Raw genomic sequence first — 114,717 nt, 5'->3', positions numbered from 1 at the left:
CCAGGTAGGCAAGTTGAGAACAAGTTCTCATTTACAATTGCGACCTGGCCAAGATAAAGCAAAGCAGTTCGACACATACAACGACACACATGGAGTAAAACAAACATACAGTCAATAATACAGTATAAACAAGTCTAAATACGATGTGAGATAAGGGAGGTAAAGGCAAAAAAAGGCCATGGTGGCAAAGTAAATACAATATAGCAAGTAAAACACTGGAATGGTAGATTTGCAATGGAAGAATGTGCAAAGTGCAAAGTAGAAATAAAAATAATGGGGTGCAAAAGAGCAAAATAAATAAATTAAATACAGTAGGGAAAGAGGTAGTTGTTTGGGCTAAATTATAGGTGGGCTATGTACAGGCGCAGTTATCTGTGAGCTGCTCTGACAGCTTGTGCTTAAAGCTAGTGAGGGAGATAAGTGTTTCCAGTTTCAGAGATTTTTGTAGTTCGTTCCAGTCATTGGCAGCAGAGAACTGGAAGAAGAGGAGGCCATAGAAAGAATTGGTTTTGGGGGTGACTAGAGAGATATACCTGCTGGCGCGTGTGCTAGAGTTGGGAGATGCTATGGTGACCAGCGAGCTGAGATAAGGGGGGACTTTACCTAGCAGGGTCTTGTAGATGACATGGAGCCAGTGGGTTTGGCGACGAGTATGAAGCGAGGGCCAGCCAACGAGAGCGTACAGGTCGCAATGGTGGGTAGTATATGGGGCTTTGGTGACAAAACGGATTGCACTGTGATAGACTGCATCCAATTTGTTGAGTATGGTATTGGAGGCTATTTTGTAAATGACATCGCCAAAGTCGAGGATTGGTAGGATGGTCAATTTTACAAGGGTATGTTTGGCAGCATGAGTGAAGGATGCTTTGTTGCGAAATAGGACGCCAATTCTAGATTTAACTAGCAGGAGAGTTTACAGTCTAACCAGACACCTAAGTATTTGTAGTTGTCCACATATTCTAAGTCAGAGCCGTCCAGAGTAGTGATGTTGGACAGGCGGGTAGGTGCAGGTAGCGATCGGTTGAAGAGCATGCATTTAGTTTTACTTGTATTTAAGAGCAATTGGAGGCCACGGAAGGAGATAGAGGGTTGATGTGTTAGCTAGCTGGCTATGACTTTCCAACACAACACTGGAACTCTTCCAAGTCAAAGTAAGCTTTTGGTGTTACTAATTTAATTTATTGTAACTGCTTATTGGCTGTACACTGTAACATTACTGTATGATTGTAGCGGGTTTAGTAACATGTTCGTTTTATTTGCTATGCTGACTGTGACGTTACTTTAGCTAATATGGTGACAACGATGTAGGCTGTGTGCAGCGTTTTGGCTTGGAAAGTTTTTTTTGCCTGTTCACATACAGCTGATGTGTTGTGCTTTGAAGTCCACAAGTGAAGGGAAGAGGTAAGAGGAGGGCACATAGCTGCGACAAAGAATACAAAGAGGCTGCTATGAAAGTGAACTGTGTTTGTGTGATCAGGGGTGTATTCATTTTTTTTTATCCTCCCTCATCTTAAACAGCGCTGACTGCCACTACTGTAGACCTACATCTTATTTCTTAAATAGGAATAACACAAACCTCTTGTTGTTAGTAAAGTGTAATTAAAATGAAGACTGTTTAAATGAATTATACCTACTTGAATATGCCTAATTTCAGCACCACAAGCTTTCCATTTCCGATTTGATTGTGCTGCGGCTGCCACTTGAAGTTTCAGCACCACAATGTAAGTTACTCGCATCTGGCCAATAACTCTGATAAATAGGCCTATATCAGGGGCAAGAAACATTGTTTTTAATCAAATCAATTATAGTAATAGCAAGCTATGAAAGTTGCCCTCCGGTCCTCCTCATCTTTGTGTTCTCCTTCTCAAACTGAACAGAACATAGGCTAGTCCGCGCGCAAGTCTTTTGAGTCTCCTCCTGCCACCGTAGGCCTACATAGCACAGCCAGCCGTTGGTTAGACATGTTTTTGATCAGCAAGAGCAGGCCAGGGCTCAGGGCTGGAGTATCCACTGCAGTGTGTAATGCAGCCTAGTTTTATTTCCACCTGCAGCTAATCTTAGAAATATAACTTCGCTCTGTGCTTCTCCGAGCATGCACTGCATAGCCTACAGGCAAAACAATATATAATATTGGTGGCCCGAAAGTCGTCTGTTGTGGTTGAAATTTTCAAAAGTGTATTTTTCCATATGTCTATCTGTTTTAATAAAATCAATTATGCATTGAGCTTTTTAGATGCTTTAACCTCACAAATGGCTCAAGAAGTAGTCAGAGATCAAGAAAAATAATTTACCTGTCTGGAAGAAAAACAATTACCGGACCATCCTCCTCCAGCTTCTACTGGCTTTCAGAGATTCTGCAGTTACTCTCCTGAAGTTGTCAGTAATAGGCTACACGAGTATTCGGCAAACCTTCTCACTTGAAATGCCAATTTACCATTTCTACGGATCTGTGTGCAAGTTATGGTTTTCACATGCACATTTTCGTGGAATAGTTTAATTTATAATAATGTCTTCGTATCTCAAAATCATTGTCATGTGGTTAATCTAAATGAAAATTATACAAACTTAAAAAGTTACTTCTGTTGCCATTGCCAACGATGTAAAAAGAGCCTATATAAAGCCAACAAATAAAATCATTGCAGCCTGCAGGTAGAAAATATCCAGATTTAAAAAATATATATCCTGTAAATCACATTGGCTACACATGGCCTGTCTGCAACAAACTTGAAACATTATATCAACTATTAACTTTGGTTCAGCCTGAAGCTCCTTTCTACATTGTATGAAATATTCTGGGCCCTCAGTTTCCCGCTGAGATGTTGGCTATTTGGCAAGGGATAAAAAATAATCAGGTAGGCCTGTTTTTATAACGTTTCCACTGGATCAGAGCAGGACATTTTTCCCTTTCACGCTGAGTGATTATCAAAAGGGAGAGGAGCTGGAAAGATGTTTCAAATACATTGAGGAATTATTATCGTTCTCAATGGATGTAAAAACAGACTTTGTTTGCTTGCTGTTAGTGGTGAAGAAAACAAAATTACTTTGAGAAGCTCCACAGCTCAGTGGTGGTGGTGCATTAAGCCAATCAGAAATGCTATCAGATCCCCAAATGGGAACATTTATATGCCTACATTTGCACGCAGGTCAGGTAGCCCATCGGCCTGCTCCTATGCGTAATCAGGTGCACGTCCTTAATCAACATTGACTGGAGCGCTCCAAACAAAAGACAATGACTACATTGACTGAACTAGTAAATGTAATGAAATTAACCAAAACTTGTTTCCCACAAGTGTAGCCTAAGTTGTGCTCTCTGCAAACAACGTGTCCACTCCGACAATGACAACTATAAAAGACTGGAATAATAATATATTGAATGCATTAACAGACATTACTGTAACCAAACAAACATTGTAGATAACAAATTATAGGAATTAACTGTAAATGTACACTAACAATAAAATGTAAACAATTCACAAAATGAAGTTACGAAACAATGAATGTGCACAAATTGGCGGTAGAGAGCACATTATGGAGAGATGTGCATTGTGCAGCAAACTCCCCTTCTTCTTGGACTGTGCCATCCCGTGGCCTCCGCAATAGTTCACTGAGATAGGCGCAAATAAGACAGGTGTCTCGTGTGCCATAAAAAAAAAATATATGTTTACATATACAGTGGGGCAAAAAAGTATTTAGTCAGCCACCAATTGTGCAAGTTCTCCCACTTAAAAAGATGAGGCCTGTAATTTTCATCATAGGTACACTTCAACTATGACAGACAAAATGAGAAAAAAAAATCCAGAAAATCATACTGTAGGATTTTTAATGAATTTATTTGCAAATTATGGTGGAAAATAAGTATTTGGTCACCTACAAACAAGCAAGATTTCTGGCTCTCACAGACCTGTAACTTCTTCTTTAGGAGGCTCCTCTGTCCTCCACTCGTTACCTGTATTAATGGCACCTGTTTGAACTTGTTATCAGTATAAAAGACACCTGTCCACAACCTCAAACAGTCACACTCCAAACTCCACTATGGCCAAGACCAAAGAGCTGTCAAAGGACACCAGAAACAAAATTGTAGACCTGCACCAGGCTGGGAAGACTGAATTTGCAATAGGTAAGCAGCTTGGTTTGAAGAAATCTACTGTGGGAGCAATTATTAGGAAATGGAAGACATACAAGACCACTGATAAAATGATCACAAGAACGGTGAGCAAAAATCCCAGTACCACACGGGGGGACCTAGTGAATGACCTGCAGAGAGCTGGGACCAAAGTAACAAAGCCTACCATCAGTAGCACACTACACCGCCAGGGACTCAAATCCTGCAGTGCCAGACGTGTCCCCCTGCTTAAGCCAGTACATGTCCAGGCCTGTCTGAAGTTTGCTAGAGAGCATTTGGATGATCCAGAAGAAGATTGGGAGAATGTCATATGGTCAGATGAAACCAAAATATAATTTTTTGGTAAAAACTCAATTCGTCGTGTTTGGAGGACAAAGAATGCTGAGTAGCATCCATAGAACACCATACCTACTGTGAAGCATGGGGGTGGAAACATAATGCTTTGGGGCTGTTTTTCTGCAAAGGGACCAGGACGACTGATCCGTGTAAAGGAAAGAATGAATGGGGCCATGTATCGTGAGATTTTGAGTGAAAACCTCCTTCCATCAGCATTGAAGATGAAACGTGGCTGGGTCTTTCATCATGACAATGATCCCAAACACACCGCCCGGGCAACGAAGGAGTGGCTTCGTAAGAAGCATTTCAAGGTCCTGGAGTGGCCTAGCCAGTCTCCAGATCTCAACCCCATAGAAAATCTTTGGAGGGAGTTGAAAGTCCGTGTTGCCCAGCAACAGCCCCAAAACATCACTGCTCTAGAGGAGATCTGCATGGAGGAATGGGCCAAAATACCAGCAACAGTGTGTGAAAACCTTGTGAAGACTTACAGAAAACGTTTGACCTCTGTCATTGCCAACAAAGGGTATATAACAAAGTATTGAGATAAACTTTTGTTATTGACCAAATACTTATTTTCCACCATAATTTGCAAATAAATTCATAAAAAATCCTACAATGTGATTTTCTGGATTTTTTTCCCCTCATTTTGTCTGTCATAGTTGAAGTGTACCTATGACGAATTACAGGCCTCTCTCATATTTTTAAGTGGGAGAACTTGCACAATTAGGGGGCTGACTAAATACTTTTTTGCCCCACTGTATATACATATGTACATACACACAGTACCAGTCAAAAGTCTGGACACCTACTCATTTCTGGGGTTTTCTTCATTTTTACTAATTTATACATTCTAAAATAATAGTAGACATCAACACTATTAAATAACAAATGTAATCATGTAGTAACCAAAAAGAGTGTTAAACAAATCAAAATATATTTGAGATTTTTCAAAGTAGCCACCCCTTGTCTTGATGACAGCTTTGCACACTCTTGGCATTCTCTTAACCATCTTTATGAGGTAGTCACCTGGAATGCATTTCAATTAACAGGTGTGCCTTGTTTTAAAGTTAATTTGTGGAATTTCTTTCCTTAATGCGTTTGATTCACTCTGTTGTGATGTGACAAGGTATGGGTGGTATGCAGAAGATGGAACCACTCAAATAAGCAAAGCGAAACGAAAGTCCATCATTACTTTAACTCTTGTGTGGTGTTCATGTTTTTGTTATTCACCCAATGTTCGCGTGTCTGACGGACCCACAACATTACTGACGGACCCACAAGCAATATAGACAGCATACATGGTTTAATATTTGCCATTTACTTCTACTTGATCACATTTATCAATAAAAGCGCTATTCTTTTTTTGGGATAATCACATTTTATTTGTAACATATATGTGTTTAGCAGATGTTATTGCAGTTGTAGTAAAATGCTTGTGTTTCTAGCTCAAACAGTGCAGTAATAACAATTTCACAACAATACACATAATACACACAAATCTAAAGTAAAGGAATGGAATTAAGAATATATATATATATATATATCATTTTTTTTTGCAAGCAATGTCAGAATGGCATAGACTAAGATACAGTAGAATAGGATAAGAATACAGTATATACATGAGATGAGTAATACAAAATATGTAAACATTATTAAAGTGACTAGTGTTCCATTATTAAAGTGGCAAGTTATTTGAAGTCTATGTACTGTAGTTGCTCCACTAAAAGTTTTTTGATTATGCTGCGGGACTTAGAGGTAATTTGTGGGTTAGTACAGTACCCTGCGTCACCACTTCATTCCTCCAGACCAGCGCAAGGGGGAGTTAAAGCACTGATTATGCTTTTGGGTCCTACTGTATCTCTGACAATGAATGGATGACATAAACCTAAATAGAAACTCATAATTGTGGGGATGGGCTAGGTCCGTCTTCTGTGCGAGGCTCTGCAGCCCATCCCTTGCCCCTGCCCTCGTGCCTTGAACCTTGTGCACTTTCAGTGGATCCAGCTGGATAACTGCAAGGCAATCCAATTGTGTACCACTGGGTAGCACAGAGCAAAATTTAAGGAGCATTGCACTAAAAATGGAGCTGACTAGGGGAACGTTCCCGCTGTTCTTAGTGCCAGTCTGTCTGCACATTCAAAACAATGTAACTAATAATGGCATTTGGTTTTAAATTTAGAAACCTCCAATCCTCTATATGTAATTATTGACTGAGAGTCAAGTCATATTTTTCGATATACTGTAGGCCTACCGTAGGCGAAATGAGTCTCACTAGTGTTGAGTAATGTGCTGTTAAAAGTAGTGTAGGTCTTATTTATTTAAAGAGCATTTTGAAGTTAGAAGCAATAGCATTTGAAGCTATGGCCTACAACTATTTTAGCAACATTTTGCGCTGCTCGGAGACAAGCATGGCGACTGGTCTTAATAAATCAATGAGATTTTATTTTCACTGAATCTCCGTTTGTGTATTGGTTAGACTACAATTAGGGTGTAGAAGTGTTATTCTCTTAGTGTAACCTTTTTATTTAACTAGGCAAGTCAGTTAAGAGCAAATTCTTATTTACAAGGACAGTCTACTCCTTCCTCCCCGTCGGGGAATTGAACCCCGGTCTCCCGCGTGCCCGCACGACACAGGGATTCTTTAGCTATATAGCCAAGCCATATAGCCAAGTACTGTAGCCTACTCCCGACCGTCACGTTGTACAGGGACATATTTTCCGTTCCATCCTAACGGACTCTCAGAGGGTTTTTTGTTTTCCTTGAAATAGAAACACCATAATATTAATTAAGCAACATTTCTTAACTTGTTACGGCTGCAATCCCCCTATCGGGATAAGTGTCAACAACCGCTGAATAGCATAGCGCTACATTCAATAAGTATTACTACAAATATTTATATTCATGAAATCACAAGTGCAATATAGGAAAACACAGCTTAGCCTTTTGTTAACCTCTTGAAGCTAGGGGGCACTATTTTTGTTTGGAAAAATAACGTTCCCAAAGTAAACGGCCTATTTCTCATGACCGGATGCTAGAATATGCATATAATTGACAGATTAGGATAGAAAACACTCTAAAGTTTCCAAAACTGTAAACATATTGTCTGTGAGTATAACAGAACTGATATTGCAGGCGAAAGCCTGAGGATAATCCAATCAAGAAGTGCCTCTTATTTTGAAACATCTGTGTTCCTATGCGTGCCTATCAACCAGATTCCTTTTTCTGTGGCTTCCCTAAGGTGTCAACAGTCTTTAGACATAGTTTCAGGCTTTTATTTTGAAAAATGAGCGTGAAGGATCACATTGCGAAAGTGGATAGGTGGGGGCTCTCAGTGAGTTGGTGCGCAATTGAGTAATTTTTGTTCCATAAAGATTATTTTTAGATCCAAAATACCTCCGTTTGTTTGTCGCGTTATGTTCAGAAATCCACAGGAAAGAGCGGTCACGACAACGCAGACGAAAATTCCAAATAGTTTGCATAATGTCCACAGAAACATGTCAAAGTTTTTTTATAATAATTTTGTTTTTCAAATATATAATCGATAATACAGTATATCAACCGCAAATGTCTTTCACAGTAGGAGAGGGAAAAGCAGAGGGAAAAGCAATGGCTGTCCAAAATCTGTTGCACGAGCAAAACTCATGTGACCACTTGACGCGATGTTATCGTTCTAGCTCATTTTTCAAAATAAAAGCCTAAAACTATGTCTGAAGACTGTTGACACCTTGAGGAAGCGATAGGAAAAGGAATCTTGTTCATATCCCTTTAAATCCAGCAAAGGGAGTTTTCAAAATAGAAGCCACTTCCTGTTTTGATTTTCCTCAGGGTTTCGCCTGCAATATCAGTTCTGTTATACTCACAGACAATATTTTGACAGTTTTGGAAACTTTTTAGAGTGTTTTCTATCCAATACTAATAATAATATGCATATATTAGCAACTGAGACTGAGGAGCTGGCCGTTTACAATGGGCACCTTTTCATCCAAGCTACTCAATACTGCCCCTGCAGCCATATGAAGTTAATCAGTCCCATATACTACGTTCTTACAAAAAAGGTTTAAAATTCTCTAGTACAGCCACGATTGAAGGCTATCAAATGCTTCTCAAATATGGTGGTCTAACTAGCATTAAGGGTACCAGTGGTTGGCACTTAAAACCTCTTCATTCTACCCCCTCCTTTTTCGAACATTCTGTTAAAAATCGCGCAACATTTCAGCGTCCTGCTACTCATGCCAGGAATATAGTATATGCATATGATTAGTATGTGTGGATAGAAAACACTCTGAAGTTTCTAAAACTGGTTAAATCACGGCTGTGACTATAACAGAGCATGTGTTTCATCGAAAAGCGCAAGAAAAACTGGTCACTGAAAGCTGAAAAAAGCATCCATGCGCCACTTTCATGTATTGTTTAAAGGACACCAAATTTAATATGGACACGGATGCAATTCCTACAGCTTCGTCATTTTCATTGACAAAAATCCTATGAAACATGACCAATAGATCCGTCATTCCATCCAGCCTACAACAATCGATTTTGGAAGATTGAAAAATGGACATTGTTTTCTTGAGTAGCTGCTATTGAATACAGATCGCCCAGTGATTTAATTTGATCGCTTATTAACGTTTACAAATACCTAAAGTTGGGTTACAAAAGTAGGTTGAAGTGTTTTGTCAAAGAATATAGGCAACTTATATAATTTTTTAAAATGACGTTGCGTTGGAAGAGAGCTTTTTTCCTGAAGTAGACAGGCTATACAAATGGATATTTTGGGCATACATGGACGGATTTAATCGGGAAAAAGACCAATTTGTGATGTTTATGGGACATATAGGAGTGCCAACAAAGAATATCATCAAAGGTAATGAATGTTTTATATTTTATTTCTGCGTTTTTGTGTAGCGCCAGCTACGCTAATTCTTTTGTTTACGTCCCCTTCAGGTATATTGGGGTGTTGCATGCTATCAGATAATAGCTTCTCATGCTTTTGCCCAAAAGCATTTTAAAAATCTGACTTGTTGGCTAGATTCACAACAAGTGTAGCTTTAATTCAATACCCTGCATGTGTATTTTAATGAACGTTTGAGTTTTAACGAGTACATTTAGCATTTAGCGTAGCGCATTTGCATTTCCAGGTGCCTACTTGAGACGTCTGCGTCTCAAGTAGGATCAAGAGGTTAAATAAGATAGCATAGAATTCTGCAACTTTTAAAGGACGAACCACTGTATATAGGGCAGCAGCCTCTCGCTCCAATCAGGTCAGTGTGGGACAAGTGGGTGGACCGCCTTCGTGTCGGACGTGAACACAAACTTGGGGGAATTGCCAGGCATGTTTAGTGTATTCAACTGCTGAGGTGGGAGCTCTGGCTTGTTTTTTCGTATTGTTCTTACAATCGTCAGCTTTCTCTTGAGGAGCTCCTGTCCCAGCTTGTGTGAAGTAAAGTTATGTGGTTGGTTCTTCTCAGGGGCTCCTCCATCTGGCTTCCCCGTATAAACTTGAAAGTTCCACGCATATATGATGAAGCAGCATCACAGGCAGCCCAGATCTTGATTCCATATTTTGACGGTTTGTACTGCCTGAAGGGGCAGCGGCCCCTAAATGGCATAAGCTGCTCATCAACAGTAACGTTGGGCCCAGGGTTTTAACCTCTAGCGTCGAGCTATCCCGTATCCGGGAGCGTAATCATAGCCTCAAGCTCATTACCATAACGCAACGTTTCCTATTCATGAAAATCGCAAATGAAATAAATATATTGAAACACAAGCTTAGCCTATTGTTAACAACACTGTCATCGCAGATTTTCAAAATATGCTTTAACAAGCATTTGTGTAAGAGTATTGATAGCCTAGCATAGCATTAAGCCTAGCATTCAGCAGGCAACATTTTCACAAAAACAAGAAAAGCATTCAAATAAAATAATTTACCTTTGAAGAACTTCGGATGTTTTCAATGACGAGACTCTGTTAGATAGCAAATGTTCATTTTTTCCAAAAATATTATTTGTGTAAGAGAAATAGCTCCGTTTTGTTCATCACGTTTGGCTAAGAAAAAAACCCGAAAATGCAGTCACTTACAACGGCAAACTTTTTTCCAAATTAGCTCCATAATATCGACAGAAACATGGAAAACGTTTAGAATCAATCCTCAAGGTGTTTTTCACATATCTATTCGATAATCTATCAGTGGTGGCAGCTGGCTTCTCATCAGAAGAAAACGGAAAAATACTGCAGCTGGAGATTACACAATAATTGCGACGGAGGACACCAAGCGACCACCTGGTAAATGTAGTCTCTTATGGTCAATCTTCCAATGATATGCCTACAAATACGTCACAATGCTGAAGACACCTTGGGGAAAACGTGGAAAAGGTAAGCTGACTCCTAGCTCCTCCACGGCCATATAAGGAGTCATTGCCATGAGGCAAAAGAAAATGGCTTATTTTTATCTGTTTTTTTTCTGTAAAATCAGTTCTGTGGCACTCGCAGACAATATCTTTGCAGTTTTGGAAATGTCAGTGTTTTCTTTCCAAAGCTGTCAATTATATGCATAGTCGAGCATCTTTTCGTGACAAAATATCTTGTTTAAAACGGGAACGTTTTTCATCCAAAAATTAAGAGCGCCCCCTATATCGAAGAAGTTAAAACAGGGGAAGGCGGTCCCTCCACTTGTCCCACACTGAACTGATTGCAGCTAGCTTGTCTCTCTGCCACTGAGCTGGTCTGGTGTCTCGGTTATCGAAGCGGATAATTGTGGAAATAATTTGGTAGTTTTCCAGAGACGTTGTTGCACAGAAGTTTTCTGCCAGTTTCTGCATCCCACAGGGATTCTGTGGATTCCCCATTGGATCTGAAAACACAATCAAGGATAAGAACATCAAAGTATGCATCTAAATGAGTTTGGTCCACTCCTTCCACCTCTCTCCAAAAAACACGCCTTCCCTCCAAATTAGTGCAGTCCAGTATGATTATCTACATGGTGTCTGGGGTGAACAGTTCAAAAGAAGACTATGTTCTGCGCATAAGTACCTGCCATCTGCCTCGGCCCTGGTTGCATCCTTATTACATTGGCAGCCATGCGGGGTGGCTCAATCCTTGGGCAAGAAGACCATTCAATTTCACAATTTTTTTGACATCCATATTTCTCATTCTGCAGGCTACTGATGACTGTGGCTGGCTGCTGACGGGCTGGTGCTGGGGCTGGCTGAGGGTCGATCTCATCCTCTTCTTACAACTCACTGACTAAATTGACAGATACATGTTCCTCATATTCTGAAAATTCTTAATCTTCCAAAGGTGAAGACGCTCCTTCCACACTAGCTTCTCGCTGCAATTTTTTTTTCTAAGGCCCTCTGAGCAGAGATTATTTTTGCTATACTGATTGTGGTAAGGAGCCACACATACAAAGCTATTTATTTGTTGTGTCCCTCCCCCAATCTACACCCCCAATCTACACCTGGCTGGGGTAGAGTGTGGGGAAATACAGATCTTTTTTTTCACACACTACAAAGGGTTATAGAGTGTGAGACAGGTTATTGGTGCTCTTTTCTGTCTCCCTATGTTGAAACAGCAGGCCCAGGGAGGAGGAAGACAGAGTGAAGGCACACAGCAAACCTTTTTGTTTAATTTTTACTTGTTTTCACCTACACACTTTTCCACACTTTTATTACCCAGTGGACCCAAACACCACATATGTAATATAAATGTGTAGGGGGGTGCACTCAATGTATAATGGCGCCAGAGGGGATGGCTGCTGTTTTATGGGCTCTTAACCAACCATGCTATTTTGTATTTTTTTTCTCACATTGTTTGTAACTTATTTTGTATATAATGTTGCTGCTTCCGTCTCTTAGACCGAAAACAGCTTCTGAACATCAGAACAGCGATTACTCACTTTGAATTTTTCTTTAATGAGTCGGACGAGACGGATTTACTCCAGACACCCGAGCAGGCCCTCATCACCATCATTCGCAGGAGAAAGAGACAGAGGTTTCGCGGAAGGAGATCGGGGTGCCTTGTGAGGATCCGGCGACAAGTGGCTAATCTGCCATCCCCTTTGCCATCGGTACTGTTGGCCAACGTACAATCGCTGGATAATAAAGTGGACGAACTAAAAGAATGTGTATATTCTACCAACGGGACATTAAAAACTGTAATATCTTATGTTTCACAGAGTCCTGGCTGAATGACGACATGAATAACATACAGCTGGCTGGATAGAACATTAGCCTCTGGTAAGACAAAGGGTACATTTGTAAACAACAACTGGTGCACGGTATCTAAGGAATTCTCAAGGTTTTGCTCACCTGAGGTAGTGTGGTATAGAGCCTATCATGAGATACTCTATCTACCTAGAGTTTTCATCTATATTCTTCATAGCTGTCTTTATCGCCACAATCCAATGCTGGCACTAAGACTGCACTCAATGAGCTGTATACGGTCATAAGAAAACAGGAAAACGTTCATCCAGAGGCGGCACTTCTAGTGGCCGGGAACTTTAATGAGGGAAACTTAAATCCGTTTTACCTCATTTCTACCAGCATGTTAAATGTGCAACCAGAGGGGAAAAAACTGTAGACCACCTTTACTCCACACACAGAGACACATACAAAGCTCTCCCTCGCCCTCCATTTGGCAAATCTGGCCATAACTCTATCCTCCTGATTCCTGCTTACAAGCAACATTTTAAAGCAGGATGCACCAGTTACTTGATCAATAAACAAGTGGTCAAATGAAGCAGATGCTAAGCTACAGGAATGTTTTGCTAGCACAGACATATGTTCCGGGGTTCTTCCGATGGTATTGAGGAGTACACCGCATCAGTCGCTGGCTTCATCAATAAGTGCATCGATGACGTCGTCCCCACAGTGACTGTACGTGCATACCCCAACCAGAAGCCATGGATTACAGGCAACATCCGCACTGAGCTAAAGGATAGAGCTGCCGCTTTCAAGGAGCAGGACTCTAACTCGGAAGCTTGTAAGAAATCCCGCTATGCCCTCCGACGAACCATCAAACAGGCAAAGTGTCAATACAGGACTGATCGAATCGTACTACACTGGCTCTGACGCTCGTCAGATGTGGCTTGCAAACTATTACAGAAAACAAAGGGACGCACTGCCGAGAGCTGCCCAGTGACACAAGCCTACCAGACAAGCTAAATTACTTCTATGCTCGCTTCGAGGCAAGTAACACTGAAACATTCATGGAGCATCAGCTGTTCTGGATGACTGTGTGATCACGCTCTCCACAGCCGATCTGAGTAAGACCTTTAAACAGGTCAACATTCACAAGGCTGCAGGGCCAGACGGATTACCAGGACGTGTTCTCCGAGCATGCACTGATCAACTGGCAAGTGTATTCACTGACGTTTTCAACCTGAGTCTGTAATACCAACATGTTTCAAGCAGACCACCATAGTCCCTATGCTTAAGAAGACTAAGGTAACCTGCCTAAATTACTACCGACCCGTAGCACTCACGTCTGTAGCCATGAAGTGCTTTGAAAGGCTGGTCATGGCTCACAACACCATTATCCCAGAAACCCTAGACCCACTCCAATTTGCATACCGCACAACAGATCCACAGATGATGCAATCTCTATTGCACTCCACACTGCCCTGTCACATCTGGACAAAAGGAACACCTATGTGAGAGTGCGTTTCATTGACTACAGCTTTCAACACTATAGTGCCCTCAAATCTCATCACTAAGCTGAGGTCCCTGGGACTAAACGCCTCCCTCTACAACTGGATCCTGGACTTCCACCCCCAGTTGGTAAGGGTAGGTAACAACACATTCACCACACTGATCCTCAACACGGGGGCCCCTCAGAGGTGCGTGCTCAGTCCCCTCCTGTACTCCCTGTTCACTCATGACTGCACGGCCAGACACGACTCTAACACCATCATTAAGTTTGCAGGTTACACAACCGTGGTAGGCCTGATCACTGACAACGATGAGACATTCTATAAGGAGGTCAGAGACCTGACCGTGTGTTGCAAGGACAACAACCTCTCCCTCAACGTGTTCAAGACAAAGGAGATGATTGTGGATCCTTAAAAGGTTCCTTGGCATCCACATCACCAACAAACTGGTCCAAGCACACCAAGACCGTTGTGAAGAAGGCACGACCAAATCTATTCCCCCTCAGGAGACTGAAAATATTTGGTATTGGTCCTCAAATCCTCAAAATGTTCTACAGCTGCACCATCGAGAGCATCCTGATGGGTTGCATCACTGCCTGGTATGGCAACTGCTTGGCCTCCGACCGCAAGGCACTACAGAGGATAGTGGGTACGGCCTAGTACATCACTGGGGCCAATCCTTCCTGCCATCCAGGACCTCTATACCAGGCGGTGGAAGGAAGACCTAAAAAAAAAAGTCTCCGGCCACCTTAGCCATAGACTGTTCCCTCTGCTACCGCACGGCAAGCGGTACCGGAGCACCAAGTCTAGGTCCAAGAGGCTTCAAAAACAGCTTTTACTCCCAAGCCATGAAACTCCTGAACATCTAATCAAATGTCTACCTAGACTATTTGCATTGCACCCCCCCCCCCCTCATTTACACTGCTGCTACTCTGTTATTGTCAATGCATAGTCACTTTAATGACTCTTTCTGCATATACATATTACCTCGACAAACCGGTGCCCCCGCACATTGACTCTGTACCGGTACCCCCTGTATATAGCCTCACTATTGTTATTTTACTGCTGCTTTCTAATTATTTGTTACTTTTATTTCTTGCAGGTGTTTATCTTAACTGCATTGTTGGGCAAGGGCTTGTAAGTAAGCATTTCACTAAGGTCTACTACACCTGTTGTATTCAGTGCATGTGACAAATCAAATTTGATTTGAAAATGTGTTCTTTTACATCTTCACAGATATTGAGGCCAATGGCCAATATTGAGTCTCAGGTTGAAAAAATAATTAATTGTATAATTTTTCTTTTAGTAAACATTGAAAATGGGTCCCTCAGACCCGAACACCACACAAGATTTAAGACCAGTCAGTCTGGAAAATGTCAAGATCCTTGAAAGATTCTTCAAGTTCAATCGCATTAACTGTCAAGCGCTATGATGAAACTGGCAATCATGTGGACCGCCACAGGATAGGAAGACCCATAGTTACCTCTGCTGCAGAGGATGTGTTCATTAGTTACCAGCCTTATTTTACTTTTATTTAACTAGACAAGTCAGTTAAGAACAAATTCTTATTTTCAATGACTGCCTAGGAACAAATTTGAGATTTTTGGTTCCAACCACCGTTTCTTTGCGAGAGGCAGTAGGTGAACGGATTACCTCCGCATGTGTGGTTCCCACCGTGAAGACTGGAGGAGGAGGTGTGATTGTGTGGGGGTGCTTTGCTGGTGACACTGATTTATTTAGAATTCATGGCACACTTAACCAGCATGAATACCACAGCATTCTGCAGCGATACGCCATCCCATCTGGTTTGCGCTTAGTCCCACTATCATTTGTTTTTCGACATGACAATGACCCAAAACACACCTCCAGGCTGTGTAAGGGCTATTTGACCAAGAAGGAGAGTGATGGAGTGCTGCATCAGATGACCTGGCCTTCACAATCACCTCACCTCAACCCAATTGAGATGGTGTGGGATGAGTTGGAGCGCAGAGTGAAGGAAGAGCAGCCATATGTCGAAACTCCTTCAAGACTGTTGGAAAAGCCCTAACCCATCTGGACAAGAGGAATACCTATGTGAGAATGCTGTTCATCGACTACAGCTCAGCATTCAACACCATAGTACCCTCCAAGCTCGTCATCAAGCTCGAGACCCTGGGTCTCGACCCCGCCCTGTGCAACTGGGTACTGGACTTCCTGACGGGCCGCCCCCAGGTGGTGAGGGTAGGCAACAACATCTCCACCCCGCTGATCCTCAACACTGGGGCCCCACAAGGGTGCGTTCTGAGCCCTCTCCTGTACTCCCTGTTCACCCACGACTGCGTGGCCATGCACGCCTCCAACTCAATCATCAAGTTTGTGGACAACACAACAGTGGTAGGCTTGATTACCAACAACGACGAGACGGCCTACAGGGAGGAGGTGAGGGCCCTCGGAGTGTGGTGTCAGGAAAATAACCTCTCACACAACGTCAACAAAACTAAGGAGATGATTGTGGACTTCAGGAAACAGCAGAGGGAACACCCCCCTATCCACATCGATGGAACAGTAGTGGAGAGGGTAGCAAGTTATAAGTTCCTCAGTGTACACATCACAGACAAACTGAATTGGTCCACTCACACAGACAGCATCGTGAAGAAGGCGCAGCAGCGCCTCTTCAACCTCAGGAGGCGGAAGAAATTCGGTTTGTCACCAAAAGCACTCACAAACTTCTACAGATGCACAATCGAGAGCATCCTGGCGGGCTGTATCACCGCCTGGTACGGCAACTGCTCCGCCCACAACCGTAAGGCTCTCCAGAGGGTAGTGAGGTCTGCACAACGCATCACCGGGGGCAAACTACCTGCCCTCCAGGACACCTACACCACCCGATGTTACAGGAAGGCCATAAAGATCATCAAGGACATCAACCACCCGAGCCACTGCCTGTTCACCCCGCTATCATCCAGAAGGCGAGGTCAGTACAGGTGCATCAAAGCTGGGACCGAGAGACTGAAAAACAGCTTCTATCTCAAGGCCATCAGACTGTTAAACAGCCACCACTAACATTGAGTGGCTGCTGCCAACACACTGACTCATCTCCAGCCACTTTAATAATGGGAATTGATGGGAAATGATGTAAATATATCACTAGCCACTTTAAACAATGCTACCTTATATAATGTTACTTACCCTACATTATTCATCTCATATGCATACGTATATACTGTACTCTATATCATCGACTGCATCCTTATGTAATACATGTATCACTAGCCACTTTAACTATGCCACTTTGTTTACATACTCACCTCATGTATATACTGTACTCAATACCATCTACTGTATCCTGCCTATGCTGCTCTGTACCATCACTCATTCATATATCCTTATGTACATATTCTTTATCCCCTTACACTGTGTATAAGACAGTAGTTTTGGTATTGTTAGTTAGATTACTTGTTGGTTATTACTGCATTGTCGGAACTAGAAGCACAAGCATTTCGCTACACTCGCATTAACATCTGCTAACCATGTGTATGTGACAAATACAATTTGATTTGATTTGAAAAGCGTTCCTAATGAAGCTGGTTGAGAGAATGTCGAGCGTGCAAAGGGTATCTACTGAGAAAAATCTAAAATATATTTTGATTTAACACTTTTTTGGGGTTGCTAAATGATTCCATTGTTATTTCATAGTTTTGATGTCTTGACTATTATTCTACAATGTAGAAAATAGTAAAAGAAAAAATGTTGAATGAGTGGGTGTCCAAACCTTTGACTGGTACAGTATATATTTGCTTCTGCTCGACTAAATACAATCTCAGGCTACCAACAGCCTATCTACCAAACAATCAACCAGTGGAATAATTGGGGTCAGCCCTGGTATGGATTATTGATTAAGACCACACTAAGTAGTTTATAGGCGAACTTGATATTGAGCTTAGTGGAGAATCGGAGATGAGGGGCGGATTCAGGCACACATCGATTATATAGCCTAATTAGCAACTCATTCTATAACACTGAGAAATATTGAAATTGAATTGAAATGTCATCGATTACAAATGACATGACCTTCCCCTGGACGGGATTAAAAAAAATACTAAACCTGAAACCTGACTGAAATTGAAAAAGCATTATGTACATTTCGATCCATCCCTTATTGAAATGCATTATCTTTCTCTTCACTATGAAACAGGCCATCATGGAGCTCCAGTCAGAGAAGCACTTGAAGACCATTGATGAGGAGGCGGCGTTACAGCTGGACCACAATGACAAGTCTCTGTTCGTCTTCAGTAACTTCTCCACCCCAGCCTTCCACCACTGTAAAAAGGTCTGTCCCAAGACGCACACATTCCCAAACCTGGCTTCTACTTAATCCTCATAAGTCACAACATGTTAACAGTACTGTCAGCATTCAGCAATAAAGTGTACTGAAAACTGTGTTGTCTCCCTTTGTCTCCTTGTGTAGCTGGGCTGTCGAGTGGTGAGTACACTAGTGGTGCACTTCTGCCTGCAGCACCAGCGCTGTGTGCCCAAAGCAGAGCAACCCGTCTACAACATGGCCATGGCTGATATCACTATCTCCTGCACCAGTCTGGACAAGGAGGCTAGGGTAAGTCTCCACTCTACTCTACTTGACTCGGCAACAATGATGCCACGTGTTTTTCATACCAATGATCCTCATCAACAGCCTTACAGAGGAACTCTTGGAAATAGAACCAGAGTGTAATTTTATGCTGAGCAGTGTCTCTCTCTCGGAGTTGTGCTTCTTAAGCCCAGGTTACAATCAAATTAACAGGAGCTTCTCACGCCCGGCAAAAGTTGTCCAGTGTAGCAGGTCTGTTAGTGACTGTCTACCTTCAGGCTGATGTGATGGATCTGGTGCAGGTGATCGGAGGGAGGGTCTACTGGGACCTCAACGTGTCCGTCACTCACCTGGTCGCCGGGGAGGTTGGCAGCAAGAAGTACCTGGTGGCCGGCAGCCTGGGTAAGCCCATCGTACCGCCCACCTGGGTCAGAACCTGCTGGGAGAAATCACAGGACAGGTAATAGGGCTTTTTACGCCTTTCTCATTTTGCCAGACACACGTAATGAAAAGCAACTGAGTATACAAAACATTAAGAGCATGACATAGTTTGACCAGGTGAATGTTACCTCCAAATGACACAATGACTAGGTTCCAGTTTAACTTCTCTAGGATAGGGGGCAGCATTTGGAATTTTGGATGAAAAGCATGCCCAAATTCAACTGCCTGCTACTCATCCCCAGAAGATAAGATATGCATATTATTAGAAAACACTCTGAAGTTTCTAAAACTGTTTGAATCATGTCTGTGAGTATAACAGAACTTATGTAGCAGCCGAAACCCTGAGGAAAAACCATTCAGATGTGTGGATATCACCAGTCTTTATTCCTTTGTGTAAGGAAGAAGTACGGCCATCTTGAACAAGGGTCACTTCATTTGTACTGTTTGATAGAGGCGCATGACCAGAAAGTATGCTTCAGTTTGTTGTCTTCCTGTATTGAACATAGATCATCCCACCTTCAATTTTATCGATTATTTACTTTAAAAAATACCTAAAGTTGTATTACAAAAGTAGTTTGAAATGTTTTGGCAAAGATTACAGGTAACATTTTAGATATTTTGTAGTCACGTTGCGCAAGTTGGGACCGGTGTTTTTCTGGATCGAATGCACCAAATAAATTGACATTTTGGATATATATGGACAGAATTAATCAAACAAAAATACCATTTGTGATGTTTATGGGACATATTGGAGTGCCAACAGAAGAAGCTCATCAAAGGTAAGGCATGATTTTTATGTCTGCGTGTCGCGCCTGCAGGGTTGAAATATTTTCTCTTTTGTTTATGGAGGTGCTATCCACAGATAATAGCATTGTTTGCTTTCGCCGAAAAGCCTTTTTGAAATCTGACATGTTTCCTGGATTCACAACACATGTAGCTTTAATTTGGTATCTTACATGTGTGATTTCATGAAAGTTTGATTTTTATAGGAATTTATTTGAATTTGGCGCTCTGCATTTTCTCTGGCTTTTGGCCAAGTGGGACGCTACCGTCCCTCATATCCCAGTTAACCTCTTGATCCTACTTGAGACGCAGACGTCTCATCTAGACACCTGGAAATGCAAATGCGCTACGCTAAATGCTAAATGTACTCGTTAAAACTCAAACGTTCATTAAAACACACATGCAGGGTATTGAATTAAAGCTACACTCGTTGTGAATCTAGCCAACAAGTCAGATTTTTAAAATGCTTTTCGGCGAAAGAATGAGAAGCTATGATGATGATATTCTTTGTTGGCACTCCTTCCTATATGTTCCATAAACATAACAATTGGGTCTTTTTCCCGATTAAATCCGTCCATGTATGCCCAAAATATCCATTTGTATAGCCTGTCTGGTTCAGGAAAAAAGCTCTCTTCCAACACGCAACGTCATTTTTTAAAATTATATAAGTTGCCTATATTCTTTGACAAAACACTTCAACCTACTTTTGTAACCCAACTTTAGGTATTTGTAAACGTTAATAAGCGGTCAAATTGATCACTGGGCGATCTGTATTCAATAGCAGCTACTCAAAAAAACAATGTCCCTTTTTCTCTCTTCCAAAATCGATTGCTGTATGCTGGACGGAATGAAGGATCTATTTGTCATGACACAAAGGATTTTTGTCAATGAAAATGACGTTTTTGGCTACATCGTGTGGAAGCTGTAGGAATTGCAATCTCGGCCCTATTTAATTTGGTGTCCCTTAAACAGTACATGCAAGTGGCGCATGGATATTTTTTTCAGTTTTCAGTGACCAGTTTTTCTTGCGCTTTTCGATGAAACACACGCTCTGTTATAGTCACAGCCGTGATTTAACCAGTTTTAGAAACTTCAGAGTGTTTTCTATCCACACATACTAATCATATGCATGCATATACTATATTCCTGGCATGAGTAGCAGGACGCTGAAATGTTGCGATTTTTAACAGAATGTTCGAAAAAGGAGGGGGTAGACTGAAGACGTTTACTTCACTGTATCTCCACGGTACATAGTTGCCATTACTCTCAGGACCGGTCCAACAGAGCACCGTAATAACAAGTATAGGAATACTTTAAACATGAACTTAACAATCTCCCACTTTTCTTTTTAGACAAATAAAGCATCAACAAATAGTTAAATATCCAAGTGTTATTCAAGTCCCCATTACAAATGGGTCATGTGACAATGGCACCATTGCTGATAGCCTTTAGGAGCACAAGTGCGAATGCAAATGTTTTTTTGTCAGTCAGCTTGCGGTTCTTTTGTGGCCGACAACAGAATCCGCTGGAGCCTGAATAAGTTCCTTGATGCTGCTAACCTCAAGACAAAGTTTTTTCTCTGTGACAGTCTTGGTTGACTTGACAGCATCAACTAGGGAGTAGTTGTCAGTGACACATTACAGGTACAATGTGCTGTTTTGCCTCAACAGTGGTAAGTTCTGAGAACAGTTACCAGAAATATGACAGGCAAGTACTCCAGTCACATTGCAGTCTTGATCAAGCCAATAGAAGACGGTAGGATCCACTTGTGACATTTTGCCACCTGTACTCAGCATTGTTGCCTTGACTTTGTTGTACCAGTAGAGTGATGCATTTGTGAGGCCATACACACACTTTCTTAGTTTCTACAGTGTTCCTTAGCTTCAGGCGGAGGTTGAATGTGAATGTCCCTTGACAGCTCTGTAACCTGCAGAAATGCAGATTTGATGTCCATTGAATGAAGTGAAAAATATTCTGGCAGATCACTGTCAGCAGCAATCTGAGTGACTCTGACGCGCATGTCGGTGAATCTTTTGGGAGTTCTTTAGTAGCCAGCTCCTCTTAACCACTAGACGTGCTTTTGGCACTATTCCAGTTAAGGATTGTTTTCTTAGGGCTATGCCCCTTTTTTCTCAACTTCCTGCCTGAATGACGTGCCCAAAGTTTACTGCCTGTAGCTCAGGCCCTGAAGCCAGGATATGCATATAATTGGTACCATTGGAAAGAAAACACTTTGAAGTTTGTAATGTTAAAATAATGTACAAGAATATAACTCAATATATATGGTAGGAGAAAATCCAAAGAAAAACCAACCAGAAAATTATTTATTTTTGAGAGACCATCCTCTTAGAAATGCAAGAGAAAGGTCATATTGAAAATATGGATGCAATTCCTATGGCTTCTATGCAGTCTATGTTAAAGGTATCAGGCTTGTAACTTCAAAAATGAATAAGAAATTACAGTTTTAGTAGAAGGATACATGAAGACATTTACGCACCTGCTAAAATCTGTTTCCTATTGAACATACTTCTTTCCTGAAGAAATATTATAGTTTGATTACATTTTAGGATATGTGAGGAGTAAATAGAAATGTATTTTGACTTGTTGAAACAAAGTTTAGGGGTAGATTTTCGGATTTCCTTTCTCTTCATGTGAACGAGTGGATTACTCAAATCGATGGCGCCAACTAAACTGACTTTTTGGGAAATAAAGAAGGATTTTATCTAACATAACGACACTAGCTGGGACCCTTTTGGATGACAAATCAGAGGAAGATTTTCAAAAAGTAAGTGACTATTTAATCGTTATTTGTGAATGTATGAAACCTGTGCCGGTGGAAAAATCTTTTGATGTGGGGCACCGTCCTCAAACAATTACATGGCATGTTTTCGCTGTAATAGCTACTGTAAATCGGACAGTGCAGTTATATTAACAAGAATTTAAGCTTTCAGTCGATATAAGACACTTGTACGTACCTAAATGTTTAAAATCCATAATATTTCTGATTATTTATTTGAATGATGTGCTCCAGTTTCACCGGAAGTTGTCCCACTAGCGGGAAACCGATCCTTTAAGGCTACACACTAGAGGTCGACCGATTATGATTTTTTCAACGCCGATAGCGATTTATTGGAGGACCAAAAAAGCCGATACCGATTTATTGGAGGGCCAAAAAAGCCGATACCGATTTAATCAGACGATTTAAATTATTATTATTATTTTTTAAATAAAAATGTATTTGTAATAATGACAATTACGACAATACTGAATTAACACTTATTTGAACTTAATATAATACATCAATAAAATCAATTTAGACTCAATAGATAATGAAACATGTTCAATTTGGTTTAAATAATGCAAAAACAAAGTGTTGGAGAAGAATGTAAAAGTGCAATATGTGCTATGTAAGAAAGCTAACGTTTCAGTTCCTTGCTCAGAACATGAGAACATATGAAAGCTGGTGGTTCCTTTTAACATGAGTCTTCAATATTCCCAGGTAAGAAGTTTTAGGTTGTAGTTATTATAGGACTCTATACCATTTGGACTCTATACCATTTGTATTTCATTAACCTTTGACTATTGGATGTTCTTATAGGCACTTTAGTATTGCCAGTGTAACAGTATAGCTTCCGTCCCTCTCCTCGCTCCTCCCTGGGTTCGAACCAGCAACACAACGACAACAGCCACCACATCGAAGCATCGTTACCCATGCAGAGCAAGGCTCAGAGCGAGTGAAGTTTGAAACGCTATTAGCGCGCACTAACTAGCCAGCCATTTCACTTCGGTCACACCAGCCTCATCTCGGGAGTTGATAGGTTTGAAGTCATAAACAACGCATTGCTTGACGCACAACGAAAGCTGCTGGCAAAACGCACAAAAGTGCTGTTTGAATGAATGTTTACGCGCCTGCTTCTGCCTACCACCGCTCAGTCAGATACTTGTATGCTTAGTCAGATTATATGCAACACAGGACACGCTAGATAATATCATCAACCATGTGTAGTTAACTATTGATTATGATTGATTGTTTTTTATAAGATAAGTTTAATGCTAGCTAGCAACTTACCTTGGCTTACTGCATTTGCGTAACAGGCAGTCTCCTTGTGGAGTGCAACGAGAGAGAGGCAGGTCGTTATTGCGTTGGACTATTTAACTGTAAGGTTGCAAGATTGAATCCCCTGAGCTGACAAGGTGACAATCTCTTTCTGCCCCTGAACGAGGCAGTTAACCCACCGTTCCTAGGCCGTCATTGAAAATAAGAATGTGTTCTTAACTGACTTGCCTAGTTAAATAAAGATGAAATAAAGGTGTAAAAAAAAAAATGGCAAATCGGCGCCCAAAAATACTGATTTCCGAGTGTTATGAAAACTTGAAATCGGCCCTAATTAATCGGCCATTCCGATTAATCGGTCGACCTCTGGTGGACGCATTGTTGACGGAGTGCGCAACCTATGCTACACTTGTGAGAAACAAGTTTTGGTTTATTTAATTCCATTTACTAGTTCAGTCAATGTAGTCATTGTCTGGAACGCTTCGTAAGGACGAGCATAGAAGTAGGCCTATATAGGCTACCTGGCCTGCGCACAAATGAATGTGCCCATTTGGGGATCTGATATTATTTCTGATTGGCTTAATGCACCACCACCACCTGTGGAGCTTCTCAAAGTAATGTTTTTTTCACCTCAAACAGGTTTTTACATCCATTAAGAATTACAATAGTTCCTCAATAAGTTTGAAAAATCTTTCCAGCGCTCTCCCTTTCGATAACCACTCTGCGTGAAAGGGAAAAATGACATGCTCTGATCCAGTAGAAACGTGGTAAAATAGGCTTATCAGTGCTTGACAAACTGAAATAGATACTCATTTTGGATGCTGGTACTGTTTATATTTAGCTCCACAATAAGTTTGAGCTAATATTCTATAAGAGGAACAGAAGCTCTCCCATTGGAAAATTTGAGGTTCCGGTACACCGCTCTGGTGAGCTCCTACCCAAGTCAAGCACTGCTTCTTATCCCTTGTGCAAATGGCCTACAGTTGTGTCTGTCCAGAGCTCACTGGCGGGAAACTGAGGGCCAATAATATGTTATACAATGTTGCAAGTTCGTTTCAGACAGGCCATGTGTAGCCAATGTGATTTGATAAAATAAATATCCTATCAGGATATTTCTGACCTGCAGGCTGCAATGTTTTATTTGTTGGCTTTATGTAGACTATTTTTACATAGTTGGCAATGCTTTGTATTATTTTCATTCAGATAGAATTTTAATTAACCACAAAACAAAGATTTTGAGATATGAAGACTATACTAAACTTTCATTGACCTTTGACCCCTTCGATCCAGCGGTGTGTGATGTCACTGACCAGCAGATGGGTCAGAGGGTGATGACCCCGCTAGTGGAGGAGCCAGAGCCTGACCTCACCCCTGCCTTCCCTCTCGCCAACTCTCCCGTGCCCCCAGAGCCACAGGTAACCACACACGCAGCCTCCCTTCCTCTTGTAAGGTGATATTATAAGTAAATGTTGATGTGTTGAATCGATACTCAGCTGTGCAGTGGTGTAAAGTGATTGTGACAGTGATGGTAAAAGCTTCTTTGTTCTCTCCACAGACTGAGGAGAGTGAGGCGGAGAAGAAGCCTCCTCGATTCCAGCTGGCCTCCCTTATCCCCCAGGAGAGGATAGGCTACACCGCCCTCATAGACGAGCTGGGTGAGTCTCAATCCTCCACCCTCCTCCCTGTCTGTAACCACCTAACTGGATTGTATTTGCCCTGTTGTCTCTGTATTACATCTCAGTGGTCGGAAGTAGCCTCAACTCCTTGGTTGCGTCTCAAATTGGCACCCTAATCCCTATAGAGTGCGCTACTTTTGACCACGGCCCATAGGATTCTGTTCAAAAGTAGTGCACTGAATATGGTGTCATTTGGGACACACCCCTGCATGTTTTATCTGCAGTGGTCTGAAAACACTTGATTGTTTCTTTCTCATCAGAGACGGTCTGTCATCTGTATCTATGTGTGTCCCCCTATTGCATTTGTGTGTCTTTCTAACTCTACATGTCTTTGTTCCTCTGGGGTCCCTGTAGGTGGTGTGGTGCTGGACAAGCAGTGCTTTGACCCCAGCTACTCCCACATCATTTAGAAGGAATGAGAAGTACCTGGCAGCCATGGCCGTGGGGAAGTGGATCCTGCACCGCTCCTACCTGGAGGCCTGTCACTCCGTGGGACACTTCATCCAGGTCACGATCTGGCCGTTAGTGCATCAGACCACAACATGCCAATATTTCTTCCACATGCTTCTAGGCCCAGCTTGTTTTATTAAATCTTAATTTAACCAGGAAGTCCCGATGAGGTCAGAAGACATATTTCACAAGGGAGACCTGGCCAAGAAGGACAACTCAGTAAAAAAACATTTGGTTTATATATCTTGACTGTGTGTTCTTTTGACCATGCTGGACATTTATGAACATTATAACAGAACATGGCCAAGATGTTCAAATCTCCACCCGGCACAGCCAGAAGAGGACCGACCACCCCTCATAGCCTGGTTCCTCTCTAGGTTTCTTCCTAGGTTTTGGCCTTTCTAGGGAGTTTTTCCTAGCCACCGTGCTTCTACACCTGCATTGCTTGCTGTTTGGGGTTTTAGGCTGGGTTTCTGTACAGCACTTTGATATATCAGCTGATGTAAGAAGGGCTATATAAATAGATTTGATTTGTTCCAGGAGGATGAGTATGATTGGGGCAGAAGCTCCATCCTGGATGTGCTACCGTCCATCAGCTCCCAGCAGAAGAGGCTGGCGTTGGCTGCCATGCGCTGGAGGAGGAACCTGCAGGACCGCAATGACCAGGAGGGATCATTCAGCGGTTGGACCGTCATGCTGAACATCGACCAGACCAGAGAGTCAGGGTTCAGACGACTCCTGCAGTCTGGTGGAGCAAAGGTTCAAACAAAGCTCTTACTCCGCTATACTGTACCTCAATCTTCTCTTCGCTTACTGTGTCTTAGTATGGGTAAAACTAATAAGAAACTACTGCTTTTCAAGTGTCCGACTGCCCATCTCTTTCATACTTGCCTTTGTAGATATTAACACGTGTACACTTCTGAATGTCAATCCCATCTACCCTCTCTCCTAATCTCTCTTCTTCCGATCTTTATTTCCTCTCCCTTACCCTCTCTCCAGGTTCTCCCCAGTCCCTCTCCATCTCTGTACAATAGGAACCACCCACCTGTTTGCAGAGTTCAGTCGGTTGAAGCCAGGAGACTTCCGGAAGGACGTGCCAGAGGCCAAATGCCTAAAGCCAGAGTTCATTGCAGACTACCTCATCCAGGTTAGTGGGACTGTAACTAAAATGCAAAACTGCCTCACAAAGAGACTGCGGAAGGCATTTTTTGTTGTCAGACTACTTTTTTGCAGTTTATATCAGTAATTTTGGGAAAGTCTAAAGTGAAACCTTGGTTAAAGTTTGATCCATAAAGTGGATACTTTCCTTCATTTAACAATACAATGTGTTCAAACTTCTCCATAAAATCCACCCTAGCCAGTGAATTAAAGGTTATCCATGTAACATTTCCACATGTAAATAGTGCTAAATATCAATTACATACCAGTAGTAGCAAAATAATAGAAATCCACCCAGGTAAAACATGCTTATTAGAACGCTGCGTGACACTGCAAATGACCTTTTTTTGTGTGTCTAGCTAGGCCGGTTGTTTTGTGTACAATTTTTTCACGTCCTTGCAACAATATTTTTGGCGATTATGATAAGGTTAGAACCCGTACTAAGCCATTTTAGCAGTTTCTGAAAAACATGAAGGAATCGATATGATGGCTTAAATATAACATGTTGCTCCTTTAAGAAGAAATAAAATGATGGAAACTAAAACTCCTCTCTCATATGAGTCTGTCATTTTGACCAGGAGCCTATTCCACCAATAGAGATGTACTATCTGCCTGAAGCTGCCCAATGTCTGCCAGCGGGCACAGATGCCAGCCGCGCCACACCCTCCCGCGAGCGCAAAGCATCAGGAGATTCCACAAAGTTGAAGAAGACCCGCCTCAAGTAAAAACATTGTCATTTAGAGCTTTGGGGTCAACTAGTAAATTCCATCATTTTAGAAATGCCCCTGCAAGCCATTAATGATATGTCTGTAAATAAGATTTTTTGATTAGTTGTATGAAAATAACATTTATTTGACAAGTGTTCATGTCACAGTGATTGATTGGTGCTTTCTTCTGAGACAAATGTTCTCAAGCGCTCAACACAGAGATGCACTGTCAATTTATGTCCTGTAGAGGGCACTCTACATTCGGCTTGCATAGTACCTGGAGTGAGTGTATTGTCCTTTTACAGCATCGCATGCTGTTCCATTCAGCTTTGCACCTCTGAGTTTACTGATGGAAAAAGCAGTAACATTCCTACTTTTTTTTTCTCCCTTTTCTCATTGACAACGTGAGTCATTTCTGAGATCAATTCTACCTACAGTGATAATTGCATTGGTTCAGGGTGTATCACACCAGTGTCTCTTTGACCCATGCTGTCACACATCAGTTATCACTGTCATTAGGACACAATCACTGCTGGCACCAGCCTCGTTACTCATGGCATCCACTTACCACCTTACTGCTGCCATTGCCTCTCTAATCTATCATTGTTCATTTTGACATGATAGAACATTGGTCTCACGTATACTAGATTCCAAATATATCTCAATGTGTATACACAAAACAAGCTGACAAAGGCTACCCAAGGCAGAGGTCTACATACTGTGATGGAGAACAAAGAAAACCAATGGCAAAATGAGACATACCCAAATCAGAACCTACTACATGTGTTAGACTACTTATCCAAGCAATTGTACTGCTCTAGCAACAGCTGTGTCTCTCCCTTTCTGTAAACATCAGATTTGTTTCTTTTCTCACAATGGGAAGCCCAAATATATTTGTCTGTCCCAGGTCTGTTTCTGGAGGCACAGATAAGGGCTCTTTCCCCCTCCTCAACCTCACTGGCCATGGGTTGTCCCAAATGACACCCTATTCCCTACATAGTGCACTACTTTTGACCAGATCATACTCGAAGACCGATGCTGCTGGGGCTGAGGAACCTAATGACAAAGTCAGACCAGGGGAGAGCACAACATTCCCAAAACAATACCATGTTGCCTTGGTGATGATGGGAGCCTGAAGCAGTGGAAATGTGTACTGCCCATCTCCTTCCCCAATAAACATTGCAATAAGAGAAGCCTCCGTTCATAGTGAACTTAATTAATCCAAATATTGGTAGACTAGAGAGAGAGGGAGATGCATGGCTTATGATAAAACCTTCCAAAGTGGGGTGTCTGCATATAGGTTGATAAAGCATCAAGGATAATGTAATTAAATTGAGTCAATTTGAATGTTTTCTGTCAACACTTGTATTTAATGGGGTAGCCAAGTAATCTATTTATTCTATTAGAGCAGGGGTGGGCAAACCTTTTTGTCTCGAGGGCCACATCAGGATTTTGAAATTCAAAAGGGCTGCATTTTTTGCGGGGCCTCGGCACTGCACCGCAGTGCTTAAGGTGTCACTACAGACCCGTGTTCGATCCCAGGCTGTGTCACAGCTGGCTGCGACACGGAGACCCATGAGGCGGCGCACAATTGGCCCAGCGTCCTGCTGGTTAGGAGAGGGTTTGGCAGGCCAAGATGTCCTTGTCCCAACGTGCTCTAGTGCATGCACGGTGGCCAGGTGTACGGTGTTTCCTCCGACACATCGGTGCGGCAGGCTTCCGGGTTAAGCGGGCAGCGGCTTGGCTGGGTCGTGTGTCGGAGGATGCACGGCTCTCGACTTTCGCCTCTCCCCAGTCCGTACGGGAGTTGCAGCGATGGTACAGGACTGTAACAAACAATTGGATACCACGAAATTGGGGAGAAAAAAGGGCTACAAAAAAACAACACTTTTTAATGTCTGGCGGGCGGGATTGATGTGCCTGGCGTGCCAGATACGGGTGTTAGAGGGTCTTGTTTAATTTGTCAATATGACCTTTTTAAGATTGTTAGTGCTCCCCTGTCACTGGCCTCCAGGCAGGCTCTTTTCTTAACGGAACAATGAATGCTATGAATTCAATGAAAAGGCCCCTAATCTGAGTAAGGACAACAACAAAAAAGATGTGCCTGCTGTTGCAACAATATGTCCTCATTAAAATTCCACCGCCATACTCGCGCCACGGAAACCCATGTCCTCTCGTGCTTGGGTGGCACTGAGTCTCTGCCCGCCTCTCGTGAATATCTTGTGGACCGCGCGGTAGCTCAATCACATATGATGCTCGTACTGCTAGCCAAGCCTGTTGCCTCCACCGTGTGGTTATCCATCTACCATTGTCAGTGGTCCCAGGATTTGAGGAGATGCGCCCCCGCCGTCCTCCTATTGTGTTTCGCTTGAACAAACTGTATGGCTCCCCGGGGCAGCAGTGTTGAGCACGGTCGGATTGAACATGGAGTTCATGTGACATTCTGGTTCGGAACTGGCAATATGTGCGTGCGGCTTGTGTGACTGGAGTGGTGAGACAGCGGCTTTTTGGGATTCAGTTGACTGGAATACGCGGAGTACTCGGAAGTACCGACGCACCTTGTGTAATAGGTAAGCAAACTAATTTGTGTGGCACAGCACCTAGGCTCTATATTGTAGCATGTTTAGTGCTTTCGTGAGTCAATACCGATTTAAAATTGCCTATGCATCACCTGGTCACTAACCTAGCGTTTAGATGGAGCTACTCTGACGTTTGTCAGTCTTACTATCAGTCTTACTACCACGGTACAGTTTATTTCCGCGCGCGCTGTGTGCGCGATTGTCTGCGAGCCTTGAAGGTTCACATGAGTCTCCCTCTTTTATTAATAATGTCATCAATAGGGCAACTCTAATCAATTAATAACCCATTCCTCAGCTATTGATTACAGTTCACTGATGTGAGAGACCGGAGAATAACAACCTCGGTCATGTTTACTGAACCCTGAAACATATTAACCGCTAACAACACTTCATCAAACAGAGACTGTTTTACCACATGACCGCTATTTTCCATGTCACAATACATCCATTGTTGTAGTTGACTGGTTATAGAATGTGTTATTGATGAGAACTATTGTGTATATGAAACTGACACACGGAACAAAGATGGGACGGGGAAACCATTGAAACCAACCAAAGAGACAGTGAAGTTTTGCGTATATATAAAGTATATATTTTTTCTCTCTTGAGACCCGCAGGAACAGAGGGCATAATTAGGGTCACTCTATTAAAAAGTGCGACCATCACCTTCTCCCTCACACTGAAGACCTTCTTTTCAACTGGAAGCTTTGTTTCCTCAGTTACATTGAGGTAGTGTTGAACATACAGAATAACACGAAATGCTCTGAGACCAGGTTGAGTAAGTGTGTAGCAGGCCTAAATGAACCTGCTGGTGGACACCCTTAGCATTGTGATTGGAATGTTGGTCTTCAATTCTCCACATACCCCCCTCCCCACTCTCTTTGTTCTGGGGACAATCATCCACTGCTGTGTGTACAATGGTGGGGGAGGGGTGGGGTCAATAAGGGGCATTGACATCTGTAGCTGACAGCTTCCTTGGGGTCTATTGACATTATGTATGTTTAGCTCAGAGACTGGTTAGTGAAACATAGGAAACACTAAGAATTAGAGGAATGGAGACCATTCACATCCATGGGACCAAGTAAACAAATTAACACGCATGATGGCAGTCTCTTTCGAATCTAGCATAGATTGTCACCCATAACGAGTTTGCCACACATCTGAACTCAAAATAAAATTGTATCTGTCACGTTTCACAGACAACAGGTGTAGAACAGTGAAATTCTTACTTACAGGTCCCTTTCTAACAATGCACAGTTAAAAATAAGATGTCAAAAATAGAAATAGTAACACGAGGAATAAATACACAGTGAATAACAATTTCAAATAACATGGCTATATATAGGGAGTACGCCAGGGGTACGAGGTAATTGAAATAGCTATGTACTGTACATATAGGTAGGGGTAAAGTGACTAGGCAACAGGATAGATAATAGAGAGTAGCAGAAGCGTATGTGGTGAGTGTGAAAGCGTGTGTGTGTGTGGCGTCTATGCGTGTGGGTGGGTATTTGTATTTATTATGGGGTCCAGCAAAATTAAGGTAGTTTATACAATTTTAAAACATTTATAATACATTCACAGATTTCACAACACACTGTGTGCCCTCAGGTCTCTACTCCACCACTACCACATATCTACAGTACTAAATCCATGTGTATGTATAGTGCGCATGTTGTGTGTGTGTGTATGCATGTGTCTGTTCCAATGTTTGTGTTGCTTCACAGTCCCCGCTGTTCCATAAGTTGTTTTTTATCAGTTTTTTTCAAATCTAATTTTACTGCTGCATCAGTTACTTGATGTAGTCATGGCTATATGTAGTACAGTGTACTGTGTGCCTCCCATAGTCTGTTCTGGACTTGGGGACTGTGAAGAGACCTCTTGTGGCATGTTTTGTGGGGTATGCATGGGTGTCCGCGCTGTGTGCCAGTAGTTTAGACAGACAGCTCTGTACATTCAACATGTACCTCTCATAAATAAAAGTAGTGATGAAGTCAATCTCTCCTCCACTTTCATCTAGGAGAGATTGACATGCATATTATTAATATTAGCACTCTGTGTACATCCAAGGGCCATCCGTGCTGCCCTGTTCTGTGCCAATTGCAAAGTCCTGTTTTGTGGCACCTGACCACACGACTGAACAGTAGTCAAGGTGTGACAACTAGGGCCTCTAGGACCTACCTTGTTGATAGGAAGGCAGAGTATCGCTTTATTATAGACAGACTTCTTCCCATCTTAGCTACTACTGCATCAAAATGTTTTGACCATGACAGTTCACAATTTAGTGTTACTGCAAGCAGTTTAGTCATCTCAACCTGCTCAATTTCCATGTTATTTATTACATGATTTAGTTTAGTGTTTTTTTCCAAATACAATGCTTTTAGTTTTAGAAATATTTATGGCTAACTTATTCCTTGCCACTCACTCTGAAACTAACTCACTCTGAAACTAACTTTTTGTTGATTTCAGTCGCTGTAGTAGCTGACGTGTATAGTGTTGAGTCATCCGCATACATAGAAACTCTGGCTGTACTCAGTCAGTGGCATGTCGTTTGAAAAAATTGAAAAAAGCAAGGGGCCTAAACAGCTAACCTGGGGAATTCCTGATTCTAACTGGATTCTATTTGATAGGTTTCCATTAAAGAACACCCTCTGTGTTCTGTTAGACAAGTAACTCTTTATCCACATTATAGAAGGGGGTGTAAAGCCATAACACAAGTTTTTCCAGCAGCAGACTATGATCAACAATGTCAAAAGCTGCACTGAAGTCTAACAAGACCCACAATAATTATGTCATCAAGTGCTGTGCTTGTTGAGTGTCTTTCCCTATAAGCATGCTGAAATTCTGTTGCATTGTATCTGGTCAAACACAATTTTCGCCAGAAGTTTACTAAGGGTTGGTAACAGGCTGATTGATCGGCTATTTGAGCCAGTAAAGGGGGCTTTACTATTCTTGGGTAGCGGAATGACTTTAGCTTCCCTCCAGGCCTGAGGGCACACGCTCTCTAGTAGGCTTAAATTAAAGATGTGGCAAATAGGAGTGTCAATATCGTCTTCTATTATCCTCAGTAATTTTCCATCTAGATTGACAGACCCTGGTGGCTTGTCATTGTTGATAGACAACAATAATTTTTCACCTCTTCCACACTGACTTTACGGAATTCAAAAGTACAATTCTTGTCTTTTCATAATTTGGTCCGATATACTTGAATGTGTAGTGTCAGCGTTTGCTGCTGGCATGTCATCCCTAAGTCTGCTTATCTTGCCAATGAACAAGTCATTAAAGTAGTTTGCAATATCAGTAGGCTTTGTGATGAATGCCGAGTTGGCTTTTTTTCCAAAAATGTCATTTAAGGTGCCCCCCAAAGCTTTTTACTATCATTCTTTATATAATTTACCTTTGTTTCATAGTTTATTTAGTTTAGTCACATGATTTCTTAATTTGCAGGACGTTTGACAATCAGTTGGGCTGCCAGACTTAATTGCCATACCTTTTGCCTCATCAGTCTCAACCATACGATTTTTCAATTCCTCATCAATCCAAGGGGTTTCAACAGTTTTTACAGTAATTTTCTTAATGGGTGTGCTTATTAGTAACTGGAATAAGTAGTTTCATAAAATGTGTCAAGTGCAGCATCTGGTTGCTCCTTATTACACACCACATACCAGCAAATATTCTTTACATCATCATATGAATCATTACAAAACTTCTTGTATAACCTCTTATACACTATTAGGCCCAGCCTTTGGAACTTTGGTTTTCCTAGATATGGCTATTCATATTGTGATCACTACATCCTATGGATTTGGATACTGCTTTAACGCAAATATCTGCAGCGTTAGTAAAAATGTGATCAATACATGTTGATGATTTAACTCCTGTGCTGTTTGTAACTACCCTGGTAGGTTGACTGACAACCTGATCCAGGTTGCAGGCACTGGTTACAGTTTGAAGCGTTTTCCTGAGTGGGAAACAACCTTCCCCTTAACGTCAGTAAGACAAAGGAGCTGATCATTGACTACAGGAAACGGAGGATCGAGCATGCCCCCATTCCCATTGACAGGGCTGTAGTGGAGCGGGTAGAGAGCTTCCTCTTTGTATATACAGTGGGGCAAAAAAGTATTTAGTCAGCCACCAATTGTGCAAGTTCTCCCACTTAAAAAGATGAGAGGCCTGTAGTTTTCAGCATAGGTACACTTCAACTATGACAGACAAAATGAGAACAAAAATCCAGAACATTTTAATGAATTTATTTGTAAATTATCTGTCGGCCCCAGCCGTGAACTCAGGCTCTGTGTGTAGTTAATCCAACCCTCTCTGCCTAGTCATCGCCATTTTACCTGCTGTTGTTGTGCTAGCTGATTAGCTGTTGTTGTCTCACCTGTTGTTTTACCTAGCTCTCCCAATCAACACCTGCGATTACTTTATGCCTCGCTGTGTGTCTCTCTCAAATGTCAATATGCCTTGTATACTGTTGTTCAGGTTAGTTATCATTGTTTTAGTTTACAATGGAGCCCCTAGTTCCACTCTTCATACCTCTGATACCTCCTTTGTCCCACCTCCCACACATGCGGTGACCTCACCCATTACAACCAGCATGTCCAGAGATACAACCTCTATCATCAGCCAGTGCCTGGGCTTACCTCCGCTGTACCCACCCCACCATACCCCTGTCTGCGCATTATGCCCTGAATATATTCTACCTCGCCCAGAAATCTGCTCCTTTTATTCTTTGTCCCCAATGCTCTAGGCGACCAGTTTTGATAGCCTTTAGCCGCACCCTCATCCTACTCCTCCTCTGTTCTGCGGGTGATGTGGAGGTAAACCCAGGCCCTGCATGTCCCCAGGCACCCTCATTTGTTGACTTCTGTGATCGAAAAAGCCTTGGTTTCATGCATGTCAACATCAGAAGCCTCCTCCCTAAGTTTGTTTTACTCACTGCTTTAGCACACTCTGCTAACCCTGATGTCCTTGCTGTGTCTGAATCCTGGCTTTGGAAGGCCACCAAAAATTCTGAGATTTCCATACCCAAGTATAACATAACATTTTCCGTCAAGATAGAACTGCCAAAGGGGGAGGAGTTGCAGTCTACTGCAGAGAGAGCCTGCAAAGTAATGTCATACTTTCCAGGTCCATACCCAAACAGTTCGAACTTCTAATTTAAAATATGAATCTCTCCAGAAATAAGTCTCTCACTGTTGCCGCCTGCTACCGACCCCCATCAGCTCCCAGCTGTGCCCTGGACACCATTTGTGAATTGATCGCTCCCCCCCCATCTAGCTTCAAAGTTTGTTCTGTTAGGTGACCTAAACTAGGATATGCTTAACACCCTGTCAGTCTCTCGATGTGCAAAACTGATAGAGACATACCCCAAGCGACTTACAGCTGTAATCGCAGCAAAAGGTGGCGCTACAAAGTATTAACTTAAGGGGGCTGAATAATTTTGCACGCCCAATTTTTCAGTTTTTGATTTGTTAAAAAAGTTTGAAATATCCAATAAATGTCGTTCCACTTCATGATTGTGTCCCACTTGTTGTTGATTCTTCACAAAAAAATACAGTTTTATATCTTTATGTTTGAAGCCTGAAATGTGGCAAAATGTCGCAAAGTTCAAGGGGGCCGAATACTTTCGCACTGTACTGCAGGGCAATTTCATTTGGCTCAGGACTGTCATCCAGAACAGAGTCTATCTACCCTAGAATTTGAACACTTAGCTAGGCAATCTGGGAGAGAACACAGAACGGGTGATTGAACGCGGTCCAGAATTGTATCCATAACTCATGTGTTGTTAACAACCCCCCCCCCACCAGCCAGAACATCAAAGCCAGCTGCCAGGCAATCAGACACAGTGAAGGACAGTTTACTAAGCAGCCATTTCCCAGTACACTCAGTAGACCGAGCCAATGGTTGCCCAGTTCATCTCTGCCAAACATTCTACCAATGAATTACGGTGTAATTTGTGTTACTGGGAGTAGCTGTGTTTGTCTGACTGGGAGTTTGTTTGGTGTGTTACTGTGTTTATTATCTACCTGCCACTCCTGTGTTGTTTCAAAGCTGTGTCCACTTCAGTGTCTTCCCAAAATCCCTTGAATCCACTGTCTCCATGGTGATACGGCTTGTACGGACGCATGTTGAAGCTTTATTAATTTTCGTCAGCAGCTCTGTATATGGAAATTAATTTGTGGGGCTGACGCCTCTCTCCATCTTATTCAATATTAATGCCGCCTCAGATTACCAGACAGCTCTACTCCGGCCCCCAGGGAGCTGGGATTTCTTTCAAGCAGACAGGAGAGAGGGAGAGAGAACCATATAAAGTACTCTAATTGACAAAGACAAGCGCCAAAAGTCTGCCATTTGAACAGACATAGAGTGGGGCAAAAAAGTATTTAGTCAGCCACTAATTGTGCAAGTTCTCCCACTTAAAAAGATGAGAGAGGCCTGTAATTTTCATCATAGGTACACTTCAACTATGACAGACAAAATGAGAAAAAACATTCCAGAAAATCACATTGTAGGATTTTTTATGAATTTATTTGCAAATTATGGTGGAAAATAAGTATTTGGTCAATAACAAAAGTTTACCTCAATACTTTGTTATATACCCTTTGTTGGCAATGACAGAGGTCAAACGTTTTCTGTAAGTCTTCACAAGGTTTTCACACACTGTTGATGGTATTTTGGCCCATTCCTCCATGCAGATCTCCTCTAGAGCAGTGATGTTTTGGGGCTGTTGCTGGGCAACACAGACTTTCAACTCCCTCCAAAGATTTTCTATGGGGTTGAGATCTGGAGACTGGCTAGGCCACTCCAGGACCTTGAAATGCTTCTTACGAAGCCACTCTTTCGTTGCCCGGGCGGTGTGTTTGGGATCATTGCCATGCTGAACGTTTCATCTTCAATGCCCTTGCTGATGGAAGTAGGTTTTCACTCAAAATCTCACGATACATGGCCCCATTCATTCTTTCCTTTACATGGATCAGTCGTCCTGGTCCCTTTGCAGAAAAACAGCCCCAAAGCATGATGTTTCCACCCCCATGCTTCACAGTAGGTATGGTGTTCTTTGGATGCAACTCAGCATTCTTCGTCCTCCAAACACGACGAGTTGAGTTTTTACCAAAAAGTTATATTTTGGTTTCATCTGGCCATATGACATTCTCCCAATCTTCTTCTGGATCATCCAAATACTCTCTAGCAAACTTCAGACGGGCCTGGACATGTACTGGTTTAAGCAGGGGGACATGTCTGGCACTGCAGGATTTGAGTCCCTGGCGGCGTAGTGTGTTACTGATGGTAGGCTTTGTTACTTTGGTCCCAGCTCTCTGCAGGTCATTCACTAGGTCCCCCCGTGTGGTTCTGGGATTTTTGCTCACCGTTCTTGTGATCATTTTGACCCCACGGGGTGAGATCTTGCGTGGAGCCCCAGATCGAGGGAGATTATCAGTGGTCTTGTATGTCTTCCATTTCCTAATAATTGCTCCCACAAGCTGCTTACCTATTGCAGAGGTCCCTCTAAACTTTAAGCTCATAAAAGGAGAAGACTGATCAGAGATTTTTGGACGAGATGGGTCCCAATATGTTTGGTGAAAGCCAAACACTGCATTCCACAGTAAGAACCTCATACCAACGGTCAAGCATGGTGGTGGTAGTGTGATGGTTTGGGGTGTAAAGGCTGTAACGTAACAAAATAAGGAATAAGTCAATGGCTCTGAATACTTTCCCGAAGGCACTGTAAATGTACTGTACTCATACTCACAGAGAATATATCATCAATGTATCTGAGGCATGTCTAATTTATACTGCACTGCAATGAACTGCAGTGATTTTACTGGCACAAACAGCCCAGCGAACAATTCTAGCGACAGAACGTTTTTGTAATGTTCCCCTGATGTTTGTGTATCCAGTTTTCCATTAGTTACGGGAACATTCTATGTATTTTAGCAAAAGCCTCCTGAGAACCTATTTAGCATGTTCTGTTGTTAGAGGTAGGAGAGCATTCCCTTAATGTCAGACAGAACATACCCAGAATGTGGTTAACATGTTCTCAGAATATTCAATATTAATGTTCTAGATACATTTCATGAGATGTCGCAAGAACATTCATTTGTCCAGTTTCCTGAGGGTTAGGAGAATATTCCATCATCACAACAAACATACACAGAACATGTTTTTTGTGTGGTTTATTTTGTTTATTTGGGATCATCAGGCAGCATCCTAAAAACGTCCTTGCGGACCTCCCCGGAACAGGCTGGGAACTTGACAAAAACCTCCAGGGGACAATGACAGAAGGTCCTATGTTTTAAATGTCCTCGGGAATGTTCTTACAACATTACCATGAAATGTGTCTAGAACATTAATCTTATATTACTTATATTATATTCTGAGAGCATGGCATCCATGTTATGTGTATGTTTGGTGTGACGTTGATGGAATATTTTCCTAACTCTCAGAAAACTGGACAATGGGTGTTAAACGTCCCATGAAACGTGTCTAGAACATTAATATTGAATATTCTGAGAACATGGTAACCACCTTCTGGATATGTTCTGTTTGACATTAAGAGAATGGTATATTTCCACGTCACTGGAACATTCCTATGAAAATGTTAGGTAATTACCGAATGAGACTCTTAAGGGAACGTTCGCTAAAGTTGGGGGAACGTTTGTTGTCAGCTGGGAGTTCTGTACTGCAACCACTTTGTCTGTTTTACAGTGCTGTGAAAAAGAATATGCCCCTTTCTGATTTTCTCTATTTTTGCAAATTTTAGATACTGAATGTTATCAGATCTTCAACCAAAACCTAATATTAGGTATAAGGGAACCTGAGTTTACAAATAACAAAACAATTATACTTATTTTATTTGACAAAGTTATGCAGCACCCAATTCCCCTGTGTGAAAATCTTCAAGCAATCTACACACGATACCCCATAATAGCAAAGTAAAAACAGGTTTTTAGAAGAAAAAAATTGCACATTTATTAAAAATAAAAAACATACCTTATTTACATTAGTATTTAGATTGGACATTATTTGGAAAGGCACACACCTGTCTATGTCAGATCCCACAGTTGACAGTGCATATCAGAGCAAAAACCAAGCCATGAGGTCGAAGGAATTGTCCGTAGAGCTCCGAGACAGGAATGTGTCGAGGCACAGGTCTGGGGAAGGGTACCAAAATATTTCTGCAGCATTGAAGGTCCCAAAGAACACAGTGGCCTCCATCATTCTTAAGTGGAATAAGTTTAGAACCACCAAGACTCTTCCTAGAGCTGGCCGCCCAGCCAAACTGAGCAATCGAGGGAGAAGGGCCTTGGTCGGGGAGGTGACCAAGAACCCGATGGTCACTGACAGAGCTCGAGAGTTCCTCTGTGGAGATGGGAGAACCTTCCAGAAGGACAACAATCTCCGCAGCACTCCACCAATCAGGCATTTATGGTGGAGTGGCCAGATGGAAGCCACTGCTCAGCAAAAGGCATATGACGGCCCACTTGGAGTGGAGTTTGCCAAAAGGCACCTAAAGACTCTCAGATCTGGTCTGATGAAACCAAGATTGAACTCTTTTTGGCAAGCGTCTGGAGCAAACCTTGCACCATTCCTACGGTGAAGCATGGTGGCGGCAGCATCATGCTGTGGGCATGTATTTCAGCGGCAGGGATTGGAAGACTAGTCAGGATCGAGGCAAAGATGAACGGAGCAAAGTACAGAGAGATCCTCGATGAAAACCTGCTCCAGAGCGCTCAGGACCTCAGACTGGGTCGAAGGTTCGCCTTCCAACAGGACAACAACCTTAAGCTCACAGCCAAGACAACGCAGGAGTGGTTTCGGGACAAGTCTCTGAATGTCCTTGAGTGGCCCAGCCAGAAGCCGGACTTGAACCCGATCGAACATCTCCCGAGAGACCTTAAAATAGCTGTGCAGCAACGCTCCCCATCCAACCTGACAGAGCCTGAGAGGATCTGCAGTGAATAATGGTAAAAACTCCCCAAATACAGGTTTGCCAAGCTTGTAACGTCATATCAAAGAAGATTTGCTGCCAAAGGTGCTTCAACAAAGTACTAATTTAAGGGTCTGGATACTTATGTGATATATTAAAAATTTGCAGAATGTCTAAACCTGTTTTTGCTTTGTTATTATGGGGTATTGTGTGTAGATTGTTTGTTTTTTTCCCCCTCATCAATTTTAGAATAAGTCTAACCTAACAAAGTGGGAAAAGTCAAGGGGTCTGAATACTTCCCGAAGGCACTGAATGTGTGCTTGTGAGGTATAGGCTGAGTGTGTACAGTATAATTCTGTCAGCATGCAGTTGCGTGTGTGTGATGGGAGGTGGTGATGCTATTTTTAAACTAATGCTATTAGGTATTATCTCCCACTTCTTCTTTTTCCATCTTTTACACACGCAAACACACACACTGCTCTTGTCCGCAGTGCTGCAGTCATCTCCTAGGGAAACTGTCATCACAGCAACTCTTAAAATAATATTGAGGAGGCTTGGCTCCATTCCTCCAACATCCCCTACCCCACTCACTCCATTTTTCACTCTTTCGCTAATAATAGATCCTGCTGATCACCCCACCTCATTGTCCGCAGCACAACACCTCGCATGAGAGAGTAATAAAGAAAAAAAGAGCTTGAGACTTACGAGTTTCTCTGTGTGTGTGCTGCAGCCGCAAACTCTTCCCTGTGCCAAGCATTTGACATTTAACTACCAAAGCCATAAACAGGGCCCTGGATTGTCATTGACATGAATTCTGTCTGGCACGGTCTCTCGCTGGGTGTGTTTTGTCTCCGTACCCTACTCAACCAAGATCCATCACGGCTCAGGACACATTCTAGTGCACACATTGTTGGGGCCCATCATTCACCAACAGAAGGTGTATTAGAGGAAATTCACCTATTCTTCACTCAATATAAGGGGTTTTATTAACATTGTGAATATTATGAAGTAAGTAACCTATTACCAACCAAGTAATGTTGTCACTTCATCATAAGCTAAAGATGGGGAATAATACACTTTACACAAAGCACTCCAAGTCTTCAACCAAGCTTCGCCTCCAGCATAGCTCTGGACCGTTCCATGTTAATAAACAGTGCTGACTGTGTGTGTGATCGCTCATGTTATTCCCGAGCCGCTGATCCTCCCGTCCACAACACTAACCATGCTGTTATGCTAGCTACCTCCTTCACTGTTTACGTATTCATTTATTCAGCCATGACTGATGGCACAGGCCAACCACCCCACTGGGCTTAGATGTCAATTCAATGTCTGTTCCACGTTGGTTTAATGTAATTTAATTGAAATGGCGTGGAAACAACGTTGATTCAACCAGTGTGTGCTCAGCGGGACAGCTCTCCGTCTTCTGGTAAATTAAACATCTGTTGGTCGTTTTTTGCCTTGAAACCACTCCAAAAACACGCACTCTCTGAGTGCGGCGCCGGCAGAAACGGCTTGTCCCGGGAGAGCAGGCTGGTGTTTGGTAATTAGCGTGCTGAGTGGTTGCGTTGATTACTTCATTATTTCCCAGATAAGCATCTGTGTGAGGCAGTTGATTGATGCTTTGGGTTTGACAGTAATCCGTGCTAATGACCCTTTATTATTATTATTATTATTAACACAGCTCTGTTGAGAACAAGAGGTTGGTGAGCACCTAGTGGAAAGTTGTTTACCGCGAATAGGCTAGGCTACAGTAGCGAGGACTTTAGCCTGTCTCTTTGATGAAGGATCCATCAGGTCCGCTTACACCATGGCTGAACGCAATTAGCAGGCTCTCAAAGAGCTTTGGCGTAATTACTCAACAGTCATGGCGACGATAACATCATCATTAAAGCCTGAATCCCATTATAGCATAGGAGAATTCTCAGATAGGAACCTGGTTGGGAGGCATGAAAGGAAAGGGTTTGAAGGGTGCATTATGTCTCAGACCCCCAAATGGTTAGTTAAGACAGTTCACTTCAAAGGACTTCACCTAAAGTAATTGGCGTGTTTGCCCATAGCTAGCTAAACCGCATGATACACACTGGACAACATCTTGTAATTCCTTGACTTTGAAATGAAAGTTTCCACGATGAATAATGGAACTAACGAGCAGTAAACAACATGTGCGTGCAAATAAGCCTCAAATAAACTCCCAAACAGCATGTCGTCATGCTCACTTTAAAGAGATGCTCCGGAACTTTTGCGACTAGCATGTATTTTCTAACACTCCCTCTTTGGGCAGGATGTGTCAATGTGTAGTTCATGCATGTATAATCTTTGAGCAGAATTGCTGTTTTACCTCAATTAGCTACGAAATCTCTAGTTTGAAAAGAACTTCTGGAAGCTGTGCTGTGCCATTTTCCCTACATTTTCCCTCACGTGGGCCAGCCCCCTTCGTGCCAATGACCTTCGGCCCCTCTCTAGCAAGATGCACACACAGCAGAGCGAGAGAGAGCAATGATGTGGTGCACATATCTGCACATGTGACACATTACTCACTTTTCAGGGACCACTTTTGACTCGTGGACACTACATTCAGAACTACTGGTTAAAAAGTATGCAAAAGTACCAGAGAATCTCTTTAACATGGCCAGGGAGCAGTTGAGATGAGGGACAATGAGGTTGAGATACCATCTGCAATATCAATTGATAGGAAGTGCTCGTCGGATCCAGCCAAGTCATCTCTGCTGATACGCTCTAAAGGGCGTAATGAATTTATAAAGTACACCACTGCAGACGCTTTGTGTCGCTTCAGGCACTGACAGACAGGTGAGGCCATTCACTACTAGGCATGCTCTGATTGAGCAATCACTGTTTGGTTTCACACTGGGATTATTCATTTTCCAATAATCATGTTCTACCCTTGAGTTGTCTCTGGGCTGGGTTATCGCTTCTAGTATGTCTGTCCTGAGCCCATCCAACAACTCACATACTAGACTGAACTCCCAGTCAGAACCACATCTCTTCCAATAACCAACCTGTCTAGACAGAGTCCACACGCTATATGTCCTCATATCTGCTGTCTATCAGGGCAGGTAATCAAACCCACAGGGACTGGCTCTTTTACTAGCTCCATTATGGCTTTGGCTGTCCTGTTCCAATTCCTTTTTCCTCAACTTGTACACCCAGGGTTCTCCACAAAATGTCACTGCTTTAATCATGGGTATCCTTGAGTGGCTGTGGGAAAAGGTCACCTCTAGTTACCCAGCAGTAGATAAGGCTGTGGGGGATATAAGACTTGTAGGCCTGCCATTTCCAGTGTTAGTGAATTACTCTCAGTGGGTGTCAATCATGAACACCCACTGTTGATCGAAGCACTCCACTCAGAACTCTGACCTATACCCCTCTGTGTGGGAAGTTTCAGAAGGATGAAGGACCAGTAGGATGTAAATATAGTACAATTGCAACCACCAACCCGACAATGACACTGCTTCCATGAGTAAGGGATCTTCAGTCATCATTAAAATCCTCTCATGTTCTCATACGCAGACTATGTAACATCTGCTTTTAACTGTCAGTCTTAATGATGGCGTAATTAGCTAAGCTTACAGTGGCTGATTGTGTGCATGTTTGAAATATTGCGCTTCCCCATGGATGTGGGTGGGAGTTTGTTGGAGTGCACCCATGTGTATGTGTGTGTATCACAGGAGGCTGCTGAGGGGAGGACAGCTCCTAATAACGTCTGGAATGGAGCAAATGGAATGGCATAAAACGCATGGAAACCATGTATTTGATACCATTCCACTAATTTGGCTCCAGCCATTACCACAAGCCCGTCCTCCCCAATTAAGGTACCACCAACCTCCTGTGGTGTGTGTGTGTTTGAGCACAGCACCGAAGACAGACACGCACCCAGCAACTTTCTTGGATTTAATCCCTCACTAATAGTGGGGGGATGGGGGAGGGGGAACAATACAGCATCTCCCCAAGGATGTCGGTTTCTCCCACTCGTCTCACAGCTGTTTCTGAGTGCTCCCTGTGTAGACACTCAAGGAAGCCCAGCACATTCCCCCCTCCCCATCCTTCCTCACTACCCTCTTCCTGCCATTGTCACCGTGACAAGCCTGGTCTGCGTCAAGAGGTAAAATTAGATGTGTGTGTGCAGAGTATGGACCTTCCTGGACTGCATTTTTGCGTTACTGAGCTGCGCGTGTGTGCGTTGTGCGTGTGCAGCCGTTAATGAAAGAAAAGAGGAGAGAGGAAATGTCGATGCGTTGGAGAGAAGTTATTTCCTCGCAATGCAGGTCATTGTGTATCTCCATAGACCGGCTTGCTAAGGCTACCTCATGGAAATACTTGGACTTTTCAGAAGGTTTTGTACTCTTTACCAGACATTGGAGTGAGTCAAAGTTTCAGACCTAAATAGAGAATAGAGATCATATCCAGATCAAATCTCTCCAAAAAGGTAAATACCATAGTTTATCATTCTTGTTTCTCCAATCTTCTTGGATACCATGTTTTTTCACTCATACCAGTACTGTAGCCGTATAAGAACATTAGTAACAAACATGGTTGCTGTATGTCTTTTACAGAGGCATTTAACTGAGCCTAATCTTGGTGTGCTTGTGCCACTCCTGATGCCTTGTGAAAGAGGGCATTAGCCCATGAGACTGGTTTTGAGAGGACACACCCTTTGAGATAATGACAATTGCCATGTGTATGTCTAAATTAGGGGTCTTCACAGGTCCACCAATACAGGAATACCCGAGACCCGATCTGGGACATGAGCGGGTCCGGATCCAATATTCTAAATAATGTCACGAGTCTGGGCCAGATCATATATGATTATCATGGGTCTGAGTTGTTTCTTTAACTGACTTGTCTGGAAGAGCTCGTACAGAGCCGAACATGACTGCTGCAGTAGAGAGAGCAACATTTTATTTTTGATGCTGCTGCTCTTGCTTTTCATGAAAATGGAGCGTGGCGCGTGTAGCTTGTTGTTGGCCAATCATAAGTCATCAAAGCGGCAATAGGCTACAGTCATAGAGCCTCGCTGCGTGTGTGGCAAAAGTTAGGAGATATCTAATCAATGGAAGATGGAATTCAAATGATGGAATTAAAAGTTAAAGGAGAAGGAAAGGCTACAACGACCAAGACACAACAGGTAGGCTGCTACTTAATAGTCTGAATGGAGTTGTCATTTGTAACTGTAGGATGAGAAAGAGCTGCATTGCAGCCTCAATTGGCCAAGCTTCCTAACGTTAGTCTGCTATAGTGCAAGTCGGCTTGTTGGTTGCTTACAGTGCTTACGTGCTTCTACACCTGCATTGCTTGCTGTTTGGGGTTTTAGGCTGGGTTTCTGTACAGCACTTTGAGATATCAGCTGATGTACGAAGGGCTATATAAATAAATTTAATTTGATTTACAGCACAGCCCCTCCCCCACCTGCAAGAGTGGCACCTCTCTTTCCCCACTCTCGTGCTTTATCAGTGCCGATTTAATAAAGTGGCTTAAAATATTTTCAGCTGTTTCCATCACTCAGATCGGACCGGGCCTGGATCTGACCAGGTCTATTCGGAAAGGGTCAAGCTGTCGTCGGGTCCGTTTGGAACGGGTCTCTATATTTTCGGAACGGGTCCAACTTTCTTCATTTTTATTTATATATGATGGCACTTTGTCATCAGTTTATCTGAGAGATTAATTATGTTTGTGTTATTACGCCCACTCTATTGGTGTCCATTAGACATTTTATGGCGAAACATCAAACGCAACCCAAGGAGAAGGCGTGACATGCCGCAGGATACAGCCCTGATTTATGATGTTACACCATTACATTATTAATCCCTCATGCAGGGTAGATACCCTAAGGGCCACTAAAATTGCTTTAATTTTTATGCATGATACTTTATTATTACGTGAATGATTTAGACAAGCAGCAGGATACTCCCACTGTGTGTCCTCTCAAGCTTAGAGGAATTGTCATTGTGTGTCCCTCTTAAACTTGAATCTTTCCAACTCCCTAACCACTGTACTCTGCTGTCCTCTATACACGACTCACCACTCCTTGAGTGATGTGCAATAGGACCTCAGGGACTTAATTGGACCGACATGGTATTAACTTTCCTTAAAGGTTACCATTGGTAGCTCATAAAAACATCCAATTGACAAACACCTTGACCTACCTTCCTCCTCAATTACATGCTTTCAGATGCCTGTACTGCGGTTCTCGAGCATCAGTTTTCATTTTATTTTGTCGGGGGAAAGCTTCTACTACCTCTCCCCATGTATCACGGCCGGCTGTGTCAGGCTCTATAGAACAGTGTGCAGCAACAGGGCAAGGTGCACCGGAGGAGGTTTACCAGGTAACTGCACTGCCTGCTGGGTTGTGGGAGGATTGATAGTCGTTGACAGCTCCCCTAGCTTTGCAGCGCTAGCCGCTGCTGTGTCATCCTACACTACAGAATGGGCTGTGGGACGCTGGGCTGTTTGTCTCCATTTCAGATCACTGGTGAGGAGACGCATCTGATACTGCTGTGTCTCCGGGGCTAAAAATATCCCTGCTTTGTCTGACCAATCAGAGTTTCTGAAAGGGCTGAACGGTGAGGTCTCGTTGGACAGGACATTGTCCCTCCCGTGGCGCTTTCTGACTAACCACTGTCTGTCCCCACAGCATGGAACTATGGGAGCTCAGCTGAATCTAAAACAACTGAATCTGAGTTTTAATTCCCTCATTATTACGACCTACAGAACATTTGTTTGGCATTTTGTTTTTCTTTCAACCCCTCGTCTGCTTTAAAGTGACTTTTGAATGGTGAGCCAACCAGTTTTACCATTGCTTACAATACATTCCTTACTTTTCATTGTGCTAAACTCATTCCATGCTTTTTATTTTTTAATTTAACTAGGCAAGTCAGTTACGAACAAATTCTTCTTTACAATGACGGCCGACTCCGGCCAAACCCGGACGATGCTGGGCCAATTGTGCGCCACCATATGGAACTCCCAATTGAACCCTGTACTAAAACATTGATCACAGTAAAGTAGTTCCTAGCCTCCTGCATGCTTGTTTGTGGTGTGGACCTTCTGTAATGTTCCCTTGCAGTTGGAGATGACTTTACCCGACTAGCGCCTGTTCCCAGAGCCTGTCAGACGGTGCACAGACAGTGTGACCGTAAGGGTTAGCGTTACACGCAGACGGAGACAGGGAGGAGGGACAGGTGTCATGCCCCACTGCAGATTGATTGTCGGATCGGTCGAAGACACACACGTCCATGGTCTTACAGGATCCCCCTTTCCGTTACACACACATGCACGTACACATACACACACACACACACACACACACACACACCACCTACTGACGTGAGTCACACTGACACTCAGCCTGTAAAGGTCAGAAGAGTACATATGTCCTCTTTAGAACATCCCTGTGAATCCATGCTTTTGGTATTGCCAGACAGTGTCAACTGCTCATTTCAAAGAGGATATTTCTTTGGTGCTGTGATATCAATGTCCCAGAAGTGGTGCATGTCCTAATATGATTATTTTTAAGCATTGCAGCTGTACACGTCAGCTGATGATTGTTTCTTAGCATCAATACAAGTTGTTTCTGAAGAAAATGCAACAGAGAGTTAGGACATGGAGGGATCAAGCTTGTCTAAGGAAAGATGAGAGAGGGAAAGAAGAGAGAGAGGGACACAAGTAAAGAAGACCAAGGGGACATGTGAGATAAAGGAGTGTTCAGGAGTAGGGCGGGTCAAGTTGTGCTTGAGGCTATGAGATCGGAGGGCACAGCTATCACAGCCACTCCCACAGTAGGCAATCAACAGACTGAAGCGGTCCACTGCAGGTACTCCATCACACACATCCCCGCCCACCCACGACGCAAAGAGCCAAGCTTGAGAGACACGGCACTGTATCGACTGACTACTTGCTCATGCAGTTAACCAAAGCCTCATACACCAACACTAGCGCAAGCTGAACACCCAACACAGTCAGCCAACGGTTGCACACTAAGTCACCCAAGTACAACACCAACAAAACCGTGCCAATCAAGCAGCTTTCACAGCTGAGTAGCCCCGCCCACTAGACAGCAAGGCATTGGATGGATCAAGGGTAAAAGGGCTACATGCTCGTTATCTGCTACTAAGGTCTCATTGATCGCCTAGTCCAATAATCAATGTGCTTCACGCAGGAGTGGCTGAGTTGACGTGTCTATCTGGCAGATCCAGCCAACAATTTTTAAACTGTAACAATTAGACAATGTTGATGTAAGGGGGCTTGTCTTGAACTAGACTTGAGCTGAAACGTCTGCCCTTTGCGTCAGAAATTTGCACAAGGGACAAGAGGAAACAGATTCTGCTCTAATCTCATGTTGATGCATCTGTTAAATGACAGAGATGTTTAATCCTTGAGTTATTCTTCTAGGCATTTTAATTGTTTTCTGTCATGTTTCACTTGAATGGGAGAAATGAAGTATATTAAAGGATCAACACAATACCTCTTCACTTCATCAGTAGGGGACAGATACAGCATGGTCAATGGAAAAGCAGTAAAACGCAGTAAAAAATATCTTACAGTAACCACCGCACAGCATTCTCCTGGAGGATTTGGGATGCACCCTGTCTTGCCAGGCAATTCTGACAGGCGTCGTCTTCAGGCTTTGTGTAAAGTGTGGTGAATTTAGGTGTCAATCACAACCCACGCTCTCTGTTTTCCGGCGGTATTATTTTCTTAGTGATTGTGACAGGCGTAGCAGGACGTGATGCGCTGCTAGCTTCACTTTACTGTTAATTAGCAGCACCACACAACACGGCAGCAGTCAATCATATTATTACTGTCTGCAGGGTCACACAAGGACAGATTTTTTTACATTTTATTTAATCTTTATTTAAACCCTCCCCTAACCCGGACGACGCTGGGCCAATTGTGCACTGCCCTATGGGACACCCGATCACGGCCGGTTGTGATACAGCCTGGGATCAAACCCGGGTCTGTAGTGAGGCCTCCAGCACTGCGGTGCAGTGCCTTAGACCGCTGTGCCACTCAGGTACGGTGGATATAGATATAGAGAGGGGGAGAGAGAGGAGAGATATTACAGTGTTTACAACAGGGACGCTGCCAAAGAGAGACGAGCTGCATCCCAATATCTCCGTCTTCACTGCTCGTCCCAATAACTCTAAAGGGACATAAGGCATGTGTGACAGCTATGCAATGACTAGATGTTAGGCATATCAGATTGATATAGGGCTAGCACTTTGTGTGTGTGATTTTTTTTGTGCATGCGTGTGTGTGCACTCTTGAGCTATCCATCAGACAACCAGATCTGTCTTCAACTATATGTCCCATTATTGGTGTTGACAGTTTGCCTGCAGCAAACTGCAGGTCATTTTCCATTCTGTGCCATGCAGTCAGTCAGTCCGTTATCTTTGTTGCTGACCATAATACTATTTGAAGTCTATGCGAGCTGTACCTTTTGTCAATGATGAATCAGACCCATGTGCGCTCTCACACACACATACACAAACAAATGCACACACAGGACCTTGGTCACAGCTGCTCTGATGAATGGTCGTCGTCAGAGGGCAGGCTTGGCTAGTGAGTAATGGGGCCGATGGAGGTGTTGTTGAACTTCCCGTAACTCTCCTTTCTACTGCAGGCAGGTGCTGCTGTGGTTTTTACTGAGTGGAGGCACTCAAGTAAATGAGTAAGATACTCATTCCGGGTGTGTGTGTGTGTGGGTGGTTATGAGAGCTGAGCTGGCAGAGTCAGCCTGTGGAGCCGACCACACACAAACTGTGACACACGCACACACACTAAACAGGTGCCCACTCACTATGCTGCTGTGCTCCATTTCACTCCTACACAAATTGCTATTGGCAGGTGTACAGTTGAAGTCTGAAGTTTACATACACCTTAGCAAAATACATTTAATCTCTGTTTTTCTTCCTAGGTTTTGGCCTTTCTAAGGAGTTTTTCCTAGCCACCGTGCTTCTACACCTGCATTGCTTGCTGTTTGGGGTTTTAGGCTGGGTTTCTGTAAAGCACTTTGAGATATCAGCTGATGTACGAAGGGCTATATAAATAAATTTGATTTGATTTTCACAATTCCTGACATTTAATCCTAGTAAAAATGACCTGTTTTAGGTCAGTTAGGATCACCACTTTATTTTAAGAATGTGAAATGTCAGAATAATAGTAGAGTGATTTATTTCAGCTTTTATTTCTTTCCATTACATTCCCAGTGGGTCAGAAGTTTACATACACTCAATTAGTCATTTGTAGCATTGCCTTTAAATTAAAAAAATAAAGTTTAACTTGGGTCAAATGTTTCGGGTGGCCTTCCACAAGCTTCCCACAACAAGTGGGAAACATTTCTCCCTTGCTTTCGCACGCTTTTTCAGTTCTGCCTACAAATTTTCTATAGGTTTGAGGTCAGGGCTTTGTGATGGCCACTCCAATACCTTGACTTTGTTGTCCTTGCTACAACTTTGGAAGCATGCTTGGTCATTGTCCATTTGGAAGACCCAATTTGCGACCAAGTGCACTGATGTCTTGAGATGTTTCTTCAATATATCCACATAATTTTCCTCCCTTATGATGCCGTCTATTTTGTGAAGTGCACCAATATTCCCAAGTAAGAAGTTTTAGGTTGTAGTTATTATAGGACTATTTCCCTCTATACCATTTGTATTTCATTAACCTTTGACTATTGGATGTTCTTATAGGCACTTTAGTATTGCCAGTGTAACAGTATAGCTTCCGTCCCTCTCCTCGCTCCTCCCTGGGCTCGAACCAGCAACACAACGACAACAGCCACCACATCGAAGCATCGTTACCCATGCAGAGCAAGGGAAACAACCAGCCCAAGGCTCAGAGCGAGTGAAGTTTGAAACGCTATTAGCGCGCGCTAACTAGCCAGCCATTTCACTTCGGTTACACCAGCCTCATCTCAGGAGTTGATAGGTTTGAAGTCATAAACAGCGCAATGCTTGACGCACAACGAAGAGCTGCTGGCAAAATGCACGAATGTGCTGTTTGAATGAATGTTTACGCGCCAGCTTCTGCCTACCACCGCTCAGTGAGATACTTAGATACTTGTATGCTCAGTCAGATTATATGCAACACAGGACACGCTAGATAATATCTAGTAATATCATCAACCATGTGTAGTTAACTAGTGATTTATGATTGATTGTTTTTTATAAGATAAGTTTAATGCTAGCTAGCAACTTACCTTGGCTTACTGCATTTGCGTAACAGGCAGTCTCCTTGTGGAGTGCAACGAGAGAGAGAGAGAGAGAGGCAGTTATTGCGTTGGACTATTTAACTGTAAGGTTGCAAGATTGGGTCCCCCGAGCTGACAAGGTGAAAATCTGTCTTTCTGCCCCTGAACGAGGCAGTTAACCCACCGTTTGTAGGCTATCATTGAAAATAATGTGTTCTTAACTGACTTGCCTAGTTAAATAAAGATTAAATAAAGGTGTAAAAAAAATAATAATAATCTGCAAATCGGCGGCCAAAATACCGATTTCCGATTGTTATGAAAACTAGAAATCGGCCCTAATTAATCGGCCATTCCGATTAATCGGTCAACCTCTAGTTTATACTTGCGGAATATTGTTTGTACAAATGAACATGGTACCTTCAGGCGTTTGGAAGGATGAACCAGACTTGTGGAGGTCTACATTTTTTTCCTGAGGTCTTGGCAGATTTCTTTTGATTTTCCCATGATGTCAAGCAAAGAGGCACTGAGTTTGAAGGTAGGCCTTAAAATACATCCACAGGTACACCTCCAATTGAGTCGAATGATGTCAATTAGCCTATCAGAAACCTCTAAAGCCATAATCATTTTCTGGAATTTTCCAAGCTATTAAAAGGCACAGTCAACTTAGTGTATGTAAACTTCTGAGCCACTGGAATTGTGATACAGTGAATTATAAGTGAAATAATCTGTCTGTTAACAATTGTTGGAAAAATTACTTGTCGTACACAAAGTAGATGTCCTAAAAAAATGACTTGTCATGCACAAAGTAGACAAAACTACAGTTTGTTAACAAGACATTTATGGAGTGGTTGAAAAACAGGTTTTAATGACTCCAACCTAAGTGTATGTAAACTTCCGACTTCAACTGTATCATTCCTGGTACTACACTGTTCTGCCTTGCATTACTGATGTTAACCTAGCTTCTAAACCAGGGAGAGAAATGGGAATTGACATCCACAGCTCTGTGAAGGTGTGTGTGTGTATATATATATATATATATATGTGTGTGTGTATATATATATGTATATATATATGTATATGTATGTGTATATATATATATATATATATATACATATATATATATATACATATATATATATATATATATATATATATATATATATATATATATACATACATACATATACGGACTAAAAATTACTATAATTCTGCAATCAAAAATAACTCAAACTCGAAATTCACTAAATCAACCATTTTGCAACAGATAACAATTCATATTAAGACCCAGAAGAACATGGTAGCATTTGGGGCTATGCTATATATATGGGGAGTAATATATATGGGGAGTAATCCGGAAGGTCCAGGTGTGCGAAATGAGGGTTGCCAGGACCAGTGTTTAGTAGACCGGCGACGTTGAGGGGGAGCGGGAGTAGACGTGACAGTACGGATGTATTTTATACCAGTGGTGTGTCTCTTTTTGGTGATTCATGTTCTTGCAGAGGCATTTTGTGAACTAATTACTGCAACGTTATATATCAGCTGTTGCTACTCCTTTCTATCCTTTTACTCTAAAGGGTTTAGACTGGTTGTTGAGATGTACAGACAGACAGGGATCAGGCAGGCAGTACAGTATGTGAGAATCCCCCATGATTATGTAAGTGGCAAGAGACTCAGGTAGCTAGACCAGCTAGTCAGTGAGGGTTGATAGGAAGTGATGATGTGTCCCCACCTCCCGCCGCATCGGGGTGAATGGCATGCTGGGAGTCTAATTTCCTTTTAATGGCCTGGCATTTACTAGCTGGTTGGCGTGGGAAGTGGTGGCAGGCTGCGCTGATTGATGACCCATGCAGCCAGCGCCAACCGCCTCCAGCCTGCATGTCATAGCAACCGCAACTCATCCTTCCATCAGGGCCATGGCCGATGACGTCAACAGCGTCATCAATTACAGCACAGCACTGCCAGTGACTCAGCACTGCCAGTGACTCAGCAACGTAGCATCCTGCAGATACACATTTGGCGTGGCGGAGAGGAGGAATGGGATGCTGAAGAACCAAGCATTCCTTTCTATAGAGCTTGTGGTAAATACCTGGTGCTATTTTATCAGGGAATGTTATTGGAGCAAATCGATACTGCAGTAAACATTCAATTTGTTTTCGCTGGCTGGCTGGCCAATTAAGTGATCACAGCAGCACTCCAGTGGCACCATCAACCAATCGGCTACTCTGAGTCACTGCTCACTGGCTCTTAGCTATTGCTGTGGCACATGCTTGAAGAAGTGTTATTTGTTTCATAATGGAATTGTTCATTGTAATCAGGCCTGTCATCTATTGCCAAGGGGGAGGGGGTCAGCCTCAGCAGGGTCTTACGTGAATTCCTGTTATGAAAGCCCAACCTTGGTCTGCTCAGGGCCAGATAACCAAACTACTCAGTGATTTTTCTCTCAGCTCCATGGCAAAATGGGCCCCAAATGCAGTAGTCCAGCCCTGGATCTACTGTGAGGTCACTAAGAGCGCGAGAGGGGGAGGGGGCCCTGAGACATCAGCACTTCTGAGTCATGGCCCTCTGAGACTCATCCTCCCCACAAACAGCAGCACAGGAAACACATGGAGAGAATGAGGCCCTTTGCGTCAGGTGGGAGGCCATGTTATCAAGAACTGTTTACTGATTCCCATCGAAGGGGGGAAAGAAATTGGCCCTCTGGGAGGATGGGGTGGAGATAGGCATCAGAGTCATGTCGCAATAACATGGAACCCCTTGAGATCACGCCAATGAGGTCCACTGGAAATCCACTTTACTAATCTGATGTAACCGGTCTGTTTCCAAAATGGCACCTATTTTCCTTTCTACCCTATGGGTAGTGCACTATATAGTGATTTAGGATGTCATTTGGTACTTACACATTGTTTATCCTCTGGGGCTGCCTTGGTGGCCTACTGTAAATGTACCTATTTCTACATTTAGAATTAGAATATTAAAATGATGGAGAAATGTGGTTTATGCAAAAGTTGGTAAATCTATCCTAGCAAACATGACACCCATTGGCCCCATATGGGTATTCGGTGGCCAAGGTGGGGCGGCAGGGTAGCCTAGTGGTTAGAGCGTTGGTCTAGTAACCGGAAGGTTACAAGTTCAAACCCCCAAGCTGACAAGGTACAAATCTGTAGTTCTACCCCTGGACAGGCAGTTAACCCACTGTTCCTAGGCCATCATTGAAAATAAGAATTTGTTCTTAACTGACTTGCGTAGTTAAATAAGGGTAAATAAATAAAGGTGGGCATGGGATAGCCCGCAGAAAGTTCACACCAAGCCCACACCAGCCCAAAAGGGGGCTAGCCAAGCACAGGTTTGCCCAGCAATCCCACATCAGACCATCACTGGCTAGCCCACACCAAGCCAACACCAGCCTGACACGGACAAGCTCACAACAAGCCCAACACAGGCTAGTCCACATCAATCCCACGCCAGCCCAACACAAGCTAGCCCACCACAGCCCAACACGGGCCAGCCCACACCGAGCCCAACAGGGGCTAGCCAACAGCAAGCCCAGCACAGGCTAGGCCATACCAAGCACAGCGAGTGGCGGGGCTCATTCGAATATTTGGAGGTTTGGTTTGCACCCAGTTATTTTGGTGCAACAGTTATTGAGTGTAACTGTTCTGTGTCACTGTTCATACAGTGTAACGTGTTTAGAAAATTATGCAATTAATGCATTACATTTAAATGTCATAAATTATAAATAAAGTTCCTATGAAATAGCAAATGCGCATCTGCCAATGTGGGCAGCCTACATGGGGCAACCTACATTGTGACAATGTGCGCATGTTTGCTTTTCAGCTATCTGATAGAAAGTGAAGGAAACAAAAGTCATAAGTCCATGTAAGACCTCGGTCATATATTTGTTTCTGTAATACTTTTTGACTGAGGTTTGACTCCATAAATCTGTGTAATGAATTCAGAAGCACGTCTCTCCTAATTTCTCTGTCTCTATTTACCGACCGCCCTCACAGATAGACAGCGTCTGCATCCCAAATGGCACCCTAATTCCTACATAGTGCATTACTTTTGACCAGAACCCAATGGTCAAAGGAGTGGACTACAGTATATAGGGAATAGAATAGGTTGCTATTTGAGACACACAGTGTGTTCATTCAATGCACCTGTAACAAGCCGATAAACCTAGTCTTGAGAACCATGTATTGGAGTGAGGAAAATATCAGCTCAACAGCGTCCATAAAAGCGTGTGATTAGGGCTTTGGGTCATCTGTGGGTTGTTGTCATTGCACAACCCTGTCCACTCATTCAGTGAATCCCTCCCACCTCGCTCTCTTTACTCTCTTGTTATGGAAAGTGCAGCTTCATGCAAGCATAGAGCCAGACCCTTAGACGCTAAACTCCTAAAGTAAAACAGAGAGAAGTCCAAAATCAAAAGGCACTGTTATCCTTGCGGGCTTGTACCCCGGGGGAGACGGATTGACAGATTTATATTTCACTACCCCATCTCGAGCGACCTTGGCTGGGGCGTAAACTCTGCCCCCCTCCTGATTCACTATTCAGAGCTGTGTTCTCCAAGTAGCAGCAGCAAAGGCATTTTGGGGACCCAAAGGGCTGTCAACATGAGCCCAAACACAAAGGCTGAGCTGCTAGGAGGAAGGGGATGGTTTCTGAAAGTCTTATTCTCTCAGTCCCAGTGGTGAGTGCTTTATTTTGTCTTTCTCTTTTAGAATTGTTTATTTTTTATTTTTTTTTAATTCTCTCTGATGGAGACCCGAGTTTGTCCTCGCCAAGGAGATTTGAATATATAATGTAGGCCTACTATTAGAGTTGCCATGGCAATGGCCACAGTGTGTGTGTGTCAGTTGCCATGTAGCAGTTGATTTGTTATTCTCCTGTAAAAGGCTGGAATGTCATGGAGCTGCTAGCTGTCTCTGACACAGAAAATACACAGACGTATTCCAATACAATTTCATGTAGAACTCATTTATAGGATCTTTGTGGGTCTACCTCTGTGTGAATTATTCCCCATGTTTGCATCTTTGGATGGATATATATTCTGTCTTATTATATCCTATAGAAGTAGGTATTTTGATTATTCTTCTAAGCAACAAATTTCAAACACATACCCTGACATAATGCTCTGTTTTATGACTATTGTTCCGTCCAGCTCCTAGACTTTAAGGACCATGACACGGCCTGCCATAACACATTATCTCTCTCTGACTCTGTGTCCAGCTGTAATCTGTGCAGTGGTCTGAGGGGCTTTACCCATGCTAGTAATTCTATTTCTATGACAGCTCCCAATGTGTGAACAGCCTGATGCTTTCCTCTGCTTTCCACAGCCTCTCCACTCTCTCTTTCTCTATGGAGTAGAGTCATGATATGCACCTGTTTTTTCTCTAATGAAAGGAATGCCACAATGTACATCTCAAAAAAACACCAACTCAGCTAGCTGATCTTTTCAGGTGGTTGGAAAATACATCCAAATGCAAATATGACTGGTAGTAGGTTGGTTGAGTTGCATCCTGCAGTAGAGGTCTTCAATAAAAGGCCACTCTAATCAAATGTGCAGTTTTGTCACACAACACAATGCCACAATGTGTCAAGTTTTGAGGGAGTGTGCAATTGGCAGGCTGACTGCAGGAATGTCCACCAGACCTGTTGCCAGATAATTGAATGTTCCTTTCAGAGAATTGAAAGTTAATTTCTTTACTTTCTTTCTCTACTTTCTTTACCATAAGCCACCTCCACAACCACAAACAGTCACACTCCAAACTCCACTATGGCCAAGACCAAAGAGCTGTCAAAGGAAACCAGAAACACAATTGTAGACCTTCACCAGGCTGTGAAGACTGAATCTGCAATAGGTAAGCAGCTTGGTTTGAAGAAATCAACTGTGGGACCAATTATTAGGAAATGGAAGACATACAAGACCACTGATAATCTCCCTCGATCTGGGGCTCCACGCAAGATCTCACCCCGTGGGGTCAAAATGATCACAAGAATGGTGAGCAAAAATCCCAGAGCCACACGGGGGGACCTAGTGAATGACCTGCAGATAGCTGGGACCAAAGTAACAAAGCCTACCATCAGTAACACTACGCTGCCAGGGACTCAAATCCTGCAGTGCCAGATGTGTCCCCCTGCTTAATCCAGTACATGTCCAGGCCCGTCTGAAGTTTGCTAGAGAGCATTTGGATGATCCAGAAGAAGATTGGGAGAATGTCATATGGTCAGATGAAACCAAAATATAACCTTTTGGTAAAAACTCAACTTGTTGTGTTTGGAGGACAAAGAATGCTGAGTTACATCCAAAGAACACCATACCTACTGTGAAGCATGGGGGTGGAAACATCATGCTTTGGGGCTGTTTTTCTGCAAAGGGACCAGGACGACAGATCCGTGTAAAGGAAAGAATGAATGGGGCCATGTATCGTGAGATTTTGAGTGAAAACCTCCTTCGATCAGCAAGGGCATTGAAGATGAAACGTGGCTGGGTCTTTCAGCATGACAATGATCCCAAACACACCGCCCGGGCAACGAAGGAGTGGCTTCGTAAGAAGCATTTCAAGGTCCTGGAGTGGCCTAGCCAGTCTCCAGATCTCAACCCCATAGAAAATCTTTGGAGGGAGTTGAAAGTCCGTGTTGCCCAGCAACAGCCCCAAAACATCACTGCTCTAGAGGAGATCTGCATGGAGCAATGGGCCAAAATACCAGCAACAGTGTGTGAAAACCTTGTGAAGACTTACAGAAAACGTTTGACCTCTGTCATTGCCAACAAAGGGTATATAACAAAGTATTGAGGTAAACTTTTGTTATTGACCAAATACTTATTTTCCACCATAATTTGCAAATAAATTCATTAAAAATCCTACAATGTGATTTTCTGGATTTTTTTCTCATTTTGTCTGTCATAGTTGAAGTGTACCTATGATGTAAATTACAGGCCTCATCTTTTTAAGTGGGAGAACTTGCACAATTGGTGGCTGACTAAATACTTTTTTGCCCCACTGTATATGTATATTGTTGTGTACCATGGGATGGATGTAACACTCCACCCTGCTGAGCTACAGCTGATTATGGGACGGAGAGAGCAGAAAGCCAGAAAAACTGAGATTTGACATTAGGGGAAGAAGGACAGAAGGGGAGATCTGAATGACTCCACAGCCAGCAGACGATCATAAAGCCAGCCCCACGCACTAGCAACTTCAGCACCTTCACCGCCGAACAGCATCAGCAGAGGATCATAAAGCCAGCCCCACGCACTACCAACGTCAGCATCTTCACCGCCGAACAGCATCAGCAGAGGATCATAAAGCCAGCCCCACGCACTATCAACGTCAGCACCTTCACCGCCGAACAGCATCAGCAAAGGATCATAAAGCCAGCCCCACGCACTATCAACGTCAGCACCTTCACCGCCGAACAGCATCAGCAGAGCCAGAGACGGGGACATGGGAAGTACCAGAGGGAGTGATCAAAGGACGGGCCATCCAACATTAACTTCCTTCAACCCTCTCATTTGACTTACTGCTGGAGGTCAATAAGGGGGGCGAGTCCAATAGGGACCAGATATTACCACTTTTAAAGGAGTGGTTGAACAAGTGGAATGAAGCAGATGTAACTGGTTTTAAGGAAGTAGTGTGTAATGGAGGCTTGACAGTATATGAGTCATTGTTTGCAGGTTAAAGATGGTTCTCTTTTTGGGGATATTTAGCCATTTTTTTTACTGCTGTTTTTGAGTTCCACTTTTTGGAACATTTTTGTAATGGTTGCAGTTTTACTTTTTCTGAATTCTTCTAGCCATCAGTTAGAGGTAAGCCTCGGTTCTTTACACCCATGGGCAGGGTCATATAATTGTAATGGGTTACTTCAAGGTTGGGAGCTAGGGTATTCATAGGATAGTAGACTCATTGTAAAGGGTTTTTGCAGTGGATTTCCGTGTGGGGTCCATGCTTGGGGTGTCAATAGAATGTCTTAGGATGTTAGGCTAAGGCTGACACGGTGACTATACATCTCGTCTCGTGGGAGACTAGACCCTATTGTGGTGAGTAACTCCAGGTCCACAGGTGAAGGGTTTGTGCCGCTCACTCGTGGGTGTAAAACAAATATTTATTTAACAATAACAGTTGCAGAGCGAATAAAGTATACTCACCACTCAAGTTCCCCTGGTCTTATAACCCTAGGTGAGCCTGATGGATTACGGGTCGCCCTACCTCTGAGCTGGACGTCCTGCTGAGTGGTTTTCGGAAAAGTTTTCTCCCACCCCAGCTGTCAGCCGCGGAGTGCTAAGCCGGCGGCGCGGTTGGTATCAGCAGGTCGCTGGGACTGGGCTGGAAGGGCAACACCCGTTGGTAATAGTCTTTAAGCATAGGTAATCTAGTGTAGCTCATTAATCTCAAGGGGGAGGCGTGAGTTGGGCAAGACATTTTTGGTGTCCCTGGGTGGAAGGGCACCAGAGACACAAATGTGCGATGGTGTCGATGGGAAAATATCCTGTTGAACCCACAGTTACAGTTTGTGTATGGTGATGGAAGCAGGCTAAGAAGGTATAGGGAGCCGGAGAGAGTGGGAACTGTACACTGATGGCTCCTAAAGGGGAACCGATACAGGGGCCTATTGGGCCTACGTATTAAAGTGTCAAGGGAAAACGGTGACGCAAAGGCAAGGTACCACCATTGGCTCAGCCGGGGCAATACTGGAAGGGCTGTTGGAGGCCGAGAAGCGTAGGATGAAGCGGTTGCTCTTAATAATGGATAGTAATTACTGTAATGAGGGTGGTAAGGGTGAAGAAGTGGCCCACAGAGGGTCATGTGAAAAAATTGCAATACTCATTACAAAAAAATGGAAATCGAGGTTGCTCAACAAAAAGTCACACCACCGAAGGGAAGTATGAAGGTAATAGAGAGGTTGACATGTTGGCCCAAATGAGTGGTGTAATTGTTGTCGGAGTAAGCAGCTGCTAAGGATGGGAGGAGTACTAAATGACAGGGTACGTGATAATAGAGGCACTCCGGCTAGGGAACTCAACTCTCGTTCCAGCCCGTTCTAATCCCTCGAGAGTTCTAAACCGTTGTGCTCTCTGTTTGTAGGGCAGGAGAGCTGGGTGCAGACCTTATGGCAGCGAAAACTGGAGCACTACCTCCGGGGTGGCCAATGTGCAGGGAATTTTAGTGTTGAGACGAGGGTATCCCCAAGCATGGTTTGGTAGAGGGTTGGGGCATAGAATGTATTGATGTCCAGGGATACGGAAGTGATCAGTTGGGGTCCTTGGCTGACGGGGAATGTTCCATTTGCCTGGAATATACCCTGCCCAAGGTGTGGGAAGGATCAGGGAATAAGAGGCCTCCAGTCATGCCTGTGGAGCGCGATGTGGTCTATGGGCTAGATGGGGTTCCACGAGGCCGGGTAAAAGTGATGGATCACATATTCTGTCACCACTGCCGCCTTCAGTTTCTCCCACAACTTAGAGTGTACACCCAATGGGTAGGACAGGGTGGCACTGAGAGGCTTTTGAAAGGGCCCCAGGACTGTTAATGTCAGTGGGATCGGGCCCAACTGGGGACATGTGACGAGTGCAGTGATCTAAAAAGGTCAGCCCTGCTAATCTCAGCCAGTGGTTTATGGTTACCAGGTTAGAAAATTAACAAGACCCCTTTTGAGCACAGGCTTGAGAGAAACTCAAAGGGAAGTGTATCCTAGTGGGCCAGGGGTCGTCAACGTGGAGTGCTTGAACCCCTGTGCCAAAGGAGGGGTCACCCAATTGACTGACTGGATAGAGGCCATAAATGGCTGCTGGCCAGCAGTGAGAAATGTAATTTAAGGTAAATCAGATCCCCTTGGGATAGGAAAGGCTAGATAAGGGTCTATGGACCAGAAGGGAGTTTAGTCTGCTCCCCGTGGTTAATCAGGATATAGCTAAGGGTTTGAGGGTCCTATGGAAACTATACCATTGGAACCAGTTTATAAAGGAAATTATGATGGATTTCCAAATCCAGTAGGAGGAAAAGGGAATTGTACTAGGCTGCGCTACGTCCTGACCAGATTAAATGTCTGCGGGAGTGGAGAAGCCCGGATATGGTGCAAGGAAGCTACCCTGACAGCAGTCACAGAGGACCTGGTTAGACATGGTGTGCTACAGGTTTCTGGGGGTCAGGCTGTCAGAGGGTCCGGCCTACTGGCGGGGAAGGAGCCCGTGCAGCTCGGGGTGAAACGCAGGACGGTCTATGTGCCGCTAAAGGGTATCTACTCCCTTTCTACATTTTTGAGAGTGGTCAGGGCCAGGAACTGGAACCGACCTGGTAAAAAGACGCCCCTGAGCCAGCATCTAGAAAGGGTAAAAATGGAGGTAAAAGGAAGCAAAGGAGATGGTGCCTTCCCACCATCTGGGCCCGAAGGAAAGCCAAGAAGGAAGTGGTGTAAATGATGGTATGAAGTGGGCATTAGCATGTTGTTCAGGGCTTTTCTCATGCTAGCTCTGTACATGATTGGGGTGCTTGGTTGGGAGCGGACACATGTTATGGTAGGAATAAGGCCGACTAGACGATTTAAGGGAACAGCGTACAATCCTGTTTGAAACCTATAAGCTACCGATAATACAGTTGAAGTCAGAAGTTTACATACACCTTAGCCAAATACATTTAATCTCAGTTTTTCACAATTCCTGACATTTAATCCTAGTAACAATTCCCTGTCTTAGAACAGTTAGGATCACCACTTTACTTTAATAATGTGAAATGTCAGAATAATAGTAGAGAGATTTCATCACATTCCTTCCCAGTGGGTCAGAAGTTCACATACACTCAATTAGTATTTGGTAGCATTGCCTTTAAATTGTTTCACTTGGGTCAAACGTTTCAGGTAGCCTTCAACAAGCTTCCCACAATAATTTGGGTGAATTTTGGTCCATTCCTCCTGACAGAGCTGGTGTAACTGAGTCAGGTTTGTAGGCCTCCTTGCTTGCACACGCTTTTTCAGTTCTGCCCACAAATTTTCTATAGGATTGAGGTCAAGGCCTTGTGATGGCCACTCCAATACCTTGACTTTGTTGTCTTTAAGCCATTTTGCCACAACTTTGGAAGTATGCTTGGGGTCATTGTCAATTTGGAAGCCCCATTTGCGACCAAGCTTTAACTTCCTGACTGATGTCTTGAGATGTTGCTTCAATATATCCACATAATTTTCCTACCTCATGACGCCATCTATTTTGTGAAGTGCACCAGTCACTCCAGCAGCAAAGCACCCCTACAACATGATGCTGCCACCCCCGTGCTTTATGGTTGGGATGGTGTTCTTCGTCTTGCAAGCATCCCCCTTTTTCCTCCAGACATAACGATGGTCCTTATGGCCAAACGGTTCTTTTTTTGTTTCATCATTCCAGAGAACATTTCTCCAAAAAGTATGATCTTTGTACCCATGTGCAGTTGCAAACTGTAGTCTGGCTTTTTTGTGGTGGTTTTGGAGCAGTGGCTTCTTCCTTGCTGAGTGGTCTTTCAGGTTATGTCGATATAGGACTCATTTTACTGTGGATATAGATACTTTTGTACCTGTTTCCTCAAACATCTTCACCTTCACTGTTGTTCTGGGATTGATTTACACTTCGCACCAAAGTACGTTCATCTCTAGGAGACAGAACGCGTCTCCTTCCTGAGCGGTATGACGGCTGCCTGGTCCCATGGTGTTTATACTTGCGTACTCTTGTTTGTACAGATGAACGTGGTACCTTCAGGCGTTTGGAAATTGCTTCCAAGGATGAACCAGACTTGTGGAGGTCTACAATTTTTTTCTGAGGTCTTGGCTGATTTATTTTGATTTTCCCATGATGTCAAGCAAAGAGGTACTGAGTTTGAAGATAGGCCTTGAAATACATCCACAGGTACACCTCCAATTGACTCAAATGATGTCAATTAGCCTATCAGAAGCTTCTAAAGCCATGACATCATTTTCTGGAATTGTCCATGCTGTTTAAAGACACAGTCAACTTAGTGCATGTAAACTTCTGACCCATTGGAATTGTGATATAGTGAATTATTAGTGAAATAATCTGTCTTTAAACTATTGTTGGAAAAATTACATGTCTCATGCGCAAAGTAGATGTCCTAACCGACTTGCCAAAACTATAGTTTGTTAATAAGACATTTGTGGAGTGGTTGCAAAACAAGTTTTAATGACTCCAACCTAAGTGTATCTAAACTTCCGACTTCAACTGTTTGTGAATGGGGAAAATGCTGTGGCCCCAGAAGTTGTAGTAGGTTATTCAGGCATTGGAATATGACCAAAATATTGAATGTGTTCAATAAAGCAATGGGAAAGGAGTTGAACGACGTCGTTGCCAACTGCACCCAAGGGCTGGTTAAGTGGGCAGCTGAGGACAACCTGAATCATAAGCCTGGCTTTCTAGTTTTGGACAGGATCTGGGACCTCAGTTTTTGTATTTGGTTATGGTGTCAAGGTCTGAAATTGAAGACCGATCTATGCAGGTGAACTGGATTAGAGAGTTGAGAGGATCGCCCAGACAATATGCTAACTGGTGCATTCAGAACCTAAAGGGAGATCCTGACACACCCCTTTGGGGAAAAGATTGTATGGAAATAGTGGATCAGGGGGAGGAGGAATGCACTGTGAGCGTACACCGAAAATGCCAGTTCTGGGGAGAGCTAGACTTGACATGTTTCCGGGTCAAGAGAGGCCACCGCGGTTGTGGGGCCTGAAGTAGACCTGAGGTCATGGGCCCAGAGGCAGGTTGGGAAAGACCTTGGGGTTTATATGTTTTATAAAAAGTGTGTGACAAAGGTACTAGGAATGGTCCTGGCTATGCACGTAGACGGGGATGTTGGGCCCTGGTCACGGTGACCAGTTATGACTCCGGCAGTGGCTCCTGGGCACGATGGCCCTGTCACAGTATAACTGAGGTTGGAGTAGATAGAGAGATCAATAAAACACTACCTTGGGTGTGGAGAAGGCCAGTCACACTGTTTATACTAGGTGTGAACGACCCCGTAGTAAAGTGCGAAAAGGTGCAGGTGTAAATGTGGGTACAACGTCAGCCCACCCCTGGGGGTGAATAGATCTCACTTTGCGGAACTGGATGAGTGTGTGAGTAAGGCGATGGCGCAGGCCCTAGACGAGCAGGACTTCACCCTGGATGACAATAGGAATCCCTGGGGAACCCCTAGGTTCCCTATATGTCAGGTGGGAGTTAGTGAGTAGGGCTACTGGTGGTACATCTGTATGGGGCTCCGGACACGGTGAAAAGTACATTGAAATCCTACACAAAGGTTTTTACCATTGTTAAGGCCCGGGTATGGTGGGTTCTGCAAACTAGGGAGGTGTTAAACTATGTGAAACCTTGCTTGAATAAACTGGACTGGGGGAACAATAACTGGACAAGTTACCAGTATCTGGCCACGGTTTATTTTGCAGGTGATACATGGGACACCCAGGTGATTAAGCCACCCTATGCTCCTAACATAGGACCATCTCCCTGGGTGATGAACCAGGAGAAGGATGTTACGTTTACATTACGAGCAGGGCCGGTCCGTGCCATTCTGATGCCCTAGACGAGACAAGAAAATTGCCGCCAGGGCCTCCTGAGTGACACAGCCTGGGATTGAACACGGGTCTGTAGTGACTCATCAAGCACTGCGATGCAGTTCCTTAGACCACTGTGCCACTCGGGAGGCCCTGGCGGCAACTTTTTTTTATCTCGTCTAGGGCATCAGAATGGCCCAGACCTGCCCTGCTCGTGATGTAATGGTCACATAAATTTTCCTCTGTTGGACTCTGTGGCCATAGAGCAGGGGGGTTGCAACGTGTAGAGCTGGGGGTCGGCATCTCCATTTCCACCTCAACGCTTAACTCCAGCTATGTAACCACTCATTCTTGTGTGACCGTTTCACCCCATCAGTCTGCCACTCACGTAGCCTCGACATGATAGATTCCACCTGGTAACTTCTTCCACCTGGTTTCTTCAGGTGCCCATTCCTTTATAAGCTTCCCTCTAAGCGTGCTTTAGTTCGAAGCAATTCAGCTTGCCCCTGGCTTGTGCTCAGGAACGGTCCGCTCAATATAACATTTAAAATAGGTTAACCTTTCCTTGAATAGCCTTGGGAGGGGCCACAGTGGGTTTATAATTTAGGAGGTGCTTATATTTGTCCTGTTACACACAGGTGTGTAATGGAAATGTGTTTTTTTGCAAATCCCAATTCCATCTGAGACACCTGCAGGGAGTGGAGTCACGACCAAGGTCACCATTGTACAGCGCCCTGGATCAATTAAGGTAACGTGCCCTACTCAAGGCCACAGCTACAGAATTTTTCTTCTGCACCTTGTCAGCTCCGGTATTCGAACCAGAAACCTTTCGGTTACTGGCCCAACGCTGTGTCAGCAGGATGGGAAGCCCTCCAAGTCAGCAAGTCTTGAGGGTGGGGGCTGCACTTGAAAGGACAGCAAGATGACGAGCCACCTCCCCAACTACACTGCAGGCAATTTCTCTCAAGCTGGCATGGCAGATCTGGTTAGGAGCATCCTGGAGTTACCCATGTAGTTGGTTTGTGGCCTACCTATTGGGGAGAAGCCCAATAGAACCAGGAAAGGCCAAGTACTGCAAATGGGGAGTCTTGGTGTGGCAAGCAGTGGATGTATGGGTAGAATGGTGTGATACCCAGAGGCCTCTGTTATGGGTAAGCACTGATAGGAGTATACTTAGAACTATATCTGGGGTTGTGTATGAACATGGGAGCGGCACGCAAGGATGGGAAGTGCTGCAGTGTATCTGTGATGACTGATACTACTGTGTCGCTTGTAAGATGTCAGGGTGACTGCTGGTGTTTGGGAGTATTCACCGTGTTGTGGAAAGATTCTTACACAGGGACACTCAAAGTCTATCTTAAATTAATCATTGTTTATTGTCAGCGTGCTGGAGGGGTTCTAACCAACTCAATGCACCATAGTACACATGTCAATCAGGAGCTCTCCTGGGGCAGCCCCAACAATTGTCTTATATACGGCTATACACAGACAAGTTATATTTGCATGATTTAGCATAATTAATTCATCATTACCGTTTTGTTTCATTCATGTGACGGCCAATACTGTTTCATAACATGTGACAGACCAACACCTCACGAGGCTTCTCCTCTCTAAGCTCAGACCTTGAAACTGAGATATCTTTCGTTTGTTCTCAAAACAACGTCTGGGCGTACTGCCAAATTGCAGCTACTGATAGGTGTGATTTGTACAGTCAGCCAACTTGCATGAACACAGAAATTGGTTTATAGAACAATGCATAAATAGAACACATAAATTAGTTCTAAGCACAAACATTAAAATTCCCATTACAACCACATTAGACTAGATTATAGTTTAAAAGAATGGCCTGGCTGTCCGAAGGTTCATAATGTACGGTATCCTCTTTACACAACAAGCGAGTCAGTGTTCCATGGGTCCTCAGGTACCCCAATTGGGGTCCCTTGATGCCCTTGCCATGTCACGAGTGTAAACGAGTGACGAATGGGGAGGGGTGATTAGTGGGGCCATAATAGCAATCTGCAGCACATGCCACTAGGTGGGTAAAGGACCTGCAGGGGTGGAACTTGGGACACTTAGGGCCATTTAATGTGTTACCATTGAGGCTAACAGGGGCCTTTGGATGACCTGAGGATAGGGAGGATGAGCAAGGTGTTATATGCTGATAGGTGGAAGGATATCGTATATGGTCAGGGTCCGATACGCCTAATCCCATCCTGAACATCCATTAGGGGCCAGAAGGGTGGAACCTGGTGCATGTGTCAGCCAGCGAAATACTGAGAGGAGGTGCTGGTGGGGGGTATAAGGATATAATACAGGCTCCTTGGCTAGTGAGGGGTCACAGGGTGCCCGTTGTGCTACAAGGAGAATCTACGGAAAGGATGAGGGATCCAGGCTCCTCAGATGTACAGTAGGTGGAGTTCAGGGTCGTCCTCAGGGGTAATCATTTGGTAGTTTGAGTGAGAGTGAAACGGTGGAAGTAGTGGTGGTGAGCCTCATGGAACCGGTAGACCTAGTGGGTCATAGTGATGACCAAGAGATACCGGAGCCGTGTGAAGCCCGAGCTACCGCTCCGGAGGTCAACCCCTCTCCAGGGGTTAAGGTATGGAGAGTATCAGATACCAGAAACAGGAGACGCATATGTATTATGTGCTCTCTGTTTAGAGAGACATGAGGCAGTGGAAATGGCTACAAGGCTGAGGTGGAACCATGAGTTCTATATTGGATGCTTTCGGGAGTGGCTGCACACCAGGTCGACAAGGTATGACAGGTATGATCAGGGGTAATACAGAGGACCGTCTGGATGAGCGGTTCAAGGAGAGGTTCGTGGCCTCTCTGAAAGCACCCTAGATCGAGCAAATTGGGCACTGCTAAGGTTGATCTAGAGGTCCTGTCAGGAAGAAGGTTATATGGGTCTCGTGGAGGCAGGGTGCCCAAATGGGACCAGTGGGGGAACCAGGTAATGGAATACCAATGGATTGGCTCTGGCCTCCTGGTCTCTTCCTAGGAAGGTTGCCTGGTGGAAAGACAGGATGAGCACTGTATTATGGGACCTGAGCTGGTCTGTTAGAGAGGACCCCGGGAACAAGACAAGGGGTGTGAGAGGGCGCCACAGGTATGAGTAGGTATTTGTTAGCTAATGTGTACTCGAGGGGGGGCAGGAATGTGGATAGGTTCCTGTGATTCTAACTAATCTGAGAAAGTGAGAGGTTTTAGTCTAATTTAGATGTTTTTAAATTACAGGTAATGTGGCGGTGTGGTGAAGATCTCCGCTGGTTTCCCTCCCAGGGACGTTAGGAGCAGTTGTATATGCTGTTTTCGGCCAGGAAAGTGGCCGATATTAAGTGGCTGGGGTCTGTGTAAGGTGTTTTTAAACATGCAGGGATATCTATTTAACTGTGAATAGGGAAGGGAACAAGCTATTGGTCAGGAACCTGGCACAATGGGTCCTTGAGGTGGAAATAAAATAAGGGAATTTAGGCCTAAGCCGCCTACCCAGCTGGGAAAGAGAAGTGGAGACCACCCACACCTCTTGGGAGCCATTAAGGCCCTGGACCTTGGGAGAGGTTAAATGTATTAAAGCAACTGAGTGGATACACAAACAGGGAAAGTTTATCAATATGCTAACAATGGTTGTTTGTCCCTATAGGCCTGCTGTGGAATGCCATTATCTATGGTTGATGTGAAGGGTTTGTGGCGAGCACTCGTGGGTGTAAAACTATTATTTATTTAATAATAACATGTTGCCAAGCGGAGAAAGTGTATTCACCACTCAAGTTCCCCTGGTATTATAGCACTAAGAGAGCCTGATGAACTACGGGTCGCCCTACCTCTGAGCTGGATGTCCCGATGGGTGGTTTTTGGAAAAGGTTTCTCCCACCTCAGCTGTCGGCCACCAACTGCTAAGCCAGTACCGCGATTGGTATCAGTGGGTCGCTGGGATCGGGACTGGGCTGGAAGTGCAAAGTGGTCTTTGTAGACGAGGATGAGAATTGTATAGTAAATTCTTTGAGGAACAAGTAGCCAATGGAGATCAGCAAGGATGGGGGTGATGTGTTGCAGACTTTTTAGTTTGTGTCAGTATCCTTGCAGCACTGTTTTGGATGAGCTGTAGTTTATGAATTGAACTTGGAGGCTGGCCCCAAAGTACTGCATTCCCAAGTAAGAAGCTCTCTTACTGAAGCAGTGGGACCGAATACAACTCTCAACAACATACATTAGATATACAGTATAGCTTCAGAAATACAACAAAGTATGCCAAGAATGTAATGGGGTACCAATACATAATTATCGAAGAATTAAAAGATGAGAATATTAAAGCGGTACCCAATTGGGAAGACGAGCTGCAAATAGTAATATCCCAAGTGGGAGGATATATCTAGAAGCAGGTTCAAGACGACCAACTCTCTACTATGAAGGGAATACTCTTAGAAAGTAAAAGTAACTCTTATAATGCAATCAAAGTACAACCATGACATCACACCAAGCTCAAATTAAATTGTAATGGTCACATATTTTAGCAGATGTTATTGTGGGGGTAGCGAAGTGCTTGTGTTCCTAGCTCTAACAGTGCAGTAGTATCTAACAGTGCAGTAGTGTCTAAAAATGATTCACAACAATACACACACATCTAAAAGTAAAAGAAGGGAATTAGGAAATATATAAATATTAGATTGAGCAATGGTTGTAGTAGCATTGATGAAAATACAGTAGAATAGAATACAGTATATACATATGAGATAGTATAGCAGTATGTAAACATTATTTAAACATTTATTAAAGTGGCCAGTGATTCCAAGTCTATGTACAGTACCAGTCAAAAGTTTGGAATCACCTACTCCGACCTCAACCCAATTGAGATGGTTTGGGATTGTCACCAAAAAGCACTCACAACTTCTACAGATGCACAATCGAGAGCATCCTGTCGGGCTGTATCACCGCCTGGTACGGCAACTGCTCCGCCCACAACCGTAAGGCTCTCCAGAGGGTAGTGAGGTCTGCACAACGCATCACCAGGGACAAACTACCTGCCCTCCAGGTCACCTGATGTCACAGGAAGGCCATAAAGATCATCAAGGACAACAACCACCCGAGCCACTGCCTGTTCACCCCGCTATCATCCAGAAGGCGAGGTCAGTACAGGTGCATCAAAGCTGGGACCGAGAGACTGAAAAACAGCTTCTATCTCAAGGCCATCAGACTGTTAAACAGCCACCACTAACATTGAGTGGCTGCTGCCAACACATTGACTAAACTCCAGCCACTTTAATAATGGGAATTGATGTAAAATATATCACTAGCCACTTTAATAATGGGAATTGATGGGAAATGATGTAAATATATCACTAGCCACTTTAAACAATGCTACCTTATATAATGTTACTTACCCTACATTATTCATCTCATATGTATATGTATATACTGTACTCTATATCATCTACTGCATCTTTATGTAATACATGTATCACTAGCCACTTTAAACTATGCCACTTTGTTTACACACTCATCTCATATGTATATACTGTACTCGATACCATCTACTGCATCTTGCCTATGCCGCTCTGTACCATCACTCATTCATATATCTTATGTACATATTCTTTATCCCTTTACACTTGTGTGTATAAGGTAGTAGTTTTGGAATTGTTAGTTAGATTACTCGGTTATTACTTGGTTATTACTGCATTGTCGGAACTAGAAGCACAAGCATTTTGCTACACTCGCATTAACATCTGCTAACCATGTGTATGTGACAAATAAAATTTGATTTGATTTGGATGAGTTGGATCGCAGAGTGAAGGAAAAGATCCAACAAGTGCTCAGGATATGTGGGAACTCCTTCAAGACTGTTGGAAAAGCATTCCAGGTGAAGCTGGTTGAGATAATGCAAAGAGTGCAAAGCTGTCATCAAGGCAAAGGGTGGCTACTTTGAATAATATATAAAATATATTTTGATTTGTTTAATACTTTTTTGGTTACTACATGATTCCATATGTGTTATTTCATAGTTTTGATGTCTTCACTATTATTCTACAATGTAGAAAATAGTAAAAATAAAGAAAAACCTTTGAGTATGTGTGTCCAAACTTTTGACTGGTACTGTATATAAAATAATGCCTAGCCAGTGTTAAGGAGCCAAGTCTGTACATTTAAGGTCTAACCCAACCCTGATTTATGTTGTTTTTCCATGGATAAGTATTAATGCCTGTCGCTGTGAATATATCTTTATTATTGTTGTCAGAGGGAGTTTATTTTTCAATACATTTTGAGTTCTTTCTGTTTTTGGCTGAACTGATTAGCAATTATAAACACAGATTAGTCTGCCCTGGTCTCTCTCTGACTGTATTTTTATCTCTATTCCTATCTGTCTGTTGGTCTGTCTCTTTCTGTCTGTCTCTCTGTCCATCCTCTCTATCTCCCCCCTCTCAATCTCTCGCTCTCTCACTCTCTTTCTCCTCTATATCCTCACTTAATCACATCAGTATCTGACTGAGTTACCTGAGCTAACCGTGCTACCTGACAATGCAGTATCTTAATCTCTCTCTCTGGTATGGTTGTGTTCCACAGAGAACCATGAGCACTGTGGAGGAGGACTCGGACCACATGATACCATGAAGAGAAGCCTGCAGGTCCTGCGCCGCCAGCTGCTGAGTGAGTAGACAAGACTGGGTCCTCATACTAACTGAGATAGAATACAGTCAAATAATATACTGTACATTAGTGAGACTCATAGCACAGTGAGATAAATACAGATCAATACTAGTATCTCAATCCACCGCATCCGCCTATGTAACACTTACGCATCTGCGGTGAAAGGTGACAGAACTATAGCAGTGTTTGTCAGACCATGAGACATCCCCACAAAATCGTCTGTAGCGTCTGAACGGTTTAGCCTACAAACTATTATGACCCCTCTATGGGACGATGAGACTCTCACGAACATGTACATATCAGTATTGCTCTAGGACGCCCACAGGCCTCACAAGACTCGTCTGAAAGTCCCCCCGGTACCTGTCCATTTTTTGTATGGAAGTACATATGGAGTCTGTTTAGTTAAATATGTGTAAAAAATATATCATAATGTTTCCTAACTTTCTATGATAGTCCCAAAAACTAAATCTAAAATGGTGTCTATCTGTTGTTCCATGTAGTGAATCTGTTATTCAATGGGTTTGTATGAGCTAATAGCAGTAAGGCCCAATTTTTTAAAAATCAAATAATGTTTTAATATATTTTTTTTTATTCTTCAAGAGTTCTTAAAATTCAAAATCAAATAGCAATATGATCCTTCGTATGACCTTCTTAAAACAATTCTACATAGCTTAGTAGTACCCCCTCCCCCAGCTTTGACTGGGTTAATACTCGTAGTACTGTACATTAGCCAAACTCGTAGTACCATACATTGATCAAACTTGTAAAACTGTACATTAGCTACATTAGTTTGTTCCTTAAAATCCTTAAGAATCTATTGACACACCTGTGTGTTAAACTAAGTAACATAATTAAAAAATCCCCATCAAAATCTGTCAGTTAAAGCATGGGCATCCACCTATGGCAGCTTTCCGGCTCTGCAGTGAACGGTGGCAGAGCTACAGCGGAGTTGGTCAGACCGTGAGACATCCCAAAAAATCAAGATGATGGTGTTCTCCGTTTTGCTCTACGACCCCCACAAGTGTCACAGGACTCGTCTGAAGTTGGTAACGCTGATGTGCCAGATTCTGTCTGTAGTGTCCGACCCATTTGAGCTACAAACTAATGTGTCCCCACTATGGAAAGGGGAGACTGCGTTTTTGCTCTACAACCCTTACAAGTGTCAAAGGACTCATCTGAAAGTAACCCATATAAACAAATGGAAGTAGGTAGGTAGTTTTGTGCCAACAAAAATAATGGGTTGAATGTGTCCAAAAAAACAACAAAATTCAATGAGCTTTCTTATGCCTCCTAGTTATAGGACAGACATTTCAAAACCTTATTCCTTATGATAACTTTTTTACATTTATGAATGTTTTATTCAATGATTTTCTATGGGCTATAGTAGTAAAGGACAAATTCAATATTTTATCAAATCATTTAAAAAAAAAAGTATAATTTGATAGCTGAAGGGGTCCTAAAATTCTAAATTAAATAGCTAAATGGTCCATGGTATGAACATCTTAGAACAATTCCATATGTTCAGTGGCAATTTTAGCATGTACAGTTGAAGTCAGAAGTTTACATACACCTTAGCCAAATACATTTAAACTAAATTTTTCACAATTCCTGACATTTAATCCTAGTAAAAATTCCCTGGCTTAGGTCAGTTAGGATCACCACTTTATTTTAAGAATGTGAAATGTCAGAATATTTGTAGAGCGAATTATTTATTTCAGCTTTTATTTATTTCATCACATTCCCAGTGGGTCAGAAGTTTACATGCGCTCAGTTAGCATTTGGAAGCATTGCCTTTAAATGGTTTAACTTGGGTCAAACGTTTCGGGTAGCCTTCCACAAGCTTTCCACAATAAGTTGGGTGAATTTTGGCCCATTCCTCCTGACAGAGCTGGTGTAACTGAGTCAGGGTTTTAGGCCTCCCTGCTCACACAGAGTTTTTCAGTTCTGCCCACATGTTTTCTATAGGATTGAGGTCAAGGCTTTGTGATGGCCACCCCAACCTTGACTTTGTTGTCCTTAAGTCATTTTGCCACAACTTTGGAAGTATGCTTGGGGTCATTGTCCATTTGGAAGACCCATTTGCGACCAAGCTTTAACTTCCTGACTGATGTTTTGAGATGTTGCTTCAATATATCCACATCATTTTTCTCCCTCATGATGCCATATATTTTGTGAAGTGCACCAGTCCCTCCTGCTGCCAAGCACCCCCACAACATGAGATGGTGTTCTTCGGCTTGCAAGCCTCCCCCTTTTTCCTCCAAACATAACGATGTTCATTATGGCCAAACGGTTCTATTTTTATTTCATCAGACCAGACATTTCTCCAAAAAGTACGATCTTTGTCCCCATGTGCAGTTGCAAACCGTAGCCTGGCTTTCTTATGGCGGTTTTGGAGCAGTGGCTTCTTCCTTGTTGAGCGGCCATTCAGGTTATTTATTTATTTATTTATTTAACCAGGTAGGCAAGTTGAGAACAAGTTCTCGTTTACAATTGCGACCTGGCCAAGATAAAGCAAAGCAGTTCGACACATACAACAACACGGAGTTACACATGGATTAAAACAAACATACAGTCAATAATACAGTAGAAACAAGTCTATATACGATGTGAGCAAATGAGGTGAGATAAGGGAGGTAACGGGAAAAGTGGTGGCAAAGTAAATACAAATACACCCCATGGTGGCAAAGTAAATACAATATAGCAAGTAAAACATTGGAATGGTAGATTTGCAGTGGAAGAATGTGCAAAGTAGAAATACAAATAATGGGGTGCAAAGGAGCAAAATAAATAAATAAATACAGTAGGGAAACAGGTAGTTGTTTGGGCTAAATTATAGATGGGCTATGTACAGGTGCAGTAATCTGTGAGCTGCTCTGACAGCTGGTGCTTAAAGCTAGTGAGGGAGATAAGTGTTTCCAGTTTCAGAGATTTTTGTAGTTCGTTCCAGTCATTGGCAGCAGAGACCTGGAAGGAGAGGCGGCCAAAGAAAGAATTGGTTTTGGGGGTGACCAGAGAGGTTTTGGGGGTGACCACCTGCTGGAGCGCGTGCTACAGGTGGGTGATGCTATGGTGACCAGCGAGCTGAGATAAGGGGGGACTTTACCTGGAAGGGTCTTGTAGAGGACATGGAGCCAGTGGGTTTGGCGACGAGTATGAAGCGAGGGCCAGCCAACGAGAGCGTACAGGTCGCAATGGTGGGTAGTATATGGGGCTTTGGTGACATAACGGATGGCACTGTGATAGACTGCATCCAATTTGTTGAGTAGGGTATTGGAGGCTATTTTGTAAATGACATCGCCGAAGTCGAGGATTGGTAGGATGGTCAGTTTTACAAGGGTATGTTTGGCAGCAAAGGTGAAGGATGCTTTGTTGCCAAATAGGAAGCCAATTCTAGATTTAACTTTGGATTGGAGATGTTTGATGTGGGTCTGGAAGGAGAGTTTACAGTCTAACCAGACACCTAGGTATTTGTAGTTGTCCACGTATTCTAAGTCAGAGCTGTCCAGAGTAGTGATGTTGGACAGGCGGGCAGGTGCAGGCAGCGATCGGTTGAAGAGCATGCATTTTGAAGCTTGCCTGGAGGGTTGTTAACACAGTGTCCAAAGAAGGGCCAGAATGGAGTCGCCTGCGTAGAGGTGGATCAGAGACTCACCAGCAGCAAGAGCGACATCATTGATGTATACAGAGAAGAGAGTCGGTCCAAGAATTGAACCCTGTGGCACCCCCATAGAGACTGCCAGAGGTCCGGACAACAGACCCTCCGATTTGACACACTGAACTCGATCAGAGAAGTAGTTGGTGAACCAGGCGAGGCAATCATTTGAGAAACCAAGGCTGTCGAGTCTGCCGAAGAGGATGTGGTGATTGACAGAGTCGAAAGCCTTGGCCAGATCAATGAATACGGCTGCAGAGTAATGTTTCTTATCGATGGCGGTTAAGATATCGTTTAAGACCTTGAGCGTGGCTGAGGTGCACCCATGACCAGCTCTGAAACCAGATTGCATAGCAGAAGGGGTATGGTGAGATTCGAAATGGTTGGTAATCTGTCAATATAGGACTTGTTTTACTGTGGGTATAGATACTTTTGTATCTGTTTCCTCCAGCATCTTCACAAGGTCCTTTGCTGTTGTTCTGGGATTGCTTTGCACTTTTCGCAACAAAGTATGTTCATGTCTAGGAGACAGAACACGCCTCCTTCCTGAGTGGTATGACAGCTGCGTGGTCCCATGGTGTTTATACTTGCGTACTATTGTTTGTACAGATGAACGTGGTACCTTCAGGCGTTTGGTAATTGCTCCCAAGGATGAGCCAGACTTGCGGAGGTCTACAAATTTTTTTCTGAGGTCTTGGCTGATTTCTTTTGATTTTCTCATGATGTTAAGCAGAGGCAATGAGTTTGAAGGTATACCTTGAAATACACTGCTCAAAAAAATAAAGGGAACACTTAAACAACACAATGTAACTCCAAGTCAATCACACTTCTGTGAAATCAAACTGTCCACTTAATAAGCAACACAGATTGACAATACATTTCACATGCTGTTGGATACAGGTGGAAATTATAGGCAATTAGCAAGACACCCCCAATAAAGGAGTGGTTCTGCAGGTGGTGACCACAGACCACTTCTCAGTTCCTATGCTTCCTGGCTGATGTTTTGGTCACTTTTGAATGCTGGAAGTGCTTTCACTCTAGTGCTAGCATGAGACGGAGTCTACAACCCACACAAGTGGCTCAGGTAGTGCAGCTCATCCAGGATGGCACATCAATGCGAGCTGTGGCAAGAAGGTTTGCTGTGTCTGTCAGCGTAGTGTCCAGAGCATGGAGGCGCTAACAGGAGACAGGCCAGTACATCAGGAGATGTGGAGGAGGCCGTAGGAGGGGAACAACCCAGCAGCAGGACCGCTACCTCCGCCTTTGTGCAAGGAGGAGCAGGAGGAGCACTGCCAGAGCCCTGCAAAATGACCTCCAGCAGGCCACAAATGTGCATGTGTCTCCTCAAACGGTCAGAAACAGACTCCATGAGGGTGGTATGAGGGCCCGACGTCCACAGGTGGGGGTTGTGCTTACAGCCCAACACCGTGCATTTGCCAGAGAACACCAAGATCGGCCAATTCGCCACTGGCGCCCTATGCTCTTCACAGATGAAAGCAGGTTCACACTGAGCACATGTGACAGATGTGACAGAGTCTGGCGGTGCCGTGGAGAACGTTCTGCTGCCTGCAACATCCTCCAGCATGACCGGTTTGGCGGTGGGTCAGTCATTGTGTGGGGTGGCATTTCTTTGGGGGGCCGCACAGCCCTCCATGTGCTCGCCAGAGGTAGCCTGACTGCCATTAGGTACCGAGATGAGATCCTCAGACCCCTTGTGAGACCATATGCTGGTGCGGTTGGCCCTGGGTTCCTTCTAATGCAAGACAATGCTAGACCTCATGTGGCTGGAGTGTGTCAGCAGTTCCTGCAAGATGTAGGCATTGATGCCATGGACTGGCCCGCCCGTTCCCCAGACCTGAATCCAATTGAGCACATCTGGGACATCATGTCTCGCTCCATCCACTAACTTGGCGGATGCTTTAGTTCAGGTCTGGGAGGAGATCCCTCAGGAGACCATCCACCACCTCATCAGGAGCATGCCCAGGCGTTGTAGGAAGGTCATACAGGCACGCGGAGACCACACACACTACTGACCCTCATTTTGACTTGTTTTAATGACATTACATCAAAGTTTGATCAGCCTGTAGTGTGGTTTTCCACTTTAATTTTGAGTGTGACTCCAAATCCAGACCTCCATGGGTTGATAAATTTGATTTCCATTGATAATTTTTTATGATTTTGTTGTCAGCACATTCAACTATGTAAAGAAAAAAGTATTTAATAAGAATATTTCATTCATTCAGATCTAGGATGTGTTATTTTAGTGTTCCCTTTATTTTTTTAGCAGTGTACATCCACAGGTACACCTCCAATTGACTCAAATGATGTCAATTAGCCTATCAGAAGCTTCTAAATCCACAACATTATTTTCTGGAATTTTCCAAGCTGTTTAAAGGCACAGTCAACTTAGTGTATGTAAACTTCTGACCCACTGGAATTGTGATATAGTGAATTATAAGTGAAAAAATCTGTCTAAACAATTGTTGGAAAAATGACTTGTGTCATGCACAAAGTAGATGTCCTAACCGACTTGTTAAAACTATAGTTTGTTAACAAGACATACGTGGAGTGGTTGAAAAACAAGTTTAATGACTCCAACCTAAGTGTATGTAAACTTCCGACTTCAACTGTACATATTGGTTGGGCAAACAAAACAAATTGATGCACTACACAATACAACACTAAACAATAAGTTAATTGCACTATACTGATGACAACCGGTACCCACAAACTGTTAGGGCCTGCATAAGTCCCTACAGCAGTCCCAACACCTTACCACTGCTACATCTGGCTATCAGCGGAGCCTTGTCTGGCAGCGAAACAGTACATTCAGCCTCATTTACTGCCTTTAAAAAAAACAGCCGATGTGGCTGACTTGCTTAAACAAATGTGGTTTCTACTGACAGTTGAGATGTACAAACTATGGCATAAGGGGACGACGAGTGGATAAGAGGCAATCCATAATTTAGACTAGACATTAATGAGCGAACTAGGACAGATATAGTCAATATAACTATTTGTTCAGCACTTTTTAAATGTACAGCTTCAGAATTCAGAACATCGGCCGTTCTTACAGTATTCTCACTGTACACCAAGTCAGAACCATAGGATAAGTGAAGGGGGCATATAAGCAGACAATGATAGCTCTTACAATATTCAATAATTATATTACTCTTAACAGGCTATAGGCTACATGTGCACCACCAAGTCAGAACAGTAGGGGAAATTAAAAGGGGAAAAGGGACCAACTTATTAGGGTGAGGCACATGGGCTACTAACAGCTTTCTAAACTACATACACTTAGTATTACTTTCTTAGCTACAGTATACATATTTCCCTGGCATATTACATAATTTATGCAGCAGCATACAAGACATGTCTGGACTCACCACAGGAAGGTGCCTTCGTGGGGAAATTTTGTCATCAAAGTCTGGCAATCTCTGGATTTATGGTGCTTTCAAGACTGGGAACTCTGGGGAAGAAAAAAAAGGTTGAATCAAGATGTCAGTGATCTTCAGGTCGGAGCTCTAGAGTTGTATGACTGTTCAAAACATATTTTCCCAGTCGGAGCTCGTTTTTTCCCCACGTTTCCAGTTGAACTCACTGAAGTCCGATTTCCCAGTTCCAGGTATCCAGTTGTTTTGAGTGTGGCAATAGTCATGCTGGATTGACATCATGGCCAATGTTAAATATTTATCCTTTTTAAGCTTGGAAAGAGACCCTTAAACCCAGACTTGGGATTTCATACACCCACTCTACTGAATAGCAGGCTAGTGATTGCTTTGCAATGCTTGCAGTTAGCCACTGATTCCTTCCAAACCACTCATTGTTGAATTTGTTGTGTAATGTTTATGGCTGATGAACACCGATACGTTTTATCTATAATTTCTCTTCATTATTTCTCTTCATATGACAAGGATTAAAAAGGATTTGCCAGTAGATTATCAACTTGATTCATGATGATAGCTAAGATTTTGAAAGTATCAGTCCAATCAAAGCTACTGTAGATATACCGGGATTTGACTCTCTATCCTTAGATTTGGCAGTGACGTAGTGTCCCCATGAGTGACAGAACACTGACCCAATCACGGCGCAACTAGAGAACATTACCAAGCCCTACACTCTGTATTTTCACTGGCTGCCCCACCACCATAGAATGCACTGAGCTAGGCTGAAACACCTGCCTAGCTCCCTTACTCAAGAAAGCAAAAAAGTGACCAAATGTATATGCAGCTTTATAAACTCAAAAATATATATTTTTTCATTACATTGTTTGCAAACTGATATGTGACACGTATTAATGCCAAAATAACATGCAAAACAGGCATCCCCAATTATATTTGAATTGTTTTATTTTATAATTTTGGGGGGGATTAAAGGCTCAAAACAGGTGGGGGCTCCGCAGTCCAGTAAGACAGAGTACACAGCTAAAGTGAGAGCACCATAACAGTGCCGATAACAGCTATAAAGCACAGTCTCGTACGATTCCAGGTAGAGAGAGAACAGTTTTGTATTTGCGGTGTGTTACTCGTCCATATCAACCTCTGTGTTCCATAATCATATCATACAGTATGCTGTTAGCCTGTTTAACATTCTAAGCATATTAGTGGGGCCAGGGGGGAGCTGTTGTGAGTGTCTGGCAGGTGTCCAGAACAGAATGTGGAACATGGGGTCAGGCTGAGCCACTGACTGTAATACAGCTGAGAAGAAGGGAATAATGGAACCATTAGAAAGGAAACTCATCATTCTGTGGCTCAGAAATGTAGGATATGTGAAATCGTATCCCCAATAAAAAATGTACTGAATGGAAATTCATTTAGTTAATTGAACAACCCTCATAAAAAAAATTATTACACTTACAAAATCAAATCAAATTGTATTTGTCACATGCGCCGAATACAACAGTGTAGACAGTGAAATGCTTACAAGCCCTAAACCAACAATGCTTTAAGAAGTTTTAAGAAAGAAAGGTGTCAAGTAAAAAATAGAAAATAAAAGTAACAAATAATTCAACAGCAGCGGCAAAATAACAATAGTGAGGCTATATACAGGGGGTACCGGTACAAAGTTAATGTGCGGGGGCACCGGTTAGTCGAGGTAATTGAGGTAATATGTACATGTAGGTAGAGTTAAAGTGACTATGCATAGATGATAAACAGAGTAGCAGCAGCATAAAAGAGTGGTCTGGGTAGCCCTTATCTGTTCAGGAGTCTTATGGCTTGGGGGTAGAAGCTGTTAAGAAGCCTTTTGAACCTAGACTTGGCGCTCCGGTACCACTTGCTGTGCGGTAGTAGAGAGAACAGTCCATGGGCCTTCCTCTGACACACGCCTGGTATAGAGGTCTTGGATGGCAGGAAGCTTGGCCCCAGTGATGTACTGGGCCGTACGTACTAGAGGTCGACCGATTAATCGGAATGGCCAATTAATTAGGGCCGATTTCAAGTTTTCATAACAATCGGAAATTTTGGACACCGATTTGGCAAAAAAACTATTTTTACACCTTTATTTATCCTTTATTTAACTAGGCAAGTCAGTTAAGAACACATTCTTATTTTCAATGACGGCCTAGGAACGGTGGGTTAACTGCCTTGTTCAGGGGCAGAATGACAGATACCTTGTCAGCTCGGGGATTCAATCTTGCAACCTTACAGTTAACTAGTCCAACGCTCTAACCACCTGATTATATTGCTTGTTACGCAAATGCAGTAAGAAGCCAAGGTAAGTTGCTAGCTAGCATTAAACTTATCTTATAAAAAACAATCAATCAATCATAATCACTAGTTATAACTACACATGGTTGATGATATTACTAGTTTATCTAGCGTGTCCTGCGTTTCATATAATCGATGCGGTGCGTATTCGTGAAAAAGGACTGTAATTGCTCCAATGTGTCCCTAACGTCAATGCCTTTCTTAAAATCAATACACAGAAGTACTGTATAATTTTTTTAAACCTGTATATTTTGCTAAAAGAAATCCAGGTTAGCAGGCAATATTAACCAGGTGAAATTGTGTCACTTCTCTTGCATTCATTGCACGCACAGTCAGTGTATATGCAACAGTTTGGGCCGCCTAATTTGCCAGAATTTTACGTAATTATGACATAACATTGAAGGTTGTGCAATGTAACAGGAATATTTAGACTTATGGATGCCACCGTTCGATAAAATATGTAATGGTTCCGTATTTCACTGAAAGAATAAACGTCTTGTTTTCCAGATGATAGTTTCCGGATTCGACCATATTAATCCTAAGGCTCGAATTTCTGTGTGTTATTATGTTATAATTAAGTCTATGACTTGATAGAGCAGTCTGACTGAGCGATGGAAGGCACCAGCAGGCTCGTAAACATTAATTCAAACAGCACTTTCATGTGTTTTGCCAGCAGCTCTTCGCTGTGCTTCAAGCATTGAGCTGTTTATGACTTCAAGCCTATCAACTCCCGAGATTAGGCTGGTGCAACCGATGTGAAATGGCTAGCTAGTTAGCGGGGTGCGCGCTAATAGCGTTTCAAATGTCACCCGCTCTGAGACTTGAAGTGGTTGTTCCCCTTGCTCTGCAAGGGCCGCGGCTTTTGTGGAGCGAATGGTAACGCTGCTTCAAAGGTGGCTGTTGCCGATGTGTTCCTGGTTCGAGCCCAGGTAGGGGCGAGGAGAGGGACGGAAGCTATACTGTTACACTGGCAATACTAAAGTGCCTATAAGAACATCCAGTAGTTATATATATATATATATATATATATATATATATATATATATATATATATATATATATATATATATATATATATATGAAATACAAATTGTATAGAGAAAAATAGTCCTATAATTCCTATAATAACTACAACCTAAAACTTCTTACCTGGGAATATTGAGTTTTTTTTTTTTTTTCACTTCACGAATTTGGACTATTTTGTGTATGTCCGTGACATGAAATCAAAATCTATTTAAATTACAGGTTGTAATGCAACAAAATAGGAAAACGCCAAGGGGGATGAATAATGTTGCAAGGCACTGTACCTACCCCTACCACCTGGGGGCGGACCAGGAAGTCCAGGATCAAGTTGCAGAGGTGTTCAGTCCCAGGATCCTTAGCTTAGTGATGAGCTTTGAGGGAACTATGGTGTTGAACGCTGAGCTGTAGTCAATGAATGGCATTCTCACATACTGTGGCAAGAAAAAGTATGTGAACACTGGAAATACCTGGATTTCCGCATAAATTGGTTATAACAATAGACAAACACAGTCTGCTTAAACTAATAACACGCAAACAATTATACGTTTTCATGTCTTTATTGAACACACCTTGTAAACATTCACAGTGCAGGGTGGGAAAAATATGTGAACCCTTGGATTTAATAACTGGTTGACCCTCCTTTGGTAGTTATAACCTCAACCAAACGTTTTCTGTAGTTGCGGATCAGACCTGCACAACGGTCAGGAGGAATTTTGGCAGGTCACCTTGGTGTTCTTGCTTGAAACATGTTGGTATTACAGACTCAGTCAGGGACAGGTTGAAAATGTCAGTGAAGACAATTGCCAGTTGGTCAGCGCATGCTCGAAGTGCACGTCCTGGTAATCCGTCTGGCTTGACGAAACAAAACGAACTGGCAACTGACAAATAGAGAACACAGGTATAAACACACTGGGGATAATGGGCGACACCTGGAGGGGTGGAGACGAGCACAAAGACGGGTGGAACAGATCAGAGTGTGACAAATTCTTGGAATGGATTTCAATCAATCTGATGAGTTGACCCAACTCTAATGAAGATCTATAGCTTTGGCTGTGGAGAGGGGTTTCAGTGAGAATGCACAGAGAGAGTGATGATATCATCTTATGATATGATCAAACACTCGTTAGCACAGGAAGTTTCTCTCTTCTCTTCCCATTATTACCTTTGGTCACACGCCTTCTTTCCTATGGTTTTCTCTTCTGGTCTCGTTTCTTCTCTGTTCACTCTAACCTTCCATGTCTGTCTAGCTCAACATGGTTATCTGTACAGGCCCGCCTGACGCTACAGGGAAGACTCCTCATTTGTTTTAAGACATTGTTTTTTTGCCCTCTTTCCTCAATCCAATTCCTTCCAAATAAGCCAATTCCTTTCAAGTATGCCTCAAGTGCAAATTGCATTGTAAAGTCATAAAATGCTTATCTGTGAGAGCGTTTAGTGTAAGGTGGGAATGATTGCACGCTATGAGAAATCACCCTAATCTGAGTTGCAGGGTCGCACTTCTCGCCTCTTCGTAGGGGTCTATTATGGCAAATGATTATGCTTGTAAGACCGTCATAACACCGCTGTAATGTTGTGATTAACTTATTTCATTTAGTGAGAGAGCTGGCGGTCTACTTTATGGCATTGTTTTTCACAGCCCTCGTGGTTCAATGTTCTCCCCAGAGCTCGGAAAACTTCCTGGTTTATGTCTGCCCTTCCTGTTTGAACCAACCGGAGCCAGCCATGCGGCCCAGTCGTTGTCACAGCCCCAATCAACCAGGCAATGAGTGTCCCGCTAAATCATTATCCCAGAAGCCCTTTCAATCCTCCTCGTCTCTCATTCCTCATTCTAACTCTCAATATTAAGTTCTGACACCATGGACATGGGTTCTGGGATAAACATGTCCGTGTTGAAAGTGGGGCAGGAGCCTAATATGACGAGCATTGCAGAGCATTCAAACAGGAAGATATTATCCCAATGTGTGAAAGGATGCATCCCACTGTGTGATAGGATGCATCCCACTGTGTGATAGGATGCATACCACTGTGTGATAGGATGCATACCAAATAGGCCCGCGGATCAATTTCCAACAACAACAAAAACAGTCGGTCTCAACTTCATATTGAGAGTTAGAATAGAAGAATACACAAGGTGCAATTTATACATTTGGTTGTACATCAGCACAACTGACAATCACTCAGTTAGCCCATGTCAGCTAACATTTTTTTAATTGGAAAGTTAGTCTAGCCACCTATCTTGTAGTAGTCATGGTCAAATTACTGACCGCGGGGCCCCCATTGATTTTGCTAGTCACTCTCACTCACTCAGATATCATATTTAAAACGCCAAACATTTCTCTCCACCCAATAGCAATATGAGTAGAATTGCTGGAAGTCAATTTGTTAGAGAGTGGTAGAAATGTACGCAATTGTTACCCGGAGGAAAATGGGGGATAGTCATGCTTTTTCAATTTCACCAGGGGGAGGGTTTAGTATTTTTTTTAAATCCAGGGGAGGGTCATGTAATTTGTAATCAATTAACAAACCTAATGTAATGGTAAATCTAAGCGCTGGCGGTAGTGCTATAGGTTTAGGGTGTGTCAGAAATATTTTAGCTATTTTCACAACCAAACATTATTGGCACAGTGCTGGTGTAATCGTTGTGAAAAGGATAGCTAGTTAGCGGGGTGAGCCCTATTAGCGTTTTAATCTGTGACATCACTTGCTCTGAGACTTTGACGTAGTTGTTTCCCTTGCTCTGCAAGGGCCGCAGCTTTTGTGGAGCGATGGGTAACGATGCTTCGTGGGTGTCAGTTGTTGATGTGTGCAGAGGGTGTCCCTGGGTCGAGCCCAGGCGGGGTCAAGGAGAGGAACTGTTACAAAACTGTCAATTGGTCTACAGAAAGGGTTGGGTTTTGATGAATAAACCAGTTGTGGGTGTGTCGAGGCTTGGCCCCTCACTGCCCAAATGGAACGTGGTCCATGGTTAAATATGTGGTTGTTTCAAGTTGTGTATTTACTGCCTTTTATTGGATTTTGTATTTATTGGAATCCACTCCAATTCCATTGGAAGTCAAGTTTGTTAAACAGCTTACAGGAACGAATTTACAAAATGTAGACCCATCCCATCTTAACTTAAACTTGTTTGCAGTCTACATTGTTCTAAGTAATTGCATGGCTTCAATGCGGAAATATACTGTATACATAGCATTCGCACTGAATCAACAACAAGTGGGACACAATCATGAAGTGGAACGACATTTATTGGATATTTCAAACTTTTTTAACAATCAAAAACTAAAGAATTTGGCGTGCAAAATTATTCAGCCCCTTTACTTTCAGTGCAGCAAACTCTCTACAATCCACCTGTGTGTAATCAAGTCTCTGTATAAATGCACCTGCACTGTGATAGTCTCAGAGGTCCGTTAAAAGCGCAGAGAGCATCATGAAGAACAAGGAACACACCAGGCAGGTCCGAGATACTGTTGTGAAGAAGTTTAAAGCCGGATTTGAATACAAAAAGATTTCCCAAGCTTTAAACATCCCAAGGAGCACTGTGCAAGCGATAATATTGAAATGGAAGGAGTATCAGACCACTGCAAATCTACCAAGACCTGGCCGTCCCTCTAAACTTTCAGCTCATACAAGGAGAAGACTGATCAGAGATGCAGCCAAGAGGCCCATGATCACTCTGGATGAACTGCAGAGATCTACAGCTGAGGTGGGAGACTCTGTCCATAGGACAACAATCAGTCGTATATTGCACAAATCTGGCCTTTATGGAAGAGTGGCAAGAAGAAAGCCATTTCTTAAAGATATCCATAAAAAGTGTCGTTTAAAGTTTGCCACAAGCCACCTGGGAGACACACCAAACATGTGGAAGAAGGTGCTCTGGTCAGATGAAACCAAAATTTCATTTCACCATACATAATTTTCACCAGTGCACCAGTCTCTCCTGCAGCAAAGCACCCCCACAACAGGATGCTGCCACCCCCGTGCTTCACAGTTGGGATGGTGTTCTTCGGCTTGCAAGCATCCCCTTTTTCCTCCAAACATAACGATGGTCATTATGGCCAAACAGTTCTATTTTTGTTTCATCAGACTAGAGGACATTTCTCAAAAACGTACAATCTTTGTACCCATGTGCAGTTGCAAACTGTAGTCTGGCTTTTTCATGGCGGTTTTGGAGCAGTGGCCTCTTCCTTGCTGAGTGGCCTTTCAGGTTATGTCGACATAGACATTTTACTGTGGATATAGATACTTTTGTATCTGTTTCCTCCAGCATCTTCACAAGGCCCTTTGCTGTTGTTCTGGGATTGATTTGCACTTTTCTCACAAAGTACATTAATCTCTAGGTGACAGAACACGTATCCTTCCTCAGCGGTATGACAGCTGCGTGGTCCCATGGTGTTTATACTTGCGTACTATTGTTTGTACAGATGAACGTGGTACCTTCAGGCGTTTGGAAATTGCTCTCAAGGATGATCCAGACTTGTGGAGGTCTACAATCTTTTTTTCTGAGGTCTTGGCTGATTTCTTATGATTTTCCTATGATGTCAAGCAAAGAGGCACTGAGTTTGAAGGTAGGGCTTGAAATACATCCACAGATACACCTCAAATTCACTCAATTGATGTCAACTAGCCTATCAGAAGCTTCTAAAGCCATGACATACTTTTCTGGAATTCTCCAAGCTGCTTAAAGGCACAGTCAACTCAGTGTATGTAAACTTCTGACCCACTAGAATTGTGATACAGTGAATTATAAGTTAAATAATCTGTCTTTAAACAATTGTTTGAAAAATTACTTGTGTCATGCACAAAGTAGATGTCCTAACCGACTTGCCAAAACAATAGTTTGTTAACAAGAAATGTGTGGAGTGGTTGAAAAACGAGCTTTAATGACTCCAACCTAAGTGTATGTAAACTTCCGACTTCAACTGTATGTTATATTACAATGAAGTGGCAGCTGTGGATATGAACATTGTATGGGTGCTGAACGTAGGCTAATTCGAGAAGTCCTGATTCATTTGAACAGTCTTGATTTAAATGTAACTTTAGGCTACTAACAACAAGAGGGCTTTGTGTTGGAGTTTATTTCTTCCTATTCCAGAAAGAGGTAGGCCTACCTTTTTGACAGACGAAATTGGTCTACTATCCATAGATTATCAGCCAAGACATGATTATTTAAAATGATTTATAACAACACTTTAGTCTGCAAATGCTTTATGCTAGAAACAACCTGTAAAATGCCAGGGAAAGATGGGACTCCGATGCATATGGGATATATTTGGTTTGTCTCTATAACATTGAGGCTGCTCTTCAGCCTTCTATAGCAAAGGAGACACAACATCCACTTTGCTTGGGAATTAATGTGATTCTGTCAGTGATTCTGTCACTATCAATTGACGTTCAACATTTCAACAGGCTATTAAACAATATGCTAACTCTAAATCAGCCAGGAGCAAGCCAGGAGCAAGCCAGGTAGCCTAGGATGGAATGAAAATTAATTATTTAGGCTATATTATTATTATTATTATTATAAATTCAAGGCTATAGCCTGCCGTTTCAGAAATACATTGTGAAGCAATCGTGACACGCTACAGGCTGGCAGGAGCGCTCAGCATTTCAACAACACATCAACAACATGCCTATACGTTTTGCATTCAGGCTTTATAAAATGAAATTGAAAACAATTATTACTTAGAATTAAATAATGAAATGGAAAATGCCTTATTAGTCTAACAGCCATTGAGTTCACTTTTAGAAACACAAGTTTGGTCAGTCTGGTTTGAGGATCATGTGGTGAGCTATGCATACCTAGTTTGTTAGTTTAGCCTAGCAGATGTTCTTATATTCCCATGCCATTATCACAGTCACAAATCTATTTAACAACAATATCATGGAATAAAATAGAATAAATGACAAAATGATAGTTTCCTGAATGAAATAAAAGTGCGTATAGGTCTACCTGATGATATGCGGCTGCGGTGTTTAAAAAATAAAATGTATTTTTCTTGATACTTCAGTTGTAACTGGTTCTGTTGACATTGTTTACAGTTGATAGACATCTTTAATACTGTTCCAAACTTAGACTATTCTATTTTTTAACAATAGTCTGTACAGAAATCAAAACCTCTCCGGTGCTGCAGCATGCGTTCATTCGTTGTCATGCTCTGTTGTGGTATTAAAATATGAAGTTTTCAAGCATTCAGGAGGGGCCTTGTAAAAATATATTTTACTGAAGTGAGAGCCATCCATTTTCTCCAGGTATCCTTCATTATAAATAATTTACAATCCCTTATAAAATGTCAATCTTCTTTCCGCCCTTTGGCAAATTGTGTAGAATTGCAGCAAACTTGGCCTCCCGAGTAATGCAGTGGTCTAAGGCCACTGCATCGCAGTGCTTGAGGCGTCACTACAGACCCGGGTTCGATCCTGGGCTGTGTCGCGACCGGGAGACCCATGAGGCGGCGCACAATTGGCCCAGCATTGTCCGGGTTAGGGTAGGGTTTGGTCGTCCGGGATGTCCTTCTCCCATCGCGCTCTAGCGACTCCTGTGGCGGGCCGGGCGCATGCACACTGACACAGTCACCAGTTGTGCGGTGTTTCCGGGTTAAGCGAGCAGCGTGTCAAGAAGCAGTGTGGCTTGGCAGGATCATGTTTCGGAGGACGCAGCGATGGGACAAGACTATAACTACCAATTAGATATCACGAAATTGGGAAGAAAAAGGGGTAAAAAGAAAATAAATATATAATAATTGATTGCAACAAACTTGCTTTAAAACTGTATCATGGGAAAATGTGTAGAATTGCAGGAAATTACCTATTCTCTCTGCGTTGTCAAGAGGGGGCACTAAAATGTTCTGTTCGCAACAAAATGTCACTTAGTCATGCTAAATAATGTCCCCTAGCCAAATAGTGTCCCCCTCTAGGTCACAATGGGATTCGATAAACTATTAGCTTCCGTTGCTATATCAACAGTATGATGACCTTAGAATTAGAATTTTGGAGATCGTTACAGCCAAAATTACATTTTCATCATTGCTATGTTTGTCTGTTGCCAGTTCTGTTGCCAGTCTTGTCTTGTCAAACCTGCTAGCGTGTTTTTCCAAGTCTGTTTTCTACCCCTTCCTGTTCTGCCTGCCCTGATCATACAGCCTGCCTTGTGTTGTTCTAACAAGGCTGATTTCTGCAAGAATTTTGCTGTTTAAACAAGTTTTGTTTAGCTTATAAAATGAAAACATTCATTCAAACTACTTGTTGGTACCTTGTTAACATTACAACATGAAGTCCATGTCTTAAACATTGCTACGTTTCGGAAATGGCAAAGAAAACGTGTAATCTGCTTGACACATTAAAGTTACTTACCTTACAGATCACGAAGTCAGCTAATTTCCACTCCATTCATATGCAAATCCATTTGATGCACACACTGGCTTGTCTGGCTGTCATGTTTAACCTGCTCTTGTCTACACTGAAATAATATCACTTCAGTAGTCCTCTATTGTGATCTTTTTTCTATCTAGCTTGGCTCAAATATGTATCCATTGAAGGTACTAGGATACAACAATTAATCATGTGGACGAAATAAATACCATCAAAGGATACCTTACAACTTACAATAATGAACACCATGTGAAACAGCTGTGAAAACCAACCAGCAATATTTAAGATTTGATTACGTAAACGTTGATCGTTTTTGGTGCAGTTGTGCCAATCATTTATTTTCACAGATTTTTTTGTGCACTCCCATGGCAATCATAGATTAAAATACGGAATTCTGGTGTGTGGAATTCTGCCTGTCACTTGTTCTCAACAGGCAGCCAGTCTCAGAAGGGGGACTTGAAGAGGGAGACTGCAAAGTCCAGGCACTGCTGCTCTCTTTGTTCTGAGTGTTTGCAGTGCTAGTGTTTTTAGTTCATCTGTGTATCTCACATATTATGTGCCCAGTATGACAGAGCAAGAAAACTTTCTTAGCAGATAATGACATCATGACAACAACAGTAGCTATAGATGATGTAATGAAAAGTTGGAGGGTGGTTGGTAATGGAGGACATCAGGTGGATCCAGGTCTGGGTGTTGGGCAGAACCCCTAGGTCCTGGAGAGCAGGAGCATAGTTAAAGGGAACAGGGTAGGAGACCGAGACGTAAACAAACAAACTCACTGGTTACATTTTACTGTGAGAAAATTTGATGGATTAGTGCAGTGTTTATAAAATTAATTAACAGCGGGCAATCATTTTAACTGGTCAAAAACCTCAATCCTTCTCAGTCCGTGCCTGAAAGCCATTTTCATCTGGTTCGACAACTTCCACCACATCAGGTGGGATTTCTGTGATCTGAAAGTACTTATACAAAAATAACAATAGACAAACAACACTAAGTCAATCACAACTTTGAAAGACTACAGTACAGTGAGGGGAAAAAAACATTTGATCCCCTGCTGATTTTGTACGTTTGCCCACTGACAAAGAAATGATCAGTCTATAATTTTAATGGTAGGTTTATTTGAACAGTGAGAGACAGAACAACAACAACAAAAATCCAGAAAAACGCATGTCAAAAATGTTATAAATTGATTTGCATTTTAATGAGGGAAATAAGTATTTCTCAATCAGAAAGATTTCTGGCTCCCAGGTGTCTTTTATACAGGTAACAAGCTGAGATTAGGAGCACACTCTTAAAGGGAGTGCTCCTAATCTCAGTTTGTTAACTGTATAAAAGACACCTGTCCACAGAAGCAATCAATCAATTAGATTCCAAACTCTCCACCATGGCCAAGACCAAAGAGCTCTCCAAGGATGTCAGGGACAAGATTGTAGACCTACACAAGGCTGGAATGGGCTACAAGACCATCGCCAAGCAGCTTGGTGAGAAGGTGACAACAGTTGGTGCGATTATTCGCAAATGGAAGAAACACAAAAGAACTGTCAATCTCCCTCGGCCTGGGGCTCCATGCAAGATCTCACCTTTTGGAGTTGCAATGATCATGAGAACGGTGAGGAATCAGCCCAGAACTACACGGGAGGATCTTGTCAATGATCTCAAGGCAGCTGGGATCATAGTCACCAAGAAAACAATTGGTAACACACTACACCGTGAAGGACTGAAATCCTGCAGCGCCCGCAAGGTCACCCTGCTCAAGAAAGCACATATACATGCCCATCTGAGGTTTGCCAATGAACATCTGAATGATTCAGAGGACAGCTGGGTGAAAGTGTTGTGGTCAGATGAGACCAAAATGGAGCTCTTTGGCATCAACTCAACTCGCCGTGTTTGGAGGTGGAGGAATGCCTATGGCCCCAAGAACACCATCCGCACCGTCAAACATGGAGGTGGAAACATTATGCTTTGGTGTTGTTTTTCTGGGGACAGGACAACTCCACCGTATCAAAGGGACGATGGACGGGGCCATGTACCGTCCAATCTTGGGTGATAACCTCCTTCCCTCAGCCAGGGCATTGAAAATGGGTCGTGGATGGGTATTCCAGCATGACAATGACCCAAAACACACGGCCAAGGCAACAAAGGAGTAGCTCAAGAAGAAGCACATTAAGGACCTGGAGTGGCCTAGCCAGTCTCCAGACCTCAATCCCATAGAAAATCTGTGGAGGGAGCGGAAGGTTCGAGTTGCCAAACATCAGCCTCGAAACCTTAATGACTTAGAGAAGATCTGCAAAGAGGAGTGGGACAAAAATCCCTCCTGAGATGTGTGCAAACCTGCTGGCCAACCACAAGAAACGTCTGACCTCTGTGATTTCCAACAAGGGTTTTGCCACCAAGTACTAAGTCATGTTCTGCAGAGGGGTCAAATACTTATTTCCCTCATTAAAATGCAAATCAATATATAACATTTTTGACATGCGTTTTTCTGGATTTTTGTTGTTGTTATTCTGTCTCTCACTGTTCAAATAAACCTACCATTAAAATTATAGACTGATCATTTCTTTGTCAGTGGCCAAACGTACAAAATCAGCAGGGGATCAAATACTTTTTTCCCTCACTGTATATGCAATAATTGTATGTACAATTGCATTGTTTACCTCAGTCAACCGTCCGTACTCGGTGGAGGCCTGGGCCTGGATGCTGCTGTTGTGTGCAAAGAGAATTACCTTCCGGTTGTTCTCCCACCCTTCCTGGTACCAATCAAGGGACTTGCCCATGGCAGTCTTGAGGGGTCTGGTTGGTCCATTCACCAAACCTGGAGGAGGGGGAAAGAAAGCGATATCTATTGACAACGTTAGATATTGAAATATGTCTGATTATGTACCATAGAAAAACAAATAGTAAAAAATAAATAAAACAAACCATTGGTGACAGAATATAACCTGTAACATCCGTACCTTGTACCAGCGTTCATGATCTCGGTCACCCAAGATGACCTCAGGAGAACCGTGGGTGTAATGACCTTTAAGCAAAAAGTGACAAATTGAAACATTGTGTGCTCTGTGATATGACATTAATTGAAATTATTATATTTTCAGATATAATAGAATGTGATTGATAAACAAAAGGTTATTTCACTTGCCCAGCTGTCCACCTTGACAATTCCCCGTCAGAAGAAGCGTAGGCTTCATTTCGAAATGGCCAGCATTCATCTCAGTCAGCACGGCCTCCTTCTCCTCCTTAGTAAAAATCACCCTCCTGTGTGGCTGGCCATCCTTCCCCCGTAGGTAGATATGATTGCCTAACAAGTTGGAAGAGAAGAGTTGTTGAAATACTCAAGTCTAATAATATTTGCACTGCTGTGTTTCTCTCTGTTTTTTTTCTTTCCATCTCTCTCTCTCTGTCTGTCTTACACTCTCTTCCCACCTCTCTCCCCCTCTCTCACGTTCATCCTTTCTCATTTTCTCCCCCCCTCTCTGTGTCTCTCTAGCAAAAACACTTACTGTAGTTTACACCTATCCATTTAATTGATCAGGTTTAACGTATAGCTAGACACCGCAATATGACAGACATATAACTATATCAGTGGAGGCTGCTGGGGAGAGGACGGCTCATAATAATGGCTGGAATGGAGTCAATTGAATGGTATCAACCACGTGTTGAATACCATTCCATTTACTCCATTCCAGACATTATTATGAGCCGTCCTCCCGTCAGCAACACTCCACTGAACTATATGTATAGTTAGCAACTAGCCTACTGTACGTTAGATGGAAAATGGTTGTGAAAAGTGGTTGTGCATAGCTAAATCTGTCCATCTAATTGAAGTTAACTGCTTTACAAGCTACATACAAACAGAAAGCTGCAATAACAGTTACAGTAGCTTATCTTTAAATATTAATGGATATGAAGTTAAACTGAATCGGAGTGATTGGAAACTCAATAGTAGACTGTTGGAAGATGATAATTTCAAGATTTTATTATTAAACTTTTATTTAACCAGGAAGGGCTCATTGAGATTTAAAATCTCTTTTTCAAGAGTGTCCTGGCCAGGATAGGCAGCACCAAGTCATTACAAAAATTACAGACAAACAACATGAAAAACTACAAGTAATCTAGTAAAAACCATAGAATTCACAAGAGTATAACAAAATCAAAAACAGCAAATGTAAAAACATTGACAGTTCAGGGAATCAGTCTCAAGATCATTCACCAGTGATTTAAAAATATCAATCGGGACAAGTTCTTCCAGTTTAAAAGTATTTTGTAAGGTGTTCCAAGACGATGGTGCAGAGTACTTAAAAGCCCTTTTACCAAATTCAGTTCGGACATTTGGAACAGTTAGCAGGATAAAGTCCAGCGAACGAGGAGAGTACCCATCACATTTCTGAACAATAAAAATGCCCAAATAAAAAGGTAGTAAACCATAAATGGCTTTGTAAAGTGACTGAGCCTACGAGTGACTTGAAGGCCAGCCAACCCTATACAAAGTGCAGTGGTGCGTAAGAGTTTTTCAGTTTCAAATCAATCTCAAAGTGCCGTGGTAAAGGGTGTCAATTGATCTCAAACACTGAGCATTCCTATAGATGGATGCCAAAGATATTATACAAGACAATTGGAGGAAAGCCCAACTATTTAAGTCTTATGGGAAATATTGGGAATTAATGAAGTATGAAATAAGACAAACAGCCATGAAGAGAGGTAAAGAAATGGCTGAACATAAAAGATTGAGGGAAGATAAACTTGTTAAGGAAATACTTTCTCTAATCTCTATGGAGGACCTTGATGAAGAAGGAAAGATTCAGTTATTCTCTTTACAACTACAAATGGAGCCAATGTATGAAGAGAGAGCAAAAGGGGCATTTGTAAGATCAAGAAGGAGATGGTTGGAGGAAGGTGGAAAAAAATAATAATTAAATGTACATCTATTCATAAGCTTAATATAAATGGCAAAGAAAATGAAAATCCCAAAGATATTTTAAAATATGTTTCAGAATTCTATGGTAACCTTTATACCAGTAATGCCTGTCCTACATATCTGCCTTTCTAGACTCAGTCAAAGACCATGCAAAAGTCATAGATGAAGACTTCCAAAGGTCTTGTGATGAAATTATTTATATTAATGAAGAAAAAAAAAATGTATCAGCAAGTTAAAGAGAACACATATCCAGGGAATGATGGCATTATTAGTGAATTCTATAAATATTTCCAGGAGGATATTATTGAATTTATTTTTCATGTTTTTAAGGAGGCAATTGATTTAGGGGTCCTGCCTGTTTCTATGACACAAGGCCTAATTTCTGCTACTTGCATCCATCTTTGCAGAAAGACTTATGAAGGGCAGACATATATGTAATAATATTCTACTAGTATTGGACTTGATAGACTACAATGACCACATTATGGAAGAAAGCTTCATTTTATTTGTAGACTTTTACAAGGCATTTGATACCGTTTTTGAGACTTCGATTTTTTGGTTTTGGTCAATATTTTCAAAGTGTAATTAAGACACTTTACAATAACAGTAACAGCTCTGTTAAATTATCCCATGGAATTTCAGAGATTCCACAAGGATGCCCAATTTCTCCTTTCTTATTTTTATTGGTCACACAAGTTATAGCACTTCATATAAATTAGGATAGTTTTAGGGGTATTCAGATACAAGACAAAGAGAGAAAATGGGTGACGACACCACCATTTTTTTTGAAAGATCATAATGAAGTTAGGAAAGCTATTGAGTGTATTAATGCCTTCTCACGTGTATCAGGTTAATCTCTGAATATTAGGAAATGTGAATTATTTGCGTTGAAAAGATGTGACTTAAACTCAGTATGTAATATCCCTGTAAAAAATATGATCACATTTCTTGGTATTAAAGTTAGCAAAGATCAGAAAGAAAGGGCCAACTTAAATTTCTCTCCTATTGTAGAGAACATTTGAAAGAGATTAAACTCCTGGTTATTAAGAGATCTTTCTTTATCTGGACGTGTACTATTGTCAAGATCTGAAGATCTGTCCAGATGAGTTTACACCTCCCTTGCCTTGGATGTTCCTCTGTCAGTAACTAAAATGGTTGATACTCAATTATTTTACTTCATATGGAGGAATAAACCTCATTATTTAAGAAAAGCGGTAATATGTAGCACCCAAGGTGAGGGAGGGTTGAATGCTCTAGATTGTAAAACCTCTAATATAATATTTTAGATTAAATGGATACAAAACTATTGAAGAAATAAGGATTGCATTTGGAATATTAACCCTAATTTAATATTCCAACAGATTGGTGGTCTAGAATTTCTACTCAAATGCAACTTTGATATGGGTAAAATCCCTATTAAGCTTGCAAACGTTCATAAACAAGTACTTCTAACTTGGAACCTCATGTACAAACACAATTTGTCCCCACATAGGTATCCAATCTAAAGACATAAAATACAAAAACAAGTCTATTTTTCCAGAACTGATTTGACAACAACATTATTTGGGCTAAACAATTATTGAATAATGATGGACAACTGTATGATCATCCAGAATGTATGAGAACACACAATGTTACATTCACTCCTGAGGAGTATCAAAATGTTGTTAGAGCTGTCCCTAAAGGTGCTATTCTTCTTTTAGGAGAATATAACAATAGTCCAAGTGCAACTGTTGATGATTTTGTAGCCTCAATATAATTAGAAGGAATTTAAATTTTGAACTATAAATATAATAACATCTACAGTGCCATGCGAAAGTATTCGGCCCCCTTGAACTTTGCGACCTTTTGCCACATTTCAGGCTTCAAACATAAAAATAGAAAACTGTATTTTTTTGTGAAGAATCAACAACAAGTGGGACACAATCATGAAGTGGAACGACATTTATTGGATATTTCAAACTTTTTTAACAAATCAAAAACTGAAAAATTGGGCGTGCAAAATTATTCAGCCCCCTTAAGTTAATACTTTGTAGCGCCACCTTTTGCTGCGATTACAGCTGTAAGTCGCTTGGGGTATGTCTCTATCAGTTTTGCACATCGAGAGACTGAAATTTTTTCCCATTCCTCCTTGCAAAACAGCTCGAGCTCAGTGAGGTTGGATGGAGAGCATTTGTGAACAGCAGTTTTCAGTTCTTTCCACAGATTCTCGATTGGATTCAGGTCTGGATTTTGACTTGGCCATTCTAACACCTGGATATGTTTATGTTTGAACCATTCCATTGTAGATTTTGCTTTATGTTTTGGATCATTGTCTTGTTGGAAGACAAATCTCCGTCCCAGTCTCAGGTCTTTTGCTCCATCAGGTTTTCTTCCAGAATGGTCCTGTATTTGGCTCCATCCATATTCCCATCAATTTTAACCATCTTCCCTGTCCCTGCTGAAGAAAAGCAGGCCCAAACCATGATGCTGCCACCACCATGTTTGACAGTGGGGATGGTGTGTTCAGCTGTGTTGCTTTTACGCCAAACATAACGTTTTGCATTGTTGCCAAAAAGTTCAATTTTGGTTTCATCTGACCAGAGCACCTTCTTCCACATGTTTGGTGTGTCTCCCAGGTGGCTTGTGGCAAACTTTAAACGACACTTTTTATGGATATCTTTAAGAAATAGCTTTCTTCTTGCCACTCTTCCATAAAGGCCAGATTTGTGCAATATACGACTGATTGTTGTCCTATGGACAGAGTCTCCCACCTCAGCTATAGATCTCTGCAGTTCATCCAGAGTGATCATGGGCCTCTTGGCTGCATCTCTGATCAGTCTTCTCCTTGTATGAGCTGAAAGTTTAGAGGGACGGCCAGGTCTTGGTAGATTTGCAGTGGTCTGATACTCCTTCCATTTCAATATTATCGCTTGCACAGTGCTCCTTGGGATGTTTAAAGCTTGGGAAATATTTTTGTATCCAAATCCGGCTTTAAACTTCTTCACAACAGTATCTCAGACCTGCCTGGTGTGTTCCTTGTTCTTCATGATGCTCTCTGCGCTTTTAACGGACCTCTGAGACTATCACAGTGCAGGTGCATTTATACGGAGACTTGATTACACACAGGTGGATTGTATTTGTCATCATTAGTCATTTAGGTCAACATTGGATCATTCAGAGATCCTCACTGAACTTCTGGAGAGAGTTTGCTGCACTGAAAGTAAAGGGGCTGAATAATTTTGCACGCCCAATTTTTCAGTTTTTGATTTGTTAAAAAAGTTTGAAATATCCAATAAATGTCGTTCAACTTCATGATTGTGTCCCACTTGTTATTGATTCTTCACAAAAGAATGTGGCAAAAGGTCGCAAAGTTCAAGGGGGCCGAATACTTTCGCAAGGCACTGTATATAAGGGACATGTCAATATGTTACTATTCCCTCTGCTAAAATGTACTGGAATGTAGCCCTAGGACAAGTGAACTGGAACAAAGTTTCGTTGTTTGTCTGGTAAATATTGTATTGAAGGTGAAATAAGTATCATACAAACTCATTCATAGAATCTACCCTGTAAAGTCCTTTATTATACACAGATTTAAAATAGCTACTGATAACAAATGTGTAATATGTGGTTGTGACCCAGAAACTCTTGACCATTTATTTTGGGACTGTTCTGATGTCAGAAGATTTTGGAGTGAGTTAGAAGATTCTATTTGAAAAGAAACGACTATTAATGTTAATCTGAGAGACTCTGATATTATGTTTTGTTTTGATCCAAATGATATGGACCCTGATTTAACTTTCATTGTTCATTTGTTTATCTTTCATAGAAGATTGTTTATCCACAAAATGATGTGGGCAGAGAACAAACCCCTTTTCACATTATTGAAGATAGAGTTTAAATATTATTTTGAAATGATCAGTGAAATGTAAAAAGCAATACGCACCATAAAAGTATTTAACAGGCTGTTAGGTTTATGTACTCATGTTTGTATATTTCTACCTTTTTTGTATTTGTTGTGTTCAAAATAAAATAAAACAATTAAGTTACAGTAGCTTGCTTGCTAGCTAACGTTAGCTAAATAAAACTGTCTAGCTAGCTGACTAGGCAGGCTGAGGTATATAAGTAACGTTACAGTGGTTACCAACGTCAATCTATAAAAACAGTTATTTATTCCTATTTAACAATATGTACTTAAGACAAATACATGGTAAAGAAAGTGTTCTCTTTTCGGTCATCTGAAGCAGTAGGTATTCAGCAGGTTGTCACGGTCAAAAACACCTTCCTTGAAGAGCAATTCGGAGGTAATAGCGAACGTTTATGCGGTGAAATAGAACTTCCCGCAACCTCCTTCCTTCATGACCGCTGCGAGGTAAAATAGAGCCAGGCAACTAGCATAGCAACGGACGCTTTGGTTCATTACGTAATCCGGTCAGAATATTGCAAGTTCTAGAAACAGCCCTAGCAACAGAAGCTAGAACTCATCGAATCCCATTGTGACGTAGAGGGGGACAGTATTTGGCCGGTGGACACTATTTGGCCGGTGGACACTATTTTGTCCGGTGGACACTATTTTGGCCGGTGGACACTATTTTGGCCGGTGGACACTATTTTGGCCGGTGGACACTATTTGGCATGACAGCCCTCCAAAAGGCTGACTGCATTTGTGGTTATGGATGTGGGTACGCAGACCCGCTATCCACTGTGACCCCTCAAGATGAGTTCAGATTTTTTGTGGCAATCCCTGCCCTACATAGTGCAACACTTTTAGGACCCATAGGCTCTGGTCAAAAGTAGTGAACTATGTAAGGAATAGGGTACGATTTGGGACACAGCCATTGACTCTTCTCTCTTTGTCTCATATCTCAGGGCACATCTGTACCGCGTGCACATGTATGTCTGTGTTTGGGTGTTGTGAAATTTGAGATAGAAGCTCATTGGTATTCTGATCGATGCTGTAGACAGCCTTCCCACATCCCGTGTAGATTTGGGACGATCCCATTGTGTTAGCATCTGCCTGCCTTAAAACAGTCCATAGAGGACTGCACGGTGAGGGCCTCCTTAAACTAAGGTGAATTTTGTGATTTTACCTACTAATGGTGAAGGTGATGATTTAGAGAGGATAAACTGTGCTGTGATCTGTGCCTAAGGGCACAGAGCGTGAGCTGCCCTTCTGTAGGGGTGGGAGGGCCAAGAGACCAGAGGTGGCAGAACGGAGTGTTCGGGCTGGGGTGTAGGGTTTGAGCATAACCTAAAGGTAGGGAGGGGCAGTTCCTCTTGCTGTTCCGTAGGTAAGCACCATGGTCTTGTAGTGAATGCGAGCTCCGACATGAAGCCAGTGGAGGGTGCGGAGGAGCGGGGTGACATGAGAGAGTATGGGAAGGTTGAAAACCAGGCGGGCTGCAGCGTTCTGGATAAGTTGCATGGGTTTGATTGCACAAGGGGGTAGTCCAGCCAACAGGGAGTTGCAGTTGTCCAGACGGGAGAGGACAAATGCCTGGATTAGGACCTGCCCCGCTTCCTGTGTGAGGTAGGGTTGTACTCTACGGATGTTGTAGAGCTGCTCTCTACTACACACACTAAGTTGATTCTCTGCTATGATTGGTGTGGTGGATATAGGATGTAGTAGTGTAGGCTACATCTCACACTATTACCCCACTGCAGTAGTTGGTAGTATTGGTAGTTTAAGTAAATACCGACCAATGAGGTTATAGGTGAATGTTGAGGATTTGATCATTTTCACCATTATGATGCTTTAATTTCACTAGGTCTCAAACTCAATGCCACTGGGCGGCCAATTTGGCTTTCTGTGGCCCTGGCATTGACTCTAATACTGAGTGATGTGAAAGGGACAGAGAGATGGGGCAAAAGTCCTTAGATCAAGTGCACAAGACACAGCAGCCAGCCCTATGATCTACTAATGTCCCATTCCCCTCCATGTCATCAATAGAGCACTTATACATGAATGTCACTCACTTCTTATGCATTCCAAACAGCCTTTAACTCAGTAAGTTTACTGCATAAATTGCCCTTCCCCATGATAAATCTCTTGGCTGGGTTAATGGAAAAAAGGTTTTGGCTGATTTAACAGAAATAAATCAGGATCTAATTTAACAGTAATATTGACCTCGTCCTTGTTTTTCTCCATCCCAGAATAGTGAGTGGTATGATCAGGTGGGTGTCAGAGATAGTGAGCGAAGCTAACAGGTTGAATCAATGTGGAATACTGACTGGATTTGCAAAACCCAACTTTTAACCTAAATCCTATGACATGGTGACCTTTTTTCTGTTGAATTCACGTTAGTTGACAACTCAACCAAATGTAAATAAAAACTAAATGTTGAACTGACGTCTGTACCCAGTGGGTTTGGTGTTGACAAGCCCTTTTAATGAAATGTACTGGCAAGGTACTGGCAAGGTGAATTTTGTGATTTTACCTACTAATGGTGAAGGTGATGATTTAGAGAGGATAAACTGTGCTGCAATCCATATAGTAGTGAAACTGCCATGTTCGTTTGCAATATTACAACAACAAAGACGTTACTTCAAACAACGAACGCTGTTCAATCGTGGTTTCATCAGACCAGAGAATCTTGTTTCTCATGGTCTGAGTGTCCTTTAGGTGACCTTGGGGCAAACTCCAAGCGGGCTGTCATGTGCATTTTTACGGAGGACTGGCTTCCGTCTGGCCACTCTACCATTAAGTCCTGATTGGTGGAGTGCTGCGGAAATGGTTGTTCTTCTGGAAGGTTCTCCCGTCTCCACAGAGGAACTGGAGTTCTGTCAGAGTGATCATCGGGTGCTGGTCACCTCGCTGACGAAGGCCCTTCTCCTCCGATTGCTCAGTTTGCACAGCGGTCTTGGTGGTTCCAAACTTCTTCCATTTAAGAATGATGGAGACCACTCTGTTCTTGGGGACCTTCAATGCTGCAGAAATGTTTTGGTACCCTTCCCCAGATCTGTGCAGGAAAATACCTGTCTATATAAGGTCCCACAGTTGGGGTATTGTGTGCAGTGGTGGAAAATGTACTCAATTGTCATATTTGAGTAAAAGTAAAGATAACTTAGTAGAAAATTACTCAAGTAAAAGTGAAAGTCACCCAGTCAAGGACTACTCGAGTAAATGTCTAAAAGTATTTGGTTTTAAATACTTAAGTATCAATAGTAAAACTAAAAGTATAAATCATTTTAACTTCCTTATATTAAGGAAACCATTTTCTTTATTATTATTTTTTACGGATAGCCAGGAGCACTCCAACACGCAGACATAATTTACAAACGAAGCATTTGTGTTTAGTGGGTCCGCCAGATCAGAGGCAGTAGGGATGTTCTCTTGATAAGTGTGTGAATTGGACCATTTTCCTGTCAAAATGTAACGAGTACTTTTGGGTGTCAGGGAAAATGTATGGAGTAAAAAGTACATTATTTTCATTGGGAATGTAGTGAAGTTAAAGTTGCCATGAATATAAATAGTAAAGTACATACAGATACCCCATACAGATACTTCACTACTTTACACCACTGATTGTGTATAGATTGATGAGGGTGAAAAAATAATTTAATACATTTTAGAATAAGGCTGTAATGTAACAACATTTGGAAAAAGTCACGTGGGCTGAATACTTTCCGAATACACTATATCTCACTAGGTCAGGATATTTAAGCCTCCATATATCCACTAGTTCCAATCTATGTGCCTGCCCACCCACATGCACGTTTGGGGAGCTATTTTATTCCATTCTGTACTGTGTATTGTGTGTATTAGGTTCATGCCTCATGGTACCTCCTTGCATTACATCAACAGCATTATAGTGTTGTGTACACACTCAGACGGCATTGGAGGCCAAGAGTGTTGCTTAGTTAGGACACTTAGTCAGAGTCTTTACGGGGAGGCTTAGGGGCAGGAAACTGGCTATACAGGATGAAGGGCTCCCTCATTCTCCCAATGAGCCCCTAGAGCTAGCCTGTGTCTGGGGCTGCATCCCGTTCCCTACATAGTGCAGTACTATGAGTCATTGCCTGTGAGTCATTGCGAGTGTCTGTCTTATTGTAACGTATACGCTGGGAGTCTAATAATAAACGGACCATCGAACAATATAACAAACACAAGTCGCGTATAGATGGAGGAGCGGGAGTAGACGTCACACTTATGAGCAGCAGCAGTAGCTCTAATCTAATGTCACTGCCAGAACAGAAGTGGGTGACTCACTGCCAGAAAAAAATAAACATAACCTTCGATGAAAATGACGAGTTGAGCTGGAGATATACTGTAGCTTGAGATGCCTCCTCGTTGTCCTTAGTATTCACTAACCCTCCACACTGTGTGTAGTCACCAGTAGGCATACTTACATTCACATTACTGTATGGAACACTCACAAAATTAAATTAAATTCAATAGATCTTTATTGCCCGAGAAGGGAAATTGAACACACTGCTATAGGAAAAGGAGGAGGGAGGGAGAGTGGGAGTTTGAGCTTCTAGAGACTATTGTAGAGAATCTGCATGAATCCGTATTCTATATCATACCATATAATCTGTGTTAGTGTGTGAGTGCATGCGTGTGCATGTGCTTCTCAAGAGAGATTAGATGACTCTCAACCACACATAGCCTACCACACAAGTAATGAATAACTTTACAAAATATTGACTATTCACTGGACTGACAACGAACATCATGCAACATGTTTTGATGCTACCAAACTTAAAAGGTGTTTTGCCTCCTTTAAGATTTTATGAGCTACTCAATAAAACATGATGATCAGCGGGTTGCCAGATGCATATTAATAAGTGTGTTTATTGCAGATGAGGAGGACCAGTGTGTGAGCGAGTGTGGGTGCATGTATGGGCGTGTGCAGAGTTGCGTGTGTGTGTGTCTGCGGAGTGTATTGCTGGAGCATTTGTTAGTATGTACAACGGATGTAAACTCTGTTGCCATTTTGTTGGTCAGCGGAGCCGGAGCGCATGTATTTTCCAGGCTTTTCCCGACCGACCGAGGGCCGGGTTGCCAGGTAGTGTTGTGATAGTGGGGGTTAGACACTGATTTAGTGTGTGATTGAGGCCAGACTACTGCATGACAAACAGTGTTGCACACTATCACACTCCTGAAGTACAATGCTCAGGAACAACTGCTACTGTTAGTCTATAGCAGCAACATAGTGGCTATGGTTTACTAACAGCCCCCACAATGGACAACATAATATAGTAATCAATTCTACTCTGTGTGGATGGAACCATAGATAGCCTATATGTGACCGAGAGACATGTATGTATTAGTATGTTTGTGCATGTTGGAGGATGGAATACAGTAATAATGTGTTGAGGAGACCCGGGGGGGGGGGGGGGGCAACGTACCACCACCAGAGATCAACAATGGGCCAAAATATGAGGCAAATATTCCTGGGGTGGGTCAGACTATTTCTGTGAGACTATATGGTCTCCCTGCCTTACGACCATCTCTCTGAGACCACCATTCATAAATCAAACTATCCTGTCTGTGTTATCCCCCAGTCATGGGTCACTCTGGAGTGTCTGGATTAGGCTCCTCTATGCATTAGGGATGTGACAGGCTTGGTAAATGGAAAGCAGAGAGGAGAGGACACTCTCATACAGTACCTAGCGAGCCAGAGCAGCTGTGTCCTAAATGGCACCCTATTCCCCATGTGCACCACATTTGAATAGGATGTAATTTAGGACACGCGCATATCGGGAGGAATATGATTTATGAGTTGAAGGCTGTGTTTAAACGCCTATTGGATCCCTTAATGGACTGGGGGAAATGAGTGTATAGAAATGTGTGATGCTGAATAAAGGTATATGACTGAGTTAAGATGGGTAATCAGTACAGTGTTTGAGATTGTGGATGTGTGCTGGTGCTGTTTTTTGTGGAATTTCACCCTCTTTATTACCCGTCTTTGTCCTTATACTCTCTTTTCTTTATCATTCTTATTTTATTTATTTCTATCTTTTCTCCATCTGTACATGTACTCTACATGGCCGAAAGTATGTGGACACCCTTTCAAGTTAGTGGATTTGGCTATTTCAACCACACCCGTTGCTGACAGGTGTATAAAATCGAGCACACAGCCGTGCAATCTCCATAGACAAACTTTGGCAATAGAATGGCCCATACTGAAGAGCTCAGTGACTTTCAACGTGGTACCATCATAGGATTTTCTAAAAAGTCAAATGTATTTCTTTTTTTTTTTACCTTTATTTAACTAGACAAGTCAGTTAAGAACAAATTCTTATTTTCAATGACGGCCTAGGAACAGTGTTCAGGGGCAGAACGACAGACCTTGTCAGCTCAGGGATTCGAACTTGCAACCTTTGGTTACTAGTTCAACGCTCTAACCACTAGGCAACCCTGTATGCCCTGCTAGTGCTGTCCCAGTCAACTGTAATGCTGTTATTGTTAAGTTGAAACATCTGTCCTTGGTTGCAACACTCACTACTGAATTCCAAACGGTCTCTGGACGCAACATCAGTACAAGAACTGTTCTTCGGGAGTTTCATTAAATGGGTTTCCATGGCCGAGCAGCCGCACACAAGCCTAAGATCACCAATGCGCAATGCCAAGCGTCAGCTGGAGTGGTGTAAAGCTCGCCGCCAATGGACTTTGGAGCAGTGGAAACTCGTTCTCTGGAGTGATGAATCACGCTTCTCTATCTAGCAGTCCAATGGACAAATCTGGGTTTGGGGGATGTCAGTAGAACGCTACCTGCCCCAATGCATAGTGCCAACTGTAAAGTTTGGTGCAGGAGGAATAATGGTCTGGGGCTGTTTTTCATGGTTCTGGCTAGGCCCCTTAGTTCCAGTGAAGGGAAATCTTAACGCTACAGCATACAATGACATTCTAAACGATTCTGTGCTTCCAACTTTGTGGCAGCATTTTGGGGAAGGCTCTTTCCTGTTTCAGCATGACAATGACCCCATGCACAAAGTGAGGTCCATACAGAAATGGGTTGTCGAGATCGGTGTGGAAGAACTTGACTGGCCTGCCCAGAGCCCTGACCTCAACCCCATCGAACACTTTTGTGATGAATTGGAACGCCGACTGCGAGCCAGGTCTAATCGCCCAACATCAGTGCCTAACCTTACTAATGCTCTTGTGGCTCAATGGAAGCAAGTCCTCACAGCAATGTTCCAACATTTAGTGGAAAGCCTTCCAAATCAAATCTTATTGGTCACATACACATGTGTGCGTGTTTAATACAGACTATTTAAAAAATAAGTGAAAATACACATATTATTCAATGGATTATGATTTTCTTTTTAAGCGGAGTTGCAAAAGCATAGATTTCAGTGGCAAAAAGCATCATCTTTGCAGTTGTTTCTGATTAATAAATAATGCCATGCTGGTGGATGGTAACATTCAAATAAAACCCAGCCCTGAAATTAAACCTAGGCTGAAAATAATTTGTACATCATATCAAAGGAAAAGACAAATAAAACTTGGATCACACGGATTTGCACGAAGTGGGCACTTCTGACTTGTCACTTCAAGCCCAAATACTGTATGTCATACTTTGACTAAAACGATGACTTATTGACTTAAATTGTTGTGCAACATCATGGGTAAGCTCTGGCCATCGTCTTTCTGCTCGATTGAATCCAGCCAAAGGTTGTAAGGTTCCTCCAGGACTCATAAACAGCCTATTGCCGCTTCTGGGGATCAGTGTTTGTGCCTCAATATTCCAAGCAGGGAACCTCAGGAGAAAGGGTAGAGCGACCTGCACACACACACACACACTCAGATATGCATACCTACACACAAGCACACACACATTCTATATAGTAATTATCTCTCTCTGTAGGTGTTCTAGCGATCCTATCTGTGCCATTGGGAGTGGTGTCCTCTACCCAGGAGCTGTACCCCAGCCGTACCCCCAAGGACCCTGTCTCCATGTCAGCGCCCCACAGCAGCCCCCTTAACCCGCTCCTGCCTCTCCCAGACTGGCAGCAGGAGGACTCCAGCAGCGGGGACCCTTGGTCCCCCCAGGGAAGGGCGCTGCCCACAGGCATCATCAAGCCCACCACTGCCCCCACCTCCTGGGGCTGGCATCTAACCCACCACACCAGCCTGGCACACACTGTGACACCACCCAGTAAAGACAGCCTCATTCATGCTGCAGCTACTTTCAGTCCTAACACTGTGAGAGTAAACCAAGACCCTGGCCCTGGCTCTGTCAGCCCCAGTCCAGTCAAGCAGGCCCATTCCCCCAGCTCTGGTGCTCTCAACCCAGGCCACAGCTCCAATTCTCTCAGTGCAGACCAGGGCCTCTTGCCCAACTCAGTCAATCAAGCCCATAGCCCAGATACTGTTAATGTTAACCAGGGCAACAGCCCTCCTAGCCCTCCCAGCTCTGCTGGCCCACCGAGTGAGGTAGCTCCAGCTGCATTGGAGGGGACTCCAGACTCTGGGTCTGCCCTGGCTCCTTCTTTGCCCAGCCCGCTCACAGATAGAGAGCATACTCTGGGCCTGGAGCTTGGTGGTCCACCGGCCCCCACACACAATCAGGAGCCTATGGGGGGGAATGTCAAGGAGCCCACAGACACCAGTCAGCAGGACTTCACCACTGAGCTGCAGCCTTCCTCTCTCTCCTCCTCTTCCTCAGAGGATGCTGCTCTAGATCAGACCCTTTGGGAGCATGTTGAAGCCACGCCCGAGCTTTCCCGACCCCACGCCATCACCCTACGGGAGGTGCACCCCCTGGTCAACGAGGACCCCACCCTGGAGCTCAAAACAGATGGCAATGTCACTTTTCATAGCGGCAGTGTGGAGGGCATCCCTGGCAAGGACCCTTCCTCCCAGTGGAACAGCTCATCCGCTACGCAGCCCCCCTCCACGGCCAGTGGGAACTTTCTGAACCGACTGGTCCCCGCCACCACTGCAGACCCCTGGGGTCCTGGTAATGGCTCCAGCCCAGCTCTGGACTCACCGCTGTCCAGCGCCACCATCTGCCTGAGCAAGATGGACATTGTGTGGATCGTGTTGGCCATCAGTGTGCCTGTGTCCTCATGCTGTGAGTATCAAATAGCAACCTGATGAATGCTTTGATGCCAAAATATGTTTTTTTCTTGATAACAAAGCCCTTTATATCAAATGTCCATTCCCCTCTATAGGGATGAATATATATTGTACAATTTAAGTATAAACTCAAAGCCTCTTAGAGAAAACCATATCAAAGGAAATTGTGTTTGAGTCAGTAGGAGCCTGACCACCACTTTTAGGAGGCTGAGATCACGTTTATACCACCCAACCTGTCCACTGAGACAATGTGATACATAATGAAAGAGCTGGACTGAGGTTCTATCGTTTTAGAGGCTGTACTGACTTTGCCTTTCCCTCCTTCCCCACCTTCCTCCATCCTCCCTCCCTCCCTTCCTCTCCCCCACCAGCTGTCCTGCTGACCGTGTGCTGTATGAGGAGGAAGAAGAAGTCTTCAAATCAGGAGAACAACCTGAGCTACTGGAACAATGCCATCACCATGGACTACTTCAACAGGCACGCGGTGGAGCTGCCCCGGGAAATCACATCCCTTGACAATGCTGAGGTACACACAGTCCTGAGACTGACTGCCACTTTTATTATTAGACCAAAGAGGACTTCCTGTAGGAAATGAGAAATGTTACACTTGAGGGGAAGGGCCTGTATATAATGTTATTGCTGAATTACAGCCCTGGGTCTGGCACTCAATTGCTTTAGAGGGGACTTATTATTTAAGTGAAAGGGCCTATATGTAATGTTGTTGTGAAGCCTTGATTCAGCATGGTATAATGGGCATTTAGTCCAATTGATATAAGCTGTGTGATGGCATGGGTTAGAGTTGAATGAATATGGAACCTATTCTTCAAAGTAGCCACCCTTTGCCTTGATGAAAGCTTTGCACACTCTTGGCATTCTCTCAACCAGCTTCATGAGGTATTCACCTGGAATGCATTTCAATTAAAAGGTGGACCTTGTTAAAAGTTAATTTGTGGAATTTATTTCCTTCTTAATGCGTTTGAGCCAATCAGTTGTGTTGTGACAAAGTAGGGGTGGTATACAGAAGATTTATTTATTAAAAGACCAAGTCCATATTATTGCAAGAACAGTTCAAATAAACAAAGAGAAACAACAGTCCATCAATCCAGAAAATTGCAGTCGCAAAAACCAACAAGCGCTATGATGAAACTGGCTCTCATGAGGACTGCCACAGGAAAGGAAGACCCAGAGTTAACTCTGCTGCAGAGGATGAATTTATTAGAGTTACCAGCCTCAGAAATTGCAGCCCAAATAAATGCTTCACAGAGTTCAAGTAACAAACACATCTCAACATCAACTGTTCAGAGGAGAGTGTGTGAATCAGGGCTTTATGGTCAAATTGCTGCAAAGAAACCACTACTAAAGGACACCAATATGAAGAAGAGACTTGCTTGGGCCAAGAAACATGAGCAATGGACATCTTTGTGAGACGCAGAGTAGGTGAACGGATAATCTCCGCATGTGTGGTTCCCACCGTGAAGCATGGAGGTGAAGGTGTGATGGTGTGGGGTGCTTTGCTGGTGACACAATTAGTGATTTATTTAGAATTCAAGGCACACTTAACCAGCATGGCTACCACAGCATTCTGCAGCGATACGCCATCCCTTCTGGTTTGCACTTAGTGGGGCTATCATTTGTTTTTCAACAGGACAATGACCCAAAACACACCTCCAGGCTGTGTAAGAGCTATTTGACCAAGGATAGTGATGGAGTGCTGCATCAGATGACCTGGCCTCCACAATCACCCAATTGAGATGGTTTGGGGTGAGTTGGGCCGCAGAGTGATGGAAAAGCAGCCAACAAGTGCTCAGCATATGTGGGAACTCCTTCAAGAATGTTGGAAAAGCATTCCTCATGAAGCTGGTTAAGATAATGCCAAGAGTGTGCAAAGCTGCCATCAAGGCAAAGGGTGTATACTTACAAAATAGATTTGGATTTGTTTAACAATTTGAGGTTACTACATGATTCCATATGTTATTTCATAGTTTTGATGTCTTCACTATTATTCTGCAATGTAGAAAATAGTATACAATTAAAAAAGAAAACTTGAATGAGTAGGTGTGTCCAAACTTTTGACTGGTGCTGTATATATGTGGACTATAGTGCCATCTGCTGTAAGATTAATGGTGAAGCTAAAATGTTCCACTTCAACGAATCATTTTGGTGTAATTTTAGACCTTTAGCTGATCCTCTATTTAGTCCATGACATTTCAGTTCACTCTATTGACATATTTTTGTTGCTATGAAATCTTACCGGCTCTCTTCTCATCTGCATACTGACCACACCTCTTTCTGGTTTGTCCTCTTTTTTTTTTGTTCCCTCCATTGCTTTCTCTCTCCTCCGGTGGTGCAGGAGTGAATGCCGAGGTTGGAACATGTTTAGGATGCTCGTGGTGACACACGGGTGTTGTGTTGCGTCCCTGTTTTATTCCTCCTCTCACTGAAGCTTTGCCTCATCCCTTCCTCCCTCCATCCATATTGTTCTGTCCTATAGTGCCTCTAGCTTGTCTGGTGCCGTTACCATAGGGATGAATTGTGAATAGATTTATCTCTATGGCCGTTACAGTCAATATCTATTGCTTATTTTTCCTGAATAGCCTTTTTCCAGTGCAACCTAGAATATCTATATATAGTAATTTGTTTATGTTTGGGGTATTTCCAGTTAGAATGTACCTCTCTTTTTGTAAGGCTCATACTTCTGAATCAATGTGTTGTTTTTTTCAGCTTTTTCTCCACCACCCCCCCACCCCATGTCTTTTAGCTGAGCAACCGCCACTATTTCTCTCTCCCTCTGCTGTGTTGCGTTTTCTGCTGAGTCACCCCTCCTTTCTTTCTTTTCTCTGTCATGGAGCCTGTTCAACTCTCGTCTCTCCTTCCCTCTATTTTTCTCTCTGTGTGTTCTCTCTGCTAGCGTAATCATTCAGCCATCTTTTGTACTCATGAGAATGGTTTGTGTCTGCCAAGTCACAAAACACTCTGCCCTGAATCTCACTAGCCTTTAGAATCAGCTAGTATTTCTCTTCTATAGTGTGTACCTGGCATGAATCATGCCCATTTTATGTGATGTAGTGTCTTGCTAATGTGTATGTTGTGTGTCTGTGTGCGTGTGTTCCAGGAGACGTGTCTACCCCCTAACGGGGACTACAGAAACAGCGGGGTGGTGCTGGTTAACCCTTTCTGCCAGGAGACCTTGTTCATCAACAGAGAGAAGTCCTGCAACATCTAGAGAGGAGGGACGCTGGTCTTGTGACCATGTCCTGAAACCACCAATACAAGACTGTCAAAAATAAAAGTCTGACTTTCAAAATTAAAGTCCCCCACCACTGCTTTCTCCCTATTCTCCCACAACTGTCATTTTTATACATGTGGTAAATCTTCAGAGACTCCCACTTTATACTGTACATTATGAATATATAGACCAAGATTAAAAAAAGAGCTAATAACAGACACTATTTACTATGAGGGTGCGCCCGCATATTTTTCTGATGTGCATTTTCTACAAATGCTTAATTGTGATAAGCGTTTTTATGTCTTTATAAACCACTGAGTGTGTGTGATTTCCATTTTGTTACAGTGGCTTGATGGTGAGAACATTGTGGACGTGGTCACTTGAATTCTGCTTTAGCGAGAAAATATTCTGTAAGAACGTTATGTTTCATTTTCTTTTTAATCAAACCCCCAAAAATTACTGAAAATCCTGTTGAACTTGAATTCTGTACCTACGAGATTTAGGGCAATGTTTGTGAGACCAGGTTTTAGTAGAGGCAATGGAGGTATTATAATTTGAACTGCCTCTGTAGCATGGGGACTGTCTGTGCCTCTCTCTCTTTGCCTATCTCTCTCTCTCTGCCTCTTTTTCTCTCTGCCTCTTTGCCTCTCTCTCTCTATTTGTGTTATGGAGTAGATTCTGGTTTTGGCAGATTTAGTAAAGGTTAGACGTTAAACAAACCTCATTGTTTGTTTAACGTCTATCCTTTACTAAATATTTTGAGACCAAACTTATTGTAACCTCCCTCCATAAGTACAGTACTTGTCCAGGAGCATAAAATATGTTTATTATTGTAATGTATAGATTGAATGATATTTTATTTCATTTCTGGTTGTAGAAATGAAAATACTGAGATATTTTATCCTGAATATTTACTGTGAGCACATAGTGGCAGTTTAATCAAACATACGTATTTTGTTTCATTATCAAATCAGTTTCAGTTTGTCATGCTTTACTTTTGCTTTGTCACATATTTATATTTACTAAATACTGCCTCTGTTACTGCGTCCGTTTGTCACATATTTATATTTACTAAATACTGCCTCTGTTACTGCGTCCGTTTGTCACATTGTGAAACGCTGATCTGTTAAATCATACTTCCCTGTGTTTGAAGATTTTGTTGAATATGTTGTCAATCTACTGGATGTATGTCGCTGCAATGGGCATGTGGTGCCAAACCAGAGAAAGGGTATTTTGCTACATGTAGAATGGAGAGGAGGGGCAGTATCTTTGGTCTTTTTTTGTATCGTAGCATACATACACTGTACTTTTTACAGCTGAGCAATAAAAGAGAAAAGCTTTTAACATTCTCTGTGTTTTACTGACTATTAATTTGTTTTACTCCTTCCACTCATCAATGAAGACTGTAATGACGCTTGTTATTGTTGCATATTAACTGCATAGTCCTCCTGGGAAATTCTTTGTGCCACTGCCAAGTGTAAGCTGGGATAAAATGAATTCATATTTTCGGCCTTTTATTTTGTCAACCTTTATTTTAATTGACCATGAACACCCCATTGCTGACCCCAGCTAAACCATTGACTTCTAGAATGTTCTCTGTTCATCTATGCTGTATCTGGCCTGTGGCCATCCTATACACATGGCCTCACTGTCATTGGATAAAGCCTACACTTTGCTAATGCTTATCTAGAGAGCTTCAGTACTTGGAGTTCATTAATGAGCTGTCACTTTCTTCTTCCAAGCCAAAAACAAACACTTCAATATATTACAAATTCAAATACAATATATACTTTTCTGGTATATCTTAAAAGGTGCAATATGCAGAAATCTCTCCACCATTTCCTGGTTGCTAAAATTCTAATAGTTCACATAATTTCAGTTCATGTGACAAAACAAGCAGTCATTGTGTGAAGATTGTACCATCTCAACCGCTGTGAAATATATTTTCCATAACCAACAATATTGTATTTACAGCTGTTTGAAGCTGGTGTACAAAACTAAAAGTAAAAGATGCAAGAACTAAACATAAGAATGGGAAGCATAGAAATAGCGCACATAGAACAGATCTACTGCTTCTCAGACTGGCTTTCAACGAGAATGACAGATTGATAACACATTTCTATGTGAACTGGTTCGGGACGCCCCCCAAAAAGTTACATATTACAGCTTCAGTACACAATACATATACTATCATTTAACTTAAACACACTTATTAAATGTGTACTTTAAATTAATTGTTATTCAGTGTTTTAGTTCAGTGAGACAGTGATAAATGTTTTGTTTCGGCTCTGTACTCCAGCACTTTGGATTTGAAATGATGCAATGACTATGAGGTTGTATTTGTTTTGGTTCTTTCAGATTAATTTGTGCACAATAGAAATTAATGGTAAATAATGTATTGTGACATGTTGGAGTCACTTTTGTTGTAAATCAGAATATAATATGTTTCTAAACACATTTACATTAATGTGAATGCTAGCATGACTACGGATAATCCTGAATGAATCGTGAATAATGAGGAGAGAGAAAGTTACAAGAAGCACAAATATCATATCCCCAAGACATACTAACTTTTCACCATTACAATAACAACAATTTGGACACAACCAAAACAAATAGCAAACACATCCAACAAATGTATAGAGTCACAAGCTTGATGTAGTCATTGCATGCTATGAATATGGGACCAACAGTTGTGGAAAAAGTATCCAACTGTCATACTTGAGTAAAAGTAAAGATGCCTTAATAGAAAATTACTCAAGTAAAAGTGAAAGTCACCCAGTAAAAATACTACTTGAGTAAAAGTCAAAAAGTATTTGGTTTTAAATATACTTAAGTATCAAAACTAAATGTAATTTCTAAAATATACTTAAGTATTAAAAGTAAAAGTATAAATCATTTCAAAGTCCTTATATTAAGCAATCCAAACAGCACCATTTCTTTATTCATTTACAGATTTCCAGGGGCACACTCCAACATGATTTACAAACAAAGTATGTGTGTTTAGTGAGTCTGTCAGATCAGAGGTAGTAGGGATGACCAGGGATGCTCTCTTGATAAGTGTGTGAATTGGACCATTTTCCTGTCAAAATGTAACGAGTGCTTTTGGGTGTCAGGGAAAATGTATGGAGTAAAAGGTACATTATTTTCTTTAGGAATGTAGTGAAGTGAAAGAAAAAGTTGTCAAAAATATAAATAGTAAAGTACAGATACCCCAAAAAACTACAAAATGTAAGTAGTACTTTAAAGTATCTATACTTAAGTACTTTACAACACTGGGGACCAAATACTTAACTTTTTACTACTTTAATACACAAGTTAATTTCTCCATATACTTTTAGTCCCGTAAAACCGGGGGACTGCAATTTCGAAACCCAATATGGATTGAAATACCCTCAAATTAAAGCTGACAGTCTGCACTTTAACCTCAAAGTCGTTGTATCATTTCAAAGTTCTGGAGTACAGAGCCAAAACAACAAAAAGTGTTACTATCTCAATACTTTTGGAGTTCACTATCATTACACTTAAGCACACTATTAAAAAAGTACTTCAATTGTAATATAGTACATTAATTCAAAATACACTTGTAATTGTTTTTAAGTTGAGGCATTCCCAGTAAAGCATTAAAACAATCAAGCAACAATCAAGAAAAGTACTAAAAATAACCCATATGTGTGCAGCCTGAGAAACAAGGTCCATGAAGTCAATAACTTGCTTGTAACAGATGACATTCATATTCTGACTATCTCTGAAACTCACTTAGATAATACCTTTGATGATACAGTGGTAGCAATACATGGTTATAACATCTACAGAAAAGACAGAAATGCAACAGGGGCGGGAACCACATTCCTGTAAAGTTTAGAGAGGATCTCATGTTAAATACTGTTGAAGTAATATGGCTACAGGTTCATCTGCCTCACCTAAAGCCCCTTCTGGTGGGAAGCTGCTATAGATCACCAAGTGCTAACAGTCAGTATATGGATAATTGTTACG

The 114,717-nt window shown here is 42.6% G+C and overlaps 2 protein-coding genes across 4 annotated transcripts; both read left to right on the top strand.

The window, feature by feature from the left end:
* Positions 1–19,078: 19,078 nt before the first annotated feature.
* LOC139420487 (DNA topoisomerase 2-binding protein 1-A-like) lies at positions 19,079–26,726 on the top strand. Its single transcript, XM_071170688.1, has 5 exons — positions 19,079–19,126; positions 25,235–25,359; positions 25,500–25,599; positions 25,975–26,127; positions 26,611–26,726. The coding sequence occupies exons 2-4, from the start codon at positions 25,261–25,263 to the stop codon at positions 26,028–26,030; spliced, it is 255 nt and encodes an 84-aa protein (XP_071026789.1). The 5' UTR covers positions 19,079–19,126; positions 25,235–25,260; the 3' UTR covers positions 26,031–26,127; positions 26,611–26,726.
* A 3,773-nt stretch (positions 26,727–30,499) lies between these two features.
* On the top strand, positions 30,500–112,070 carry LOC139420486 (transmembrane protein 108-like). 3 transcript variants are annotated; one of them, XM_071170687.1, is made up of 5 exons: positions 30,500–30,505; positions 71,737–71,820; positions 106,282–107,490; positions 107,867–108,021; positions 110,608–112,070. In XM_071170687.1, the coding sequence occupies exons 2-5, from the start codon at positions 71,781–71,783 to the stop codon at positions 110,716–110,718; spliced, it is 1,515 nt and encodes a 504-aa protein (XP_071026788.1). In that variant the 5' UTR covers positions 30,500–30,505; positions 71,737–71,780; the 3' UTR covers positions 110,719–112,070. The 3 variants fall into 3 exon arrangements, with proteins under 3 accessions (XP_071026788.1, XP_071026786.1, XP_071026787.1); XM_071170685.1 differs by lacking the exon at positions 30,500–30,505 and adding an exon at positions 44,608–44,886; XM_071170686.1 differs by lacking the exon at positions 30,500–30,505 and adding an exon at positions 55,986–56,338.
* The last annotated feature ends 2,647 nt before the right edge of the window (positions 112,071–114,717 follow it).

The sequence above is a fragment of the Oncorhynchus clarkii genome, chromosome 11, assembly GCF_045791955.1.
Source record: "Oncorhynchus clarkii lewisi isolate Uvic-CL-2024 chromosome 11, UVic_Ocla_1.0, whole genome shotgun sequence".
NCBI lineage: Eukaryota > Metazoa > Chordata > Actinopteri > Salmoniformes > Salmonidae > Oncorhynchus > Oncorhynchus clarkii.
This window is presented reverse-complemented; position numbering and strand designations above follow the sequence as displayed.

Coding starts and splice junctions, on each gene's coding strand:
- LOC139420486 (XM_071170687.1), top strand. CDS start 71,781: ATGAAGAGAAGCCTGCAGGTCCTGCGCCGCCAGCTGCTGA. Junction 107,491..107,866: donor TGTGCCTGTGTCCTCATGCT/GTGAGTATCAAA, acceptor CTCCCCCACCAG/CTGTCCTGCTGACCGTGTGC. Junction 108,022..110,607: donor CATCCCTTGACAATGCTGAG/GTACACACAGTC, acceptor CGTGTGTTCCAG/GAGACGTGTCTACCCCCTAA.
- LOC139420487 (XM_071170688.1), top strand. CDS start 25,261: ATGGGTCAGAGGGTGATGACCCCGCTAGTGGAGGAGCCAGAGCCTGAC. Junction 25,360..25,499: donor CCGTGCCCCCAGAGCCACAG/GTAACCACACAC, acceptor TTCTCTCCACAG/ACTGAGGAGAGTGAGGCGGA. Junction 25,600..25,974: donor CGCCCTCATAGACGAGCTGG/GTGAGTCTCAAT, acceptor GGGTCCCTGTAG/GTGGTGTGGTGCTGGACAAG.